This window comes from Emydura macquarii, unplaced genomic scaffold, assembly GCF_026122565.2.
Source record: "Emydura macquarii macquarii isolate MOO-44397 ecotype Brisbane River unplaced genomic scaffold, CSIRO-AGI_Emac_v2 contig_573, whole genome shotgun sequence".
Taxonomy (NCBI): Eukaryota; Metazoa; Chordata; order Testudines; family Chelidae; genus Emydura; species Emydura macquarii.
This window is the reverse complement of record NW_027130710.1, coordinates 1217502-1340157: the sequence shown is the minus strand read 5'-3', so window position 1 is coordinate 1340157 and position 122656 is coordinate 1217502. Positions and strand designations below refer to the sequence as shown.

At 52.2% G+C, this 122656-nt stretch overlaps 6 protein-coding genes and 1 long non-coding RNA gene across 7 annotated transcripts; 4 read left to right on the top strand and 3 right to left on the bottom strand.

The window, feature by feature from the left end:
• Positions 1-7508: 7508 nt before the first annotated feature.
• LOC137147872 (interleukin-36 receptor antagonist protein-like) lies at positions 7509-12079 on the top strand. Its single transcript, XM_067540265.1, has 6 exons — positions 7509-7566; positions 8075-8123; positions 9020-9140; positions 10165-10287; positions 10593-10717; positions 11769-12079. The coding sequence occupies exons 3-6, from the start codon at positions 9068-9070 to the stop codon at positions 11985-11987; spliced, it is 540 nt and encodes a 179-aa protein (XP_067396366.1). The 5' UTR covers positions 7509-7566; positions 8075-8123; positions 9020-9067; the 3' UTR covers positions 11988-12079.
• A 3839-nt stretch (positions 12080-15918) lies between these two features.
• On the bottom strand, positions 15919-17095 carry LOC137147871 (uncharacterized). The gene is made up of 2 exons (XR_010918381.1): positions 16995-17095; positions 15919-16183 (listed from the first exon to the last, which is right to left on the bottom strand). It is a non-coding gene; the product is annotated as an uncharacterized lncRNA (long non-coding RNA).
• A 1794-nt stretch (positions 17096-18889) lies between these two features.
• LOC137147932 (interleukin-36 receptor antagonist protein-like) lies at positions 18890-46682 on the bottom strand. Its single transcript, XM_067540356.1, has 8 exons — positions 46659-46682; positions 46302-46317; positions 23987-24041; positions 22525-22573; positions 21508-21628; positions 20999-21121; positions 20574-20698; positions 18890-19197 (listed from the first exon to the last, which is right to left on the bottom strand). The coding sequence occupies exons 1-8, from the start codon at positions 46680-46682 to the stop codon at positions 18988-18990; spliced, it is 723 nt and encodes a 240-aa protein (XP_067396457.1). The 3' UTR covers positions 18890-18987.
• On the top strand, positions 31169-37601 carry LOC137147870 (interleukin-1 beta-like). The gene is made up of 7 exons (XM_067540264.1): positions 31169-31218; positions 32357-32424; positions 32731-32779; positions 33324-33525; positions 34404-34574; positions 35145-35287; positions 36125-37601. Exons 2-7 carry the CDS (start codon positions 32378-32380, stop codon positions 36335-36337), a joined length of 825 nt encoding a protein of 274 aa, XP_067396365.1. The 5' UTR covers positions 31169-31218; positions 32357-32377; the 3' UTR covers positions 36338-37601.
• A 4384-nt stretch (positions 46683-51066) lies between the features above and the next one.
• LOC137147931 (interleukin-1 beta-like) lies at positions 51067-69564 on the top strand. Its single transcript, XM_067540355.1, has 7 exons — positions 51067-51229; positions 62050-62104; positions 62993-63029; positions 64658-64865; positions 65637-65816; positions 68072-68223; positions 69355-69564. Exons 1-7 carry the CDS (start codon positions 51067-51069, stop codon positions 69562-69564), a joined length of 1005 nt encoding a protein of 334 aa, XP_067396456.1.
• A 2002-nt stretch (positions 69565-71566) lies between these two features.
• On the top strand, positions 71567-90904 carry CKAP2L (cytoskeleton associated protein 2 like). The gene is made up of 9 exons (XM_067540263.1): positions 71567-71629; positions 77144-77210; positions 78920-78986; positions 81142-82463; positions 83839-84040; positions 85152-85307; positions 87484-87547; positions 89543-89738; positions 90343-90904. The coding sequence occupies exons 1-9, from the start codon at positions 71599-71601 to the stop codon at positions 90566-90568; spliced, it is 2331 nt and encodes a 776-aa protein (XP_067396364.1). The 5' UTR covers positions 71567-71598; the 3' UTR covers positions 90569-90904.
• A 10784-nt stretch (positions 90905-101688) lies between these two features.
• Positions 101689-120836, bottom strand: SLC20A1 (solute carrier family 20 member 1). The gene is made up of 11 exons (XM_067540329.1): positions 120726-120836; positions 116749-117365; positions 116472-116612; positions 116215-116300; positions 112542-112638; positions 110325-110444; positions 106969-107226; positions 106175-106736; positions 105695-105880; positions 104601-104685; positions 101689-102762 (listed from the first exon to the last, which is right to left on the bottom strand). The coding sequence occupies exons 2-11, from the start codon at positions 117107-117109 to the stop codon at positions 102601-102603; spliced, it is 2058 nt and encodes a 685-aa protein (XP_067396430.1). The 5' UTR covers positions 117110-117365; positions 120726-120836; the 3' UTR covers positions 101689-102600.
• Positions 120837-122656: the final 1820 nt, after the last annotated feature.

Here is a 122656-nt window from a genome sequence, read left to right as displayed (position 1 = left end):
TTGATTGTGAGCAGATACTTAACACAATTAATATTAACAACCCGGGGGAAAGGAAGAGAAGCCCAAATAAGGAAAGAAGAGGTTGAAGAATATTTAGACATGTTAGATGTGTTCTCTGAGAACTCATGGAGGATGGGTGAGGTCCCAGAGGACTGGAGAAGTGCAGACATAGAACCTATCTTTAAGAGGGGGGGGAAATGAGGACTCAAGGAATTATAGACCAGTCAGCTTAACTTCAACACCTGGAAAGGTCCAGGAAAAAATTATTAAGCCATCAGTTTATAAGCAGCTGGAGGAGAAAAGGGTTCTAAGGAATAGCCAACGTCGATCTGTCGAGAACAAATCCTGCCAATCCTATTTAATTTCCTTCTTTGACAGGGTGACAGGCCTAGTGTATGGGGGTGGGGAGCAGTAGATGTGATATATCTTGACTTTATCAAGGCATTTGACGCTGTTCCGTATGATGTTCTCGTAAGCAAACTCCGGGGTCTAGATGAAACTACTATAAAGTGGCCACAAAGTTGGTTAAAAAGTCCTACTTAAAGAGTGGTTATCCATGGTTCGCTTTCAAACTGGGGGGTGTGGTGTAGCTAGTGGGGTCCCACAGGGGTCAGTCCTGGTCCGGTTCTATTCAACACTTTCATGAACGGCTTGGATAACAGAGGGGAGAGTGTGCTTATAAAATCTGCAGATGGCACCAGGCTGGGAGGGGTTGCGAGCACTTTGGAGGACAGGTTTAAAATTCAAAATGCCCTTGACAGATTGGAGAATTGATCTGAATTCAGCAAGGTGAAATTCAATAAAAACAAGTGCAAAATACTTCACCGAGGAAGGAACAATCAAACGCACAGCTGCAAAACCGGGGACTAGCTGGCTAGGTGGTAGAGCCGCTGCAAAGCATCTGGGGGTGACGGTGGATCATGAATTGAATATGAGTCAGCAACGTGACGCAGTTGTGGAAAAGGCTAATATGATTCTGGGGTGTATTACCAGGAGTGTCAGACGTAAGCTAAATGTGCCACTCTATTTGGTACTGCTGGAGTACCGTGTCCAGTTCTGGCTGCCACAACTCAGGGAAGACAGAGACACATTGGAGAAAGAGTCCAGAGAAATGATCCAAGGTTTAGAAAACCTGACGTCGGAGGAAAGGTTAAAAAACTGGCCACGTGTAGTCCTGAGAAAAGAAGACGTAGGAGGGACCCGAGACCAGTCTTCAGACATGTCCAGGGCTGTTATAAAGAGAATGGGGATCAATTGTCCATCTGTAGTAATGGGCGTAATTTGCAGCAAGGGAGATTTAGGTTAGATAGTAGGGAAAGCTTTCTAACTCGGCGGGTCGTCCAGCTCTGGAACAGGTTTCCAGGGAGGCTGTGGAGGCCCCGGCACTGGAGGTTTTGAAGAACAGGTTGGACAAACCCCTGGGTGGGATGGGCTAGGTTAACTTGCTCCTGCCTCAGTTCAGGAGGCTCGACTAGGTGACCTCTCCAGGTCTCTTCCAGCCCGCCACTTCTGTGATTTACGCCGGCAGGAACCGACACAGATGAGTTAGGGGAGTCAGTGAATAAAAAGGGAAATGTGGTGAGGCAACACTTTGAAGGGGAAGTGGCCTGAGCCTGTACATCCAGCAGAGACCTGATGTTCTGCAAACTCTCCTCCAGATTGCAACATCAGCAGCTCTTGGCTACCAGCCCTGAGACAGAATAACGAGGGGGACATTGAAGTGGTGTCAGGCACACTAAATCCTCCTTAATTTACATGGGGATAAGCCTCTCCCTTATTATTTATTATCTGGGCTGCAGTGCTGACTCGCAGCCCCCCGTCCTGGACCCCAGCGTGCCAGGTGCTGTACAAACCCAGGATGAAAAGACAGCCCCTGCTCCAAAGAGCTGACAATCTAATCGGAGATCAGCCCTCTCATTCGCTCTGCAGTCCAGCTGCATTTGGCCCCACGATGCTTTGGTCAGTCCCCTGCGGCTGGCAAAGGATCTGACCCAGCAACCCACATCTAGCCGCCAAAGGGCTAACATGAGCCAGGGGCCGCAAGATGAAACTAGACAAATTTAGACTGGAAATAAGGCGCAGGTTCTTAACAGTGAGAGCAATTCATCCCTGGAACGATTTACCAAGCCCTGGGGTGGAGTGTCTGCAGCTGACCCGTTTTAACTCCAGCTGGGATGTTTTTCTATCAAATCTGCACGAGGGCAAGCAGGGAGCCATGCTGGGAAATCCTCTGGCCTGTGCTTTGCAGGAGGTCAGGCTAGATGACCACTATGATAACTTCTGGCCTTCGACTCTCCGGCTCAGCTCCACAGAGGATCTGAGGCTCCGGGCCCACGCGTCTGTTGTCATTTCCCTCTAACATGCAGCCATAGTGTCCGAGATCCTGACCTTGTCCTCAATTGGTCTGAGCACCGATGAGCGTGCTGGGCTGCGTGCGGAGGGCACTGGGCGGACTGGTCTGGGGCGGGAACTAGCCCTGCCCGTTCAGCTGCTCGTGATTTTTGCCTTGCCCAGCGGGGCTGTGTGCACCAGTGCATGGCCCTGACCACCTCGGTGTCCTGGAAGACGCTGAGCAGAAGTGCTGGGGGGCGGATGATCCTTGCTGTTCGGGCATAGGTGGTGGGCGAGGGCCAGCGGGCAGAGATCGGGCTGGGTGGAAATAACACTAGACTGGTCCTTGCCACGAGGAGGGAAGCGGGGTGGGCGGACGCGAAGGGGATCCTTCCTGATTTGCTTGTGCATCTCTAAGCAGAAGTTATTCAGCAATGGAGGAAATTCAGAGCAATTGACATTAGTCAGGGGGAGGGGCAGGGCTGCAGGTCCTGAGTCAGCGTCAGATCCTTGATGAGAGAGCGCAACACCTGTGCTGTCCGTAAACTCTTCTCTTCTGCAACCTCTGGGATGAGCCTGGTTTCACCCGCGCTGCGTCATCTCCAGTTTCCTGCCTCTCACTGTGTGTAACACGCCCGTTAGCCCAGCCCTGCGTCCTCCAGTGAGTGCCTGGGCTTGTCATGTGTGTTGGATTCCTTACGCCGTACGCCTCAGTCAGGACCAGCTGGTAACAAGAGAGCGTCTGAGCCACCGCCGTCGGAGCCGGATTCCAAACGTCCTCGGAGCTTGGAGTGTTCGGATCCGGGCTACTGTGTTGGTCCCGGCTCCGATGGACTCATAGATGGTCAGAAGGGACCATCGTGATCCTCTAGTCTGACCTCCTGCATATCGCAGGAACCTTGCCCACCCCGTCCTGTAATAGCCCCCTCACCTCTGTCCTTAAATCATGGTTTAAAGACTTCGAGTTACAGGGAATCCACATTGACACTAGTTTAAACCTGCAAGGGACCCATGCTGCAGAGGAAGGTGGAAAACCCCAGGGTCTCTGCCAATCTGATCCAGGGGGAAATTCCTTCCTGACCTCAAATCTGGCAATTGGCTAGTCCCTGAGTATGTGGGCAAGACCCAGCAGCCAGACACCCAGGAAAGGATTCTCTGTAGCAACGCAGAGCCCGACCAGCTAGTGTCCCGTCACCAGCCACTGGAGATGTTTGCTGCACAATATGGATCCACTAGCGCTAAAACCAAAGAGGGTGGGGGAATAACCAGCTCCACCACATGCCTTTCTGGGTCAGATCTGAAGAACCTCCAGAGAGCATTCAGGATGAACCGCTCCTAATAGCTGTAAGTCTGCCAGTGGAATTGCCTGGTCTGAAAAGTAACCTTCGAAATAGCCTCATGGGCTCCGGATCAAAGTTCCCTGCAAACCGGCCCTGGGATCGGAGAGCTAAGCCAGGCTCTTCCTTGCCAAGGCAGCAGCCCCCGGAATAAAGATTCCCACTCCTGGAACAATAGTTAATTCCGCTGACGATGCCTCTTCCAGGGCGGGGTTGGTTCTTGCACAGTTAACGGGGGTAGCTGGAAATCTTTTCGATCTGTAAACTCTGCAGGTGAGCCTGGGGACAGCTGGGGAACAGATCCGCAGAGCAGGAAAGGGCCATTTAACAGAGCAAACATCCAGCACCAAAGATCGCCTTTCCCCAGACTGTTATAGGTTTCTCAGGAGGGGGGTAAAAAAGCACCCCCAGGGTGGCAGAGGGCAGAGCAGAACCGGACAGGCCTACAAGAATCCTGGGGAGGGGTGGGCCTAGGCCAGGGTTACCATACATCTGGGTTTTCCCGGGCATGACCTCTTTTTTGGTCCTCCAATCTCCGTCTGGGCAGCTTTTTTGAAATAGGAACACATGCCCGTGATCTTTTCCTTGCTCGCCCTTTTTCCGCCATCGATTCCGGTGGAACTGCAATTCCCGGCGTGCCCAAATAGCGGCGTGCAGGCTTCCTGGTCTGCCACCCTTACTTCTGCGCCCCTGCTGGCGGCGGCCCTTGGCTTCAGAGCTGGGCGGCCGGCGAGCGGCGGCTGCTGGCCGAACGCCCAGCTCTGAAGGCAAGAGCAGCAGTGCAGAAGTAAGGGCGGCCTGGTACTGAGTGTTGAACGGGAGCTGCTTGTACAAGACCACTTCAGGCACACATCTTGCAAAGACTTTCCGGGCTACTTGATGAGCAGCTGACCACTGCTGGGAAAGATACGTGCCACGGAGAAATACACCTGGGCCCAACAGGAAGAAGCGCAGTGGGAAAGCGCTGATGGCACACGGTGAGGTACATTTGCGTTTGTTTTACATTTCTTTTTGAGGCCATTACGCGTGTGATTTAGAAATGTTAGCTATGCAAAGTAGAAAGAAATTGTACAGTAGAAAGTATCCAACCCACCCTGCTCCCTCTCCTCCCGGCGGAGTCCCCTCTTTGGGAACATGAAATATGGTAAGCCCAGCCGAGGCCCACCCCGAACGAAAGACTGACCCCTCAACAAGACCCAGAAAACAGCAGGCTCCGGGGGACAAAAACCGCCAGCTGCGGAGGTCAAAGGGGGGGTGCCGAAGGGAGACGCGGAGCAGAGAATCAGACAGTTCTCAGCACTGCGCGAAGGAACCCAGCGAGTTCTGTGTGGCCCCCTTCGGTAGAGGTAAGTGATGTTCCCAGCCTGGGGCAGGACGGGCGGAAGGTGACTATTGACACCGGTCAATAAACCAAGCGAAACGGAAAAAGAAACGGAGCAGAGTGGCAGGCGTGTGAGAGGCGCCGGGGCTGTCTGGGAATCTCCACGGGCTGCCGGGACCAGCTGGGCACATTCCCTGCTGCCTGGGGTCCCGAGGCGTCTCTCGGCATAGCTAAGTCCCAAGGATGAGGAAGGTATTCCAGGCTCATGGCGATGGACTAGAGCAGGAGGGAGCAAATGCAATACTGGGTGGCAAACACTGGAGGGCGCTTCGGGGCGACCGGCACCGCTCACTTGAGCTTCTGCTCCGTTGAGGATGAGCAGAGAGGCATCTGCTTTTCAGATTGGTTCTCCACTGCAGAGTTCGGAGGCAGTGGAGAGGACCAAATTCAGGGCTGGCCCGTCCATGGACGGGCAGGAAACTAGTCGAATTCTGACGGCTAAGGAGCCCGGGCAGGCCGGCCGAGTGTTTACAATTCTTTGTGTGATTCCTATTGCACCAGTTTAACTGGAGCAAGCAGGTGGAGTTTGTGGGCTGGGTTCCCCTCCAAGCCTTGCGTTGGTCACGTTGCACAGACTCTGCTCCTTCCTGCCTTTCCCGGAGACAAGGAAGACCTAAACGTGTGGGAGGGGACAGCTGCTTGGAGATGCTCTTGGGAAACAGAGGTAGCTGACAGAAGCGATGTGTTCCCGGCACTCCCTGGCTGCAGGTGTAAATGTAATAATGGGGAATGCAGCATGCACCACACCTGATTTAATAGAGACAAAACCGAGATGGGCCGGAGAGCAGCTCCAGCTCTTGGGACACGTTGGGTCGTCTGTGCTGGCAGTGGGCTCCTCCATGGTCTTTGCAATTCCTGCCCTGGGGACTCCTCGCCTGTATGCTGCTAAGAGCATTGCAGGAGAGTTCCTGTCACTCGAGGTCTCGGATAGACAAACTCCGGGGTTAGGCAGAAACGTCAGGATGTTTCGTAATGATCTGCGAGGAGGTGCTACATTTTCCTGGCCCGCCCCCAAGAGAGGGGCTTCTCGGGGGCTGAAGCCCACAGCTAAAGGACTTCTCTACTGGACAGAGACTGCTCCATGCAACTGGCTACAACCTTTCTCAGAGTCACCCACCAAGTTCTGCCTTCCCCGCATAGACCCAGGGACCTGTCAAGTTCTGGCAATGTGGCACCACAGCATCTGATACACCAGGCCACTGAGACGCTTCCGACCGGTGCCGTTAGCCCTGAGTAGAAGAGCCGCCCATCTTCCCCTCCATCTAACTCAAACGCCTGGCAAACAGGTGGGAGAAAAGCGCTCTGCGAAAGATGCAGCGGCCCTGCTCCTTTGGGTGAGGACTGAGAGAATTCCCGCTCCCGTTCTCTGGTCCTCCCAGGATATCTCCAGCCAAAAACAGGGCGGCCAAGACTTGACGTGCCTGATACTGTAAGCGTAACAGAGTGGCTTTCCCCTGGGGCCAGCCAACCATGGTTACACAGGAGGTACAGCTGAGCTAATTCCCCTATAAATTCCCCTATAAAGAGAGGCAGGGCGCTCTGGAGAGGAAGAGGTCTCAGGGAGGCTAGAGGAGAAAGTCTGAGCTGATGTAGGCTGGTATCTTTGCTGGGGTTGTATCTTTGTGGATCGGCGATCGTCGTGCTCTTCGCTGGGCAATTGAGCGCATCGAGCCCTGGATCAGGCCCTATGTACACAGCAGTGCCGCTGCCTTCAGTGCGCTTACTCTGCATTGACGCTGGGGTAACTTAGCCCAGAGTCGGGCCCCTTCTCGGAGCGTGTGAGCAGCGCCTTGTCCACGCGCCCTCGGGCGCTTGGTGCATCTCAGCGCGCCCAGTTGAATTCGCTGCCGTGGGACATCACCTCCGCGAAGTCCGCTCCCTTGTGGATCTGGGGGGGACAGCAGGCGGCTCTTTTCCACACTGCCCGGTTAATTGCCCTGAGGGATCTTTTGTCCATGCAGATTCCGGGAACTCCTAATGCACAGCTTATTTGCATGTGAAAGTCACACCCAGACAGCGATCCCTGGTGTAAGCACCCCTCCCAATATAAATAGCTCCACGATCCCGGCGCAGAACCTGAACCTGCCTGTGACAGAGGGATCCTCAAGCCAGACGCCCGACAGGTATTGCTCTTGAGTCGTCTGCTGCTGGCAATATTCCTCGCCTCCAGCGCCAGCAGCAACACCCAAGATGGCTTTGGCCCTTCCTGCAGCTTTCCTGTTACCATGCTTCTTCTCTGGGTGCTTTCCTATTCTTTTAATGATTTTTTTATTTATAGTGTGGTAGGGCCTAGGAACACTAGTCCTGGATCAGTCCCCCGCTGCGCTAGGTGCTGTACAGACACAGAACAAAAAGGCAGCCCCTGCCTCATAATCTAAGTATGAGACGAGTCAGAGTGGGTGGATGCAGCCAGATGGGGGAGTGTAAGAAAACAATTCTCTCCTTCTCTCTTTCCTGTTCAGAATCAGCCCAGCTGTGAGATTGCACAAAACCAACTGAGCTGAGGACAGTCTCCTGGTAAGTCTGTTCCCGTCGCATGGACCATGCCCGTAGGAGCGTTCCAGACTCCATGGAGAAGGCAAAAATTGCTGCCTCCGTGGAGGCATTTTGCTGACTTAACACAGCAGACATGGCTATAAACCCTGGCGTGTCTGTACCGCTGGGTGTGTGTTACTGCACCATGGCACGGATTGCATACGTCGGGCCCTTGAGCAAGAGACGTTGCAATGTAGAGACGCCGACTATGGGAGACGGAGGGTTAGCGGGGCGGAGAAACGAAGGAAGCTGTGGCTGCTGGATTCCAGAACTGATCAGATGCCCCGGCCCCATCGCGGGAGAGCAGCTGGGCTGGCGGCGCGGAGGGGCAGGGGGCTGGGGCGGGCGGCAGAGTGGCTGCGCCCACGAGCTGAGACAGGAGCTTCCTACCAAGGCGTAAGCAGGGAGTGAAGCAAACGTCTCTCCCGCGCCCGCGGCCCTCGGCTCCCCCAAGGTAGAGAAATCTCATGCCTCCTTGTTCTCTCCCCAGCGACCCCGAGGGCCCCGTCTCCGCGGCAGGACTGGACTCCACTCCCACGGTACAGCTCCAAGCATGTCCCCCCCGCCCCACGTACAAGCGGCTGGGGGTCCCGGCCACGCCCGAAGCCGGGTGGCTACGCTGAGCACCCGGCCCTAGCAGCCCGTTACGGGCGGATCCCAAAGGGGCTCGGCCGCCTGGTGTGAACCCAGCCCGGCCACCCGGACCCGACCTGGGGCCCGCTTTAGCAGCGAGGGGCGGGATCGCCAGGGGCCTATTGGGTTATGGGGGGTGTCAGTGAATCGACCCCTCCCCTGGATTTACGCCCTGGTCCCGGTGTCGGTTTAATTCCCTGGCTCCGGCCTGGCTGGAGAAACCCCCTTGCCCAGCACGTCCCGCCAGCAGCCAACGGGCACCGTGACGCCTGGACCCCCCACGCAGGGCGGCCTTGGCTGGCCCAGGCTGGTCTGTGCAGCTGGGGATGTGGGGGGGCACCTGGCCCCGGCTATTCAGCCCGGAGCTGCCTTGGAGCAGCAGAGAGGGGTCACTGCCCGTGGGCCCCACAGTGGCATCCCGAGGCCAGGCCCTAGCCAGCAGCACCCCGCCCAGCAGCATGGCCAGTGGCCGGTCGACACCTTTTCCCCGGCCGCGGTCACGGAGCTGGCGGCCCCTTGGCCATTCCATGGGGAGCTGCCCAAGCCGGGCCAAGGGGGGCGGGAGGGAGAACGAGCCCTGATTGGCTGCCCACCCAGATCCAAGCCAATCCGGTTGCTCGGCAGGTGGGGCTCACCCCCAGCCCCCCACGCCCCACACTGCTGGGTGCCAAGATGTGAAGGGGGCCGTGGGCCAAAGCGGGGACCTGCTCTGCCCCCGGCCTGGCTCAGCAGGGGTCAGCACGGCTCCCCCCACGGGACCAGCCTGCCTGACAGCTGCTGTCCGTCCGTCCATCCCTGCCAGACACCCCGTTCCCGCCAGGACACGACGGGCACCCATCGAGCGAGCACAATGGCGTCCCAGCCGGGCGAGAAGCAGGTGGATAAAGACATGGAGGATTTGTTCAACAAGTTCCTCAACAAAGGTGGGTATCGGGCGCCCCTCAGCTGGCTGGATGCAGGTAAAGGAACATCTCAGATGCTGACGGGGCTCTTGCCGTGATTCCTGCTCCCTCTTGTCCTTGGCCAAGCAGTGCGGGAAGCGTGGCAGGATCAGAGGACCGGTCTTTCCCTCCAGTTCACAGCAGCGTAACTGAGAACAGACTCCAGCCCCGGGCCCTGAATTAGGTGCCCTCTCCCCTGGGATCGAGCAGCTTGCTTTGTGGCCGCATCTCAGGGGAAAACTCCAGCCGCCGGGAGGCTCTGGCAAGATCCTTCCCGAGGATCAGACTCTCGTAAAAAGGGAGATGCAATTTCTCAGAATGCAGGCTGTGTAGCCGGAGCAGGGCCCAGGGGGCCCGAATGCAGGCGCAGCAGCAAGCGCCGGCCAGTCCCATGTCTTCTTGAAAAGCCTCTCGCTGGGGTAGTTTATAGGGTACAAGCTGAGAAGGAAGGAACTGAAAGATCGTAACAAAACCTGAATTCGCCGTGCACGCTGCGGGGACACGGGGTGCTGGGAGCTAGGACATTGCATGGCCATTGGGGGTTGGGGGGATACAAGGAGCTATGGGGCTGCAGGGGGGCAGATCCCTTTATGCCAGATGTCCTGGTCACCCTAGGGCAGGGGTGGGGAACCTCCGGCCCGTGAAAGAATTTGATCCGGCCCGCGGGCGGGTGGGCGGGAAGTGCGCGCCGCCGAAACCCTGCCGCCGTCTGCCCATTTTCGGCGGCGGCGGGAGCTCGGAGGTGGTTACTGGCCCACGGCACCCCGCGGACACTGTAAAACCGCGCCGCCGAAAAGACGGAAACGGCGGCGGCATTTCGGCGGCGGGGGGGTGGCGTCGGCGTCGGCGCGGTTCCGTGGGGGATCGGCGACATGGCCCGCGAATGGAGGTAGCAATATCAAAATGGCCCTTGGCAGGGAAAAGGTTCCCCACCCCTGCCCTAGGGGAATTTCAGCAGTTAAAGAGCCCTGCCTTTAACAGTTTTGCGTTTGCCCCCGGCCTGCAGACGGCGAGATCGTCCTTCTGGACCTCCCCAAACCGTTCATTTTCACCATGCGCGACACCAAGCAGAAGGTCGTCCGTTTGCAGGACAACAGCCTGGTGGCCGAGGCCTCCAACGCCGACCCCGGTGAGTGCCGCCCGCCCTCTCCTTTCCCGCTCGCGCGGGCTGAGAGGCGTCGGGGGCCCACGTTGCCCGCTGCGGGACGGTTCCCGGCGAGGAGGAATTCCCGCGGCACGGGTGCAGAGCGTCTCCCTCTCCCTAGCCCGGCGGATTCTGCCAGGGGAGAATTGTTGCTCCCCCGGGGTGGGGGGACTTTCGTGGGTCGATTTAACGCTGCCCCTGCCAGGGTTAACGCCCCCACTGCCCCTCCCTGCCCCGTGCACGCCCCTGTGGCACTCAAGAGCCTTGAACCCTCTCGTGTCCCCCGGCAGAGAAGCTCAGCGTGGTGCCCAACCGGTTCATACAAGGCAAACAGTACCCGATCATCCTGGGCGTCCAGGAAGGAAATCGCTGCCTGTCGTGCGGGACGTCGGACCCGCCCAAGCTGCAGCTGGAGGTGGGTGTCCGTGGCCGGGGCGGCAGAATTTGCGCCTTCCTCTGGGATCCGAACGCGGATCAGACAAGTGCTGGGGACCAAGCGGGACGGGCATGGTTCCCGGATAAAGCTGCCCACGCACAGGAAGGAGCGGGGGGTCAGCCAGAAGCTCAGGGATCGCAGGCCCCGTGCGGATCCCTGGACCATCTCGGGCACACAAAGCGGGGTGGGGGAAGGAGTCAGGATCAGTGCCCCCTCTGCCCCCATCACGGCAGAGCCCACCTACCAGGCCAGGAAACCAGAGGCGGGCACCTGCCCAGGTGGAGGGAATGAAGAGAAGGCTCATGGGATGGGGTGGGCCAGGCCTGCCGGGTAGATGCAGGCAGTCAGAGGAGACTGCAGGGAGAGCAGACCTGGGGGTGCACGATCGGCCGGCGAGGAGATCTAGGCGGAGGATCTCTGCAGAGCGCGGAGCCAGGCGAGCCCCAGCTGGGAGAGAGACCTCCTAGGAGGGACAGCTCAGTGGGGAGAGGCAGTGACCCCCCCTGGGAGGCTGGGGGACGATCAATGTGTTTCGAGCTCTGTGCTAATAAAGCCGACTCCTGGAAGGGGAGAGTTATTGAGAAAACACTCGCAGTGTGAAGTTCAGTGAACTGGAGAGGGAAAGGGAAACCGAGGCAGCAGACAGGCCCGAAGCCAGAGCAGGTAATCCCCTGCTACAGGTGTGCTCATGTTCCCCCGAATGTTTGGGAGAGGGATGGACGAGCACCCCGCCCTCACCCGCCAGCGGGGATATTCGCGAGTCATTCGTCCACCGTTTATAAAACCCCATTCAGCCAATCAGCAAGCGGGATCGATGGTGTGTGACTTTGGCGACCAATCGCAGCTAGCGAGCCGCTCGCAACTGACCGGCAGGCGGAGAATTGCTAGCCGGGCGGGTCCTGGGAATCGGTAGGGAGAACGGAGCCTCTTGCAGAGCTCCGGGTCGGCCAGCAGAACAAAGGCCTACACCCGCAGAGGCTGTTCTTCCCGGCCTCTTGTGACGTCATCTTCTTTTCTCTTCCCCACTCAGGACAAGGGCATCATGGACCTGTTCGCAGACCAGAAGCAAGCCCCGCGCTTCACCTTCCATAACATTGCCGAAGGCAGCACCCACCGCTTTGAGTCGGCCGCCTTCCCGGGCTGGTTCCTCTGCACCTCGCAGAACAACGGGGAGCCCGTCAGCATTACAAACCAACCAGGGGCGACGGCGATCACGGAGTTCTACTTTCAAAGGCTTCCGCCTGTCTAGTCGCCGGCAATGGGGAGACACTTGGGGTGTGCGATGGATGAAGAAGGCTGCCGAGGATCCGTCTCCCCCACCCCAACCGCCGCCTTCTTTTTAGCCCTAGAAATTAAAGTTTTATCGACTCTCTTTTTTCCCTGGGTGACTCTCTGGTGACTTGGGAAATCGTAGCATTCTGACAGCGCAGGCACCCAGGAAGTGACTCCTGAGCAGTTGAGAGAGGGCGGAATATTTAACCCGAGTGGTTTTTATTAGCTTGGTTTTTATTAGCTTCCTGTTAACCCAAATGCTCGACACAGTCGGGAGCGAAGCTTTCATGATGAAAGATCCAGCGAAAGGTCACAACCAGCCCCAAATGCAGAGGAGAGCAGGGCAGGGCAGGGCGAGCCCTCGCTCTGGGAATCTCTGCCAGCGTCACTAGCTACCCGCTGGTCTGCTCCGGCCCCGACATTGGGGCATCTGTCAAGGGGCCAGTGACCAAGTCACACCGGGCATCGCGCTAACAAATATGGTGCCTACGCATCATGTGGCTCCCTGCAGATCCCACGGTCACGTTAGCGGCGCATGGGATGCATTTTCAGACACTAGCCCTGTTTGATCTGCCATCGGCGCAGGGACTCGCGAGGGTATCCCGCTGGAGAACGCGCTCCACGGGTCAGGAAAGCAGCTGTGGGCGATACAACACTTAAACACGAGCTTTGGCTTCCATACTGCCCTGATTCAGGGCCACGGTGCGAGTTCTGATCTCCTGAGATAGCGCCCCATTCCCGTTAGCTGCCTCGCCGCGTTTGCGTGATATGAGCACGGGCCTGTTTCAGCAAACCCCACGCTAGCGAGGGCCCTGCAGCTGGTGGAACTGATCAGAGGAGGAGGCAGAGGCTGGGTTAAGGCGTTAGCTGGATTGGGTCTTTCGACGTCTCTCTCTGGACTTACGGATTCACAGATTTCAAGGCCAGGAGGGAGCACTGTGAACATCCGGGCTGACCCTCTGCATAGCACAGGCCAGAGAACGGCCCCCACAATAATCCCTGGAGCAGATCTTGTAGCAAAACATCCCTTCGGGATTTAAAAATGACGGCGAATCCACCGTGATCCCGGGTAAATTGTTCTCACTGTTACAAAATTGCAGCTTATTTCCAGTCTGAATTTGTCTAGCTTCAACTTCCAGCCGTTGCATCGTGTTAGACCTGAAGAGCTTGGTATTAAATATTTGTTCCCCCCCGTAGGTACTTATCGACCTTCTCTTCGTTAAGATAAATAGACGGAGCTCTTTGAGTCTCTCGCTGTCAGGCAGGTTTTCTAACCCTTCAATCATTCTTGCGGGTCTTCGCTGACCCCGCTCCAATTTAACATCCTTCTTGAATTGTGGGCACCAGAACTGGGCACCAGATTCCAGCTGCGGTCACACGAGGACCAAATACAACAGGAAAATCACCTCTCTGCCCCTACTTGAGATTCCCCTGTTTATGCAGCCCAGGATCGCATTAGCGCTTTTGGCCGCAGCGTCGCACTGGGAGCTCGTGTTCAGCTGATTCTCCTCCCTCCCCCCCGCCATCAACTCTTTCTCAGAATCCCTGCTTCGCAGGATACGGCCCCCCCACCTGTATTAAAACACACCCTGTTCGCTTGCGCCCAGTTTACCAAGCCATCCAGGTCGCTGTGTATCAGTGCCCCATCCTCTTCGTTATTTACCACGCTCCCAACTTCTGCGTCATCTGCAAACTTTATCGGTGCTGATTTTTACGGGTTTCTTCCAAGTCGTCGGTAAAAACGTTCAACGGCTTCTTAATCCTCCCAGTGGTATTTTATCAGGTGTGAACACACCATGCTTTGGCTTCGACTCCCCTCTGCTATCTTAACGCCCAGGGATGTGCGGATGAGCCGCGTGTGCCGGGCATGGGTGACTCTCCGGGGGACGTTCAGAGGGAGACGTTTCGTTGCGTTCATCAGACACGCCGATGAACGTGCCAAAGACGAGCCCCTGAATTTTTAAGTTGCTACCTAGAGGATTTACTGCCACTTTCATTAAGGTCAATGGGGATCTCCCATCTAGGACCCTGTACGATGCTTTGAAATGCAGCCCGAATTTTGGGTTGTGGGCTAGATGGGGAGCAGTGCGGTACAGTTGGTGGCTTTGCTTATGACTGATTAAGAAAAACCGATCATGTGCCAGTATCTGTTTGGCTTTTCTCTTACCAATCTTCCCCTCAGAGGGTGTTCCCTCACTGCCGCTTACATACACTCTGATGAGTGATTTCCTGCCTGGGTTATTTCCCGCTTGGTTAAATGCAGCGTGGAGTCTTCGGTGAGGTCACTTTGCATTTTGCTGACCCGCTTTTAGGAAGTTGTAGGTTGTCTCAGAGAGGTACGGGGCCTTGACCCTGCGGCCGAGGCAGCGCTGGTATAAACCGGGGGGAGCGGTCAGTCGCCGGGGTGGACGAGGCCTGCGTGGCGCTGCTGGCAGAGCCTGAACTGCGATAGTTTATCCCTCATTCCAGCCGCTGTGTCTGGGAGCTGGGATGGTTTGGGGGAATGGTCACGAGCCGGAGCCTTGACACGTGGTTATCGGCCCCTCTGCTGGCCTGTAGGAGGCGGTGATTGCTGGGGAGTGACTTGGCGAACTCCGGGCAGGACCTCACAGAGCACGAAACGGCCGTTTCTGCAGAGAGCCGAGGGGACGAATGGGCCGCTGGTGGTGGACCGGTGGCGGGGGGGCAAGGCCCCCGGGCACCAGCATGGGGGGTGCCCGCCGGGCCCTGCATGACGTGCAGGGGGTGCAGCAGGCTCTGAGGGGTGGCTGGATAGAGCCCAGGAGCACGTGGCGGGTGGGGAGCTGTGGGTGACCAGGAGGAGGATATCCCCCCAACCCCCAGCTACCACCTGGCTGGGATGAGGACTCCCCGCATTATGGAGAGCCAGCACCGGATCTGTTTGGGCTATGGGGCTGGAGCAGGAAAGGCGGGTGCCGTGCGGCGGGTAAATGCCAGGGGGGGCGTCAGCAGAGCCCAGACAGAGCCGAGGGAGCCACCGCCACGAGCACCAGAAAGTCCCCGGGGTGCAGGAGGAGGAAAGCGTTCTGTGATTTGGCTGGAGTGAGAGAACGGCACAGAGCCCACGGTGCTGGCAGGTGGGCGAGGAAAGGCAGCCGGGGCACCTGACAGATCAGGCCATTCGGCGCACGCAGGCGGAGGGATTTTAAATCTGATCTGGTGAATTTACGGTATGAGATGAAACACCCCATAAATACACTGGCTCAGATCCTTCCTGGCACAGGCTACGCCAGCTCTGGGCTAGAGCCGGGTGAAAGTTTTCCAGCTGACCCTTTTTTCAGTGAAAAATGCACTGAAACCAAGTCGGTGTCACCACATTATTTTGGCCAAAACCAGCGTTTGCAACTAAGTCCCCCCCATAATGGAAACTGGTTTGATTTTTCTTTTGTTCATAGTGAGGTTTTGGCCTGGCCGCCTGTCACAAGTGTAATTCACCTCCCCGGGGGCAGGGGGGGAAATGAAGGCTGCCCTGTGATGGAAGACAGATGTCCTCTAAGAACTGCAGGAGAGCGGAGGGAAAGCCTTGGCATAGTAGCTGCATTATAGGAGATACAATGAACGGAGGTTCAGCTCTAGAAAGACCGGGGGACTATCTAAGGACGAGAGAGACAGTGAACAGGGGCAGGAGACAGGAAGGCCAGTGTGTACCGAATACATGGGACCTGCAGACAGGGAGCGTTGTAACGAACTTCGGATTGTGATCTGGCATTTTTGTGGAGTCTAAGGAGGGAAACTGGGGCAGGGCGTCTGCAGAGCGACCTTAGGCCGTGGGGAGGTGGTTGGGTGCGGGTCACCCTGTGATAGGACGTTTGTCCCTACCTAACGCCACTGTCTGGAGACATACAGGAAATAGACATTTGCTCTGGGGAAGTTACACCAGAAAGCTTTGAGGAAGGAGGCTCTTTCCAGAAATGAAATTACGTACAACACGGTACATTTCATGCAACCTGTATCCCAGGATGTCAAGTGACACCTGCTGATCTCAATCCTCACTGAGGGAGAGGGAATTTCAGAGCTACAGCAGGTGAGGTTTTATTCGATGTGTTTTCAGCTGGGCTTTTATTGAAGAACTCTGAATTCTGAGGGGAGACGCCTCGTCCCAGGTGGCATCATTTGCATTTTCTTCCAGCCACTCATCTGCGGTATGTTTCACTGCCATGTGGGGAAAAATATAGCCACCAACAGGTTACGCTTCCCCGCGTTAATGGATGAGCTCCCCAGTCTGGGCAGGCAGGTAGAATTCATAGATTTTGAAGCCAGAATGGACCCTTATGATCCTCTAGTCTAACCTCCTGCAAAGCACAGACAGGAGCCCCGGCTCTAACCTGTTCACTTTGCAGCGTGGCCTTCCCGCAGGTCCCCCCCGCAGGACAGATCAGTTCTCCCGCAACTGACTGGGGAAGGAGCCTGAAGCATCTCAGCGCAAAGAGCCGGGAGATCTGCCTCCAGACACACACCAGGGAGCGCAGAGACCCTGAGGACACAGCAACCCGTGTAGGACCGTGAGGTGGGGCCAGTCACCCAGACGAGACAAACCCGGGTGCCGTTCCCGTGGGCTAACTGTGGTGCAGACAGACCCGTGTGCTGCTTGGGAAAGGGTTTATAGCAAAGCGATACTGGTATAAGAGTGCACAGAAATGTCAGGCTGGGAGGGGGTCCAGCCCCCTGCGCTGGGGCAGGGCCGAGTCAACCTAGACCATCACCCTCTTTCTAAGAGCTGTGGCAGACAGCCGAGTCCACCCTAGTGGGCCTCATGCTTCCATTGCTTGTAGTGGGTCAGGGCGTCTCCAGTCACTCCATTTTCCCCGAGGAGGGGGAGGGACCCAGGCCCACCCACTCCTCCGGGTCCCAGCCCAGGGGCCCTGTGAGAAGCAGCTATGTGCTGCTGGCACCACATTCCCAACTGCAAACTCTCTTCCCTGGGCTAATTTTCCCCCTCCTTCTGGCTTCTTGAGCCAGGTACCTTCCTCCAGTCCGCTCTTCCACAGAATCTCTGCACTCTGGTCTATTCTTCCTCGCAATCAGTACTCCTACTACACACAGCACGGCAAAGCACGGCACTCCTGCTCCTCCCAGCTTGTGCTCTGTCTGTTTGGGTCAGAGGGTTTTTATGGAGCACCTGGCTGGTCCCTAATGAGCCCCAGCTGCTCCTAATTGCCCCCTAACGACTCTCAGCTAAACTGCAGGGAACAGAGCCCGGAGCATTCTGAGGCTTCCATATCTCCCTCAATCACTTTTCTACAGCCTTCTGCCTCCGCTATATCACAGAGCCCGTAACACACTTGAAGACTGTCATATCCCCTCCCGCAGTCTCAGCATCCCATGAGTAAACAAGGCCAGGTTTGGGAACCTTTCCTCCTACGGCAGGTTTTCTAAACCTTGCATCCTTTTGTTGCTCTGTCCCGGCCTCTCTCCAAGCTGGCCACACCTTTCCTAGAGCGCGGCACCCACAACTGGACGCAGCGCTCCAGCGAAGACCTGCACCAGTGCCTACTGGAGCGGGATAACAACCGCCTGGGTCTTACACACAACGCTCCTGTCTGCCCCACACGGGTCTATTACAGACGGGTCTGTACAGGTCGGCACCTGCAGGAAAAGCCAGGGAACAAGGAATTATTGCAACCTGACTTAGCTGGGCAGGAACACGTGGGCCTATAAAGCCAGGAAGCTGGCAAGAGACAGGGTGTGCTGGGAAAGACAAAGCCGTCACTCCCTGGGAAGAGGGATCTGGAGCGGATACACCCCGAGAAAGGGGGGAGCCAGAGGAGTCTAGGGAAGGTGCAGGGAGGGCTGGGAGAGGAAAGCCCAGAACTGCTGGGTTGAGGGTCCCTGGACTAGAGCTCAGAGCAGCGGGTAGGGCCCGGTTCCCCTCCCAGCTGCTGGAGAAGTGGCTGGAGACCGTCCGTGCGGAAGGACGCGGGGTAAACCCCCCGCAAGGTAAGACCCATCGCGGCCCCGCCGGAAGGCTGAATCCGGAAGAGAAGGCCGCGGTTCCTGGAGCGAGAGGGGGCCGCAAAGCGAGCCGCAGCCGGGGGGACGCAGCACCTGGTTGAACGAGTCCCGAGGAGGCGCCAGCAGCGGTGCGTGATTTCCGCGACCACGCCCCAGAATCTTCACCTTTTGTGCCCCCGCGTCACACCGCTGACTCCCGTTCAGCCTGTGATCCGCTCGACCCCCCAGCTCCTTCCCAGCCTGCTACCACCTAGCCCGTTGTTCCCCCGGGGGCATATCATTTTTCCTTCCTAAGTGCGGGACTTTGCACTTGTCTTTAGTGAATTTTCTCTTGTCAGATTCCAACCCGTTCTCTAATTTGTCACGGCGATTGACGTCGCTTTAATCCCTCCCTTTCAGGCAGGTTTCCCAGCCCTCCCTTCATTCATGGGGCTCTTTCCTTTCCAGCTGTTGGCATGATTTCTGCCTCGGGAACGGGCTTTCCCCCAATTTATCGCATACCTCTCATTAAGTGCGGAGGGGAGCAGCACATAGCCTGGCCAAGCCGTGCTTGGAGGACAGCCACTGGAAATTTGCTTCGCCCTTCTCACCCGTGACCGGCCGGCGGGGGGACACGTTTGTTTATTTCCACAGAAACTGCCCCAATGACTTCAACTCACAAAGCGCCTTGCAGGCGTTCCCTTGTTCCCACCATCAGGGGTCTGCCGACATGCACCTCGCCCGGGGGATGCGGCAGACGGGCCCTTGCCGCTAACGGATGGATGACCCAAACTGGGGGAGGGGAAAGAGGGGGCAGCGAAACCATAGAAAAACCTTCATCACCGTGGAGCCAGCGGGGAGATTCTGAAAGTCCTGGGGGGCTGTGCAGAGATCAGAACTGGGTCATCTGATCCACACATGCTCGGGAATCGCAGATTTAGCCCTCAGGCATCTCCTGAGTGCACCAGTGTCACTGGTAAAACACCCCTGGGGAGCCGCAGGATGGGACCCCGGCCCCTGCGACTTTAAACTTTCTTGAAATAGAAGCTGGTGATTTCCGCCTCCCCCAGGCGGTTGGTGACCCGGAGGGGCTGGTCATTTCCGTGGGATGTGCTCAGGTACCAGCCTGGGAAGGCGGCCGACTCGAAGCGGTGTGTGCTGCCCGTGACAGAGCAGGTGAAGGTGAAACGCTTGGCTTCCCGGTCGTTATAGTACAAGTCCATGATTTTCTTGTCCTGGGAGCGAGAGAGGCCGGTTAGAAATGGACCTGCAGCTTGGAGGCAGGAAAGGAGGGGAATCTCCCATCTGCCCCCTTGACTTCAGTAGGAAACTGAGACCCAGGGTGGCTAAGGCATGGCTTGGCTCTGCTCTGGGATCTCAGTCACGCCAGATCCCCAGGCAACAGGCTCTTTTCCCTCCCTCCCCCTGAACTGCTCGGGCTAGGCACTGATCCCAGCATCTCAGAGAGGATGGGGCTGCATCGGTAGCTAATAAGTGCGAGGAAGACGGCTGTGACGGGGCAGGCGGTCTCGGGGAAAGGCGGAGGGCAGCGGACGGGCCAGCCAGCCGACCTGCAGAGCCGGGCCAGGAGGCGAAAGAGGGCTTGGATGTTGGCAGAGAGGCTTCCCAGGCCGCCGCTTGGAAGCCGGGAAGAATCCAGGAAGGACTCCAGACGGAAGAGCAGGGCGGGCTGGATCAAAGACCGGGCGGGGACCGAAGGACGCCCGGGCGTGGCGGCAGCCTGTGTATGAGGCGTGTCGTTGGCCCGGATTTGGGGAATGTGTACGCCGTGTGCAGGATGAAGGGACGGCGTTTGGAGCTCTCAAGGTCTGTCTGCACTTGGTGAGATCAAAAACGGGCCCTGGGGACGGCGTGTTACCACCACTGGAACGTGAGCTGGACTCTTTGGGGGTCTGAGAGGGGAAACTGAGGCAGCATCTCTGGCATTATTTGGGCCCAGCAGAAAGGGGCACTCAGATGGCGAGGGGGAACGTGGCAGTTGGTCTGTGCGCGCGTGTGTCTCTTTGGGCCGGGCCTGTCGTCTTGGCGCCGAGGCCCCGCGTCACCCCGGGCCCTGGCTTGTGCCTGTGCGACCCCATTGCCTTCACTGCGAGGCCCCTGGGCATTCGGTGATGATGATGCCCAAGCCGGTAGAGAATCCTGCTCCCGCCCCCCGGCTAACCACTCCTTGTAGTCCTGGAAGGCAGCGGCTCGGACACCTGGACGCCGGGGAGCGGTCAGGATCTGCCGAGTCAAAGGGCTCTGCTGGGAAATGGGGGGGAGAGGGACAGGTGATGGGGGGGGGGGCTGGGAGACTGGGGAGGGGAGGGGGAAAAGCGACGGAAGTGGGACAGGAAGGAGGGGGGAGATTATGGAGCAAGGGGGGCAGCGCGCCCAGGAGCAGGGCCAGGAGACTGGAGAAGGAGAGGGGCAGGGGGGAAGGGGTGAAGAGAGAGGACAGGGGATGCGGGGCAGGGGATGGGGAACGGGGGGGGGGACAGGAGGGGTGGAGGGAGCAGGCGCCGGGGACCGGGAGAGGAGGCGGCCGTGCGGCCGTGCTCGGGAGACGTCGGCGTCCTCCAGGCCCGACGCCCCGGCGATGGACTCTCACCTCCAGCGTCAGGGTGGGCTGGGCCGACGTGCCGCAGGACAGGCAGCGGGTCCCCCCGTTGACGCCCATGATGACGGGGAAACGGCGGGGGTCCATGAACTGGTTGGGCACCACGCTGATCTTCTCTGGGAACACAGAGCGCCGGGGGGGGGGGGGGGGGGTTAGCTATAGACAGGTGGGGGTGTCAAAGCCTGGGCCACGTCCCTCCTGCCCCTCGCTCCCCATCTCCTGGCCTGGGCCGGGACCTTGGCCATTGGAGCTGCCTGGGACCGGGACCCCCCGTCCCGCTGGGGCCGCCAGGGGTAGGTGTGGCTGGGCTGCGATGCCCCCTGCCCGCCCACGCCCGGATCCGCCCGTCTGCCCCCCTGGCCCAGCCCGCCGGGAGGCCAGGCGGGGCGGCGCGGAGGAGCCGGCCCGTGGCCCACCTGGCGGGGCGTTGGCGGTCTGCGGGGAGGCCACGAGGCGGTCGCGGTGCCGGCGGACGACTTTCTGGCGGGTGTCACGCAGGGTGAAGAGTCTGGGCTCCGGCACGGCCATGATGGAGGGTCCTGAAACGGAGCGTGGCAATGGGGAGCGGTGCGGGGGGGCTGCAGGTAGAGAGAGCCGCCCTGTGCCCCCGCCCCCCCCCAGCGCGCCTCCGGTGTCTGCACTCTCTGTGTACCCTGCCCCGCCTGGAACCCCTCACTGCCCCCCTGCCCCACTCAGAACCGCTCGCCCCCCTGCCCTTTCCCCACCCCTCTGCACCCCTCCAGGAACCCAGCACCCCCTGCCCCCCTCACTGCTCTGCTGGCCGGGTTTTCCTGGAGCCCCGTGTGTTCAGGTCTGACGCTAGGACTCGGTGCCCAGGGCTGTGGGGCTCTGGCCTGGCTGTTGTGGGCAGTGCCCGGCTTGGAGGAGAGCCAGGGCCCGGAGACCAGGTCCCGCCGGTTCTTACTCGACTTGGAGAACTCGTCAAAGAGACTCGCCAGGTCTGCGTTGCCGGGCTGGGAACGGGCTCCTGGTGGCGTTGCAGAGCCGTGCTCAGTGCCCGTCGCGTCCTGGCGGGAACGGGGTGTCTGCCAGGGACGGACGGACGGACAGCAGCTGTCAGGCAGGCTGGTCCCGTGGGGGGAGCCGCGCTGACCCCTGCTGAGCCAGGCCGGGGGCAGAGCAGGTCCCCGCTTTGGCCCACGGCCCCCTTCACATCTTGGCACCCAGCAGTGTGGGGCGTGGGGGGCTGGGGGTGAGCCCCACCTGCCGAGCAACTGGATTGGCTTGGATCTGGGTGGGCAGCCAATCAGGGCTTGTTCTCCCTCCCGCCCCCCTTGGCCTAATTCGGGCAGCTCCCCATGGAATGGCCAAGGGGACGCCAGCTCCATGGCCGCGGCCGGGGAAAAGGCGTCGACCGGCCACTGGCCATGCTGCAGGGCGGGGCGCTGCCGGCTAGGGCCTGGCCTCGGGATGCCGCCGTGGGGCCCACGGGCAGTGACCCCTCTCTGCTGCTCCAAGGCAGCTCCGGGCTGAATATCCGGGGCCAGGTGCCCCCCCACATCCCCAGCTGCACAGACCAGCCTGGGCCAGCCAAGGCCACCCTGCGTGGGGGGTCCAGGCGTCACGGTGCCCGTTGGCTGCTGGCGGGACGTGCTGGGCAAGGGGGTTTCTCCAGCCAGGCCGGAGCCAGGGAATTAAACCGACACCGGGACCAGGGCGTAAATCCAGGGGAGGGGTCGATTCACTGACGCCCCCCATAACCCAATAGGCCCCTGGCGATCCCGCCCCTCGCTGCTAAAGCGGGCCCCAGGTCGGGTCCGGGTGGCCGGGCTGGGTCCCCACCAGGCGGCCGAGCCCCTTTGGGATCCGCCCGAAACGGGCCGCTAGGGCTGGGCGCTCAGCGTAGCCAGCCGGCTCCGGGCGTGGCCGGGACCCTCAGCCGCTTGTACGCGGGGCGGGGGGGACGTGCGCGGAGCAGTACCGTGGGAGTGGAGTCCAGTCCTGCCGTGGAGACGGGGCCCTCGGGGTCGCTGGGGAGAGAACAAGGAGGCGTGAGATTTCTCTGCCTTGGGCGAGCCGAGGGCCGCGGGCGCGGGAGAGACATTTGCTTCACTCCCTGCTTACGCCTTGGTAGGAAGCTGCCGTCTCAGCTCGTGGGCGCAGCCACTCTGCCGCCCGCCCCAGCCCCCTGCCCCTCCGCGCCGCCAGCCCAGCTGCTCTCCCGCGACATTTCATACTTCTCCGGGCTTTCCCCAGCCCCTAGTCAGGCAAAGCTCCCAGAACAATTGCATGAGCCACATCGGCTGCGTTTGCTGGGATGGCACTAACAGAGATGAAGGAAACCCTGGGCCGGTTAGCCACCTCTGTCCCCTCACCCCACACTTATGGGGGTTCAGATCAGTGGGGCGCAGCTGGAGGTGAAGTACCTCTGGGTTAGAAACTCCCAAACCCAGCCACAAGCTTTTGCAAACCCCAACCTGACCCTGGCTGCTGATCTCTGGTGCACAGGGTTGGCTCGTAGGATCCTATCCTTCCCTGCTCTATGGCTCTGTGATCGTCTCCAGTTGCATGGGCGGTGCAGAGCCAGGAGCCCAGATACAGCGATTAACACGCCACTAGTTCGCGACGGGCCAGTGGCATTGACAGCACCCTCCATGAATGTCCCTTTGCCCTCCGGTCCCAGCTGAGCCCAGCCTGTGCCATAGCATTTTATACCCACATTGCACAAGCACAAAGTTCATAGAGACTGTGAACTGAGCCCAGAATGCCGCACGTCGGCTGTGGAATTCAGCAGCCGGCCTCCTCTGTATTCCCCCAACTCGTCAGCTCCAGCTCTCATTTCTCAGCTGGTAACAAATCACTTCTCCTATGTCTCTACTGCCTCCCTTCAGCCTCTTTCTCTTGTATTGACAACTCAAGCTATTTTAACCATGTAATTTTGCCAAAAGCGCTCACACTCTATAGAAATAAATGCAGAAACACTCCATTCATGCAAATACAGAAACCGTCCATTCAGGCCAACTTAGGTTTACGTGGCTCTGAACCCAAAAGTAAGAAAATGCCAAAGTTCAGGTTGAATGTGCAAGTTTAACTCTGTCCTTGTATGCATTTACCCTTAACTTCGCCCCGTTTTGGACATTTGATTTAATAGGGTGCAGGCTTTAATCGAATGATCGCATGCTATTTATCAAAGATAATACAAGATACCCTACAACTTTCTTCCACAACAATAAGATGCCACAGAGTATCAGGGAGCAGAACTGTGTGTTGTTGCAAGATCAGGAATAAGGTAATGCAATCGGTAGTCTAGAATAAGAGCATCCACACGGAGGGTTATTCTGGAATAGCTGTTCCAGTCGCTTTCCAGGGGGAGACAAAACCATAGAGATTTGACACCGAAGCCGGCCGGGCGGCACTTCAGAGTCCTAGGATCTCTCGCTTACCTGGAGTTCAGCCCCAGATCAGTGTGCGTCTCTGCAATCTGTGACAGGAACGGATCTGAACAGAAACGAGAGGGATGCCGGTGAGTTAATTCAGCCAACACGATAGATCAAGGGGGCTTTACAGCAAGTGGCAGAACCCTGCTTCAGCGAGCTTGTCTATGGTAACAGCTGGAACAAGTCTCCTGACACAGCTGGGGGGAGCTGACGGACGCGCCGCCGGCTGTGAATTTCTATACCTCCCAGTGCGCTATTTACCCTCTCCTGCTTCACCTTCCCCAAAGGGAGGGGGTGCCCGAATCTCTCTCATTCTCTGGGAAGAAAAGCAATCAAAGGAGCAGCCGGTTAGCAGAAAAACTAGGAGAAGGGACGAGACCATGGCTGGCATCGCTCCAGAGACTGCTGTGGAGAAAGAGAGGCACGGGGATATATCTATCTGCAGATCGGACGATAACCGTGCCTATAATTAACAGCCAGCCTCTGGTCCGACCAGCTTCGCTGCTGCTCTAGGTTTCGGCTGAACCGCCCCAGCTATTTAGTCACATGCAGAATCGCTACTTCACTGCACTGGGGGGAGAAAAAAAAATGCTAATGTGATCGCTGCATTTACAGCCTTAACCCTTCTCCTGGTGCATAGGCATGAAGATACCGTGTCTAATTACACACTCCCGTACAGGAGAAATGACACACTATGAGGGCTTTCCTTTTCTTCCCTGAGGCATCGGTAGCATCTGGCCATGCCCTTCCTAGCCCCAAACATCTCATCTCCGCTGTACAGAACCTATGTACTCCTTTGTCCTTTGCACAGAACCTATCGTTGGAATTGGTCCTGCCGTGAGCAAGGGGTGGGACTAGGTACCTCCTGCAGTCCCTGCCTACCCTCATTTTCTATGAGTCTGCCACGATTCTGTGACACTGGTGAATATGGGGTTTGGGGGGTGTTGTTTTCCAACACAAGGTGTCACAACCTGATTCTTCTCTCGCCCACACCAAGTGTCAATCAAGTGCAAATTGCGCCGCTGTCCGTGGAGTTGTAAACAAGCAGGAATGCGATCCGGAGATGGCCGGGGAGAGAGAGAGTCAGTGTGAGAGTAGGACCTATCGACGGCCCTTCTCTGGCCTGTACTGAGCAGAGAATGGACGGACGGGCAGATCGGAGCGGGGTCAGAGAAGAGTCACAGGAATGATCAAGGATTAGAAAACCTGCCTTGTAATGACAGACTCCAGCGCTCCAATCTGTTTATCTTAGCAAAGAGAATGCGAGAAGTGTAGGAATGGAAGGCATTCCTAGAGCGCCCCGCCCCCAAGGCAGGATTACAGAATAACCAGACCATCGCTGACAGGTGTTTGTCTGACCCCGTTCTTTAAAATCTCCAGTGCTGCAGATTGCACAAACTCCCTAGACAATTTGTTCAGCGCTTCGCCACCCTGACAACTGGGAAGTTTTGCCTAATGTCCAACCTAAACCTCGCTTGCTGCAATTTAAGCCCATTGCTTCTTGTCCTGTCCTCAGAGGTTAACAAGCACAATTTTCCACCTTCCTCCTTGTAATAATCTTTTATGTCTTTGAAAGCTGTTATAATGCTCCCCCTCGGTCTCCTCTTCTAAACCAACCCAGTTTTTTTTCAATCTTCCCTCCTGGGTCATGTTTTCTAGACCTTTCACCATTTTTGTTGCTCTCTGCCGGACTTTCTCCAATTTGTCCCCATCTTTCCTGAAATGTGGCATGCAGAACTGGAGACAATACTCCAGATGAGGCCTGATCAGCACAGAGTAGAATGGAAGAATTACGTCTCGTGTCTGACTTACAACACGCCTGTTAATACAGCCCAGAATGTTTGCTTTTTTTTTTTTTGCAACTGCATTACCCTGTTGACTCATATTTAGCTTGTGACCCACTATGAGCCCCAGATCCCTTCCCGCAGTACTCCTTCCTAGGCATTCATTTCCCATTCTGTACACGTGCAACTGATTGTTCCTTCCTAAGTGCAGTACTTTGCGTTTGTCCTTATTGAATTTCATCCCATTTACTTCAGACCATTTCTCCGGTTTGGCCAGATCAGTTTGAATTTTAATCTTATCCTCCAAAGCGCTTGCAACTCTCCCAGCTTGGTATCGTCCGCAAACTTGATAAGTGTGCTCTCTATGCCATTATCTAAATTATTGATGAAGATATTGAACAGAACCGGACCCGGGACCAATCCCTGTGGGCAGGGCCGGCCCTAGACCAAATGACGCTCCAGACAAAGAACATCTTTGGTGCCCCTCACCCTGTTCGTTAAACTTTGGAATACCTTCTTTTTTATTGCATTTGTAGCCCATTTCATGACTTTGATGCACGATTTGCATGCATGATTTATCCCTGTCATATAAGATGATAAATTTGCACATTAGGTTCTCTAAATCTGTATTGATTCATGCCATATATAAGCAAATAAAAAAAATTCATTCCCTCTAAGCTCATAGAAACATTGTAATTTTAAGAATAACTGAATTGTACCAACAGCAAGAAATTGAGCCGTGCACCAACGTTGGGTGGACCAGTATTAACCAGTGTTACAACAGGTGAATGACTTAGGATGTTAACCCCAGTCCTTTAGTTCAGGTCGCTTTTCTTGCCTTTGTCCTTGCAAACCGCCGCCCAGTGTCAGAGAGATCCAAAGACTGGCCAATGGCATTTTGGATAGATATCGCTGGCGTCTCATGGAATACGTCTTTTATTCGTCAATACGTTACACTTGTCAAGTCTTAAAACACAAGTGCCCTTTCTCAATTACACAATAAAACGACGTTCCCGATATCGCAGCTGGGCTCTCACTTCACTTCAGTTCGTTCTTCTGTCTCACTGGCCGACTGGCGACGCCCCGCCCTGTATATACCCGCCGGGGCCTGGCCAACGACGGTCGAGGAAAATGTAGCTCTCAGAAAGCCTGGAAGGTCCCATGAGATTCTACAAAGATCCAGCACTTTCGAGGTGAGTGACAAATGAATCCCTACACGCAACACCAGAAACCTTTTACTTCAAACGGTCTGTTTTCTCTTTTGTCGCTAACAACAAAGACAATCCCCCGAGCCGGACACCGCCCAAGCCCAGCGCCCCAGGCTGGGTCGCCTGCCCCTAAATCTGGACTTCCCTGTGGGACCCCAATCAATATGCCCTTCCAGCTTGCCTGTTGACCATCGCTAACTACTCTCTGGGAATGGGTTTCCAACCAGTTTTGCACCCACCTTATTGTACTTCCATTTGGCTGCATTTTCTATTTTGTTTATGAGACGGTCACGCGAGACAGTATCAAAAGCCTTACTAAAGTCAAGATATGCCTTAGCTACCCCTTCCCACCCCATCCACAGCGCTTCTTCCCCTAGCAAAGAAAGCTATCAGGTTGGCATGACATGATTTGTTCTGGACAAATCCACGCTGACTGCTACCTATCACCTTCTTATCTTCTAGGTGTTTGCAAATTGATCGCTTGATGATTTGCTCCATTATCTTTCCAGGTACTGAAGTTAAGCTGTCCGGGTCGGCAATTCCCCAGGTTGTCGCTAGTGCCCTTTTAATAGCTTAGTACTATATTTGCCCTCTTCCAGTCCTCTGGAATCTTCGATGAGTTTTCGAAGATACTCATTAATACTCAGCTATCTCCTCAGTCCTTGAGTAATTTTAGGGTGTATTTCATCAGGGCCTGCCGACTTGACGCCATCTAACTTGTCCGAGTAATTTTTAACTTGTTCTTTCCCTGTTTTAGCCTCAGATCCTACCTCGTTTTCACTGGCGTTCAGTAGGTCAGGTGTCCAATCGCCACTGAGTTTCTCGGTGAAAACTGAAACAAAAAAGCCATTTAGCACGTCTGCCATTTCTGTTATCGTCTTCCTCTCCTCGGAAGATGAAGGGGTGACTTGATCACAATCTGTAAGTACCTCCATGGGGAACAAATATTTAATAATGGGCTCCTCAGCCTAGCAGAAGAAGGTCGAACACGACGCAACGGCTGGATGTTGAAGCTAGACAAATTCAGACTGGGAATCAGGCGTACATTTTCAACAGTCAGTGTAATTAACCGTGGGGACAAGGTACCAGGTTCACGGTGGATTCTCCATCGCTGACAATTTTAAAATCAAGATTGGATGTTTCTCTAAAAGATCTGCCCTAGGAATTGTTGTGGGGAAATTCTATGGCCTGCGTTATAGAAGCAGTCAGACTAATTGATCACTGTGGTCCCTGCTGCCTAGGAATCCATGAAACCTGCGTCACATTAGAAGCAGCTCAGTCTATGTAGTTTTTGCAAAAGGAGGTGAAGAGGAGACTAGATCAATAAGTAGCTATGTGGGGAGAGATTTCTGAGAGCAGAGGTCTGTTTAATCTAGCAAAAAAAGGAAGAACAAGATGGAATGAATGGAAGTTGAAAGCCAAACAAATTCCAACCTTGGCTACATGGAGAAATAGACCGGTATTTCTCTTGCAGAATAACTTATTCTGCAATAGCCCTTCAGGAATAGTTCCCCCGTGGATACTTCTTTCTGGAATAAAATTGGTTTTATTCCCCCACTGATAAGTTAGAGTTGTTCCCGAATAGCTGCATTCTGCTGTTGTCAGTCGGCATGCGTGTGTTCTCTCCGTACGCTGGTCCAGCTCCGTGCAGATAGCTGGCCCAGCAGACCTCGATAGCACTACCCAGAAAGACCACAGATGCGGTTCGGTGGCGAAGGCGCTCAGCCAAGTTTACTGTCGATAAGACACAGTCCTGTATACCTGTGACAATGGTACTAGTTCAGTCATCAGCAGGACTTTTCACTGCCCCGTCGGCTGGACAGAGCTGCCTCTCCAATGGTTTCTCCTTCATACATCAGCACAAACAAATTAGGTGGTTTAGTTACCAACCTTCACATCCTACCTGCAGCTTTGAACAAAACCTCCCCATTCATTATCCTGTGTTCTCATCCGTGTCTTACTCGGGGTCAATGTGGTGTTGTACCATCTCCAAGGAACAGGTTTATGCCATAGATCTGTATTGGGATACGTCTGTACTAGCCTTCTGAAATGGGTTTGCATCAATACCTGGTACTTCTTAGGATGCCTGTGTGTTTGCCACACCAGCTGTGTTTTTGCCAAGTCCCTGGGCTGGACAGTGAACTTCTAGTCAAGCGTCTGCTTCATGGGGCCTGACTTCTGCTCAGAGCCTGGCTTTTCCTGACTTTGGTTCAGGCCCCAGGTCTTGAACCCGGCCCAGTGCTCCCGGCTCTCTCCCCCTCTGCTGCATCTAGCTAGCTTCATTTAGTTTTTCCAGAATTGCTGGGCAATCACAGCGTGCTTTGCCGACTTTGCACAACGGGCCATTTCAGTTCAGCAAGCAGAAGTGGACAGGCAAAGCGTGTGGGGAAATCACTGACTCATTACATCACCGAGGCTTTCCGGGGACGCAGCCAGCGACGCCTCTTCTCCTTGCTGGCTTTCCCCACCAACCCTGACCTCCGCCCCCGATTCCGACTGCAGCTCACCACGCACAATCGGAGCTGAGCGAAGAGCTGATTTTAGCTGATGGGGCCAAACCGACACAGCCATAAAAAAAAAGTGGTTGGTTTCGAACTGACCCTGAATTTTGTTTTTTTGGTTTTTTTCTCACCAAAACAAAAAAACTGAAGAAATGTTGTTCGGGTGGAAAGGAAACATTCTGAATCTTTTTTCGAGTCAGCATTTTGAAACACATTTCAAACCCTAACAACCTTTTTGACGTTTTTCCATTTGAAAAAGGTCATTTTGATTTGACGCTTCGTTTCAACAGGCGCCACACCTTCAAAAGATGAGCCTGGGAACTTAGATCTGTAACGCTGCTAGACCCCCAAAATCATGGACTGAATAAAGACGCTGGATTTGCGGCTCATTACAACAATCTGTAACCCAGGAATCCTCCTTTTTCCTACACCTTTGGAGGTGTTAACTGCCCACTTCACCTTGAATGTTCTCTTGCAACCTGTGTTAACTCCCTATCTGCTCCACCTTTTCATTTAGCCGTGACATTCTGGGTACCTTTCCCAGACCCGAAGAAGAAAGCTGCGTAAGCTCAGAACTTTCAGCAGCAGAAGTTGGCGCAATACAAAATACGACCGCAGCCACCTTGTCTTTCTCGTCTCCTGGGACCAACGCGGCTAGGGCAATACTCCAAGCAAGTTTCAAAAATGCCATTTCAAAAGAGCTCATCTCGGTTTTTTTCTAAACGCAGAGTTTTGACGTTTCTAAAATGTTTCCTGTCAGCTTTTTTTTTCAGCTGAAACTGTTCCCCAAATTCGACCTGAACTGATTCCAAAATGTTTCCTGTCAGCTTTTTTTTTTCAGCTGAAACTGTTCCCCAAATTCGACCTGGACTGACGACGTGTTGGAGTCCCGAAAAGTGCATTTTTTGGTGAATGTGCTAATTTGCCCTCCCCAAAAAAAGTTCCCCCCCCCCACTTTACACACAGTTCTTCCTGAAGTTAATGAAAAGTGCGGGTGCTTAGCTGCACTCAGGATCAGACCCCACATGTATAGCAACTCTGCAGTGCATTTTGTTAGCAATCTGGTGGGGTAGCAAGGTGGGTGGGCTCCACAGGCCTCCTGGCAAACCATCATGTCCCAGGCAGAACCACACCTTCTGCAGTGACTACAGAGAGATTCAGCTAGCAGATCATTCAGCAGCAGGCCGAAGTGGTCAGCGGGAGGCTAGGCTGGGGGGGTTGAGGAGGCAGGGAGTCTCTCTGTTAGCCGGGAAGGGCACGGATGACTGAAGCAGTTTTCTTATCATGCGCTTGTTTTGGACTGGGATGAAACCTGAGGGCTCAGCCGGGCCACAGTGAAATGTCTTGGGGTGGAGTTCACCCCCTGGTGGAGAGACAGCAGAAGCCCTAAGCCCCACATGTGCAAAGGGCTGAAGTGGGACATATGTGGGGCATAGACCTTGTGGGATTGAAGTGCAGTGGGGATGGTTTTCATCCTTCATTTGCCTGCTCCCTGGGGGTCTCATTCCCAGGCCAGGTTAGTTTCTCGGTCTTGATCCTTGAGTTTCCTTTTTTTCGCGTATTTCACCCATTTGTGAAATTTACAAGAATATCTGTGTCCCCATATCTCTGGGGAAGTTCCCAGCCAAACCACACCTTCCTCTTCTGCCTGCTATATCAGTCCTCGGCAGCTGCGAGGAGCCAGTCAACACTGAGACGCACAGAGAATCCTCCCGTCGGAAGGGCAGGCGGCACTTGTCACGCAGGTATCGTGCTCAGAGCGCCTTCGCAGCTCGCAATATCTGGCTGGCACTTGGGGGGACGGGAATTCCTGATCAACAGACGTTGCTGTTTTAAGAGGCAGCCTAGCCTGCAGGGGAGGCATCTAGGAATACATGGCACAGAGTCTTAGAAGAGCTTTGTAGTAGGTGGTGCAAAATGGGTGTGGGCAAATTGGAGAGAGTCCAGCGGAGGGCAATAAAAATGATGAGGGGGCTGGAGCACAAGACTTATGAGGAGAGGCTGTGGGAACTGGGCTTGTTTAGTCTGCAGAAGAGAAGAATGAGGGGGGATTTGATAGCGGCCTTTAACTACCTGAAAGGGGGTTCCAGGGAGGATGGAGCTAGGCTGTTCTCAGTGGTGGCAGGTGACAGAACAAGGAGCAACGGTCTCAGGTTGCAGTGGGGCAGGTCTAGGTTGGATATTAGGAAAAGTTTGTCACTAGGAGGGTGGTGAAGCACTGGAATGGGTGGGGGAATCTCCATCTTTAGAGGTTTTTAAGGCTTGACAAAGCCCTGGCTGGGATGGTTTAGCTGAGGTTGGACCTGCTTTGAGCAGAGGGTTGGACTCGATACCTCCTGAGGTGCCGTCCAACCCTCATTTTCTGTGAGTCTATGAAATGCATGAGGGGCTCTGAACTCAGGTATGGGTTGATTCTCAGAGGGGCTGAGCTGAAATCATTGGGAGCTGCAATCGCTCAGCATCTCTGACAAACACTAGGGCTGTTACTTGCTTTTAAAGATTAGCTGGAGTACAACATCTATTAATCCTTGATCCATCAATTGATCTACAGGGTGCTCCACCTTTCTTTCTTTCTTTCTTTCTCAATAAGCTCCCCCCCGGACACAGATCTATTTCTAATGCACCATAGTATCCTAAGGGAAGCGTGTCAGTTCACCCTCTTATCAGAGCAAATATACACGTTACCTTCATTTAAAGCCTTGCCAGCATTCCTGTTCCAAGGTTTTCTGCCACCAGCTCCCTGGCTGCATTGCTACAGTGAGGGGACGCACGGCTGACAGATTTCAGTGACCCGTACGTTAGGAGACCATCTCTCTTTCTCCGTGGCTGGCTGGAGGTGCACATGGTGCAAGCGTGATCATCTCTGGTTTTTTTCCCTTTTAGGTTTCAGAGCGGAAAGCAGCAATGGCCGCAGTCCCTGACGTGCAGGAGGAGGTGATGGAGTTCTGCAGGTAACCCTGGATTTAGTGACTCCCCGTTTCTAGGGTCTCAGAGCCGGGGATTCTTGCTGGAGTTTTAGGGTGAAATTCACCCCAGTGCAACGAGGCAGTCCGAGGCGGAGGGGCCACTTAAGTCTGGCTCCAGGCCAAACCCACATAGCAATGCCGGCAGATCTTTGCGGCGTTAAGTCTCTGTGGCTTAGGACAAGTGTAAACGCCTTTGCCGGGGGTTCAGAGTCCATCGAGACCAGCGCCTGTGACTGCCGCAGAATCTCTTCTCCGGCGAATAACCGGCCTTTGTCTGTTCCTTGCTTACAGTGTGAACGAAGAGCAGTTCTACGAAGCCGACCGCCCCTACCTGGGGAAGGTAAGGATCAGTGTCTCCGTCCAACAGCCCTTCCTGGAGATATTATGCCCTGGGGAAAGAGGGGTCAGGTCCCACCTAGGTCCCACCTGACATGGTTTGGAGAGTGTCCTCCATGGACCCAGAGGCCCTGGAACGTCTGGCACGGTTTCACGGCATGGCTGAATGAATACAGAGGACAGGGCGAATGCCATAGCAGCCTGCACTCACCCTAGCCCGGCTGGCTACCCGCTGTGGGCATCCTTGCAGCCTTTGGCCCCACGGAGGAAAGTGCCTTGCAACCAGTGGATGGTGCTGGTCAGGCCAGCTGAGGGGGGTGGATCGATCCAGTCTTCCTGGGTTCCTCATGGTAGAGGATACCCTGATGGACCCTGGCAGGGGAGTCTCCTCTCCACCCTCAATGGCCAGGACGGGCACCCATGGGGTGGAGGTGAGAGGAGATTCCTGCTCCTGGCCCACCCCCGGGAGGGGGAAGAACCTGGCTCAGCCTTGGCGGCCGCTTGGACTAGAACAGCTCGTTTCACGGCGCTTTCCTTGCTCCCCCCAGAGCTCTGCCCGAGACCCAAGCCCGTGCACCCTCTCCCAGACCTGCGGGCTGGACATCCAGCTGAAGTTCACGGAGCAGACCTGTCTCCAGCCCTTCCGGAGATCCGTGGTGCTGGTCATTGCCACGGAGAAGATGAAGAGGAAGTCGAAAGCCAGGCCTTTCACGGACGATGACTTGAGGGGCATCTTCGACACCGTCTTTGGTACGAGCCGGGGAATCCTGGAGCAAAGCGTCTCCGGCCAAGGGCTAGGGCTGAGGGGGGCAGGCCAGGGGCTTCGGGGCACCACCACGGCCAGCTCGGTGTGACTGGGGGTGAGTCCAGAGTGAGGGAGCTACCAAGGGCGTTTACATGACACCAGAATGTCTGAGGCCCAGATCCTCAAAGGCATTGAACTCAATGGGAGTTAGCATCTTTGAGGATCTGGGCCTGCACACCTCACAATCTGGAAGGCATTTATTCTCACAATACCCCGGTGGGGCAGAGCTATCATCCCCATTTCACACATGGGGAAACTGAGGCACAGAAGGACGACATGCGGTGCCCAAGGTCACACAGGGAGTCAGTGGTCCAGCTGGGAGCCGAACCCAAGCTTGTTCGAGGGTCCTAGGCTAGTCCCCTAACCACAGGGCTGTCCCTCCTGCCCAAGTGCATTCCCCTCGCTGAGCCTCAGTTTCCCCACCAGTGCAATGGCGTGGGTGATCAAGTGATGGGTGAGACCGGCAGAGTGTGATTGTTTGTCAGTTTGTTCCCCCGATCCCAAGAGGAGCATCAGGTGCATGAGACCTGGTTCCTGGGAGGCAGGGGGAGTCAAGTCCCTTCGGTAGGGGAGGAGAGGTCAATATGCCCCTCTGCTCCAGCCACAGCACAGGCCCATCCCACTAAGGAAAAAGGGGACTCCCCATTAGCTGTTAGCAGTATGGGGCCTATGACACAGGGCTCAGCAGTGTTGATGAAATCCAGTAGGAGGCCCAAACACGCCAATCAGGTCCCCGGGCCCTGCAGCCCCTGGGTAGGAGAGGCGAGCCCAGGCTCAGAGCGTGCGAGGCGATGTTAACCCCTGCGCGTGTCGTGGTTTGCAGAGACGGTCTCATTCGATACACACAACGTCACCTACGCGGTGAATTCCATCTACCGCTTCTTCCGATCCATCTCCTACGAGATTCGCGACACCGACCAGAAGTCCTTCAAGCTGGAGGCTCCCGCCCAGCTAGTGGCTATGCATTTGCAGGGCCCCAACATCAGACACCAAGGTAAGGCCTGCGTGGCGCCCCAGCCTTCCCCCAAACCTTCGCCCCAAATGCCAGCCGAATTTCTGGCCTCCCCCCATGAAGGATCCGCAGCCCTGGCGCTCTCTCGTGCTTTTCTGCCCCTCCGGCTTCGGGCTACAAGAAATCTAGCCCGGATGATACCAGACGCCTCCCGAGAAACCCGACCCGATGACGTTTCCAGGCTGGCACAGTTTTCACAGCTCTGGGTGCCTACGTCAACTTGCCCTGAGTACGTCAGGGCCACCCACAGAGACAGCCAGGCCATGCCAGTCTCTTATTAAAAGCCAGGGCAGTTCCCCCAGGCAATTCCAGGAGAGGACCTTTCCTCTGTGTTAAACCTCTCGCTCTACCACTGGGCTGGACAATCTGAGCTTTAGGATGTTCCAAGCCCCCAGGGAGATGCCGGGGAGCTCCCGGGGTCTAGACGCTGCCTGACTTTGGCCCGGGACACATGGCCAGGCGGGCGCAGCGTGGGTCCCCTGGCTCAGCTGACTGCAGAGAGCCGTTCTCGGAGCCGTTGCTCATGACGTCTTTCCTTTCCCCCTCCCGCAGTGAAGTTAAACATGGCTCTCTACAGACCGAAAAGCGGCACGAGCAGACAGAGCTCGAGGTTTCCGGTCGCCCTGGGCATCAAGGGGAGAAGTCTCTACATGTCTTGCGTGAACAATGGCAGCCAGCCCGTGCTGCAGCTGGAGGTGAGGGGGGGGGACTGTGGCATCTGCCTCTCGGCTCCGTTTTGGAGACACTCCAAGCCTTCCACTCAGGGGATGAAAGCGGGTCCGTGCTCAGAGAAGGGCTTGTGGGCTCCGTCGCTCCATGACGCCAGGGCCCCTACGAATTGGCCAGCCCTGGAAACGGCCGCTGGGCCCTGGAGCTGATCTGACCGGGATTCACTCTGGCTCTGATCAGGCCCCCATGTGCCATGGGGTCGCCCCATCCCTGGACCCCTCACTTCCATTTCTCCCTGGGCCAGGGCTAGCATAATCCCGGGCTGCTTGGGGGAACATTCCCAGCCTCCCCGATTCCTTAGGCGGAAGCAGTGGACAGCTGTGGGTCCCCTTCCTTCAACCCCCACAATCTAAGCAGCAGTGTGGGTCAATGGAGAGAGTGCTGCAGAGTCCTTCCGGCTGCATCACATCCCCGCCCTGGGCCTCTGTTTGCACCATGGCTAGTGGTCTCTGGAGCTCTGGGTGGTTATCTGGCCCTGTCACCAGAGTATCAGACCACCTCTCAAGGGTTAATGGATTGACCTGCAAACACCCCTGCGGGGCAGGGTGTTTATGCCCATTGTACAGCTGGGGAAACTGAGGCGCAAAGTGGCTAAGTAACTTTCCCAAGGTCACACGGGAAATCAGCAGCACAGGGACTCAAACCTGGGTTTCCCAAGACCGAGGCTTGTGCCTTGACCTTCCTAGAGGGATTCCTGGCTACTAAATGCCCCTAGCAGATAAGCCGTATGCCTCACAGAGGCTGGGCCCAGGGCTCCCTCCTCCGGCCTCTCTTTCTAACCCGGGCTGCCCTTTGCGCCGCAGGAGGCTGATATCCTGAAGGACATCGACGAAGCCCAGCTGGAGCGTTTCATCTTCTACAAGGTGGAAGCCGAGAGCACGGCCAGGTTCGAGTCGGCCGCCCACCGCGGCTGGTACATCTGCACCTCCCCGCAGAACAACCAGCCCGTCAGCGTCACCGACCGGCTGGGGGAAGTGTTCATCACCGACTATATCCTGACCCAGACCAAGCACTGAGCGCGCATCCCAAACCGGCAGTTCCTGGTTTCAGCAGAATCTTTGTATGTACTAAGTACATGGGGGGGGAGATTGTATTTACAAGTCCTGGCTCACGGCTTAAAGACGTGGCTGGAACATGTCTGTAACATGTATGTACTGTGGGGTTGTTTTTTGCCCTGCCCTATCCTAGACCATGCTCCCTCCCTGTAGCTCGAATTAACCCCTTACTGGTAGGGGGGCTCTATATTAGAGTCCTTGTCATTAAGGTTTATCTTGGGGGCCGTCTCTTCTCCCCCACTTCCCTCCCCCCCGCTTCAGTGGCCAAGTTCACATTCATGGGCTCTTGCTTATGGGTCGCCCCCAGCCCCATTTTAACCACTCCTTCCTCATCCGTTGTATCAAGCCAACCCAGGGTCTCCCACCAGGCAGGTTTGCTGGTGATTTCTGTTCTGTATATCGTTGTGTGTTAATTTCGTGGAAATTATCTGTTTTGCGCCCTACGGGCCTCATAAATTATTATTATTTATTGTTGTTTATATCACACACCAGGCCCTGATTCTGCAAACCCGCAAACCCAGCTCCTCAAAGATATTTCAGCACCTAACTCCCATGGGAAGTTAGGCGCCTGAATACCTTTGGACTTGGGTAAAGCTATTCAATTGGTTGCAGGATCAAGACCCAGCTGTGTTAGGAATTTGTCCGCCATGCCCTCTGGAAATTGGGATTTTGCCCATGGCTTTAAAACATCAATACTCAGCGTGTCTCCTGCGGCTCTTGGCCGCACATGACGTTAAAACACCATGTGATTTAATTATTAACCAATCCAAATTATTAACTGGTCAGGATGCTTTTGCTATGTTAGTAACCCATTGTAGTTGATAAAATAATCATACTTGGGCAGTCATTTTGCTGTGAGAATAATATATATATATATATATATATATGGATATATAGTACGATAGTCAGTGAAATAATGAATTCACACACGTGGGATTTTTTAGATTCACTAATTTGACTCTTGAATCACTGAGGTCTGAGTATTGCTGGTTTAGAGGATAATACGGAAATATACAAGAGAGAAACAGGGCACCGGGGTGTGTTAGACACAGAGGAATACCAATCGTCATGGGGCATGATTTTTTTCTATAAAAATGCTATTGTGGTGTTGTTATTTCAACTCAAGGTGAAGTTGCTCTAACGGTTGCACTGTCTGTAATATCTGTTAACAAGTAAACTATAAATGAGGGTATTTTTAATTAAAAATATTTATTGACCAATTTAATATTGCCAGGGTGATTTACTAAACAAATCTGTATTGATGATCGCATTTTTTCTGCTTGTAACTTCGGCTGTCTGTGTGCGTGGCAATCAAGGGATCAGGTTAGACAGGAAGTCAAAGAAAATCCAGATTCCCAGCAATTTTCATGAATGATTTTCCACATTTCATGGGGTTCTAACATTTGCTAATTGCAAGTATTTGGGCAGCTGTCAAAATGCTCCCGAAAGATGAAGTTTTGGGCATTTTAGCAGAGATGATTCCAGCCAAAAATCCCTACTGAAAAATTCATTAGTGGCTATTTATTACTTTTCTGTTTCAAAAGGTTCAGTCATCCAGCCCGGAAGTAGAAACAATACCACATGACTTAGATCAGTGGTTCTCAACCAGGGGTATGTGTACCCCTGGGGGTACGCAGAGATCTTCCAGGGGGCACATCAACTCCTCTAGATATTTGCAACAGGCTACGTAAAAAGCACTAGCAGAACAGTACAATCTAAAATTTCATACAGACAATCACTTCTTTATACAGCTCTATACACTATGCACTGAAATGCAAGTACAATATTTATATTCCAACTGATTTATTTTATAATCACATGGTAAATATGAGAAAAGAAGCAGTTTCTCAGTACTAGTGGCTGTGACACTTGTATTTTTATGGCTGGTTTTGTAAGCAAGTCGTTTTTAAGTGAGGCGAACCTTGGGGTATGCAAGGCAAATCAGATTCCTGAGAGGGGTGCAGTATTCTGGAAAGGGTGAGAACCACTGACTTAGATAAGGAACCAGGGAGTGGAAAGGATTCCGTGTGATCTGGATAAACAGCCACACGACAAGAATAGCTAAGAGCTGGAGTGAAAATCCATGAGCTGAAAACCGCCAGTCCAAACTATACTCAGACTCATGGAAGAGGAGGGTTGACAGGGAACTCAGGCGGCATCTAGTCCAACCCCTGCTCAAAGCAGGACCAACCTCAGCTCAATCATCCCAGCCAGGGCTGTGTCAAACCGGGCCTTAAAAACCTCTAAGGATGGAGATTCCCTCACCTCCCTAGGTAACCCATTCCAGTGCTTCACCACCCTCCTGATGACAAACTTTTTCCTGATATCCAACCTAGACCTGCCCCACTGCAACCTGAGACCATTGCTCCTTGTTCTGTCATCTGCCACCACCGAGAACAGCCTAGCCCCATCCTCCCTGGAACCCCCTTTCAGGTAGTTAAAGGCTGCTAGCAAATCCCCCCTCATTCTTCTCTTCTGCAGACTAAACAAGCCTAGTTCCCTCAGCCTCTCCTCATAAGTCTTGTGCTCCAGCCCCCTCATCATTTTTGTTGCCCTCTGCTGGACTCTCTCTAATTTGTCCACATCCTTTTTGTAGTGGGAGGCCCAAAACTGGACACAATACTCCAAATGCGGCCTCACCAGTGCTGAATAGAGGGGAATAATCACTGCCCTCCATCTGCTGGCAATGCCCCTACTAATGCAGCCCAATATGCCATTAGCCTTCTTGGCAACCAGGGCACACTGCTGACTCCTATCCAGCTTCTTCTCCACTGTAACCCCAGGTCCTTTTCTGCAGAACTGCTGCCTAGCTCCTCGGTCCCCAGTCTGTAGCTGTGCATGGGATTCTTCCGTCCTAGGTGCAGGACTCTGCACTTGTCCTTGTCGAACCTCATCAGATTTCTTTTGGCCCAATCCTCCAATTTGTCTCGGTCCCTCTGTATCCTGTCCCTGTCCTCCAGCGTATCTACCACTCCTCCCCCCCAGCTTAGTGTCATCCGCGAACATGCTGAGGGTGCATTCACCCCATCCTCATGATGCATTTCAAAACAACTTGCAGAAATCAGCCTCAGTTCCTGCATGATTCACTGACCAAAAGGGGTTACATGGGTGCAGGTGCTGGCTAAGTGCGCTATGTCACTGCCGAACGGTTGGTACACAAAGAGATTAACAGCCTACTACTGCCAGCTGCTAACGGAGCTATTCCTTTGGCTCCAGTGCTGGAAGCCTGTGCTTTTGGCATGGCCGGTCTCCAGTTTGGTCCCCACTGATGAACTGGGGGGAGAAGGGCATGACTAGCACCCGACCTTTTCCCGAAGCTGGGTCCACTTATTTCCCTCCATCTCACATCCTCTCCTCTGCCAAGTCAGCCTGGCTCCGCTCCCAGCAATCACTTGAATGAAAAGGCCACTGGGTAAAGATTAACCCTGTCAGCACCAGCACCATCCCGCTGACAATCAGCGTACTCGGCGGCGCTATGCTAGCTGTGGCATATGCTGGGGAGGAGCTCATACTCCAGCTGCTGGCTGGCGCCTGGAACATGGCACGAGAGAACCCCCAAGGGGCAGCGACCTCCAGCCACCCGGACACGCTCCCCACCAACCGCACGTGCAAGAAGTTACTGGTGTGCACAAAGGACACCTCCCAGGGCCCATTCTTGGGCCAAGAGCGGGGGTACGCACCCAGGACTGTCATAGGTCATCTGGCCCTTTAAGGGCGGGTGGGGCCAGGCAGGTCCCGGAGATAAAAGAGGAGCCTGGGGAGAGCAGGGAGACGCCAGGTAGGGCGCCCCAGGAGTGGGAGTCGCTGCTTGATAAAAAGCAGGCAGGGAATCACAGGAGCAGGGGGACCTGAGGTGCAGGAGCCAGGCTGGGAGAGCGGGAGATGTTCTTGTGTTTCCTTGCGAACTTGGTTAATCGACCCAGCGCCCTCCGCCACCCCGCCAAGCAGGGGAGTGACTCGACACGGGCTGAAATTGTTGGCGTGCTCAAGAAGGGGAAACTGAGGCAGCAGCAAGCCTAAAGCCAGATGGGCCAGGCAGTGCTGCCTGCTACGAGACCCTTCCCTGATCCCACCCCGGCTATGCTGAAACTAAAGGCAACCATAGCAGACTCATCAACCTACCAATCAGCCGCTAGAGGGAGATAGACACCCATCCTCCCAGCACGGCTCATACGTGTCCATATCAAACATACAGAGCGGCCCTAGGCCATGCAAGCCAGCCGTGAAGTGGGGAGCTGTGGCCCCCCCATCACTGTATTTGCTGGGCATTGCTCCGTGAGGTGTCCTGGTGCCTGCCTGTCTGCAGAGAACGCCGCTGCTCTGTGCAGCTCGGCTCAGGAGCCAGGCGAGCGCACGGGGCTTCCTTCACTTTCTTCTCCCTTGCTGGTCCCCTGGATCTAAAAGCCTCGGGAGCAGTGGCGACGGAGATGGGACCTGCTACCCCGAAGGGTTTGCAGGCAGAGGAGGGGTGGGGGCCGAGGTCTGCTGCATCCAAAGAAGAAAAAACCAACGGCAAAGGTCAAACGGCCCGTATTGGAATGACAAGCCATGCCAGGAAGATTTGGCTGAATAGCGTGAGGGGATCCTCTAGTCTGGATTCCTGCACAGCCCGGGCTGTAACTCCCCGGGGAGATATGGCAGCAGTGTTGGAAAGAGACACCCACTCCTGATCTAAAGCCTTCGCGAGATAGAGAATCCCACCGTGTCCCTGGGGAAGTTGTCCCCAACGGTTAATTACCCCTCGCTGCAAAAAACATGCACTACGTTTCTAGTCTGAATTTGTCTAGCTTCCCTCCCGTTGGGACCTTCTTCTGCTGGATCCAAGGGCTGCCTGCTACCAGAAATCTCATCCCTAACGAGGTGTCTGTGGAATGCCATCAGGTCTGAACCCTCTCTTGGACACACTGAATAAATTGAGCTGCTTTCGGTTTTCCTGAGCCATAGCCTTCTGGCTTGTTTCTGTCAGTATCTTTGTAGGAGTGGGGACACCAGAACTGAGCCCCGACTCTAGTAATCGTCTTACCAGTGCCGTAGACAAAGCCTGACCTACCTCTTTACTCCTATTCAATAGTCCCCTACTTGTAACACTGAGGATTGCATTAGCACAGACAGCAATTCCCTTGGTTATCTACTCAGTCTTTTTCAGAGCCAGGCATTTCAGGGTCCAGTTTCCTAGCCTATATGTGTGACCTACAGTCTTTGTTCCTTAGACCTTAAAATGACCTTAAATTTGGCTCTGTTCATCTTAGCAAGCAATCCAGGTCGCTCTGTATAGTTGCCTGACCCCATCACCGCCAGGAATGATTTTCTACCAGATCCTTGACAAAGACATTCAATAGGACTGGGCCAAGTACCGATCCCTGTTGGACCTCACTAGAAACGCCCCCATTCGATGCAGATTCCCCTGTCCTTATTTGCTTAGCCAGTTTTTAATCCTTTTAATATGGGCCGCATTGATTTTTTTTGTAAAGTGCTATTTTTTTTTATCAGCGTGACGTGCAGTCAAATGTCTTTCAGAAATCCAAGTCCATTATGTCAACACCGTGTGACAGCCAAACTGGTGAGCTCATCAAAGAATGGAATCATAGAAGATGAGGCTTGGAAGGGACACCAGGAGGTCATCTAGTCCAACCCCTGCTCAAAGCAGGACCAACCCCAACTAAACCATCCCAGCCAGGGCTGTGTCAATCTGGGCCTTAAAAACCTCTAAGGATGGAGACTCCACCACCTCCCTAGGTAACCCATTCCAGTGCTTCACCACCTCCTAGGGAAAAAGCTTTTCCTAATATCCCACCTAGACCAAAGAAGACCTAGACCAAAGAAGACTGAGTTCCATGCCAGCCACCCCGTGATTTCACCTGGGATGGATATCAGGCTCAGAGTCATCCCCTGTGCTCTTCTGAAATATTGGCACGTTCGGTTTTTTTCAGTGCTCTGGAGTGTCCCCGTGTGCCATGATGAGTTAAAAATCACCCCCTCCCCGGAGTAAATCAGGAGTAACCCCACCGGGCCTGGTTCTCCCTTCGTACACCCTGGAGTAACTCTATTGCCATTAGTAGATTTACACTATGGTAGTGCCGGGGTCAGTGAAAGTAGAATCAGGCCCAGTGTTTTCCCAGACCAGTGTACCTCCATCAAAGCCTTCACCCCCTACTGGGAGGCCGTACGCCTGTGTCTGACGAGGGATTGGCTGCTTGAGAAAGGACCTACGGCCCCCTACCCCATACCATCAGTCCCTGGTATTTCCCAACGCTGTCCCGGGGAGGTGAAAGGCTGAGATGCCGACAACGCCTGTGGCCTCCCAGACATATGGGAGCTCATTTCTTTTTAACGCTGTCTGGCCGGGACCTGCTGTCACTTACCCCGGTGGAAATCAGGAGTAACCCCTCTCATGTCAGTGGCGTGCAGTGTAAAGGGCGAGGAGAGGCCAGCTGGCGGTGTGTTATTACATAGCTGCTGAAGACCGGGTTTTCCTGTTAGTAACTTGCATTCCATGGCCACCTTCCTGTTATTTATATTCGAGGAGCACCTGGAAGCCACGGGGACAATCGCAGCCCCAGCGTGCTAGGCGCGGTACAGACAAATAGCAAGAGCTCATTGGAAGAGCTTAGAGTAGGAGCAGGAGTGCCTGGCCCTTACAGAGGGCAGTGGTAAGCCCTGGGAAGCGAGTCCAGTTCCCCTGCTGCCCCATTGTGTCAGTGGTGGACCAAGGAGGGGCGGGGAGGGGCCATGCCCTTTGGCGCTGGCTTGGTGGGGGGATGCCGGCCAATTCCTCAGAGGAGGAGCCATCCCCTGTCGCAGACAGCCAGGGCATCCTCCCAGCTCCTCCGCCCCTGTGCTGGGCGCCAGGAGGGAGCCACAGGGACCAGAGTCCGTCTCAGTCCCTGCCCCCCGCCACCAGGCAGCCCCCACCACCCCCAAAGCGGGAGGAGAGTGGGAAAAGGGCCCGCAGACCACCCCCCCAACAGGGCATTGCTGATGGGGGGGCGCCAATGTAAGTATGGCCCCCGGGCACTGGAGACCCACAATACGCCACTACGTTGTGTGACCTGGCTACTGATTTTGGGAGTTAGCTGTGCCCGGGGATTTTGCTTGTATTGTTTAGATGGGAAAGACCCTCGATGTCATTCTGGGTCACTCAGCCCCTGTTCCTGCCCATCTACTGGCCGGTATCTGACAAGATACGGCCACTCTAACATTTCCTAAGTAAGAGAGTGCCATGAATCCCGGCACGCTGGCTTTTCCCGTTCACAGGGTTTCCCAATTTCCCAGTAAATATCGTTCCAGGCAACTTGCATCACCGTTTCTCCAGAATAGCTAGAAACCATTTATTCTTGTTTACACTCAGGCATCTGTACACAGCCCTACTCTAATTGAGACTATGGCCCCAGGCCAGAGGGGCTGTTATGGTCTGATCTGCTGAGTAACCCAGGCCAGGGACTCTCACTCCGTGATTCCTGCAGCCAGCCAAATCAACTGGGCTTAAACTAGAGCCTGGCTTCCAGTCTTGTTTTAAAGCCATCAAGGGACGGTGACTTCACCACAGCCACGCCAGCGGTTAACGACAAATTTGCACCTTATTTCCCGTCTGAATTTGTCTAGCTTCTGCTGCGAGCCCTTGGATCTCGGGATGCCTTTTTCTGCTAGATTAGAAAGCCAACTGCTATCGGAAATCTCTTTCCTTGGTCATTTGCCAATGGCTAATTGCCCACATAGAATCATAGAATATTAGAGTTGGAAGGGACCTCAGGAGGCATCTAGTCCAACCCCCTGCTCAAAGCAGGACCAACCCCGAGTAAATCATCCCAGCCAGGGCTGTGTCAAGCTGCAGCTTAAAAACCTCTAAGGATGGAGATTCCCCCACCTCCCTAGGTAACCCATTCCAGTGCTTCACCACCCGCCTAGTAACAAACCTTTCCTAATGTCCAACCTAGACCTGCCCCACTGCAACCTGAGACCATTGCTCCTTGTTCTGTCACCTGCCACCACTGAGAACAGCCTAGCCCCATCCTCCCTGGAACCCCCTTTCAGGTAGTTAAAGGCTGCTATCAAATCCCCCCTCATTCTTCTCTTCTGCAGACTAAACAAGCCTAGTTCCCTCAGTCTCACCTCATAAGTCTTGTGCTCCAGCCCTCTCATAAACACTTCCCTCCATCTGCTGGCAATGCTCCTACTAATGCAGCCAAATGTGCTATTAGCCTTCTTGGCACCCAGGGCACACTGCTGACTCCTATCCAGCTTCTTATCCACTGTAACCCCAGGTCCTTTTCTGCAGAACTGCTGCCTAGCTCGTCGGTCCCCAGTCTGTAGCAGTGCCTGGGATTCTTCCTTCCTAAGTGCAGGACTCTGCACTTGTCCTTGTTGAATCTCATCAGATTTCTTTTGGCCCAATCCTCCAATTTGTCTAGGTCACTCTGTATCCTATCCCTGCCCTCCAGCGTATCTACCACTCCCCCCAGCTTAGTGTCATCTGCAAACTTGCTGAGGGTGCATCCACCCCATCCTGCAGATCATTAATAAAGATGTTGAACAAAACCGGCCCCAGAACCGACCCCTGGGGCACTCCGCTTGTGACCGGCTGCCAGCTAGACATGGAGCCATTGATCACTACTCGTTGAGCCCTATGCTCTAGCCAGTTCACTATCCATTTTATAGTCCATTCATCCAACCCATACTGCTTTAACTTGCTGATAAGAATACTGTGCGAGAGAGTATCAAAAGCTTTGCTAAAGTCAAGGTATATCACATCCACCGCCTTCCCTACATCCACAGAGCCAGTCACCTCATCATAGAAAGCAATCAGGTTGGTCAGGCATGACTTGCCCTTGGTGAATCCGTGTTGACTGTTCCTGATCACCTTCCTCTCTTCCAAATGCCTTAAAATGGATTCCTTGAGGACCTGCTCTATGATTTTTCCAGGGATTGAGGTGAGGCTGACCGGTCTGTAGTTCCCTGGATCCTCTTTCTTCCCTTTCTTGAAGATGGGCACTAGATTTGCCTTTTTCCAATCATCAGGGACCTCCCCCAATTGCCACGAGCTTTCAAAGATAATAGCCAAGGGCTCTGAAATCACCTCAGCCAACTCCCTCAGCACCCTCGGGTGCATTGCATCCGGCCCCATGGACTTGTGTATGTCCAATCCTTCTAAATAGTCCTGGACCTGTTCCTTCAGCACTGCGGGATGTTCACCTCCTCCCCATTCCTCCCTCACTCTTAAAAAATGGGCACCTTATTTCCAATTTGAATTTTTCCACCTTCGCTTCCCAGCCACGGGATGTTCTGCCTTCATCTGCTAGGCGAGCCATTCCAGGGATCTCTCCCTTGGGGCTATTTGTAGTTTATACAGTTGTAAACATTGACATTCTCACAACCCCCAATTACAACAGAAGTAGCAGGCAAACGCTTCTAACACAATGTTGTGTCTATGCACCAGCTTTTCTCTGAACACACCCAAGGGTCACCGAGTTGGTTCGCGCACGCTGATCGCCCTCAGAGTCAGAGAGTTTCAGGCCAGAAGGGACCATGGGATGATCTTGTCTGATTTCCAACATAGCACAGGTCACCAGCACCGCCCAGGATCTGCACACTAAATGCACACTGCCTCTGTGTGTGTGTGTACTGGTCAGTCTGATCTGGGTGTATGTATTGTGGCTGATGGCCGGCTTCCCCCTAGTGGATCTCGTGCTTCACCCCTGTTGGGGGCCAGGAAGGTGCCCATCACCCCGTTTTCCCTGGGGGAGGGAGGTAGGGACCCGGGCCCACCCGCTCCTCCGGGCCCCAGCCCAGGGGCCCTATGATCAGCAGCTGTAGACTGCTGGCTCTGTACTGTGAAGCCGCAGTCTCTTCCCCTGGGCTACTTTTCCCCCCTCAGTCTTCCTGGCCTCTCCGGCCCTATGTCCTTACCACCCCTTCCTGGGCTCAGTACCTCCTTTGGGGTTCTTCTGCTCTCCCCCACTTCACTTCTCCGATCTGCTACTTCGCTTTGCTCCGCTCCAGCACAGCACAGCACAGCACAGCACAGCACAGCACCTCTGCTTCCTCCAACTTGTGCACTGTGTGTTTGGGGCGGAGCCCTTTTGTGGAGCACCTGGCTGATCCCTAATTGGCCTCAGCTGGCTCCTAATTGCCCCCTCATGACTCCAATTAGGCTGCAGGGAATAAAGCCCTGATCATCCTAGGGCTGATATACCTCCCTTCAAAGACTCTCCTGCCACCCTCTGCCCTTGATCTATCACAGTATATACAAGTACCAGTGCATTCTGAGAAAATCCATTTAGCTCACCCATAGTGCCTCCGCAGAAGACATCACGGAACAACCCCAGCCGTGCAATATGGGATGTCCTACTAGACTGAGAAAGAAGAAGCTGATTTCCAGAGCATCTGGGAAACCTAAATTTGTTTTCATCCCAAATCAGGCTGAAAAGTCGAAATACCCAAATTTTTCACCCAGCAGAAAGTTCCAAGAAATGTCAGTTCACAAATGATGAAATGTTTTGTTTCAGGCTAGTTTGACGTTAATCTGTGTTCCTCTGAGCTGGAGTGCCTCCTGCATGCCCCATAGGGAAAAGGCTCCCCAGCGGACTACATCTTCCATGATGCACCATGGTCACATGACTCCCATGATGTCCCACATTCATTCAACTAGCAATCACAGTGCATCATGGGAGATGTAGTCCAGTCAGGGAGCCTGGCACATAAAGGAAGATAGGATATGAGATATATAACCTACAACTCCCATAAGTCACTCAGGCAAATATGACAATCAGGGTTCAGACACCTTAAGGGGCGAACAAGGGGTCTGAACCCCAAAGAATAACCAGTTGATTCGGTTGCTTATTGAATCACAGTTGCATCACAGTTACAACTTCTACTTTGTACACAGATCCACACATGCATAACCACAGCCTGTGTACCGATCTCCTAAAGACCATCGGTTTCAGAAGATCGTGAATGAATGCTTGTAATGTTCTGCAACTGATGTCATTAGGAGAGCTGTATACAAGACGTGATTCTGAATGTATGCACGTAGGGGTCTGTGTACAAAGTTGAAGTTGTTGTAATTGTGATGCAAATACAGCATCACTGCCTAGCAAAGGATGAAGCAATCGGGGGGCGGGGCACTTCCTGTTAAACCAAAAGTAATCAAAGCTAATGGAAAGCCATTGAAGCTGAAATGAACACCCCAATGAAAGAGAGAGGAGAGATTCCTAGGCTGTGAGTAACCATGAGCCATGACTTCTCATGCCAGGAGAAAGAGGAAAAAAGAAAGAAAAAAACCCCTTTTATCAACAGGCTTAGATTTGAGGTTTTCGATCCGAAAAGGGCGGGCCAGAGTGGGGTGCTGTCTGTGAAACATTGGATCCTTTCCAGGGCAGAGGTCACGCTGTTCAGAGGCAACAGGTAACCTGCATTAGAAAAGGGAATTTAGCTAATACAGCGGCGTAAAGCCTGCGATTGTGTCTTTGTGTTAATTTTCTGCGTAACTTGTTTGCGTTCGCTTTTCCTCGTTGTTTCATCTCTGAAGCTAGGATTTTCTTCTATTAAATACATGTTTTGTTTCTTTCTACCCCAGGCTGGTCTCTGGTTTGCAAACCATGTGGGGTGTGTGTGTCCCAGACTGAACTGGTAATTGGCGGTAAGTTTCCTGGGGGGTGACAAGCTGGGGGAGAAGGCCGAGTGTCTCTTTGTTACAAACTCGAGGTGATGAATCTGGGGACCAGAAGGGGTCATTGAGGCCACCCTGCAAAGAGCAACTAAGCTGATGGAAGTGAGGGGGGTGACCTCTGAATCCTAGCACAGCATTAAGGCACCCCAAGTGACCAAGGCAGGCGGCGACAGACCTCCTTGCTGGACTGGGTGATCCCCAGAACGTCACAGCATATTAGCAGGGACCTGACCCAAGACGTGGTATTTCTTTGCCGTTGTCTTGATGGAAAATGGAGACAAATCAGGCAAAGCAAAATTGTCCCATGGCAAAAGCACCTGAATGGGCGTTCCCCGACCCTCTGTTAAAATAATCATCTCAGTACACGTCACAAGCTGCAATGTTCTTCCATTGTGCAGATGGGAACTGAGGGCCAGAGGGGTAAATGGCTCGCTCAAGGTCATCTAGGAAGCCGACAGTGGCAGGGAATTGAAGCTGGTTCCCTCATGTCCTAGGTTAGTGCCCTAACCATTAGGCAATCCTCCCTGACTGTTCATTATTCAGCTGCGGTTAAGCGCTCTTGTCTCCAAAGGACAATAATGGTGGTACGGTGCCTAGTTGTAATACAAGGCACCCAGCCGCCAGCGGGAGTGACACACTGTTCTTGGCCATTAAGCTCTCAGGAACCATGTGATGTGCAGACAGGTTGAATTAGAGCCAACCGTGTCAACCCTCCGGGTGCAAAACCTCACTCAGAGCTACAGCTTGGACCTAGTGAGGCACCCACAGTGGCTCATTTAAACACTAAATGTTACAGATATTGGCATGGCAGGAGGGCTTCATTTTTCTTTAGGATGGCCAGGAGGGGGGAGGCAGTGACCCTGAAAAGGACTTGGGGTCCTGGTGGAGAGTCAGCTGAACATGAATTCCTAGTGCATCACTGGATCCATCTCGAGGAGGAGCGGAGAGGTCATTTTCCTTTTGTATTTGGCACAGGTGTGGCCACTGCTGGAATCCTGTGTCCAGGTCTGGGGCGCAGAAGGAAGTTGATAAGTCTGAGCGGGAGCAGAGAAGAGCCACAAGAATGATTAAAAGATTAGAAAACCTGCCTGGTAGTGAAAGACTCAAGGAGCTCCAGCTATTTAACTTAACAAGGGGAAGGTTAAGGGGTGCCTTGATCACAATCTGTAAGTACCTATGTGGGGATCAGAAATTTGACACCAGAGGGCTCTTCTATCTAGCAGAGAATCCAATGGCCGGAAGTTGAAGCCGGACAAATTCAGACAAGAAAGAAGACGTATATTTTTAATGGGGAGAGAGCAATTAAGCATGGGAACAATTTCCCACGGCTCGTGGTGGGGTCTCCATCACAGCCAATTTTAAAATCCAGATTGGAGGTTTTTCTAAGAGATCAGACTTAGTTCAAACCGGAATTATTCCGGAGTCGTACTCTGGCTTTTCAGGCCCCAGAGCGACGTTGCTGGGTCGACCTCACTTCCTGGTATAGACCGGACCTAGGTAAGGATTTGAGGGATTTTAGCTCTGCAAAGGTGTCCCCAGCTCCATTAATCAACGTGTCAAGAAGTTTGTGAAATCCATTCATCTTATTTAGGACGGCCAGGGTGGGCCCTAAATCTCTGACTGCTAAACCTGAGCTGTTAAAGATGCCTCATTTCCCCCTTCCCACGCACCCCATCCTGAGGGCACAGGAAATAAGAGGTACATTCTCTATGTACAGACGTTCACGTAAAACACCTGCCAAGTCAACTGGACAGGCAATGTCTTGCCCATCTCTGGAGTCAGACCAGACAAGTTCAGACAGCTGGTTTTCACAGCTCAGCAGAGTGAATGTTCTCCAGCGTCCAGGGAGCTGTATGCACCTTTTCCATGCTGCGAGGACAAATGTTAATGCTATTTTCTTTCTCAAGTCTCCTGGGGCCTGGAAAAGGAGCTGGGACAGATCAGACCAGCTGAGAGAGAAAGCAAGGGGCCATCTGTGAAATTCAGGCAGGAGTCTCGCTGTCTCTGGAGTACACGGTATAGGCTTGGCTGGGCATAGGTCAGAGTGTGAACCAGAGTCAGCCTGGGCAGAATAGTAACACACTAGATCAAATGTGCACATGCCTGACCTGAGAAGACAGTGCAGGTACATCCAGAGTTCTCAAGTAACGACGCAAACAAAGTCCCGAGAGATGGTACGGGAACACGGCAACCCCTCGTAAGATAAGGATGGAAGGCCAGGATTATGGACGAGGATGTACTGTAAGGTTGTTACAAGAAGGAGGGAGGAAAATTGTCCTCGTTAACCTCTGAGGACGGGACAAGAAGCAATGGGCTTAAATTGCAGCAAGGGTGGTTTAGGTTGGACATTAGGCAAAACTTCCCAGCTGTCAGGGTGGTTAATCACTGGAATAAATTGTCTAGGGAGATTGTGGAATCTCTATCACTGGAGATTTTTAAGAGCAGGTTGGACAGACAGCTGTCAGGGATGGTGTAGAAAATACTTAGTCCTGCCGTGAGTGCAGGAGACTGGACTAGAAGACCTCTTGAGGTCCCTTCCAGTCCCACACGTCTACAGTTGTTAGAACGAGGAGGTACCAGGGTGGTGACAACATCTGGAACGTAGCAGGTAACTTGTTTGTATCAGTGTATGCAAGGAGGGTGGAAGGAGGGGCATCGTGGTCCTGGCCTAGGGGACAGCTGCATGTTATGATCGTTGAGCTGGTACCTTGTTGCAGGTGTCCAGGTGGGAGCGTTCCTGTCACCCTGGAACCGGGGCGCCAGGACCGTGCTTTGTCTGCAATCAACCTGGCCGCACGCCTTCGCTAGCGAACAGAGCCTGCGGCCTCTCTTCGTGTATCGTCCCGAGGGCTGCAGAGTTGGCAAGCGGGGCTCCGTGCTGGGGCCGGGTACACAGGCGCGCCCGAGGCCAGCGGCAAGGCAGCAGTCACGCCGATCTGCAGCGCTCGGCGCACACGGCCGCGCGGAGCCTGTGCTTCGGTGCGTGCTCCAGCAGCAGCAGCCCAATACAGCACTTCCTCGCCCAATGACGGGTATCGATGGGACCTTTGATTCTGAGCCAGCAATAAAGCTGTGGTCAGCCACGTGCAGCCTGAACATTAAACCCCCAGCTTCTGTAAAGCTCCACCAGGGACCCCTGGCGCGGCACCTGTCTCTGGCCTTCGGCTTGGTGCTTGATGCTGTCTTTGGTTTGCCCCTCTGCTCCGACCACTAGGCCTGACCACCCACGCCCCAGTCATTGCAAAAACAGGGGGAGACAAAGCAGGCTGCTCCCTACGGCAGCGAGACCCAACTCACCCCACCTTACTCTAGCTGGCTCTTCACTGCATGAGACCCCACTCACAGGCTTCCCTGCAGCGCCCCCTTCCTGCCAGCAGGACCAGCAACCCCCTTCCAGACTTAAAGCGACAGGGTGTAATTTTAACACACTTTCCTGTGTTAAGGGGCCTGTTAAGTATTTTGGGCCCCACAACCAGAGTCCCCCAGCATTCTCCTCCCTCAATCCACTCAGAAACCCGGACACCCCACCCAGATCACTGGCAACCTTGGCTCAGCTCCTGCTCACGGGAGCAGACCGGATGAAATCTGTGCTGGCCCAATGGGGTGAATTTCACCCCAAGTTGTTGGCCAGCGACGCCATCGGGGGTCTCCAGGTTCTATCCGCCACCAGTGCCGCTCACTAGCTTAGGCCAGGTCTGCAGTGGCAAAAACATGTGCGACTTCCCGCAGTGAAAAACAGGCTGCATCTGCATTGCAGTGTGTAGCTACCGGCGCAGTGAGAGGCTCTGGCAAGGGGAAGCAACAGAGATGGATTCCAGAAACAGAATGCTGCTGGAACGCTTCCCCGCTGCTTTTCCCCACTGCCGCAGTCTTCCATTGCACTGGGGGACAGGTCTGGGAGCAGGGTGACAGCAGGACCCTACACTGCTAGAAAGGGGGCGCCTTCATTGCGGGGAAGGTTGTGGGTTCGATCCCAGGCTCTATGCGCTTTAGCCACAGCTCGTGACATATGGTCCCTGGCACACGTAGCGAAATTTCTGACATTTCACAAAGATCAGTCAGGGAACTCCAGGGTCTTCTGTCTTGAAGTGACGTCTGCCTCTGACGCTGTTCCCGGAAGGGGGAATAAACCCATCAAAGCATTTCTGGCCCGGAAAGCAATTAGTCTGACTGTTTGGACTATAAAACCGGGCCATGAGCAGCAGAGAAATTAGTCTCCGCCTTCACCCTCTGGGAGCCAAGGACACGATCAGCGTCCCAATCAAGACCAGAACTGGACTTGTTCTGATCTCCAAGTCTGACCGTCTACAGAGCCCAGGCCAGAGAACCTCCCGCAGTGACTCCTGCCTCCAGCCCAGAACTCCTGCAGCGTGGCTTTCTGAAAGAGGTCCAACTGCTTTAAGTGCCGGATATTCCACCACAGCCATAGGTAAGCTGCTCAGTGGTTAATTACCTCTCACTGTTAAAAATGTGCTTCTTATTTCTAGCCCAAATTTGTCTATCTCTTAGAGCAGTGTTTCTCAATTTCTTTCCCCCCACGGAAACCTTGCCCGCCCATGCCATACCGTCCGCCGAAAAGTCAAGGAAATCTTCCTCTTTTCGGCGGCGCGGTGTTTGCTTGATTCGACGGTGCGCTCTCAGGGCCGTTTTCGGCGGCCCCATCAGCTGTTCGGCGGCACCATCAGCTGATCAGCGGCGCGCGAACAGCTGTTCGGCGGCACCAGATTTTTTTAACATTCGGCGGCGTGGTACAGCTTCTTCGCGGAACCCTTCCGCTCAGCCGGATTCCGCGGAACACCATTTGAGAACCACTGTATTAGAGCGACAAGGTAGATGAAATCATGTCTTTTATGGGACCAACTTCTGTGGGTGAAAGAGACAAACTTGCGAGCTACACAGAGGTCTTCTTCGGGTCTGGGAAAGGTACACAGTGTCACAGCTAAACACAAATTGGAACAGATTGTTTAGCATACGTAGTTAATGTGTTAACTGGCTGGGATGATTTAGTTGGGGTTGATCCTGCTTTGAGCAGGGGGTTGGACTAGATACCTCCTGAGGTCCCTTTCAACCCTCATCTTCTACGATTCTGTGTTGTAAGACACCTGTCAAGGTGAAGTGGGCAGTTAAAACCTCTGTAGTAGTGAGACAAAAAGAGACGGGGTCAGCGGGTTACCGATTGTTGTAATAAATCAGAAATCCTCTCTCTTTATTAAGCCCATGATTTCCAGTCTCTAGTGTTGGAAAAAGATTCCAAGTAGTTCTCACCACCAACACTGCTGTAAAGTGCCAAGGTTACCAGTCCTGAATACATGCCTCACACTGTAAAAGAACCTCTGCACCTGAAACGACAAGGTCAGAGGAGCAGGGTGCAAGTGCTTGTAATCTCTCCCCTGCTCAAGAAAAGGATTTGCCACTCCAGAGTGAAGAGGATTTGAAACCACTCCAGAGTGAAGAGGATATACCATGACGTCATCCCTACCACCTCAGGAAAAAAGACTTAAAACTCCCCCAGATCACTGGATCCCTAAATGGGTATGGCTAGTGATCTCCTAGATGTTCTGTATTGGCCTTATCTGGATGACTCTCTTTTGATCCAAATTCCTGATTAACAGTACACCTGTCGAGGAAATCCCCAAGGTCCGTGGGGAAGAAGACCAACAACCTGATGACTTCGAGGTACAATTAAAACCCAAGCAACTAAGCCATAAAAGACAACGCTTCTTGGACTATACTGACACATCTTTATAATTAATTAACCAACTACAAACAGATTTAAATGTGTCTAACTGTTGGATTTGCAGTCATGTTCCCTTGCATTTTAAAGAAGGTATACCCGTGGTTCTGATTGTGTTAAACACCACACATATGGTACAAAGGGTTACCATTCCTTTTCCTAACAAAATACACCCACACTACCCCAGGGCAGGCTCCGGAACCGAAGAGCAATCACCGAGGCCCAACGGTATTGGGGTATCACCTTGCCCCCAGCTTGGAGTTGCATACGCTGTCAAGGAAATAAGGCGCGCGTTGCTGGAGTACTTGAAACAGTGGCTAATGCCACTAGCCAGGGTTTTAAAAACATAGCCACTGAAATGGGTAGTATCCGACAAATGGTTCTGCAGAACCGAATGGCCCTAGACTTTACCTTAGCAAGCACGGGGGGAGTATGTGCCCTGATAAGACCCCAATGTTGTGTTTACATACCAGATAAGACCCGTGATATTTTCACGCAAGCCGAGCGCATCAGAAAAAGTAGCAAAGCTCCATGAAACAGATCAATGGGGCCAAGCTTTTCTACATCATGTTACTTGTATTTAAGGGTATTAGTGGCATTTTTGTGTGTAGATAAGGAGTTATAATGCGTATAAAATGTTGCTTTCAATGTACTGCCAAAAAAAGAAAAGAAAAAAGGCACATAGGTATGCTGAACCCAGAACCAAAACAGCAGTATATAATATGTATGCTAAAATCAGAAAAATGGAACAAAGTTTAATGCAGTGTGGTGCATTGCAGCACCAAAGGGGGGGAATTGTAAAAGTAAGGATTGGACCCTTAAGAATCCTGGTTCGAACAACATGGCTTATGGGTAGAAGGAGAGGGGGGCTGAAGATAAAATGCAGACGGTGAAAACTCTGAAGAAAGAATGTAAACAATACTGAGAAGCTGAAAAAACCCCACCAGCTTGCTTGGCAGCCTGCCTATGTCTGTAGCCTTGGCCATGATAGGAAGTTATCTGTGACCCTGTGATTCTTTATTATGAATCTATGTAATATCTGCTTTTGGAGGCTGAGAAAGAGACGGACGGACTGACTGACATTCAGGGGCTCTCGCTCTCTCCCCGCGTGTGCTGGTAATTAAAACAGGAGCCTGATGAGCCCAAACTCAACGCAGAGTGAAGCTTTGTTCCTTCCACAGTTCTGGGTGCCGGGACTTGAAGATTGCATATGCAAATGTTAACCCAAGTGGAACTAGTAAATATTACGTGTAGGCTGAATCAAAGTTCACCGGCAATGAGTGATTACTAAGTGGCTTCGTAATTCTCAAAGGGGGGAATTGTAAGAAATGAAATTTTTACGTTAGCCTAAGTGACTCCATTTTGTCTAGCTATCGGCAAGTAACCTCAGGAGAGCAAAAGTTATCAGCTAAAGCAGAACATCCCTGCCAGATCCGGATAGTTCCAGGTAGCAGGCAAAGGAATGCATCAGCAAAAACATAGAACAAAAAACTAGTGCAGGCACCAACCACCTTTACCAAATAGCCTTCTCTTCTTCTGCAACCTCGTCTGGTTGCCAAGTATGCCTGCGTAAGTTAAGCTACTGCGCATGTGTGTTTGGTGATGTTATGCTTGTATAACTACGTAGTAAGGCGTGTTTTTGGGGTCTTTTGTGCACTGGCCACCTTTGGCTATGTGACTGACCTGCAGAATAAAACTTTCGGAGACTGTCTGAATTCCCGTGTGGGTTTCTTATCTACGCAGGGCAACAAACTACTCGGAATCTTTTTCCGACACTAGCAAGGTGATGAATGTAAGCGTCCCGGCTCGCCCTTTGAAAGTGTTGTGCAGCTTTCCTTGGAGGACAAGGACTGCTATGGAGTCAGCTACGGAGACGTCGCTTTGTGCAAAGGGCTCGCCCCCCGGCTGATCTGCTGCGTGTCTTTTGTCATTTTTCTGCGTGAGTTCATTTGAGAGCATAGGGATGTTAGTGGTCCATTGAGTGCCCTGGTACGCCACGTGTTACGCTAGGCATGGGTAGGACCCACAGATCTTTCCTGAAAGGAGCGCTGGCGGGGGCGTAGGATCACACCTGGACATACGGAAGACACTGTCGACCTGACACCGTTAACCCCTTGGAGACCCTGGAGTGGGAGAGGGGCTTTGGAATTGCAACCCTTGCCGAATGGTTTGTGTGGGCAGATAAAGGAGCCAGCCGGGTCTTGCACCTGGCTGGAGGAGCGGCAGGATGTTGGAAATTGCCGGAGGGAAAGAGAAAAAGCAAAAAAACGTCCCAATGAAAGGGCAGGAACCAGCTCCTCAGTCCGGGCAGGTAATTCCAGCCCAGCAGTGTCTGTGGCTAAAGACTAGAGCCCATCCCGGCAAGGGCAGGGCACCTGGGCGGAGAACCCGGCTCAGATGCGATGCCAAATCCACTGTCTGTCTGCTCCCCGGAGCATGTACTGCTCTGCCGGGCAGAGACAGCTGGCAGCTCTGGTAGGGTGATCAGAAAGCAAGTGTGAAATGTAGGGAAGGAGGGGCAGGTAATGGGGGGAGGGTAATAGGGACCTATATAAGACAAAGCCCCTAATAATCGGGAGAGCCCTGGTAGAATCAGGACATCTGGTCACCCTAATTCACATTACCAGGGCAGCTGGGAGGCAGTGAGTAGCACAGGGTGCATCAGTGAATTAGCCTGGGGTTTTTTTTACGAAGCCATTAGCCTGCGTCTGTTGGAAGATTTCCCACATCCGGCTCCTCTGCCCCAGGGCTGAACTTGAGGGGGATTAAACACTGCAGCTAAGCACCAGCCTGCCTGTCAGACCTGCGCTCCCCCCAGCCACTGCCAGCCCAGGGCATTGTGGGAGAACGTGCAAAGCATTGTGGGTTTTTAACCTGCCAGGCACCAAACGCAAGAAAGAAACGCAGGCAAGAAACGCAGGCAAGAAAAACCGAACGCAGGCAAGAAAATTGGGGGCGGTTCGTGGCCCCAGACTGAGCGTGGAGGAAGATTTTCCTAAAGCGCTGGGCACAGCGCGTCATTCAGGCTGGGATCGCAACAGCTTCTCTTGCTACGGCACAAATGCAAAGCAAAACTTGGCCTTAAAAAAAAGATCCGTGCCCGGTAACCGGCGGTACGTTATTTATTGGTTGGAATTTTTGAACGGGGCCCTGAAATGCTAACCAGCCACGTCCAGAAGCAGCGTGCTGTGAATGCCTCCTTCTGCGCGCTCCCTTGCTTGGATTGCGGATCAGTGAGGTCTCAGCTTGCCTCGTGCACATTAAAACTTGCCGGACGATCACCCCCAATGGGCATCCTGCCTTTGTCCTAAGTAAATGTGTCGGGGCCAGACGAAACTGCTCCCCCACCCGGCAGCGCGACCCCCGTACATGCAGGGCTGGGATTTGGGGGAGGAGAGCAGCAGCGTCTCAAAGCCAAGGAGGAGGCCCCGAGCCTTCATCCATGAGGCCACAGGCTCTGAGTTGATCCCAAAGATCCATGCCGCTCTCAGGGGATCCAGCTGATCTATGGTCCAATATTCTCCCAAGCACAGCCCCGTTCAAAGCTTTCCTCCCTCTATTCCTCGCCTGCTCTGCCTGCTATTCTGGTGGTCTAAAGGAGCAGTTTGCTGTATGTCTACACACAGACGTTTCACCAGTTTATCCCGGGCCTTAACTTAGATTTCACTAGACTGGAGACCGCCGTTCTATTTCCAACTCTGCCACTGCCCTGCTGGGTGGCCATGGGCAAGTCACTTTCCCACTCTCTGCCTCGGTTCCCCCACCTGTATAATGCAGATAGTGAAACTGACCAACCTTTGCTAAGAGCTTTGAGATTGATGGATGAAGAGTTCAATGTCAGAGCGTGGGATTATGATTATTATTACACAAGAAAGCGGATGTGGGTAAATGAATAACTGGGGGGGGGGGGGGGTTTCTCCCCAGATTAAGCAGAACTGAAATAAGCCACACCTACAAATACACAAACTTGCACTGTTTTCACACCACATCCTTCATCAAAGCAGTGCAAGTTGGTGATTTGACGTTGTAGTAAGACGTAAGAGCTTAAGGCCTGTAAAACAGGTTAAGGCCTAAGTGAAAAAAGCCAAGTGAACAGGAGTATACGTGGAAAAAACCAAGCGAACTGAAATTGGCACAGAAAAGTGCTGATACTGCAAAACAAATATATTGCCAAAAGATTATTAAAATGAAAATTATGTAGCAGGTATAGGTGGTACCAAGATACTAATTCCCTAAAATGACACTTTGATGAATAGAAATGACTAAAAGGTGAGACACGGAGTTGTTTTGCTCAAATCAGCCAATTAACGGAAAAAGGTGGTATCAGACTACGGCAAGAGGGTGGCAACTACCTACGTCAAAGGGGGCAGAGTGAAATTGTATGAAACAATGTATAAAAGGGGGTGTCAGAGGGAATAATGTTGTCCGGTCTAGGGGATAACGGAAAGTCCCGCCGTTGGGCCGTGGCCAGTGTAACGCCGCCTATATGAAACTGACCCAGAGATACTCCGTCGGTCACTTCTTATTGTGCCGCACGCAATAAACCTGGCCTGGGTGCCTTCGTTGCTCAGCTGATCCGTGGTCGTGTCAATTCATTCGATCGTGAGAGCCGTCTCGGGTACCTGCACAGAGCTGAGACAGCATCTCTACAGGGACACACGCACGCAGCCTACACTGAGAAACATGGGTGACCAACACACCGATTACCACAGACGTTAGCAGCGTATGCTGTCTGCACGGCGATAAACATTTTCATTGAGCAAAATCATGGTGTCTCCGGAAACATGCAACACACTAGGGACATTCTGGCCCCCTGAATCTTTACTACGCCTGCTACACGGAAACCAGGGAAGCCAAATGAGAGCTGGTGCTGTCTGCGACGTGGACGGCATCTGGGCTTTTCTTCTATTTCCTGTTTTTGCATGTTGTTCCTACGATGAAATATGCAAATGTACTTGGTGAACGCTGTGAAATCTGCCTGGAGGCTGAGCTGCAATTAAGAAATAAACAGCTCATTACACTTGCCTTGCAGTTTTATGAAGGATAAAGAAGGACTGAATAGATTTTATTTCTGCCTGTTCTTTTTTTTAAACTTAGAAACCATGATATCGACTATCTTTTCTTTGGCATAGATTCTAAGGCCAGAAGACACTTATTCTGACCTGGCATGATATGGACTTTTCCTAGAGGGCTCCACATACAAGCTACGTGACTTAGCTTCATGACACCAGAGAAATAAAGAAGTGAAACCTGACTCACTGGAGAAATAAGAATGGTTTCCTGTCTCTTTATCACCCTTTGGGGATTTTGTTTAAGGGGGAAAAAAGAGGATCTGGGAAATTATAAACCTGTCAGCCCAACTTCAATATCTGGAAAGATATTGGAACAAATCATTAAACAATCAATTTGTAAGGACCTAGAGGATAATAGAGCTATAAGGAATAGCCAGCAAGAACAAATCATACCAAACCAACCTAATTTCTTTCTTTGACCGGGTTACTCGTCTAGTGGATTGGGGGGAAGCAGTAGACGTGATCTGTCTTGATAATTGTAAGGCTTTGTCAGGGTCCACATGATGTTCTCATAAGCAAGGTAGGGAAATGTGATCTAGATGAAATTACTATACGGAGGGTGCAAAACGGTTGAACGACCGTACTCAAAGAGTTCGCTGTCAAATGGAGAGGTCGTCTCGAGTGGGTTCCTGCACAGCTCAGTCCTGCATCTGGTACCATTCAATATTGTCATTAATGAATTAGATAACAGAGTGGAGAGAAAGCGTATAAAATCTGCAGATGGCACCAAGGTGGGAGGGGTTGCAAGCACTTTGGAGGACAGGTTTAAAATTCAAAATGACCGTGTCAAATTGGAGAATTGGTCTGAATTCAACAAGGTGAAATTCAAGAATGACACGTGCAAAGTACGACATTTAGGAAAGAAAATAAACAAAAGCAAACAACAAAATGGGGAACAACTGGCTAGATGGGTAGTACTGTTGCGAAGTGTCTGGGAGTTATAGTGAATCATATATTGAATATGAGTCAGCAATGTGATGCAATTGAGAAAAAGGCTAATGTTATTCTCAGGTGTATTATCTGGAGTGTCGGATGTAAGACACAGGAGGTAACTTTCCCATTTTATTCGGTACTGGTGAGGCCTTCACTGTAGTGCTGTGTCTGATTTGGAGCACCGCACTTTAGTAAAGATATGGGTAAACTGGAGAGAGTCCAGAGAAGAGCAACAAAAATGATCAAGCGTTTAGAAAACCTATTGTTTGAGGAAAGGTTAAAAAACTGGCCATGTTTACCCTTAAGAACAAAAGACCGAGGGGGGACCTGATAACAGTCTTCAACTATGTTAAGGGCTGTTATAAAGAATTCTTGTGATCAATTGTTCTCCATCTCCACTGAAGGTAGGACAAGAAATAATGGACTTCATCTGCAGCGAGGGAGATCCAGGTTAGATATTAGGAAAAGCTTTCTAACTAAGAGGGTAGTTGAGTAACGGACTAGGCGTCCAAGAGAGGTGGTGGAATCCCCGCTAGTGGAGGTTCTTAAGTACAGGTTGGACAAACGCCTGTCAGGGATGGTCTGGTTTACTTGGTCCTGCCTCTGGGCAGGGGGTTGGACTAGATGACCTCACAAGGTCACTTCCAACCCTACATTTCTATGATCCCATGAAGAAATAGAGCCAGGAGTTAAAACCGCGGAGGAGCTGGTGGATGGTAGACAACAGCAACGGAGCGGAGGAACATTTCTGTGGGAACATTTCAATTTCCCTCATTTTTTTTTTTTTTTAAATCACAGCGAAGCTTTTCTGAACGGACCCCTTTTGATTTTCCGTCTTGAAATGACCTTTTTGCTCAAAGATGTATTTAATTTTATGCTATTGATTTAACGTTTGTGGTTTTTACATTTATTTTCATGTTACAATTGAAAAAGACTCCAGAAATCCTCATTTTCAAATAATGCAAATAACGCAAAATGAAACATGATATCAACGTTAATATACTGTAATTAGCATAATTAATTAATAAATCAGGATCCGGGCTGTGGTGCACCTTGAAGATAAGGGCCAAGATAAGGGTCGATATTCTGTGGGAAGCCGGTGTAGGGAGCGAAGAATAGGGGAGACGTGTTCACAGTAGACTGTGTTGGGCGATGCTCTGAAGTGTTCTGGATTGACTGGAGTTTCCTATGCTCCGAAGGCTTCAGGCCCAGGCGGTATCACACTGTTGTAGTCCAGCAGAGAGGTGATGAAGATGTGAGGAACTGAGGCTAGGTCATGGTCCACCAGGATGGGACAGAGTCTCCTAGCTAGTTGGGAAGGGTAAAGTATTACTCCCAGGCACAGTGATGTGAGAGCTCGGCATCAGCGAGGAACCCAGGGGTCTCTTAGACCGTGCATTGAACTGACCAAGTGGGGACTTCCACCACAGGAAGCTGCACAGTGGTGGCAAACTCCTCAGAGTGCCTTCTTCTGCCCCCCGTATCACCTCTCCCCTGCGTCCGCCGGCTGGCCTACATCCACGAGCTGATCTTATCCAGTCCCTGGGCCGTCGTGGGGGTAGCAGGATGGTGGTATGTGGTGAAGGATAGGGGGAGCTGTGTGTCATCTGCATATTGCAGGCACCTGAGGCCATGTCGGCTGGCCAGGTCACCTACTGGCCTGCATGTAGATGCTGAATAGGACCAGAGAAAGAACTGATCCTGGTTGGGCCTCATGGTGGAGTTGCAGTTTCCCATCACTGCCCCTTGAGTGCGTCCCTCCAAGGAGGGCTCAGTGCCCCCTGGTGGTATTTCTTCTGAATCCTGAGCCACTTCTGGCAGGGAGAGGGCGTGGGTCCAACCCACACTGTCATCTGATTCCCCTGAGATCGGCATGAATCAGTTCCTAAAATTAAAATTCCTGGGAAATTCCCTGGGTTCAAAGACTATATAATTGGGTGACATTTTCCAAAAAAACTCACTCAGGACCTCAGGGAGCAGAAAATACCCGAACTGCAGGTATTCTCATCCCATTTCTCCGCAGCAACGTGCTGAGTCAAGCAGCGGCATCTTTCTTCTCCGTTGGCTGTGAACGTTGCCGTGGCAGCAATGTGCGTTATGCAGCCTTTTGAGGAAGTCTCCCCTTAGAAAGACTCAAACCAGAAGCCAGTTGACTAGCGGAGGCTTTCGTGCAGAACTGGCTCCCGCGTAGCGTGGGGAGGGCAAGAAGGCGCTTGCTCTGCGGGGAACCGTATATCTGGATCTGAGGCTAATGTTTTTCCTCTTTCAGGAGCAGCCATGGCCAGAGTACCAGACATGCTCACTGAGCTGATGGGCTGTGACAGGTAACCACCGATTCCTACTCATTCTGAAACTGGAGATTCAGGTCTGCCTTGTCAGGGCTGGGCTGCCTTTGCTGATGAGTCCATGGGCCAGGTTCTTAGTTCAGTAACAAGGTGAGGCTGGCGCAGTTCCATGGGCTTCCGGGGTGTCACTCCGGATTTACCCTGGGGCGGTTGTGATTAGGATCTGGCCCTGGATCCCGGAGCAGCTGTGCGCAGAGGGAATTGTTGGCAGCTAAATTCTCTGTGCAAAGGTCTAAACAGCCTTAGGAGAGGGACAGATGAGCATGAAGTGAAACGGTGACCTGGCGCCTTGAACGCCTTCACCTGTGCGCACCGTTAGATGAGCGAGTCAGGTAGCTACTGCAGAAGTCAAGAGAGTGGCATGCGATTAACTCTGGTAATTTGGTCTCCTGAGTCCAAAAATCTAAGCCTGGTGATTAAGGTTGCCCCTCCTCAGTCCACTGGGATGTGATGAATGACTGAAGGCCCTCATGCTACTGGCTGGGAAGAACCAAGCTCTTCCCATGAGGCCCACAGGAACTAAGAACAAAAGCCCCCCTTCTCAGGGCGCTCTGTCATCACTGTATCATTCTTGTCTCGACTGGTAGCAGGCTCCATCTGCTCTTGTCCAGAAACGAGCGTCCTGTCAGTGCCGCCCAGGTAATGACGGCTCCGTTCAAACACCCAGAACGTTTGGTGCTAAAACCAACCGTCACTGACCCCGCAGTCCCTGTGGCTCTTCTTCGAGTCCTTCCACGTGTGGATTCCAGCTGAGCCGCCTGGATGAAGCCTTGAAGAAGCACCATCTTTTTTTGTTGCAAACGTCACCACGGCTGGCACAGATCACGCTGAGCAATCTTTGATTTGTTTGTTTGTTTGTTTTCACAGTGGCCACCAGGAGGTTGACTGTCCCTGCCGGATGGAGGTAAAGAGGCCGGTTTAATTGCAAGATGCTTGTGCTTTTAAGGCAGATTCGATATCCTGGACGATTTCTCTTCAGGGGAGGGCCTGTGTGTTCCAATATGTGTGCCTTGATCCAGCATGTCAAGCCCTCTGGGGGCTACTACAAGAAATAATAATGTCCCTTTGGCGGGAGTGGTAGTCAATGTTCAGGGGCTGGCAGGGCTGTTTCTGTTAAGAGGAGAAATGGATGATCCAAGTCAGGGATAGTCTTTGGTGTCATTCTGGATATTTTCAAAGAACGGACCCCGTTTCCCTGAACGCCATAGAAACAAAAAGCAGCCAGGCAGTTTCCTTGCTCAGAAATTCCCAAGCCTGCCCATCCAGGGAGCTCTGTGCCCAAGAAGCTCTGCTCTCTGCTTCTTCTCAGAGTCACACTTATGACTGCTTCTCTAGGCTTTCTGTCTTGAAGGGGGTAGTGAAGGGCTCATCGAGGGGTTCTCTGAGTTACTCAGAGCACTGTGGTTTGAGCCATGCTCCGCCCTTCCTTTAGTTACTGCTTAGTTATTGCATGTGCTTCCTGTCCCCTCAGCAGTCCCTTTATTACCAGGGAAAAAAAAAAGGCGTGTCTATATTTGAAAGTTAATTCAGATTAAGGTAGGACGTGATTTTAAAGCGCAGTAGCTATTCCTGATTAACTCCACGGGAGGACACTCTTATTCCAGTGGTTTAGCTTCATCCACTTTCAGGAATAGCTATCCTGGATTAACTCCACATGCAGACAAGCCCTAGACACCAGCCACAAAACCAATATCCTCGCCCTTGTGTTTGCAAGCAGGGAATCCCCTCCACTCTCAGAGTTTCGCTCAGACCCTCCATATGCCTTGGACAGTCTCCACTGTTCGTAGCTGTCTCTGCTACGGGAAGGGTCTTCTTTGCCTCTTCCAGTCTGAGCATGCTTGGCCCACCCCTTGGAATTCAGGCGGTTTAATGGGATTGTCTTTGGATCCGACGTGGATGGGAACAAGCGGGCAGGGGGCTAGATCAGAATCCGTAGCAACAGAACACGATTGCAGATTCCCACGCTCCTGGGAAGCAGAAGGCGCTGCCTGCTTACTCTGCAGCGGGACACTCAGGCAGATGCTACGCTGGGACCTAACATGCAAGATTTAGGATCTGTTCTGGGGTCTCAGGAGGACTCCTGGCTGGCCGTGAGGCTCTGTGCTGTGCTCTTGACGTGTCTCTGGACCAGCAGTAAATGGGGCAGTTCTCTGGCCTGTGCTATCCAGGAGGTCAGACTGGATGATCACAACGGTCCCTTCTGGCCTCGGAAGCTGTGAAAGGGTTTCCGGTGATCTCAGTCATCCTGGTCGCAGATGGTGAGGTTATAAGGTGCTCTGCCGTCACATTTACGGGACAGTCTCAGCCCCGCAGGCTGCTATAGAGGAGGGTCGGTTGTCCCTATGGATATTAGAGGCAAGGAAGGCTATAAAGAGTGAATCAGACCGGGATGCGTGGGGCTGTGTCGAGATCAAACGTAGTTGGAGCTCCCCTGGGCACTGAGCGTCTAGCCGAAGGAGAGCACATACCAGAGAAGTGAGGGGAGGCATCTTGTTTTCTGGCTGCTAAAACCACTGCTTCCTTGCACCACAGAGCTCCTTCTATGACTCCAGGCCTCGTCCCTTCCCCAAGAGTTGCTCTACGTCCGAGCTGAGCAGCCACTGGAAAGACATTGACCACGTCGACTCGGTGGCCTCCAGGCAAGCCGTAGAGCTGCCTCAAGGGGAGACAAGGTGGAGGAGGAAGCGATCATTCCCAGATTTTCACCCGATGAGGATGCTGGACGGTGCCCTGGTGGAAGGTACAGAGAGCTCCCTTTTCTGCGCACTGTTAGCTTAGAGATAATCTGCACACCCTGAGGCCTCCAGGAAGCTCAGCTCCAAATGCCGACTCTGCCACATAAGAAACTGAATGACACGGAAAATTAAAATGAATGAATTTAGTCAGTACGGTCTGCACAGGTTCTTAGCGGCACAGCGTTTTCCTGTGCATGGGAAAACATGCATAGAACGACCCAGTCTAGATTAAGGGTACGAGCGAGAACGAAAGCCTCCGTGAGAGAGCACAGAGTGTGTGTGTCTTCTGACAGTCTGCACTGAACTGGGCGCACAACGAATGCTGTCTCTGCAGATGGAAAAGTGAAAGCAAAAGCACACCAGTTTCTTAGCGAAAAAAACCACCCAAACGAGATGCACTGTCTTTACCAACCAATGCATCTGTTCCAGGGTGTGGGGGACACGTCCCAGGGAGAGATTTCAGACTGCGCAAGACCCTGTGGAAAGCGAAGAGGGGCCAGGCCTGTTAGTGAGTGAACAGTGGGGCAGGGGAATTCTGCAGCTCTTGTAACCCAGGGGCCTGATTCTCTCCTCAAATCTATTGTAGCCTGTTACAAACTCCCTGGGCTTCAGTTGAGTTGCTCATAGATTCCCACCAGGCTAAGTGGGAAAGTTTGAAAGCTGGGGCCCCTGCACCAGATACCAATGCCTCTGCCAGGTGTAGACTCTCTCTGAATCTGGTCATGGCGGGCTGGGTGACCCTGTGATATTGCTCCTCACGTGCGCCATGTTTTCAGATCCCGTACCCAACACCACCGCCGCCTTTGCGTATGCAGAGAGCTTCACGTACAAATACACCCGCTCCAAGCTGCACACGGTCAGAGACGAGGAACACAAGAGCTTAGTTCTGCAGCGTCACCCTGGCCAGGCCCACCTGGTGGCCATGCATTTACGAGGCTCCAATTCCAGCAAAGAAGGTAAATTACAACATATTTCTTTCCCCGGCCTCACTCCCTGTTTATTCTCTTCTTGCTCAGTTACCTGCTGATATAGGTATGAGGTCTTGGGGATCACCCAGACCAGCAAAGGGGTCTGTCCTTGCCTTTCAGGGTAACCTCGGGGACCCCTTTTGGTCCTGAGTCTCTCCATCTCCCCGAGTTCTCAACTAGCAGACACTCAGACTTCTCCCCTCTGGTACATCACCCCTCAGGGTGTGAAATTTGCCCCCAGTTCTCAGTTCACTCTGGCATACACACACTCACACAGTTTGGTTGCCAGAGACCTGCTCGGGGTAGAAATAAACCCACAGCGTATTTAACAGGAAAGTCATAGCTTCAGAGACGAAATAGCGAGGAGAAGCAAACGCAGCCAAGTTACCCAGAAAACAAATGTAAAGACGCACTCTCAGGCTTTACGCTTCTACAGTGGCTAAATTCCCATTTCTAATGCAACTTATCTGTTGCTTCTGAACAGTTTCCCAGCGTGCCCTCTGTCCTGGAAAGGATCCAGCGTTTCACAGACAGCACACGGCTTAGACTCTGGCTCTGTCTTTCTGGAGAAAAAACCTCAAACCCAAGCTTGTTTTTAAAAAGTCTATTCTCTCTTTTTCCCCCTTTTTTTCTCATTCTCCTGGCAATGATGACTTATGGTTATGCAGAGTAGCGGAAACTCTCTCCTTTCTCAGTTTTCCAAGACTGAGGTTTTCTTTTCGGCTTCAATGGCTTTCCATTTACTTCAATGGCCCACCATTGTGTCTTCCTGGCTGGACAATGGATGGGTACTTGAAGTTGGTTTCATGTAAACAACTCGCCTGTCCTGCCTGATTGCTCTGTTACAATGTTCTACACATTCACAGCCATAACCTGGATCCTGATCTCCTATTGACAGGGCCCTGGCCTGGGGCTCAGAGGAGCAGGGTGGGCCTGAGCCCCCCATCCTGGGTGCTGCACCCCCACAAGGGGTGCCCCACTACCCCAATGGGCCATCAGGCTGCACTGCCCCAGTGTGAGGAGGCTGTGCCATTGACTCTAGCCATTAGGCCATGCTGCGCTGACATGACTGACACTGCTTCATTTCACAGAGCTCCAAGCCTTCCTTGTGTGGGATCCCTTAAAGGCTGTTGGCTTGGCTCCATTTAAAAGATGTATTTTTAATTCAATTGCATTGGTGACCAGGACACTGGTGTCAGGAACCTGGGATTTTATTCCCAACTCTGCCTTGGACAGCTTTCTTCCTCCTCTGTGCCTCGAATTCCCACTCTGTAAAATGGGGATAATAATAAATCTTACCCACTTTGGAGTTTGCTTTGAGATGACCACCTACTGCTGCTGCTGGTCATTCCATTTGCTCAAGTGGCAGAGATCTGTGCAGTGGATCTAGAGGAATCTGTAGGGAGCAGGGTGTGGGTGGTCAGGCCTAATGGTTAGACACAGGACCCTGGTACCAGAGCCAGGTGCCAAGTCAAAGTCAGGAGTCAAGCCAAGGCTCAAAGCTGGAGACACAGGTGCCAAGCTGCAGGTCAGAGTCCGCATCAGGGGAGTCAGGAAAGCAGGAACAGGTCTGGCATAAGGAGGGCAGGAAGAGGTGGGGCACAGGAGTCAAGCAAGTAGAGAGGGTCCATAGTGGGAGCCAGCTACTGTTTCACCTGGGGGTTTTGGGGCCCAGCCCTGACCGCAGCCCCTGCTCCCAGCCTGAGCTGGGGGGGGGGGGAGGAGTGGATGGGGTAAGAGGGTGTGATGTAAAAAGTCCCCTGCTTCTTTCCCTACACCCCTTCCAACTTCTGCCCCACACAAGGCAGGGATCCCGTGATCCAGGGTTGTTCACAGCCCTGATTATCTCCAGAGTAGGTCTATCCTGAGTACTGGGCAAGGCTCCTGTGGAAAAAATACTACGTGATCATGTAATTAAAGACTATCATAATGCATATGGGCGCAGGGGCTGAATTAAGACTGCAACTGGCAACCTTAATTCTGGCATGTCTGACCTTTGGAGTGCTTGACTTTGCAGCTGCTAATGCTCTTTTAACGTTGTGTTTTGTGGGTAATTATGGAGACCTGACTTTCTACCATCAGTCTGACCAATAATGTGATATGGCAGCTTATTGTGCATGAATTCCAGGTTCCTCATGCACTCTTTATAAAAGATGGGTGCTCCCCGGATCTTCACAGACCAGAGGGCTGCCTTTTTTCTATTGGAACTGAGGCTGGTTTTCCTCTTGCTTTTCTCTTCCCAGTGAAATTAAACCTGGATTTATATCGCTCACCGCACAGCTCCCCAAAGCACTTGAGCCCCATGGCTTTGAACATTGTGGAAAGCAACACTGTGGAAAACAATCTGTATCTGAGCTGTGTGCGGGCTGGGGGCAGCCCTCTGCTACAGCTAGAGGTGAGTGGGATTAACAGACCTTTAAGATCTTCACTAGCTCATCGGCAATTTAAATTCAATCCACATTGCTGGCTTTTTTAATCAATACCTTTACATGGGACTCACAGATTTCCCCATATAGCTTATTTATTTAAGGTTATTACAGAAGCTTATTGACTCTTCATTCAGGATCAGGGCCCTGCTGTGATATGCACAGTCCCATAATAAGACCATTCCTTCCTCCTCTAAATACACAAGACAAAGATGGGGAGGAGAAAAGCAGAGACTTGTCCAAGAACCCTACCCAGGTCTTTTGACTCCCAGGTCACTGTTCCTATCCATTGGACCCCGGTAATTCACTAGATAATGTCTCTTGGGGTATGTCTATTCTGCACTGGCAGTGAGCCTCCTAATGTGGGTAGACAGAGCCATCCTCGCAGGCTAACGTGCTAAAAATGGCAATATGGATGTTAAATCAGGCAGAAGCTCAGGCCTCCATGTCCAGCCAGTCCCCTAGGTCTGAGCCCAGGTGGCTAGCCCGAGTCTCTGAGGAAGCTGCCATGTCCACAAGATTATTTTTAAAGTGGTGGTGGTTCAAACAGAGCTAGTGGAAGCCTGTCTGCCCATGCCAGTGGGTTTGTTCCCAGCTGCAGTGAAAACATACCATTAGTGATGAAGGATTAAAACGGCCGCCTCTGCTTTTGCAGCTTCCATGCAGTTGTCTGCCATTGGGCCCTGATCCTTCTTGCACTGAATTAATGGCCAAAATCCTACTCAATAGAAGCAGGAATAGGTTCCTTGTTTGATGGATAGTGTCTCAGGTGTATGAAAAACCTGCAAACTGCCAGGGCCAGATTCTCCAGCCTACGTGCACCAAGTGTTTTCGTTAGTCCAGAGGGCCAGCAATTTCACACCCACCTTGCACTGCTGTAAATGACAGTCCAAAGTGGAAGGCACAGGAGAATCAAGCTCAGTGTTTCCTCGGTCCAAATTCTGCTCCGTGATACCCACGTAATAGTTGCCCAGGCAGAAGTGAGCATGGAAGCTAGCTGTGTCCAAATTAGCAGCCCCTTCTCATACTCCTCCCACAGCAGCATGAAAGCCTTTCAAAAAGCACCTCCGTTTCTGACTGGCCTCTCTCCTTTCCCATAGAAGGTGAAAGGGCCCATGAAGGTGATCCGGAGTGGGGATCTGGACCGTTTCCTCTTTTTCAAGACCACTTCTGGCTCCACTTCCAGCTTGGAGTCAGTAGCCCATCCTGGCTGGTTCGTCAGCACCTCGAAACTGAACAACAAACCCATCCGGATGGTGAATCAAACCGGAGAGCAAGACATCACTGATTTTTATTTGGTTGAAGTCTAATCCCCAGCCAGCAGTTACTGGTTTAGAAGTGAATGTGTATGTACTATGTACACATAGTATGGGATCTCAATGCTTACATGTTATACATTTGCCTCTTGTAATTCCATATTACTTCAATGTTATTTATTTAATATTACTATTTTATTACAATAGCATCAGGAGGCACCAACCACGATGGGATGCCTCATTACTTTTCTGCATCTGACAAAGTGGGTTGCAGCCCACAAAAGTTTATGCCTGCAGAAATTTTAGTCTTTAAGGTGCTAGAGGACTATTGTTTTTCTCATTACTCTAGACACTTTACATTCAGTTTTGTTCTCTATGTATAGGGAGACCATTAAAGGTAGGATTTGACCTACCATTAATTGTTAGGGTTTTGGTTTTTAAAATTTTTTATGAAACTGAATAGCAACTGAAAAAAATTCTTTTAAAACTCCAGCAGAAACAGGTTTTTTGGGAAGATGGTTATAAGCAAATAAACCTGCAGTATTTACAACCAGCGCTGGTATCTAGGCATTGAAAACCTGAAAGTGCAATTGGCTTGAAACTGATTTGTTAATGTGACACTGACTAGTGTTTCCTCATTATCTGAATTGAAATGCAAAGAGAAAGCAAACAGGTGAATGGAAAGTCAGATTTTTTTTTTAAAGTTTCTTCCAGTTTGACTAATCTAAACTGGTGATATATTTATAATCCACAGTCTCTTGGGATGGACAGTTCTGTTATAAAGTAGCCATGTTATGTTGTAAGAATAAAATTGTTTAAAAATTAACTGCAACTTAATTAAGATAAAGAAACAAGTTCATTCCTTATGTTCTTTTTGTACTTACATGTGGGTAGGCTGATGCTATGCAGTTCTTGCTGAAAATCCTTAGTGAGTGAGTCTCCAGGTGTTTTTCTATGAGTTGAGCTTTTTAAGGCACTGGTGAAGGGCAGTGAAGCGAACTCCAGGCCACCAAAAATTAGAGGCTTTAAGAAGACTCCCTAAATCATGAAGAGTTGTGACAAAATTGCAAAAGGCCTGGTCTACACTAAAACGTGAGCTGAGGCAACCCACCTAGGTCATTCAGGTATGAAAAATCCCCACCCAGGTGGCATAGTTAAACCAACCTTATCCTGCCTATAGAGGAGAGGGATTAACTACACCATGGGAAGAATCCCTCCTATTGGCAGCAGTAGTGTCTACAGGGGAGCACAAGGCATGTAGCCTTGTAACTGTAGGCAAACCCAGAGGCAGCAGCACAGCTGTTCATTGTATACCTAAGCAGGATAGTTGTACTGAGATAGTCCTCTACTGCCCTGGCGGGGGGGAAGGAAGAGAATCTTCTTCTTTTCAGCAAAAACAAGAGAGCTGTGCCACTTCAGAGGGCTGGGGCACTTTGATAGTCTTTAGTTTTTGCTGTATACACACTAACACAACTACCCCTCTGGAATTTTTCTTTTCAGTGGGGCATCCCCTGGAAGGAATATTTAGCCCCAACCTAGTAGGCTATGTTACGCCCACAAGTCCCTGTGGGGCCTGGAGGGAGCCGGTTAAGGGGTTTCATGCTGGGTAGGAGGGCATGGGACCAGTAGGGGGACTCAGTAATGAGCCACCTGCTGAAGAGAGCGCTGGGACAGGCCTGTGTCTTTGCAAGCTGTGTAATGAAAGCACAGCAGCAGCTGGGGGGGCAGTGTACAGCGCCGAGCACCCTCGGCCCGAGCCGGCTGTGCAGTAGCGGCAGGGTAGTGATGCCTGCACGTGACTAGTCCCAGGCGCCCGCCGCAGCCATGGCCAGGCGCAGACGCCTTGCCCGCAGGCCCCGCCCCCACTCAAAAAAGAGGCGGGGGCCGGAGCGCGCGCCCACTGAGAGGCGGGGCCCTCCCCTCTCCGCCGCGCCTCGCCTCGCCTCGCCAGCCAATCGCCGCGCCGCGCCCTCTTCTCGCCCATTGGCTGCTTCGAACGCGGCGGCGGCCAATCCGCGCGGAGGGCCGGTTGGCCGGTGGCGGGTGCGGGCGGAACTGGAGGACCACGGCGGCGAGCGCGGCAGCGCCATGGGGCGGGCGGGGGCCGCGGCCGCCCAGGGTGAGTGCGGGCGGGCGGGGACCCCCCCCTCCTTCCCGGGCCTGGGGCCTGCGCCCTGAGCCGGCCGCCTTCGGCCCCCTCAGGCTGCGGGACTCGGGAGAGGGACAGAGCGGGCTGCGGGGGGGCGCTGCTGGGGGGCACTATCCTTGGGGCGGGGCGGGGCGGGGTTGGGAGCTCGGGGGGCGGGGCGCTGCCCTAGCCGGGGCCCGCTGGACTCGGGGTGCAGGAGCCACCCGCACCGCTGCCCATGGGCGTTGGGTGCTGGCGCTCTCCTCTGGGGGGGTCGCAGTGTCAGGACACGTCCCTGTCTCTGGGCCGGGTCTCACCCCGCCCTTGTGCTCGGCGCTGTGTGTCTGCCTCACGCCGGGTCTCCAGGCAGGCCACCGACTCCTCAGGTCTTTGAGTTCCCTGCAGCTGACACAACCCTGGGCACTGCGGTAACACAGGTCATAACCTGGCCGTGGCTGTGTGAACCACTGTCACGCTGGCTGGCTGGGGCGGATTTAACAATACGTCAGCGTCACCTCAGGTACCTTTAGAAAGGCTACAGTGTGCTAAGTAAGATGATGACCTTTATGTTCATGTGTTGTGTGTGCAATGGACGTGCTGAATATGTTTGTATCTGTCTTTCATATTGTGCTGTGTGTCTGGGCGACACCCCACTCGGGATGGCTGCAGCACTAACCTGCTTAATGGCCCATTAAGGAAATTCACAGGTACAATGGGCCTAGGGGGAGAGGCCAGGGATACACCAGGACTTACTCATGTGACCCTGGATTCCATCTTATTCCTGTCAGTTTCCACAAGCAGCCTGGCAAAGGCCAAAGGACATAAAAGGCAGCTGCACCCCATCCATTTGTCTTCGGTCTTCAGCCTACCTCTGGATCAACTCATCTACAACTAAACGGAAGCTGTGAAACAAAAGGACTGAGACCCATCCAGCTATTGGATGTACACCAGAGGGACTGTACAAGCCCGCAAACTCTACTATTCTATTAGAAACCTGATCTATATGGGCTTTCAAATCAGTTGTATATATGTGATTGCTTTAATTATTTAACACTTCTCTTATAGTTTGTTTCTTTTTATAATAAACCTTTAGTGTTAGTTACTAAAGGATTGGCTGGCAGCATGGTACTTTGGGTAAGATCCAAACTTATATTTATCTGGTGATGTGATTGACCCTTTGGGGTCAGGAGAAACCTTTTTGGTAAAGAGCAGAGAGTTTAAATAACTGCTCTCTTTACTGGACCTAGTGGCCGATTGGGAGCCAGAGACTGAAATGCAGTAAAGGGGGCTGTGTATATTTTTATTTTGGCTTCTTGATAACCAGCGTGGGGAATCAGAAGCACTGTTTGTGGCTGGTTGGGAAGTCTGACTTCAGTGTCACTCCCCAGTGCTGAGAGAATCTGCTCTCCTTTTACAGCCTGTCCTGACCTTGGCATTTTCAGGTGGCTGCCTTAGGCAGGGACGGGTCACTGTGGAAATTTACAGGAATAAGATGGAGTCCAGGGTCACGTGAGTGACTGGTGACTCATCAGGTATATCCCTGGCTTCTCCCCCTGGGTCCACTGTACCTGTGAATTTCCTTAACGGGCCATTAAATAGGCTAGTGCTGCAGCCATCCTGAGTGGGGTGTCGCCCAGAAACACAGTACAATATGAAATACAGATACAAACATATCCATAGCTTTCATTGGACATACAACACATGTACATAAGCATTATCATCTTACTTAGCACATAGCCTTTCTAACGGTACCTGACATGGCATACATGAATTACTATGATTCTGACGTATTGATGTTAAAATATAATAAATGACCCCCTAATTCAGCCAGTGTCACAACCACTTCTTGAGGAGATGGATTACCCACGCTGATGTGAGAACCGCCTCCCATTACTGTAGGTAATGTTTACACTGAAGCACTTCCTTGAGTCAAATGGCAAAAAGTCTGGTGAAGACCTAATTCTGTGTTACTGGAGCAGTGGTTCTCAACTCTTGCTTCCACTTAGCAATGGGGGGAAGAGCAAGGTGGTTATGACTCCCTAACACATGTTCATGACTCCCAGCCTGCAAGTCTTTGTACTAGAGATTCATAGGCTTTGTCTAGAGTAGGGGTAAGTCTACAGTACAGCAGCACAACTGTAGCATAGACACTACAGTGATAGACAGGGGTTTTCTGTCACAGCAGTAAATCCACCCACCTGAGAGGTGATGGAATAGTTCTTCCTTCATCCTAACTGAATCTACAGTGGGAGTTAGGTTGACCTACCTAGGTCACACTGGGTGTGAAATTTTTCATAACCCTGAGCAATGTAGCTAGGTAAACCTAAATGTTAGGTGTAGACTAGGCCTAGGATTTGGAAGAAGTTATCTGGGGTGCTTCACTGTTGGTCAGGCTAGCGAATGAGAGAGAGAGGAGTAGGAAGAGAAGATTTCCTTCCTTAAATGAGGCATTGGCTAGTTTGGTCATGGATGACAGTAGCTGCTCATGACTCATTTTTGCCAGCCAGGAAGGTCATGGGGGAAATTCACAGGTCTTGGGTCTGGACACCCTGATGGAATCTTGTCCTAGTTAATGAAATGATACTGAGGGCTGGCCTCCCCTACAGAGTTTTGTCAATAAAAGTCAGCTTTTGGCGACAAAACAGTGGTGATGTACACACTACAATGCTACCCCCCGCTGACAAAACTCCCCTGCTTTGGCGACAAATAAAACCACCTCGGCAAGAAGTGTAGAGCTTTTTGCAGCAAAGACAGAGCGATAAAGTGTCAGTGTCAATGCTGCCTGCTGTAAATGGGCTCCAGGAGCTATCCCACAATGCTCACTCTGACTGCTCTGCTCTGTTTTAAAGTCTGCTGCACTATCCTGCACTCCAGCTATGCGGGCATGCACCCCGCCCCTTTCAAGTTTTGAAATTGCTCAGTGTGGAGAGCTCACACAGCTACTGTCCAGTTGAGTAGGCCGGCTCCTGGCAGCAAATGGGTTTTCTGCCTGGACTACAGGGGAGGGGGTGGATCATTCTCCTGGGTCTGTGGGGAGGCTGGGGGAGAACTTGGAGGGAATCAATCCTGCTCTCCTGTGGCAGGCATGCAGGGCTGTAACTAGGGGAGGAGAAGGGAGAGATTTCTGATGTGCTGTACAGAGCCAGGGAGGGAGGTGGGGGTTGATGTCAGGGTATCCCCTTCCCCCCACCTGGATACAGGTCTCCATGGAGCTGGGGTGGGGGAGACAGGGGGACACCAGCTATCTGTGCACCAACTTCTGCCTCAGGATTGGTTGCTTCCGGAGACAGGGTGCAGACACACTGTCCCCCAACACATACACACACACACACACCTCCGCCCCCACACTTACTTATACACTTTTGTGGGCTTCTTGTGTTTGCGTTCAACAATGTCAGTCTGGCCGACAGGGCAGTTGAAAAGTGGCTGTCAACCTAGTAGGATGCCTATGGAGCTATGGGATTCAGAAACCTTCATGATGTGATGCTGTGCCTGCCCCACGAGGCCTTGCAAACCCTTCCAAAGCACCCTGCGTGCAGTTGCACCATGGGATAGCACCCCATGTCGATGCAAGAGCTGGTAGTGTGAATGCACTCCCAACACAAGGAGCACAGTGAGGACGTGCAACAGCAGTTTACTTACAGCCGTGGCTGTACGCTGGCATACCTTGTCAATAAAACTCTGTAGTACCGTAGACAAGGCCTGAGCTGGGGGAATACAGGTGAGCTGTTCGCAGATAAGCAGGGTGGATCCATGCTGTTTGAGAAACCTTCCCAAATTATAAATAATCTTTTAAAGTGAAGTGGGATGGTAGCTCTTTGCAGACCTTGGTGCTGGGTTCTGTTATGAAGTGGTTGCCATCCTGGTTAGCTCCCCAATAGGGGGATTTGGTAGTTTAAGTGGAGGCTGATAGGAAGCATCTCTGCCTGAAATAATGCCTGTATAGGCTGGAAGAAAGTCTTTGTTTCAATCTGTGTCAGCCTTTGTTTTCCTGCATCAGTGCTCAAATTTCTGACCCTCTCCCTTCAGTTGGTGCTAGATGTCAGAAAACCAAAAAGATCTACATAGGTAATGAGAAGGGTGTGGTTGTTTGGGGCCAATATGTCAGTGGTTGAGGGTAGCATATAATATGCCAAATCCTTATCTAGACAAGACCATAGTTTGTCTTGACTAGGATTTAAACACTTCTAAAAGCCTACTGTGTACAAGGCAGTGTATTCTTTTAACATGCTAGATGGAGTTGAAGACAGGGGAGAGTGGGGGTGGGCAGACAGTGATCAAAATTGAGATTAAGGTTTTAATCTGTGTAAATACTAGGGAAAAACTTGAAATGAGATCAGAGCTCAGTAAGTACTCTTTCTAGTTTAGACAAACCTCAGTGAGGACAATTGAAGAGTTTGAATTTAAAGCTACATCTACACTAGCACTTGTGATTTTTTTCACACCCCTGACCAACATAAATTTCACCAACAGAAGTACCAGTGTGAACAGTGCTATGTTCTCTTGCCCACATAGCTACCTCAACTTGTTGCAGGGGTAGGGGTAAATTATGCTGCTGGGAATGCTCTCTCCTGGGCATAGAGTGGCTATACGGAAGACCTTACAGTGGCGCAGTTGCAGCGGTATAGTTGTGCCCCTGTAAGGTCTCTTGTGTAGACAAAGCCTAAGTGTTAGCCTACAAAGGAGAAAATTGTGCTCTTTTTGATTAGTTTGTATAAATAAAGATTAGAAGTTTTATATTTTTTCTGGCTGTCTTTTTAACATTAGAAATATCAGGTCTTGTCTACCCCCTTCTTAGGAGAGGACTCTGACTAGAGAACTAGTGACTTAAGAGAAGAAGAAAATTGAGTAACTGAGAGAAGAGATTTTAGGCAAGACTCACTACAAGCCAAGCATCTTTAACAACTAATTTTATTTATTTAACTAATTTTATTTTGTAGAAATAGCACAATATAATCATACCAGTTTCAATTATTTTGGTAATTTTTTTCAAAATAAATGTCAGCAAATAGGTCTGTAACAATATAGACAAAAAAGATTCAGGAAATCTCACTTGGCTGGGGCTCCAGCTGTGAGCCCTGCTCCATGTCATGCTGAAATTTGTGATTTCCTCCAAAAGAAAGCATTTTAGTGGAAATCACAAATTCTGCAGGAAAAAATAGAATTCTGTGGGGAACATTAATTCTGTGCAAATTCTGCATTGTGCAGAATTCCCCTAGGAGTGAACTGAAAGATGATGCTTCGAGTTCTATAAGAAAACAAAACAAGTCTTAATATTCAACCCACCTCTGAAAGCACTGTAGATGTGGACTACTTTATGGTGCATAGTTTGCAATGGTGTATTTCTAGGAATAGCATCACCTAGTGCAGTCAGCAGAAGAGCCAGAGATTTGTTTTGGGCTAAAATAATGTTAATGTTGTGAATTAAAACAAACCAGCCACTCATTAATATGTTAAAAATATCAAATCCTGTTTTGTTTTTTTAAAACTGTGATCTCCTTGCAGAAGAGCGGCGGAGGAAGCTCCAGGAGTATTTAGCAGCCAAAGGAAAGCTGAAATGTTCTAATACAAAGTGAGTTTGGACAAAGTGTCTAACTGAATCCTGTCTTGCTTGCTAAAACTTTGCTTCAGAATGCTTAGTTGATGATTAGCTGAGAATTCCTACTTCCCTGCGCTTAGCTGCCCCTGTAATGACATGAGACTAAAAGGGACTAATTCTAGTACTCTGGTTCTCAATTTGTGGTCCATAGAGTTGCTATAAAAAAAACTACATCTCTTCTTCCACAGTAATGCTTCCTATTAGTTATCTCTTGTAGTTTGAGGCTGTGACCAATTAAAGGGATACCGTTGACTCAAATTTAACTTGGCAGAATGTTGGCTATAGTTACACCTCAGATTACTGTAACTGAAAAATTAATCACCCTGTGTATGTGACAAAAAAATTGGCATTGTCATTTAGGCCCCAACTTTATAGTAGGATCTTTGAGGATAAACTCTTATGCTCAAGGAAATCCTATTGGAGGATGGAGGCCGTGGTCAGTTTCTCTTGTTTCTATGAGGGTATCTTGCAGCAAAAGGGGAGAGAAACATTTAAAAAAAGTGTTTGTAAAGCCATAAATTGGCAAAAGGATTTGTGTGGGAAGGAACAATTCACCTCTTTAAAATTGACTAGATTTCTGGTTGTCCTTAAACTATATTTGTGTATGTGCTTAGTCTGTGTTTGAAATTTGTAAATTGCACAATGACTGCATTTTGTGGCTAATGCCATCTTTAGAGTGGGGTAGTAAAAATATAGTGGTCAGAACTTAATTGCAGTGAGCTGGAGAGAATAGAGCAGTAGAATTTGCAGGTGATATGGGCAGATTTGATGCTAATAAATTTAAAGCCACAAGTGACGGTCCCTCTGCAATCTGGACTCGTGTATTGCTGCGTCACCCCAATCCCTCATTCTTGGATCCTGTTTTACATTTGCTCTCTGTGTGAACCCCCACTCCTGGGTCAGCCCACGCATAGCCTACAGCAAGCAAACTACTCCTAACTCATTGAGTGCCTCTGGCCAGCCACTCATTGGATTATGCACTGGTATGACCCTAGCTAACACCCCCAGTCCCAGCTGCAACCCTAGGAACTATTGTCTTAATGTTCACTGCTGCTGGTTTGTCAATTTATCGAAGAATTTGATATGCACCTGCCTTGTTACTTCAAATGGAGCCTCTAACACCCCTTAAACATGCACTGCTTTAGATCAAAACAAACAAATGTTATTAAGTACAGAAAGATTTGACATGATTAAAAGTCACAGGAAAGCAGGTCAGATTTGATCAAAAATAAATTAAAAGGCAAATCGCATTCTAAATTAAACACTTTCAGCAACCTTACAGACTTAGAGGATTCTCACCACAGGCTGGCTGGTCTGCCTCCAGCCAGGCTCTCTCCTGGGTCAGCATTTCAGTTTGTACATAGAGGTGGAAGTGAGAGAGAACAGCAAAATGTCACAGTAGGGAGGAAAGAAAATCCATAATCTGAGTCAGTGCACAGTTATAAAAGATAACTACTGTCTCTAGGCTTTTGTATCCCACCCTCCTAGTAACAGCTGAGCTTCTACTGAGCAAACATTAATCTTGGTGAGAGTATTGCACTGCAGTTAAGTAACTGGTCTCTGCTGTTAAAATGTGTCTGATAAACTGCTAATGCTAAAACTGCTTTTGAATTACTGCCTAATGTTTAATCCTTCATGCAACATCTTGTTTGGTACATTGATATTTTGTTTGATTGCTACAGATCCTATTTAAAGGACCGGACTAATCAGCCACATCCACAGTTGCCACCACTTTGTAAATCAGGGCCTGTAAGTAGAAAACACCTCTCTTATGACTAGTTTTTTACCCTATGCTGGAATCAGCCCAGTCATGGTTAGGGGCTCTGTAGAAACCCATAATAAAATGGGTTCCTTGCCCCAAAGATTGGTGTCAGCAGCATGCTAACTAGCTTGGCATAAGAGGCAATTAAATACAAATCTTTTCTTAGCCAATGTATTAAAAAATCCTGAAGACTTCTAGGTCACTAAATGTTACATTCAGGCTTAAAAAACCCCCACCGTTACAGCTCTATTCTTCTGGAAAGATGCCAATATGCTTGTGGCTTCAGCCACCATGTAAGCTGGTGGCATGGTCCAGCCAGGGCAGCGTGACCCTTCCTCGGGCCCAGGTGCAAAGGAAGGCCATGGCACCTTTGTCTAAGGGAATAAGCTCCCAGCTTAGGAGTCTTTTAGCCCAGGCAGGGCAGGCTTTCCTTGCAGTCTGTAGCCCCCTGGCCCCTCATGTAGGGTAAGGCACCCACGACCCCCAGCCTTCCAACCGGGGGGGCGCACACAGCAAGCAGTCTATTGCCCTCAGGCAGGGCAGGGCAGGTAAGTGGGTTACAGCTCCCAGCCCTCAAGTGGGGCTGGCAAGCACAAGCGGTCTATAATCCCAGCCCTCAAGCAGAGCAGGGCTGGTAAGCAGTCCATTGCCCTCAACCAGGCAGGCAAGGTACAGTTTACAGCCCCCGGCCCTCAAGCCAGGCAGGGCTGGTGAAGTAGTCAGTAGGCCCTGGCCCTCAAGCAGGCAGGGCTGGTCTATAGCCCCCAGACTTACAGTCAGGCAGGGCTGGCAGTGCTCCGTATCCTCTGGCCAGCCATTCAGAGGCTGCCAAGCACACCCAGGGTGGATAGGGAAGGGGACACAGGCCCACCCAACTCCACTGCATACCAGCACAGGGCCCTACCAGTGGCAAAGCAGTTTACCACCAAGTCAGCAGGGATCCAGCCACAACATGCCAACTGGTCCAATCCCAAACTCAGCCACTCTAGCATTGGCTGTCCCTGGGCTACTTCCTCCCACCCTGTCCCCAGGTACCTGTGTCCTGTCATCTCCCTCCAGGTCTCTGGGGTAGACAGCAAGCAGGAGTCCCATGAGACCCTCACCAGCAGCAGGTCCAGTCCTCCAATACACCAGGCTCAGGCCACTCCAGTAGGTTCCCAATATCAGGCAGCTTCTCCAGGTCAGAGCCAGCCTCAGGGAGTCTTTCCCACTCAGCAGTCTCAGGTAGCTCTTCCCAGTCAGTGGGGCAGTTGCTCCACAGGGCCTAGGTCAGGCATAGCCTCTGGGAAGACACACCTACCTCCAGCAACAACTTCCCTCTGGGTGAGCTCCTGGGCCGGCCTTTTATACTTCCTTCCCCTGTCCTGGCTCCGCCCCTCTGCTTCCGGGTTGTTTGGCCTGCAGGGCCTGGTTCTGTCCAGTAGGGGCATCGCGACCCTTCCTCCGGCCCAGGCTCTGAAGAATGCCCCAACACCTTGCTACACACCACTAAAATAGAGCTGTCTCTGGAGTGAAACACCAGCTGTCTACCAGGGCAGCCAGGCTGCACCGAAGTTCAGAACTGGAGATGTATACCACGTCCAAATGAAACTAAACCATTCTAAATGGCTAATTTCTAAGTATGTTTGTTGTCCTTTGAGTGATTGTCCACATCTATAGTCCATTGTTGGCATGTGTATACCTAGTGCTCTGAGCTGGAGACTTTTGGTCAGCAGTACCTATTGGGGTGGCGTGTGCATTCTGACTCAAGCCTCTGATAAAGGGCAGGGCTGCCCCAAACACCCCTGTTCCTTCTCACCACGCCTGATTACGAGTCTGAGCTCATTGTGACACCTTGTGCTCACTGTTATTTTTTTGGGCTCATCAGTCGTTTTCTTATGGAAATACTTAATTGTTAGCTTAGCCCTTGGTAGCTAGGTAGCTTTTTTGATAGTGTTTCTTTTGTCGTCCTTCAGGAGGGAAACTTTGTTTATTGGGGTAGTACTCCAACACTGAATACCATGCATAAAGTCCCCAGGCTTTATGAACTACCCTTCTTGAAAGACACTTACGTTTGAACTCCTGCTCTAATTTTGAATCCGGTGGTAGGTTGTGTTCATTTACCTTATTTTTAAGACTGATGTTCATCTTCTATCTCCTCAGGTTGTCCGAACCAAGGATGTTCTCTCCAAAGGGTCCAAATGCACATCAAAGGATCATGCACTTGCTGTCAAAAACACGAGAAGTGCAGGTCATGTTCTTCAGCACAGGTCCTCAAACGTCACTGTATCCCAAAAGCCAAAGACTGTACCTCCAAAACTACTGGGGAAGGGTGCATGGCCTCCTGCAGACCTTCTGCCAAACGAAAACCATTGTGTGCAGCTGAAAAGAATGACATCATCTTCTACCTGTCATCAGTTAAATCAAATACAAGAGCCTGGCAAATCTGAAAATCCAGGGATGGTCACAGATCAAATGGCTGTACTGTTGACCCAGACTGGAAAAGATACCCAATGTGGGGATCGCCACTCGGTGGCTGAGAACTTGCAAGAAATGGTAGGCTGTGATAAAGAAAACCTTCCTAGTAAAGCCACTCCAGAATCTTCTGAGAACAGGACGGAGTCTGGGTTGGACATCAAAGTACAATGTAGGACTGGTTTAAATAATCCAGAGAGCAAAAGAGGTTTGGTTCACAGGCATACCTTGGGCACAGCTCCAAGGACTGATGTGGGTCTGAAAGACAAAGTTACTGCCTGTTGGACCAGTAAGGAACTGATTCGAAATAAACTAGCAAAATCTCCACCAGGATCTAAAGTCAGGGGTCCTCAAAAGGTGTCCTCAAAAGGTGTCCCAAGCAGCAAAGCCTGGGGGTCAGTGCCTCTTTCCCAGATATCTGCTGTTTCTAGGACTCGGCTATCCAAGAAAGCAGGAACAGAAAAACCTTGCCTAAATCCCAGTGTTGGGAGGCAAAACACAGTGAAGTTACAGATAGTGGGAATGCTTGGCCTTCCAAGACAGCCTACACAGAAGCAACCTGTGAAGCACTCGAGAACATGTAAAACTCCTGGCGCTCTGGAATTGGGAAGGTCCAAGCAACAGGTTAGAGCTGGACAAGATCTGAAACGGAAAAGGTCTCCCATAACTTCTCATGTCTCCAAGAGGCCCTCTGTGATGGAACTGAAAACGAAATCAAAATCCATGTCCGAGAGACCCACTTTGAAAACAAGGGGCACAGCCAACTGGCAAATGAATGCAACACAAGGGAAGCAGTGCAATAAGGACTTGAAGAAAGCTGCTCAGAGATGTGGAACAAAATCCAAAAGTACTCTCCCCAGAAACTGTACTGCAAGCACACGCGTGTCCAGAGCCCAAGTCAGTTTAGGCATGCTTACGAATATGAGAGAAACTCCCAAGCCAGCGCCGTTAGGGGTAAGAGAGGTTAAGACTAGTGAGGATGCCAAGACCCCAGCTGCTGAGGATCGCAAGTAAGTCACTTTCTTTCTGGTTCTCTCCTCTTTTCCCTGTGAATTGTGTTCAGTGCATTGTTTAAGGTGAGCTGCTAAAAGCAGACTAGGGTAAATCCTATTGTCCGGGATATGGACAAATCTGGTCTGGGGAAGTGAGTCTGCCTCAGCGTCCAGGTTACAAACAAGCTCTGCCTGTTTCTGATCAGAATATTTGAAAAGTAAAGGAACCTACTGCTTCCCTCTGTCCTGCAGACTGTGCAAACATGCTGCTTCAAAAAGCAAATCATTTTGTGGGGTGGTCCCATTCTTTTACTAAAATCATTACTTCTCCCCTCCAAGAAAAATCCCCCACAACGCCATTGCATTTTGAATTCCTCTCTCTCGTTTTTATTTCAAGCTGCTGTCTGGGTCATTGGAAAGCTTAGAGTCTAAACCTTCCAATGTGTTTAGAAGTTTCTGTAAGATCTTATGAAGTATGGAGTTGCTTTAAGGCACACATTTGGCCCTGAATATAATAATTTTAAACTGAATGGGTTTGCTTAGAGCTGCTCATTAGTAGTGTCTAAAATCTGCCAGGTCATCATGTCTTTTGGCCTGAGCTTCAAAAATGTACCTGATTAACTAAAGGCTGATCCAAAATGGAGACAGGTTCCTGGTGAAATTCAAGGGTAACCCCTAGGAGAAGGGAGGGGGAGGCACTCTCTCCACCCATCAGAGTGTTGTCTCTGGATCTCACTGGGTAGCTTCTTTCATATCAACCCTGGCAAGTAGGTCTCTGCTAAACTTGGAGCTCTTCCTCCCGGAACCCCTTCAGCAGCTGCACTTCTCTTTCTCCTTTGCATATCCTATCCCAACACCTACCCCCCTCCCCGTTCTGCCTCGCCCAGCAAAAACTCGCTAGAATGGGGTCAGTTTCACTGTGCAGTGGGCCTTAGAATGCTATGAGATTGTGCTAGGGATGCAGTTGGATAGGAGTTCAGATGCAGCAATTTCCTATAGCGTGGGACAAGCGTTGAAGCTTGTGGCTTTGGTTTAATGCCAAATCAGCAGAAGACTGTATTCAGAAGGTAGTAACTTGGATATAAACTAGTCAAACATTGTAGCTACAGTCTGACTGGAAACGCCAGTGATCTCAGCACCTGACTGAGTGGGAAAGAGGAGATGCGACCGGCTCTTTCATTTTAATAAAGAGGGTTCTGCTGTCCTAGCCTTGCCCAGCTATTACAATAGATCTTGGAATATTTGTCATATCTATTAGCTCTTCATGAGAAACAAAGTAGAGTTGGCATAGGACTAAGCCAAAAATCGGAGCTGTCAGACAGAGGGTAGCGTTGGTAGATGAGAACTGGTAGTCTGATGTTGATGGGTCAACGGTCTCTTCGCCCTTTGATAGGAAGCAACTGGAGCAGTGGTTGGCGTCCAAAGGGAAATCATATAAACGTCCATCCATGGCACTGCCTGCTAAAAAGCCCACCAAGGAGAAGATGAACCTGTCCTTCTGGGATGGCATGGAGGAGGAGGAGGAGAGGGAGCAGCTCTGCGTGACGGACAAGATCAACAGCATGTTAACCGAGTGTCTAGAACTCATTGAGAAGGTGAGGATGGAGCAGGAGTGGCTTTAACGACCTACTCCTCTTAATGTGTTCGGGGAAACTGTTACGCAGAGGTAGTTTTGAGGCAACCCTAACTTGTGATACAGTGGCATGGCTTGTGAAGACTGCAGGCCTCAGCGTGCAGCATTCTTCTTGCTCAGTGGCCTTGCTGCTTGGATCTGGCCTGCCAGATGCTGGGACTAGATGATCTCTCAATAAATGCCTTGTTCTGTTTATTCCCTCTGAAGCATCTGGCACTGGCCACTGTCAGAAGACAGGATACGGGGCTAGACGGACCATCGGTCTGATCCAATATGGCCATTCTTATCGTTCTTATCAAGCAGCCCCGTTCTGCAGTGCCTCTGCAGTCAAGATGAGGACCACTGCAATTTGCTTTTTGATGCCTAAATCCGTCTGGGTCGGAGCAAATGGCCAATACAGATCTAAGGCAAAATTGCAGTGTCTGTAGTCTTCGAGTCAGCATTAGTGTCTGTTCTGACCCAGTTTCTTTTGTACCAATGAAATATTAATGTCCTACTTAAGACAGGATGAAAATCTTTTGCTCAGCTTTCCTTGAAAAGTTCCATAGCCCACTGCAGTAAGTGATATAACTGAGATCCTGTGGACTGTGGAAACTTAAGTTATGCAGCAGAGCAGCACTGACATCTGTGCTAAATGGGAATTTTGCATCATTAATAGATGACAAAATAATTGATAATATGACTGTTACCCATGATTTAAAATTTCTTGTCACCAATTTTTTCTTCCTGCCTGCAATGCATTTGGTCCCAGAAACTTCCAAGCCCAACTTTATCCCTTAACTCGTATGTCAGAGTCTCGGTGCCTAAAGTTATACATTCTTCAAGAATTTTACTGTTATTAAATTTCACTGCTGGAAATGCCCAGTACTGTACATGATCTGCTAGGTATTTATATTGTCCCCATTACTACAGTGAATAAATGGCAGAACTGGGTATTTACCGGAGTCCTAGTCAGGTGCCTCAAACATAAGACCCTCCTTCCTCTCCTTGAGGATGTTAACAGTTAACCGTGTCAGTGGCTTTCTTCCCTTCTAACCTGCACCTCTCTTCCTGACATGGGTCTGTTTTTGTAGGGTTTTCCTTCAGAGGAGCTTTTCACCACTCTGTCCAATGTCCCAGAAGCAGAAAAGTTTGCCACGTTCTGGATCTGCAAGGCAAAGCTGCTGGCACGTAACGGCACCGTTGACATGACGGGGTTGTATGAAGCAGCGGTTCGTGCTGGTGCTGCGGTGAGTGATTTCTTCTCCACAAGCTGCTCATCCGAACTGCCTCTGACTTTGCAGCTATCCCAAGTAATGCTGGTGGTCTCGACATCAGCAAACCTCATTCAGATAGTTCTGGTCCCAGGAGGCTGGGGAAAACAGCGATGGTGACTCTCTCCAATAAGCTAAACAACGTTTCTGGAAATCAATAGCCAGATTTGGCTGGAGGGTGTGTTTGTGGCTAAACATCTTAATTGAATGTCTCTTAAAGCTGCTTATATGGGGGTGAATAGACACACTGAAACGACCACACTGTAGCCCTGATTTTAGGTGAGGATGGTTGGTCAGCTGTATAATCAGGTTCCTTCCTCTAAACACACAGGAGTTACTGAGATACCTGCTCCCCATTCCAGTGTAGGGAGGAGGCTACTGTTAAGCTTTCCTTTCAACCAAAGCTTGGAAGTGGCCGTGGCTTGCTGAAGGCAGCGTAGTTTGGTGGGTGGGGTGGTGGGAGAAGCTAGGGGCAGACAGCATAGCTGCCAGCTTGCAGCCATAGTATGTAGGTCTCTTATGCACCTTGAGTGTGGGGTTTCACTCTTCTTGCTGATGGCATCTAGCAGTCTTCAGAACAGACTTCAGCCTGTTTACAAATATTTCCCCTTCTCTTTATGTCACTGATTTACCTTTGGACTTTGAACTAGTTTGGTTTTTCTAGCCCTCGTCTTAATTCCCCCTTGCTTTGGCTGTCTGCTTTGGGAAGCTGGGTTGTGATTTAATGGAACAGTGAGTTCCCCACTTAGGACCCATTTTCATGAGTCAGGTGAGCTCTGACCTTAAAGTTCTTCAAGTGCTTGCTCATGTCCATTCTGAATTAGGTGTATGTGCGCCGCATGCACTGGTGCTGGAAATTTTTCCCCTAGTGGTATCCGTAGGGCCGGCTCTAGCCCCCCCCCCCCTGCAGTGGCGCACATATGCACTCGTATATAGGGTGCTGCCGCCCCCCTCCCTCTCAATTCCTTCTTACCACCCGTGATGGAGCTGGGACACTCTCTTGCCAGTACCGCCTACACCGCAGGAGGGTAGAGCTGGGCACTGAAGTTCAGATGCCCAGACTGTGAACCTCAGTGGGAGCTAAACCTTGTCCTCTCAAGGGTTACAGCGCCGCCGTCTGCTGCCTTGGCTTCTTGCTCCCTCACGCATTTGTCCTGGAAGGTGGCGTTCCTGGTAGCGATCAGCTCGGCACGGAGGGTCTCGGAGGTAAAAGCCCTGACCTCGGAGCTGCCATCCATGGTCTTCTCTAAGGACAAGGTACAGCTTCGTCGTCACCCAGCTTTCTTGCCGAAGGTAGTTTCCCACTTCTGTGTGAACCAGGACATATTCCTGCCAGTCTTTTATCCGAAGCCTCACGAATTCAATGAGAAGAGGCGTCTTTACTCTCTCGATGTGAGGAGAGCATTGGCATTCTACCTTGACAGGACCAGGCCATTCCGCCGCACCACGCAGCTCTTCGTTGCAGTCGCTGACCTCAGGAAGGGACGTCCGGTGTCTTTGCAGCGGATCTCATCCTGGATCCGGTCCTGCTATGAGCAAGAGGGGTCACACCCCCATCTTCCCTGTCTACCCACTCCACAAAGGCACAGGCGTCTTCAGCGGCCTTCCTGGCCCATGTACCCATTCAGGACATCTGTAGAGCCGCTACGTGCTCCTCGATACACACATTTACGTCCCACTATGCCATCATGCAGCGAGCACGGAATGACACTGAGTTTGGCAGAGCGGTGCTGCCGTCATCACGTCTATGAACTCCTGCTCGCCTCCGGAGGCGCTGCTGGCAAGTCACCTAATTCAGAATGGACACAAGGGAGCACTCAAAGAAGAAAGAACAGTTACTTACCTCGTAACTGTTGTTCTTCCAGATGTGGCTCTTGTCCATGCCACAACCCACCCTCCTTCCCCTCTGTCGGAGCTCTGGCAAGAAGGAACTGAGGGGGACGGGGGCCAGCAATGCCCTATATACGAGCGCATATGTGCGCCACTGCAGAGGGCACTAGAGCCGGCCCTATGGATACCACGAGGGGAACAATTTCTGGCACCAGTGCATGCGGCTCACACGCCTAATTCAGAATGGACGTGAGCAACACATCTCGAAGAACAACATTTACGAGTTAAGTAACCGTTCTTTCGCAATTGTTTTGTCTTGCAGCCAATCCAGGAGCTGAGAGAAGTTGTTGTTGAGTTTTTGAAAAAGACAGACACAGCATCCCAAGGTAACGTGCGCTCTCTGGAACTTACGCCTTGAAAGGGCTAGAGCAAACTGGCTGGCTGGGTGAAAGGGGAGGAGTGCATGAATGGGAAAAGGTCCCCTGAAGAGGGATGATGTTTCCTTGGGAGTGGAGGAAAACAAGGGTCACAGCTTTCTGATCTGGGCATGCCTAAACTTGGGCATCAAAGTGCCCTGATTTTCATAGGTGCTGAGCACCCCAGACTTGCCTGGAGATTTCAGATGCTCAGCTCCCCTGAAAGTCAGGCTAGCATGCTAAGTCAGGTCGTGCGATGGGCCAGGGGATAGAAACTAGCAGTGCTCCCTTCAGACTGACCATGCAACACGTACTTGCATACAGTGCATTCCCACAGATGGTGCTGGAGCCTGGCCTATGTGGAAGGATAAAGGATGCAAGATCAGGCCTTACAGAGCAGAAAAAGCAGCAAAATTTCAGCTTTTCTCCCCCTACGGGCAACAGAAGGGAATGCCTGGGAATCTTGGTCTTGTACATTTAGTTTCCTGTGATTGTTAGATGAAGTGCAAGTTTCTCAGTGCACATGCAATGGGGGGGAGAAGCAGTGGTGACCATTCTCAAGATGTTAAGAAAGAGAATGCCTCGTCTCACCCCACCCTCCAGTGGTCTAATCAAACAGCCATCCCCAGCATCCGCTTTCTAATCCGTTCACCCTTCTGAGGGACATGGATGCGTTTAGTGGTCGTAACTGAATGAGTCACTAACTGCCAATGCTCTGTAAAGGTGACTTGCCGAGAAGAAATAAATAGGGGGCTGCCTTTTTGCTGCTTTGAGATAAAGAAGGCCTCGGGGCGTTTAATATTTTTTTCATGCTTGTTCGTTAACTTAATATCGGGACCATCAAACCTATTTTTTCTAGAGGTCTTGGATGTGGGTTAAGAGCTTCCTGCAACACTTACTTGATGGGGTGGTGTTGTTAAATCTCAACAGAGAGCCCTTCTCCCATTTGTCAAGCCCAATAACTTGTGGTTGCACCTCAAGATGTAGAAAAAGATTTCCAGTGTGCGTTTAAAGACTCGAGGGCGTGTGAGAGAGCAGGGCCAGAAGTCAGCAGGAGGGAGATTTATAGACCCCAGAATGGTCAGAGCCTTGTTCCCTGTGGCCTGAACAGGGGCTACCAGAGGTCAGGCAGGAGCACCTGAGGTCAGTTAAGGCCCAGCCAGAGATCTGATAGAGACCCCTGCTCCAGCCAGCCCGAGGAGTGAGGAAGGAGAGCGGGTGGGAGTATTTGAGGAGTGCGGTGACTGATGGCAAGAGCAAAGGACCAGGTGAAGGGGAACGCTGAGAGGAAGGCTTCCCTGCCAAACCCCTGGCTCAGGCACAGAGACCCAAGGGAAAAGGATCTTGCCAAAAGTGGGGAATGGGACTGAGATGCTCCCCCAGGCAGGAGGATTGGAGGAGACCCTGCCCAAGAAGAGAGGGAGTGGGGAACCCCAGGAGCTGAAAGGGCAGAGCGGGGAAAGTAGCCCAGGGAAAAAATTGCAGCCAGAAGCAGTGTCACATATTATTAGGGCCCTTGGGCTGGGACCTGGAGTAGAGGGTGGGCCCGGGTTCATTCCCCATCCCCCCTTTGCCTCACTAGGCACTACTGGAGTGGCCAATGCCCAGAAATAGGGGCAGGACCCACGGAAGCAGAGCCAGCAATTTGCCACAGGAAGCAGTTCCTGGGGTTAATTCCTCTCTCTGTTAAATGTGTGCCTTCTTTCCCAAGGTGAATTTTTTAGAGTTCCGCTTCCTAGTATTTATAGAAACAGAAAAACCTTTCCTTAGCGGCACCTCCCTCCGTCACAGAAGGACCCACGGCCAGTTCTATTCTTTTGCGAGTCATGGTTTGCGATAACAGATTGAAAGCTGCGTTATTGTAACCCTACTCAAGCCGGCAGCTTCCTTCCCTCCCTCTGTAAGCCAAGCTGTGGCCACAAAACTTGCATCTGACAAGTTTTCTTCCTTTTTCTTCCACTCCAGAGGTCCCTGTGGACCCTTCTGCTGAAGTCAGCTCTCTCATAGGGGAGGATGCAACGGAGCAGCCAATGCTTCAGGGGCCCAGAACACCATGCCCTGGCATGAGAGAGCAGGTTGTGGCAACTCCCCAATCCATGCTACGGTTCTTGACCGGACAGCTAGTCTCCTTGGTCAAGTTACAAGTTGTGCCAGGGCCCAGGTAAGAACCTGTAACCTGCAGTTCAAGCCACTTTTAGCTCTGCTGTTGTACGCTGCTCCTCGCTTCCCGGGATCCAACCTTGCCACCATCGGCCAGCATGGCGGTAGCTGGGTGAGCTCTGGTGCCTCTGCCATCAGTGCGCGGGGTCATGGGGCAGGTGTTTGGCTCCCGGTCTTGCTCCTGAGTTTTGCAGGGAGACACTCCCACTCTTCCCTCCCTGGGGCTTTGATCCTGCCGAGTCTCGATCCTGGCTGTAACTGCGTCAACTCTGAGGTCTCGCTCGCTTGCTTCCAAGTCACTGAAATGTGGGGAAGCTGACCGAGGCCATCGGCACTGCGCCCTGCAGAGCTGTGGTAGTCCTGATGAGTGATTTTTAAGAGTGGAAACAGATCTAAAGGGTGCCAGAAACTGCCTCTCAGACTGGCGTGGGCCTTTCATCGTGGGTCGGGAGAATCCCAGTCTGGAGCGTGGGTGTCTAGTAGCTCCCCAAACCTCTCCGGCTTTATAGTGCTGTGTCTTCGTGCAGGAGACCAGAGCAGGGAAATGGGACTCTTCAACCAGCCACGCTTCCGCTAACAGCCTCTTTCTCTTCCTCTCCTTGCAGACTGGAGGGACTGTCTGATACACACAACTTGAAATTCGTCACCCCCGTGCGGCGTTCCCTGCGGATAGAGCGGGCCGTATCCCACTACCCAGAGGTGCTGAAGGAACATGACACGGTAGTGTCTTCTCTTGATGAAATAATGGCCATGGAGGACAGGAGCCAGTTTGTGTTTCGTAGAAACGAGGCCCTGCCAGAAGTGGAGGAACTGGAGCTTCAGGGCTTGTAGTGCCCTGAAAGGAAATGCTGCGGAGAGACTATCCAGAGCACTTCCACTGCATCCAAAGCGGCTGAACGCACAGCCTGGGACTCCCACAGTGTTACCCAAGCTTCAGGGCCAGCGCTCCCCTTATGGCTTCCCCTGCCTGATGAACTGGGAGGTCTGTAAATATAGTGGGGAAATGTTAACGCCTGTACAGTGTTACCAGTGTAAAGCATGGCGGAGTCTTTCTCCAAGAATCAGGCACCACAGGCAATACTGGAAAGAGGTTTAGTCACGATACCGGGAAGTCTGATAAATCAGCTTCAGCTTCATGTTGTTCCAGTGGTTAATTATATACCCTTTCTTATCGCTTACATTGTACGTTTTACATTCTTTGTCTGTTCACTTACACTGTCCCATCCGGAGAGACAACAGTGAGAATGGTCGTTACATACATGCAGAGACACTTTTAATCACTTTACTTACATCAAGGATGCTAGGGTTACCCTGGGTGGGGCGTAGGGTGGAGGAAGAAGGGGGGGGATCCTTACAGACAGGTGGCAGACAGGAATTTCTAAAAGCAAATGTGCTGTTCTCATTGGAATTCGAATCCTAAAGGACCTCTGGCTGCCTGAGCCATCGGATGTGTGCACTAGCCATTTGCATGAGTTTTAATGTACAGCTTGTTAGCTGAAAACAGTCTCAAGCCATACACCACCCTCACTTAATAAATGCCAGCCAGTATAGCCTAGGGGATAGCGGACTGGGTTCTGCCACTGGCCTGCTGCCTGGCCTTGGGCAAGTCACTTCACCTCTCTGTTCCTCAGATAAGATAGGAGTTCTCAAACAAGGTTGGGACCCCTCAAGGGGCTCACAAGGTTATCATAGGAGGGTCGCGAGCTGGTAGCCCTCACGCACGCCATGGCTGCAGCTGTCAGCCCAATGCAGAGCTGAAATGAGAGCCCGTCAGGGCCGGGGGGCAGCGGCTGCTGGCCAGGTGTTCTGAAGGCAGCGCCGCCCCCAGCAGCAGTGCAGAAGTAAGGAGGGAACGGCACGGGGAGGGGGTGGCGTGGCATGGGGGGGGGTCTCTTTGGGGAGGGGGTCATCAGCCTGACATTTTTCAAAGGGGGTCCCAGCAAAACAAGTGTGAGACCCGCCCCCCAGAGCGTGCTCCAGGTTTGGTTGTGTCTCCGTCCTCAGCCTGGGACGCGCCCTGCGAACCCATTCCTGGCCCAGAGTCACTGCTGCGCTGACAACCACGCTGCGGCTAAGCTATAGCCGTGCGTGCTGGGAACACCTGGGCAGCGTCCAGAGACATGGGCACGGAGTGGCACCAGTCATGCACTCCACTGCAGAATAACAAGGTGTGGAGCCAGTTCTGGAGAGACGATGTGAACCTGCCTGGGCTAAGCTCACTTGGCACCAAGGATTTTGCTCCAACCATTCCCTAGCTGCCCGTGTGTCTGCCCCGAGCACGTGTCCTGCTACTTCAGTCTAGGCACCAGACACCTGACTCAAACCAGGGGCCTCTAGGCATCGCCCTGCCTGTCTTCCCCGAGGGACTCGCTCAGCAGCCGCCCAACCCCACACAAGGCGGTCGGGGGAGAAGCCAGCCTCCCCTAAAACGCTTAACTCAGTGGTTGAGAAACTCCCCCAGGAGATGGAGAACCTGGGTCAGCTAGTAGAGGGGAGTTGAACAAGGATCTGCTGCCTCTCCAAGGGACACCCTAAGGAGGAGGCGCACTCTCCCCCATAACCTATAGCCCAGGGGTTAGACCCCTTAACAAGTCTGTGCTAGATGCTGCTTTAATTCCCTGCATTGCCTGCTGGGGAAACGGGATTTCAGTCTGGACGTGCAGTCTCTCCAGTGCTGGCCCTAATAACTCACGTAAGGGACATTCTGATGTGGCTTTCTCTTGCTGACGCTGGTCCACTTTAACTACATAGTAACTGGGCCACAGCTCACATCAGAATCACTCCAGAGCCCTGTGGTTTGGGTATACCCCTACCAGGGCCCTACCAGGACCAGGTGGCGGGTGGAGGGCGGCGGGTGGGGGGTAAGGGTGGTCCCTGGGAGGTAGGAGATCCCTGTTCCACTCCCTTCGCAGAGGGGGATTGGAACCGGGATCTCCCACCGCCAGGGCGGGCAGCCGCGCCGCGGGGGACAAAAGAGTGATTTGCGATTCTCCTTTTAGTAAAATGAGAGGCGGCAAATCCGGCTGCAAAACCCTCTGCTGGTCGGGCACAGGGGAATCAAACCAACAGCTCCGGCATCCCAGGCGAGCCCCCAACCCCTGCACTGTGAGACTCACACACTGAGGGGCTGCGTTAGCCCAACCAATAGTTTATTAAAGTGGAACAGCATCAAGCAGAAAGACAGAGAGCTCTGCTCCCAGCCCTGGGAAGACTTGAACCCGGGTCTCTCCCAGCCCAGGCGGGTACACGCCCCACTACACCAGGCAGGGCTGCTCTGCTGGGGGCTTGCTTTGACCCCATCAATAGTTAAAGTGGCGCAGCGCCAAGAGCCAATAGTGCAGGCGCCCATTCTTCTAATGCCACCAGCCCGGGGAAGAATTGAACCTAGGTCTCCCACGTGCAGGGTGAGGAACCAACCACTGCGCTGCAGGGGCCCAGTGGATGCTGGCCTCGCTTTGGCTCAGTTAAGAGTTAATGGCAGTGGAACAGCTGCACCTTCCCGCCTTTCATTGCACAACGTCCCAGAGACGGGGCGGCGGCACGGCGAGGTCTCTGGGCCCCCCGACAGCTGCTCTGCCCTTCGCCAAGGGTGCTCGGCTGGTTGGCCAGCCCAGGCCCGGCCCCGGGGGCAGTGAACCCCGGGGGGGGGGACATGCCAGGGCAGCGTGGGAGCAGGGACCCACTGCCTCCGCCCCAGCATGGGCTGGGCGAGAGCAGAGACGGGGTGCGTCTGCCCCCCAAGAACCACGGGGACAGGGCAGCCCCGCCTCTTCCGCCTGCCCAGGGTGTTAGTCAAAAGGCAAATGTGCCACCAAGTCCAAACGCCCCGAGCGACTGCCCCTCAGCCCCCCCCCACTGCCCCTCAGCCCCCCCCACTGCCTCGACTGCCCGTCACACCCCACAGCTGCCTTGTCCAACCCTCCCTCCCTGCCCCAATTCTCCTGCCCCCCCAGCTACTCCTCCCCCACCCCTACTGCCCCTTGTCTCACCCCATTGCCTCCAGCCTCACCCCCCGCCTATTCCCAGCCCTGCCCCCACTGCCGCGCACCCCCCGTTCACCTCCACCAGCCCTGTGACCCGTCTCCGGCCCCCAACCCTCTGACCCCAGCTCAACCCTCCATGGTCCTTCACGCCGAGCCGGCCCTTGGCATCAGAGCCCCAGGCTCCATCCCTGCCTCCTGCCCTAGCCCCATCTCGCCCCAGAGACCCCAGCCCCACAGAGCGCTGCCAGGCCGTGGAAGCCTGGCCCTGGTGCTAGCCCGGTGACACCAAGCTGGGGACGTCCCAGCCCCTTGCCCTTGGCCTGCCCTGCCCGGCCGTGCCCCACACAGCGTCCTCCCCACCGGTTCCCTGCCCCGTTCCCCAAAGCTCCCAGCCCTTCGCCAACAGATCCAGCGCCGCCCCACGCCACACTCTGCGGGAATGAGCCCCCAGCACCCCCCTCCCCAGCTCACTCACTTCAATGGGGGGATGCAGGGCACCCCCCCTGGCGGGGTCAACACCTGGCATGCACATGGTCCCAGCAGGCTGCGGCTCGGGGCGCCCAGTTTTCCAGCCAGGGACCCCAAACCACCCCCCTCCCCAGCCCTCGCCCAGACGGGCTCCCTCCGGGACTTACCTGCTGCTGGCAGCCTGGGGGCGGAGGGAGCCTGGCTCGCGGGGCAGAGGGGGGGGGCGCTGCAGGGGGGTGGCCCCAGCCCCCAGGTGAGCACAGGGCCTGGCGGTGCTGGGTGCCACCCTGAGACTGCCAGAGCCTGGAGCAGAGGCCCCAGGGGCTGGGGGCAGAATGACTCAGCCCTGCCCTGCCGGAGCAAGGAGGGGCCCAGAGAAACAAGTCACAGCTGATTGATTTCACCTCATTAACCGGGGCCAGGCCGGGGGCTGGGGCAGGACAGGCTGCAGCCGCTGTCCAGGGTGAAATGGCTGAGCTGCGAACTCCGCCCACAGCGAATCACCCCCACCCGCCCAGGGGTGCTGAGCACCCGCTAGTTTTCCTGGGGGCGCCCAGCAGCTGCTGAGACGGGGACGCCCCACCTGGACAGCGCTCGGAGCCCCCCGTTCAAAATCCCCGTGGCCACCAGGGCCGGCAGAGCTCCTGCGGGCACCGGATTCTGCCAGGAGCTGCCATTTCCCACTGGATTCCCCCCCCCCCCCCACTTCAAACCAACCTGCTGCCCCCCCAGGGGGGATGCCCCAAACCGCGACCCAGGCACCGGGAGCTAAAGTCCGGTCCCTGCTGCTTGTGTTTGTATTTTACAGGCCTGTCATGGATCAAAGCCTTGGGACCGTCCGTCCCCCCCTAATTTTACAAAGGGGGGGTCAGCGGGCTGACTGCCCGGGTCTCCAGCACACAAACACATCCCATCTCCAGGCGCCGACCAGCTTAGCTCTGACCATTACCCCGCGCTCCCCTCGGAGAGCCGGGGCGGGCCCCCAGGCTGCCTGATGGCATTGGGGGAGTGACGGGTCAGGCTGGGAGGCCCTGGGGTCAAGTCAGCTGCTGGGGGGGGGGGGGGGATTTCCCTGCGCTGCTGGAAAAGCTGCTTTATGTAATTCGGGGGGGGGGGGGGGGGGGGGAGAGAGAAACCAGCCTCCGTGGCCCCAGCCAGGGGCAGCACACACACAGGGCAGGCGTCCCACGGCCCTGCCCCCCGCTTGCCCCCGGCTCCAGCCAACGCCTGACGCCAGCCTGGTTTCTGGGCAGTCGCCAGCCGCCCACGCCCCTTTCTGAGCCAGGGAGAGAACCCCCGGAGCCCGTCCCCACCCGCTCTAACCACTAGACCCCACTCCTCCCCCAGACCCAGGGAGAGAACCCAGGAGTCCTGGCTCCCAGGCCCCGGGATCACCTCGAGCCGCGGCTTCTGGCGCCACCTGCAGGACAGCGGCGGCATCAGCCCGGTGCTAGCTCCGGGTCCAGGAGCCAGGCCCCGAAGGAGCGTCTACACAGCCCCTGCCAGCGCTGGGCTGGGCCGCAGGCACCGGGGACCGGGCAGGGCAGGGGCTGCCTGCGACCGCAGCAGAGACCTGGAGGGACCCAGCGAGAGACCCAGCAAGTGCCCCTAGCCAGCAGCAGCTGCACCTCGTCCGGGATGGGCTAGAGACCCCCCGGAACAGAACCCAGGAGTCCTGGCTCCTGGTCCCCCGCTCTAACCACTAGACCCCACTCCCCCCCAGAGCTGGGGAGAGAACCCAGGAGTCCTGGCTCCCAGCCCCCCAACAGAGCCCTGCCCAGTGGGGCAATGCGAGCATCGCCCCCATCCAGTCACCCCAGCGCACCCGTTAGCATGATCTCGTGTGGCAGGGTGCCTGGCACAGGATAGACAGACAGACAGACAGACAGGGTGTGTGGGGATAGATAGACAGATCGGGGGTGTCTAAGGACAGACAGATCTTGGGCCTCCTCCCTTCGAAGGCTGAAGTACCAATGAGATTCGGGTCCCCCGTTTTTGGTGCCAGGGCATCCCTGGAGGTGGACTCACCGCTGAGGTCAGCCCCCCGGTTCCTTTCAGCTGGCTGTGCTGTGCTGTGCCGTGCCGTGCCGGGGGCCCAGTTCTGCGATTCCTTTCTCTGACCCACAGCTCCGTCCCCCCATATTTGCTGGTTTTGCCCTTTCACAACCCCTCCTGCCTCTGGACCCTAAGCCAGACTCTGTGGTGTCTGGCGCAGTGACATGAAAGGGAAGCCGCAGTGAGCTGGGCCGTGGGGCCCCAGGCCATCGCTCTGCTGGGTGCCCCGACCCCCTGGCTATGGGGGACTCCCGGGGCGAATCTGATCCCCCCATCCCCAGCCAGCGGGGCAGTGATTAACACGACTGGAGGGTAGCGCGCAGAGGGCCTGCCCAGGATCGGGGCCTCTTGTGCCAGCCCCTGCCCAGTTGCAGAGTCCGATTCCAGCCCCACAGCTCACTCAGCAGCTGGGGGGAAGCCAGGGTCCCACACCCACCTGTTGCTGACCGGCTCCCTGGGCTCGGAGCCAGGGGCTGGGCCCAGAGTAGCCCCAGACCTGGTTAGCAGGTGCCCAAAGGGGGCGCGGGATCTGCAAAGCTGGGCTGCCCCGGGACGGGGGCTGTGTCTGCCAGTCCTGGGGGTGGAATCCATCCGCACCCTCCCCCAGCCCCCCGTCGGGGACCCCCCCCCAGTCACTCCGCACCGCTCTGCTCACCCAGCCACCCTCGCATGCGCCCTGTGCTGGCTGAGCCCCGGTGCTGTGAGCTTCCTCAGAGCAGTGCTCTGTGAGTGCTGGCAGCAGGGACTGAGGGAAGCCAGCTGGTGCCTGGGGGGGGAGGGAAGGGCCACCCCATGCTGCTCTCACTTCTGCCCCACGTTGCTGTGGGTCGTGCGGCCATGGGGAGTTGCTGGGATGCAGGACAGCCCAGCCACCACTTCCTGCCCCCAATCCAACCTCCTTGGATTGACTCTTGCATCGGGGTCCCTGATGGGGGGACATAGAGATCCCCAGTGCCCGGGTATTTCCCTGGGGGGCAGAACACCAGCCTGGAAACTCTGCAGCCTGGAAACTCTGCAGACCCCTGTGGATGTTGCCCCATGGATGAGCTCAGCTGGGCTCGTTAGGCCTGGCTGACATCTCTCTCCCCTCGTTATCGCTGCCCCATTACCATCGTGCCAGCCTGTCCTTGAATGCCAGAGGTCGCCCTGAGCCAGGGGCACAGACACAGCCAGAGCCCTGCCTCCCCAGCAGACAAGCAGCCTGTCGGGGGAATGGCTGGCAAAGGAGTGGGGCGGCCAGGCTGCGGTTCAGTGCAGGGGGCGGGGGGGACCGGAGCTGTAGCGCTGTGAGCTTCCTGCAGGGGCAGATCCGGGGCTGGAGGGTAGGGGTATGATCAGAGCGGTCGTTGCAGGATTGCTAGTTACAGCCACCCCGGGGCTGCTCTAACTTACCCAGGAGCAGGGCGGGGCGGGCCCAGAATTCACGATGGAGGCTTAAAGTCACCTTCGCCCATCCCTGGAGAGCCAGATTCTTGCCTGGACAGGCACCCGGGGAGGGCGGGGGGCACTCAGCGCTCTGCTAGGGAGGCTTGGGAAAACCCAGGGGCAATGTGGGGGGTGCAGGGAGAAGTGGCAGAGCCGGAAGCAGCCTGCACGGCCTGCCTTGGGCTCCATCCTCCCCGGCAGAGCCCCGGGACGGGAACCGGGGAGCCAGACACGCCAGCCCGCCCCAGCCCTCGGCCAAACAACTGGGCAGCTCACGCCTGGCCTGGCCGATAAGGCGCTAGTGGCCGGCTCACGTGAGCCTGTCCCTTGCTGCTCTGCCCTGATAAAGACACAGCACAGCCTGTTGGCGCTGCTGCCTTTTGTCTCACCCGGGGACAGGCGGCTGGGGTTGGCAGGGGGTCCAGGCCCAGATGGGTGGGAGAGAACAGGAGCGGACGGCAGTCATGGGGCGCTGTTTTTCTCGGATGCTTTGGAGTCCCACGTGCCGGTGTTATCAGCTGCCCAGTTTCTGGGCAACGCCCTCCGAAAAGGGCCGGCAAGATTCGGGGTGGGAGAACCGGGCCAGGAATGCCTGTGTAAAAGCCAGCTCCTCGGAGCTGTTGAATAGCAGCGCGGGGCCAGTGATCAAACAGGGCCCCTGGGGTGGAGCGCGGGCACCGTCCAACTGCACGTAGCAACACCACACAACAGCTTCCGACAAGGCTTGGGACGGGAAGTGCAGCCGAATCCTCTCCTCCCGCTGATACCGAGAGGCAAACACGACGGCCGGAGAGCCCTTCTGGGTGGTTGTCACCCTGTAAATCACGCAAGCACCCGGGAAATTCTCCCAGCCCCTGCGCTGGCTTCAGAAGCGTGTTTTTGCCCTTCCCAGTGCTGAAGCGTCTCCGCTTGACCTCACCCGGTGCCAACGTCAATCGATTTTGGCCCCGAAACCTATTGACCAGTGAGGAGATGAATGGTGCCAAGAGATTAACAGACCCCATGATCCTGCCCAGCTCTGCCAACCGGCTCACGCGTGGCTATTGCAGTCGCTTGCACCCTCGGGGGAAACGTTCCTAGCGCTGGGCAGGGCTTTCCCGTCCCTGGAGCCAGCCGCAGCGCTCAGGGGAGCAGGGCAGGGCGCCTGCCCGCCCCGACAGCCTCCTCTCACTCGCCCGTTTGGAAGGGCAGGCCAGGCGTTGGGGCCCAGGAATGCTCTGAGCGCAGGCAGGGGCGTGTGTGTATATACATCCCACAAGTGTGTGCATGCAGCCGGTGTGAGTCTCCGGATCCTGTGTGTGTCAGATTGCCGCGGGGCCCGGTCAGGTGATGCTCATCCGGTGTCTCTGCCGAGGGCCCTGGACCCTTTCCAGTTGCATCCAAAGGTCGCCTGCAGGGCGCGGGGCACAGGGCGCCCTGTCCTGTCCCGTTGGGAAACATGCACGTTGAGAACTCGGTGGCCTTTGATCTGATCGCAGCTGGGTCAGCCGTGCTGCTAGTCCCCCCACCCCAACCCCACTCACACGCCCACCGCACCAAGGAGACCCCCACGGGTGAGATTCATCCCGACACCTTGTAATTAACCCTGGAGCCACTCCATGGAACAGGGTGAGCGCTCACCCCCAAGCCCCCGGATAAAGGCCTGGGGAAAGACCCAGAGGCCTGCTCAGAATTGCTGCCTCCATTATCCCCAGCACTTAGTTCCCTGCTAATTCATGCTCCCCTTGCCCCAACAGAGGCGGTACAGCAATTAGCACAGCGCTCTAATTACAGCCTGCAAGGGGATCAGGCTGAACTTTGTCTGGCAGGCCCGCCCCAGCCAGGCAATTAAAGGGCTAAGCAGCACAGCTGGCTCCCGAACTGCACAGGGACAGGGGCATGGGCATGCACCAGGCCTCACCTGCCCAGCTGGAGCGAAGCCGTGGCTCACCTCGTGCAAGTCTGGTCTGGGCCAGAGCCACCCCACCCATGGCACGCGCACCTTTCCCCCACCTCCAGCCAGCCTACGAGGTCGAGCCGAGATCAACACAACGCAGGCAGCTCACGGCGTGTCCTGCTATGGTTATTTGTGACCCCTCAACGGGGTACACCCGGCCTGCTGGATTCTGAGAGGGTCCAGGCAGCTACCGCTGGGCTGGAAGGGAGGGGCGCCCACTCCTGCCCCCCACAGCTCCTCTCGGGCACAGCCCTCCCACGGTCACTGCACTTCTACAATAGCAACAAGGGCAGTGCAGAGGGAGCGGCAGGGAGCTGCCCTCTTGCACAAAGCCCTGCAGCCGCTTCCTCTTTCCACACCAGCTCCGTCTTCTGCAGCAGCAAGGCTCTGCGCCTGCCCCATAGCTCCGGTGCAGCTGGTTTCCTCGTCTCCTTTCTTTGCCAGGTGAAAGGGAAATACAACACTGCCCCTTCTGCCAGTTCCCCCTCCAGCCCAGGGGAAAGACCATCTGTGTCTCCTTTCCGGTTTCCAGATGTAGGAGCAGCAGTTTGGCCTAGTGGCTAGAGCACAGCCTAGGACTCTGCAGCCTCAGGCAAGCCCCTCTCCCCCCCTCCATACTTCCACCCCTCTAAAAGTGCCAGTGATGAACCTTTGCCGAGCGTGGGGCGATCTACTGCTAAATACGGAGGAGCAGCAGAGCTGGCCCGTGTCTTTAACACAAGCACAGCGTTTGCTGGAGGATGCTGGGGATTAGGAGATCCCCAAGGGCACAAGGAGCAAATGAGGCAGTACCACAAGCCCCTCCTTTATTCTTTCCCCCCACCCCCCCAATACCTGCTGACCCCAACCACTTAGGGAAGCAGTTGTGACAGGGCCATCGGTGGGACAGCATGATCCCAGCCTGGGCACCAGCACTGCTGTAAACAGGCCTCAGCTGTTTGGAAGGGGACAGGGGAAAGCAGCCCTCACCCTGACAGAAAGCTGCCCCCCCCTGCACTGTCATGCTCCAGGGAGACAGGAGGGGCAATTAACCAGAAGGCCCAGACCCATCTCTACACGCTGAGGGCAGCAGCACTGTGTCCCCGTACAGGGCACCTTCAAACTGCTCTCCATTCCTGGAGCTAGCCTAGCCAACGAGTGGGCCAGAAGGCTTATTCCACAGCAACTGGCTGAGGCTGTGCTGCCTAGTGGATGTCCCCCCCCCATGGGACTGGTTCACAGTTTGCTGGGTAGATTGCAGTTGCCTGCTGTAAAATGGAGATGGACTGATCTCCTTGGGGCAGTACTGATGGGAAGTGCTAGGTATCAACTCCTTCCTTCCAACCCCCTTCTCCGTCTGTCAGGGCAGCTCCTGTGTTTTAAGACAGGAAGCTACAGGGGGAAGGCCCCACTGTTTGAATGCTCGGTTGTCTTCTGTTCTAACAGCAGGGTTCAGTCTGGCTCCAACGTAGGGGTGGGGCTGTACTTTCTGCTGCAGGGAGGAACAGCCCCATGTAGCTCTAACATATTTGGTATGGGGCCAGGTGTTACTCACTGACCGCATCACGCAGGATTGCCCTGACCTGGGTGCATGAACATTAAGGTTGGACTTTAATCCCCAGAGTTGACAGGCAGCCTGAGCACGGGATTAGAGGGTGTACCAGATTCAGGGGTTGATTTAAACCCAGCATGCGTCTGCCTTGAGAAGCAGCTTTAACAGCACATCAGCTGAGAGAATGAGAGGTTAGACACCACAATAGCTGCTCTACCCCGTGGCAAATCCCTCCTCCAGCAAAGGGCTGTTTCTAATGACTGTGCAGTTAGGCACCTCCTGCTTTCCTGAGCCCTGGTGAGAGTGGAGTTATTTAGAGCACACGGGATTCTCCCAACTTAACAAGCAGCAGAAAACAAGAACACTTCCTTGTACATGCTCTTGCTGATGGCTTACTAACTCAGAGAGGGTCTGGATTAGCCAAGTAACTCAGTAAAATCCTGCCTGTCTATATTGCTTCAGTTGCCGCTAGTCAGGCTGAGATCATGGGATAGAGCACACTGTGTGGAATTGGCTTGTGAACATGTTATTGGATGGAAAATCCCAAAGAAGATTTTTAAAAAACAAAGCTTTTATTCAGTTAGAGGTAGCAATGGTGAGCTGAGTCCTGTAGTGTCAGGGTGACTTGAGACAGCTAAGTTCTTGGGCAGTGGGGGGGAAGGGAGCAGTCAATGATCTCATTTAAATCAACTGGGTTAAGACTTTAGTGCATCTTAAATTCAAAACAGTCCCCCCTGGGAGCTCAAGCACATTTGTCCACGAATAAAAGACCACACAAGACCAGAGCATCATGGTACTGCAGGTTTCTCTTGTTTGCACCTGTAACTACAGCAATGGAGGCGAAGCTGGACATATTACAACCTGCTGCCTCAAAAAGCCACCCCAGCCTCTTTCATTGCTCTTGGTGAGGTGGTAACATGTCCCACAGGTACCGTGTGAGTTGCAGAGGAGGAAGGGGTCAGGAAATTGTGAGATAGGTACTGCTCCACAAGGAGTCAGCCAATAGGTTTTTTTTTTAAGTTTAAAAGTTTTATTTAAAAAATAAAGTGGGGCCTCTGAGTATAGTGCCCCTTACTGCTAACCTAGAGCAAACAGCAGTGGAACAGTCATGCCTCCGCGCCAGTCACACCAGACTTTACTCTGCCTGCCAGTTCTAAGATTTAGCGGCAAGGAAAAACAAATTTTAAAAAAGAATGATACTTCAGCGACCAACATAATGGAAGGTAAACTTGATACAAAAAGAAAAGAAATATATACAGTAATTCACAGCCCCAACAGGAAATGGGCCTTAATGAGATCAGTCGGGGGTGCTGGTTATTTTGCAGCTAATTTAGAAACGTGTCATATTTAGCATGAAAGCACTTCTAGCACAAATGCGATATTCTTATCTCCTCCCCAGGTGAGTTCCCCTCGCCTGGTCCCATCGCTCTGAGCAGTGAGGACATGGATTTCACTCAAGCTGGCCTCACACTCCCAGGATGGCATACTTGAACAGGGCCATGATAGCGGCACTGATGAGGCCAGAAATTGGGACCGTGACGAACCATGCCAGGAAGATGTTACGGAAGAGACGCCAGTCCACAGCCTTCCTGGAACGGAGCCAGCCCACTGAGACCACGGAGCCCACCTACAGGAGATACACCAAGGGATTGTGATTTTAAGACTACAGTAGTGGTCCCCAAACTTCACCCCATGCCCTCCCTTACTCCTGTCAGCATCCCCCTCAGCCAGGGCTGAGGACAGGGCCAGGGTGGCCAGAGAAGAACTTGGGGCAGAACAGGAGTGGGCAGTACTCCCTCCCCAACCCCCTGCTGTTCCTGTGCCCCAATCTGGGGACCTCTGGACTAGGAGACGCTCTTAACTCCTGCACAACAGGCCAGAGAACATCCTCTAGTGCTGTCAGCATAAACCCAACAGCTTCTGATCAGCTAGAGCATCTTTTAGCAAGCTGTTCCAACGTTTGAGACTCAGATGGAGAATCCCCTCCCTCCTTGTAAGTTGTTTCACTGGTTAGCTGCCCTCCCTGTTACAAATTTTGCACCTGAATTTGTCTAATTCAAAGGTCTTCTTCGCTGTGCTCCCTTTGGAGATTTGTCCCATGAGCATCCCTTTGGTGCACAGGAAAGGGAGGACCCAAAGGTGCTGAGTTTGGAGCCTAGAAGGGGGAAATCCCAGTGGGACCAGCACAAAGGCAGGCAGCTTGGCTTGTGCCCCCCCACTGGTGAGGTCTCTGCCATGGGGCCAGGACTCTGCAGCACAGCCGCCATGCTGATTCCCAGTGAAGTCTCAGGCGGGAGTGAATTGTCCCAAAGCTGTGCAGGTCCCATGGGAGCTGGATAATGGTAATGAGGGCCCAGCCTCCTCCAACCCACCCTGCCCCAAGGCACACAGGGCAGGCTAGGCACCCCAGGGAGCTATCCAGCACCCACTGAAAACAGAAAGGATTCATGACCAGTCCAGTCCTTGCCTCACACCCCCAATAACCTCCTGGTGCCAGGCGGGGAGGAGCCCAGAGTTTGAAAGCCAATGGACTATACCTTCAGCTTCCAGATACTGATCTTATTCTGCTTTTGTCTGCTAGAAGAGCGCCCCAGCCCCCAGAAAGGTCACCTCAACCTTCTCTTGGAGAAGACAGTGATACTAAAGCAGCTCAATCTAAGGCAGGTTTTTTAGACCTCAAGTCACTAACTCTTTGGGAACCCTTTCCAATGTTGCACCTCTTCGGGCAAACTCAGTTTCTGACAGCTTTACTAAGAAAAGAGCAGTGTTGAATAGGTTTAGATACAAGCCTAAATCCAAGGAGAACTGCCCAAAACCTGAATCATACTGAAATGTGGCCGTGTGCCTGCTTCCACATTGTGGAACGCAATCTCCCTGTTGGAACAGTGGTGCACAGCCAGCACAGCATGCGGCCAGGCAACAAGGAACCAGCAGAGAAGAGTTTTACAATGAGATTACAGGCATCTTTGATACACAAATGCGTGGCTTATGGGAATGAAGTTTCCCATGACGTGAGTGGCCCCAGGAACTTGGCAGCTTCATAATGGATCTGTTGGACAAACTGTTCTTTATTTTACTACAATACTGTGCTTAAGTACTTTTCCTCAACGTCCATTTCTCTTTAGTGTCTCCCTCCACCACTTCCTAAATTTACTCTATGCTCATTATACACAATAGTAGATTTGCATGAACATTTTACACCTGCCAAACTCAAGACCGATGCTTGGTGTATTTTGGGAACTACTCCACAAATCACTACTAACCAGATCTGAGACTGAGCAGGGGAAAAAGACAAGAACCAGTACTTGGAGACACTGGATTCTCAAACAGACCAGACCATTACTTCTGGCTCCACACCCCACATCACTAACTCCACTTCATGAGGCAGTAGTGCTACATTTCCTACAGAACTCACAAGCAGGTCACCACAGGAGCCTTCAACACACAGGCAAACATTTCACTTACTTTGCAGTGCGTCGTACTGATGGGAAGACCAACATTTGATGCAATCACTACAGTCAGAGCAGATGCCAATTCAATGCTGAAGCCACTGTATAGACACAGATTGTAACCATCAGAGGTGGGTAGGAGCACACAACATCAGCAAGGGATAACTGCACACCAGACACCGGCATGGCACATACAGAACTTTAGCTTACAGCACCTGTTCTATGCAGGGTTTCAGGTCTCCCTCATTAACTCATTTAATTGTTAAGTCATTAGATTTTATACACATCTGCTTTGTATGGAGTGCACCCTCGGCCTCTTAGCAGCTCCCTAGCAGAGGCCAGGATCAAGGCTAGAGATCTTTAATCAGTTTCATTTTTCCTTGGGTACATGCATTGCTGCAGGGAGTTTGACTTATCTAAACTAATACCATCTAACTCAATGGCACCCCCTTCACACAATGGAGATTGAGCAGATTTCTCATGGCCACCCACTGAGCTCAGTAGTTATTTGCATTCAATTCCTCAAGGCATTTGCTTTGATCTGTAAAGATCCAGTATGATCTGGGGCCTAGATATCTAAAACCAGTCCCTTTCTGGGTCACCATGACAGCCACCTCGGAGGGTGACAGGGAATTCAGTGAATGATCTTTGCAGTCCACCGCACCCCCTCCAATCCCCCCAATCTCCAGAGGGCTGGGATATAAGGTACAGTGGAAGGTCCAGCTCTTCTGGCTTTTGGGGTGTGTGTTCGGCCATCTGCCCAAATGCAGATACTAAAACTGTACCAATGGAAGTGGCAATGAGAAGTGATATCTGTGGCACTGTCTTCCTGAGTCAAACAGAGCTCTCCCTGAAGGTAACCTACCACGTCTTGAATTTCAAAGCTATTGTACTTTGAGCACTAGGAAGTTTTGAATGTGAGCAAACAAGTGGGGAAAAAAATGAATGAATGTTTCAATTTCAGTAGGCTGCAGACTCTGCATTGTATAACCAATCACATGCTCAGCCAGCCTCTGAGTAATGCATTATGTACATAACAGTGAGTGCAGAGGACGCAGCACATTGAAAATACTGTAAGCGTTCTCCTTGTGTGTCCTAGAAGCATCTTACCTTGATGGTGTGATGGGAGTCAGATCCTTCCCCATGGTCTGAATGACTCTTCTTCCCCAGACCCACAGGCCAATGCAGATCCCAGCACCTCCGTACAGCAGCAGCCAGATGGGAGTTGCCACTTTGGAAGCCACATCACCCGTCTGATAGACTAGGTATAGAGCCACCAGAGGACCAATGGCATTGCTGGAAGGAGAGAAAGATGCATTCTAGTCCATCAGGTACAATTAAAGAATCTTTCCGTGCTGCTGGCTTGAGAAGTGATGAACTCCAATTGTGTTCTAAACCCTAACTTGCTCATCACTAACCTGGCCATCCAGAAAACATCGCAAGTATTTGCCAGAACAGCCCTCCCAATAAGCAGCTTTCACACCAGCATGCTGTGCGTACATGCTCCACAGAAGCAGGTCAAGATACTGCATTACCATTTACACTCACAGTAACCAGCTAAAACGCGCCACACAGATTAAGTCAACTGACCTGACATCATTGCCGCCATGAGCGAAGGAGCCGAAGCAGGCGGTGAGAATCTGCAGGAACTGGAAGAGCAGGGACACTTCTGGTCTATCCTGGTCATGCCACTCTTCCAGAGAGCCAGTGCTGCACTTCCTGTCACCACTGCCCATCTCCACCTTGCCTACATCCATACCCACATCAGCAGCCGGGTGGGTATCTGCCACAGCATTGCAGTAGCTAGTGTAGCTGTCCATACGGATCCTCTTCTTGGTGTCTGCTCCAGGCCAGGTTAGCTTCTCCATCTCCTCCCCCTTGGGCTCGCCCTCTCTGGCACGGAACGAATCCAGCGGCATGCCACAGATGGCCATGGTATACGACGTGTAGCTATTGTTGCGTCTCAGGGGCTTGTCGCCGGAGTCACCCATGCAATCGCCCACTTTGGCAAGGTGAAGCTTGTGCAACAGCTCTTTGTACAGGCCTGAATCCTTGTGCACAGTGTGGTACTGGTAGTGGCCACTGGAATTGATCTGATTGCTGACAGCTTGGTTGAACTGAACAACATTGCCACTGGGCAACTGCACGGCTCCTGCAAAGAGAAGTCGAGTTTAATCCCCATCCACATGGCTAGAAGTGATGCACATGCCTCAAACAGGAGCCCAACGAAAAGCACAACAGACTATGCTTGTGCCACTCTGCCCCGGTCTATTTGCTGATGGAATATGCCTTCATACGGCATGCTTAAGGGATGGCCTTCTCAGGGCCATCTCAGCCTGCAGCCATAAGGCCTGAGTCAAGGCAGGCTGCCAACCCCAACTCACCGCTATCAATGTTGGTTTCCTTCAGGTCTACACTAGGGAGCCTCTCCCGCTCTGGAGCTTCCTCCAAGTCTCCCAGATTGAAGGAGACTGTTCTTTCTTCCACAGCTGCCCTGTGGTGCACAGCAGACACATCAGCAACAGGGCTCTTGCTGTCACCCACTCCGTTACCTACAGGCAGTTTAGCCTCATCTTGGTCTTCCTTCTGGCTGCTCTTTTTCTCCATCAAGGGGCTCTCAGAAGGACTTGATTTGATCTCTCCTGTGGAAAGAGGCAATTGCTTAGTAGTCCCCTTTCCCAAAGGCTGCCGCCATTTAAAGCACATTCATCCTTTGGCACCTGATTCCAGCCTATTCTGCATCCACTGGAACTTAAGCCATGCTGTTACCTGTCAGAACCCAGATTTATGCAGGCTGGATTTCAGTTTACAGTTCAAGTTAGTAGTCAACTAACTACTCGCATGCTTAGATGGGCCAGCCAGATCTTCAGCCATGGACCTTGCCAGTATGAACTCTGCTTTGTTTTGCTGTTTCGGGACCCCTCTTGGCACCGAATTTAGGTGTGGTTGTAACTGGCAGAGTGGCTAATGGGCTTGAGGCTTTGCGTGTGTTACTCCTGGAGCAATGGTTCCTCACCTCACACTTGAGTGGTGAGCCACCAGGAATTAGCTGACTGGACAGATGATGCCAAGTCCTGGCTTCCAGTTTAGTGTTAGGAGAAACTAAAGATACATTCTTAGTGTTGCACAAGCAGCAGCACAGAGAAGTATGTGGTTGTGAGAGCTGGCCCCAAATGGTGCTGGGACCCATTTTAGAAAGCTTATCTTTCCTTGTAATGGACATTTTAAACCTAGATGACAGAGCCACTCTGCTTGGGAGCAGTGTTAAGCTGCAGTTTTCTCACCAAGGTATCATTCGTGAAGTGCTGCAATTCGCACTTTGACACAAAAGCCATAGGCGTATACAGGTGCCTTTGTGGCCAAATCTATGCCTTTCACAGGGTGAATGTGACAATACAGGGACTGCACTGGGCAAGAAGTGCCCTTTCACATGGTGATGAGCCATGACAACACTAAGGTTTCAAACAACGAGTGTTTGGGGAAAAATGCACCAAGCTTGCCTTTAAAGACGGACAGATTTAAACATCTAGAGCAGGGGAAGGCAAAATAATGTCAGCAAATGACAAATTTGCCAAAAATGCATTCTGGGAGAACAAACTGATTTTGTCAAATAGTTTTGGCCAAAAACGTAATGGAGAAAGTAATGATGTTCTAGCACTGTTGGTCCAGGGTATTGGAGACAAGGTGGGTGAGGTACTTATTGGACCATCTTCTGCTGGTGACAGTGACACGGTTTCAAGTTCACACCTGGTCTTTCACCAACATAAGCTGGTCCAATAAACCAGTGTTTCTCAACAACTAGTCTGGACCAGCTCCGGTCCCGGAGATCTCCCTGACAGTTTAGGCAGGCAGCAAGCCAGTCCGTGGTTTCAAAAAGATTGAGAAACACTGCAATAAAAGATTACCTCATCCACCTGGTCTTTCTAAAGTTGAAATAGCCATGAACCATTTCAGAACAAAATGTTTCATGTTGCAATTCTAAATGTTCTGCCTTTCAAAATGGTGATTTGTTTTGAAATTTCACTTTTTGGTTTTTTTTAAAAAAACAGCTGAAGCCACCTAACACAAGACAATTTGCGTGGGCCAAATAGAACACCATAAAAAGTGTTGGTTCTTATTTCAGGGAGGGGAAAAAAAGTGAAGTTTTCAATTTGAAACTAACCACTTAAAAATGTTCAATTTGGCCCTCAAACCAAAAATGTATGATTCCTTCAGCCTAACCTAGAGCCTTGATGGTGGAACTTTGCTTTCAAACATGAACAGGAACAGTTACTAGCTAGAGCAGAACTGGGACTCTGGAGAAATCCTGCCTCTGACTACATAACCTCGGCCTAAATTCACTCTTGGCTGTCTGAGCAAGTAGCATGATTTTCCAGAGGATCCAAACAATTCTCCAGTGACTCCCAAAGGAACTATGGGTTCTCAGCTCCTCTCTGGAAGGAGGCAAAGCTTAACATTTAAGTGCTTGAAATCTTCAGAGCAAAAACACTAGGAGTCAATGAAAAGCTTGCCAGTCTACTATATTAAAGCAGAGACAACTGATTTTAGAGCTATTAGCTCACTGCAAGCACTTGGTCAGAACTTTTTAGTATTGGACCTGACCAGCTGCATGAAGCCTCCTTGTAGTTCCCTCTTTCTGCTGCAGTGATGCAGGGCTATGTGTGGCTGCTCACACTACTGCAGTATGTGAGTCACTGGGGTTCTGGATAGGAATAGGCTGTGCTGAAATCCAAACAGCTGCTAACAGATTTGTTAAATTACATTTGGGGGTGTGAAGGGGGGTGCGCGTGCAGAATTTGAATTACAGACAAGAGTCAGAGTATAAAGCTCCTTTAACAGTTGGAAGGATGAGCTGTCCCTAAACAGAAATTTCAAGGGCAACAAGAAAGTATCTGACAAGCTATTAGTCACACACCACTTATGCAAACCTGACAAGGGTACTTGTAAATACTTATTCCCTTACCTATTGTTTAAAATGCCTCTCCTAGTCTCACATGTAATTTACAGATGAAAGTGCTCTACTCCATGAGGCATCACCCAGAACATTAGGAGGGTAAAGCTTGGGAGTGCTATTTGAGTTACTTTCAACAGGTATTCTTTGCTACAGGGTAGGGATTTTATGAGCTCACCTACTTAAAACTAATCTGCATCAGCAAGGTCAGATTGCTCATCAGGTACATATGGCATTAAAGGTTATATGCTGCAATTAGGCATATTACCTCCTGCATTCTCTACCCTGGGCAGCCTTTAAGATTAATGATGAAATAGCACTGATTTGGAGTAGATCCACTCTAGGTAATTGTTCTTCACTGTGCCCCTAAAGCACAATCCATGCATCTTGATCTGAAACAGCTAACTAGGCACAGAAACTAGCCACACCCTGCCAACCAAAGTACTGTCTTTCCAGTGTGATGGCTACTCAGTTAGGAGGGGGTCTAGGGGCCCTCTTAGAAGCCAGCTGTTTTAGGTGCCACTCCTTGTTATAAGCAAGTTTAGTTTTACAGTAACTGGCCCCAGCTTGATTACAAATACTTAAATGACTCATGGGATTTTCAAAGGAGGCTGAGTGAGATCTGAGTGCAAGTCCCCCTTAGGATCCTTTAATAAAATAGACTTGTTGGGGGTGAGATTTGTAAGATATCTTGCTTGCAGTGGGGGGGAGGTATGAGTCAGAACAGGATATTTAAGTAACTTGTTAAGCAGAACATGTGATTTTATGTCATTCTAAATTGTTACTTACGTTCTATTTTCTTCTTCATTCTTGGACATACAAAGAACCAGACGATGAGAGCACACACAACAGCACTCCCCGCCGAAATTAGGAGGATACCCCAGATAGGTAGTTTGTCAAAGCCCAGCACTAGGAAATAAAACAATGGATCTTGAAAACCCCAGGGCAAGAGCCCCTTCAATGTACGACTACCCTCTCCACAACTGGACACAGGGGTGCTTTGCACATGACCTTCACTGCTACCTCCCAGGAGTTTGCAGTGCCCTATGCCAGCTTTGCTATGTTAGCAGCAAACAGGAGTATGTAATAAAAATCCAATGCTAACAAAAATTAAAGCTTAACCCACATGGGAGCCTCTCCCAACAAAAGCTAGTCTCTGAATATGCGAAAGAGATTATCCTCCCCAGACAGAACCTGATTACTAAGAGTATAGTACAGCAAATGACTAGACATGTTGTCTACCATTCTTCCCTCAGTTTAGCTGTCAACCTAGCAAACACACAGGCTTATGTCCTGACCTGCTGCAATGTCAAAGGAAAAAAAGCAAGTCTGCTGCAGCAGACCGTGCTACTCCCCCTGGCATGCCAGTCTGCTAATAACCAGGGGGAGAAGATTTGTACCCACTATGGCGAGATCTCCAACAGATTTATATTAACATGGCATTTCAGGTCTGATGGACAGGACTTTTCCAGCCGCATGGTCCAGCAATGATGGCTTCTGCATCTCACTCCAGAGCACTTATTTTTAAATTAGAGCCAAATCTATGTTTTTTCAAGCAGGAGAGACCTTTAAGGTGTTAAAGGTTGTTATACAACCTTTCATAAATGAGTGGCTGGCTTCCCCCTCCCCCAGAAGCTTTACCTCACTTACAGTATACTATAGCCTCAAGCTCAAGTGTTCGCTAAATGGCCATCAAAAATGCTTCTGTGTTTTCTGCTGCAGCCAATAATTCTAAACACTGCCAGTACATAGAGGGCACACAAAGGAACTGCAGAGGTCAGGTGTGCAATGTCTCACACCTATTTTATACAGCTTAGTTAACATGCTACATTAACAGCAGCTAACAAATGAAATGGAACAAAGTTTAAACAAACCTTGACTATAGAACATGAAACATGACTGGCTAGTAAAGTTGCAAACTTGTAAGCTGGATCACATGGTTCAATGCTGTTTTTGCTTTAACATGGTTAAGATTCCTACTTCACAAACCCTAATGCTTGTGAATAGAGCATTTATGGGAACTGTAGCTCAGTAACACTTTGGCTAAACTTCATTAATGCTACAACATCTGTTAGAATTTCAGAACCATAGAGTGCATTTGAACAGACCAAGTAATGAAGGGAAAGCTGGAGTCATTACTTCAATAGCATACACAATCTTTCAGTATTTAGTAGTGAAATAACCTGAAGCGTCTAATACAAGTTTATGAATATCTGCCACTGTTCAGCCTCTACCTCACTCTGGTTCCCTGATGACTTGTTTTACAATACTTCACAGCAGAAAGCTCCAGCTGAAGCTGCCATTGCAGCCCAGTATACATGATTGTTAAGTTAACTGTTGACTGATGTTTTCTACACCTTGCCTTGGATTACAATGGCAGCTGCCTGTTCCTGTAAGAAGTTGCCCTGCTCTCTCCTCATCCCCCCCCTCCAAAAGTTAACACAAACATTTTGATCTGGAGTTCCCAAAAAGATTTCAACTCTGAAGCACGAATTCCTCTTCGGAGTACTTGTGCCGGCTGTGACATGCCAGCTCTTCTCAGTCAGGAAGTTTCAGGGCAGTTAATTTATTCTTAGGGACGAAAAGTAAGCAAGCTCTCCTGCTGGAAAGGCCAAACTGAGAAAATCCAATACAAGACTCCAGTGCCGCAACTAGCCTGACTACTGGAGAATGGGAAAAGCTTTAGGAGACTCTTCAGCAGCTCGGTTCCTGAGTTTTAGCGTAAGGAGGAGAGAGGAAAGGGGAAGTCATGTTATCTGCTGTTCCTGTGACGACTAAGGAGAAAGCTCTGTAGTGATTTAGAGTTTGAGCAGGCCTCTTTGGTTGGGTAACTACCTAGGTTAGAACACAGCCCACGCTAGCCTGCAGCCTTCTGTAGCCGGCACAGGCCAGCAGCCTTCTAGGAGATTTCAGGCCTGTAAAGCAAAAAGGGGTAAATCATGCATTTAATGAAGGTTTTTGTAAAGAATTCTAAAATTAGCACTAAGTATTCTGATATGTACTTACAAGGAGCACCACTATACATGATGGAAAAGAGGTTGATCCCAATTGTACAGGCATAGAAGACTGGCAAAGCTCGCAACCCATTGGGAACTGGGTCTGTCTGTAAAAGAGATTGATTTTGATGCTATACAAATCCAGATCCCATCAATTCTAAACACAACAGCAAAGCAGACCTTGACCAGCCATTCAAAGTACTTCTACACACCCATGAATGTTTAAAAATAGCAACTTCCCAAGGTCTGTTTTGCGCATTTAGTCACATGACTTAAGGGACAGAAATAAGTTGCTTCCCTCCTACTAGCCCTGCAGCGCCTACTCTGGAAGAAGGAGATAGTCATGTGCAAACAATTGTTTTCTACATACCAATTACAGGCTAATCTATTATAGCCATGAAAGCAGTCAACAATGGGGTTGCACAGAAATCAGTGAGGGGAGAATTGGGTCAGAAGAACCCTTAGAACTTGTGCATCACCAGTTACTGAACCCTGCAAATCTACACTGGGTTTTAGGGTTGGCAGTTGGTCATCTTTTCACTTGTGAACTGAGCACTTTTGCCACGGAAGGCAGAGAAATGAGCCCCTCCCACAATGCCATTGTTTCAAAGCAGAAGTTGCACATTCCCTGAAGTAGCAATGTAGCCTTTTGATCTAACAGCATAACCCACAGAAAGAGTGGATGGAATCAGAGGCTTGAGAACTCTTCACTTAAGAGCATCTTACTTCTAAGTTTTAGACATTGAAGTAGCCACGTGCTCTGTATTCTGTAAGACTCTGGATTTTGCCTTCTCAGGTATTCAATAGCCTGCCCATCAGAACAGATATGCTAAAACTGACAGTTTAACATTTTCCACAAGTCTTTGCTTCAATCCACTAAAACAATTTTCTTTTGGAAAAAGCCCATTTCCTCAGGTAAGTCAGGCCAATTGTTAGTCATTTGACTCATGCAGAGGGATTATTCAAACACATTCCTAGGTACTGAAAGCAACACCTCATTCAGGCAGTATCATTGTTCAAGACTGCTGACCGGCAGCCAAACCCAAGTGTTACTAAACACGCTCAATGTTCAGTGAAATTTAATGCATTGAAAAGCATGTTTGCTCTGTCCTATTACGAAAGCATCTAACAAATGTTAAATAATGAGTATAACTTTAATATTGCATAACTGGCCTTTTAATCTGACAGCTATGTTAAATTATTTTAACAACTGCCAGGTTGCAAGAGCACATGGAAGGTTAGGGGAAAACAGCAAAATTACGGCATTTCTTTCAAAGCAGAATCTACAGTGGTTAGATTTGAGATATGAAGTTATATTTTAAGCTACTCAAGAACATCCTCAAAATCTACTAGGTAACTACAGAGCTAGTTTTATGTTTTGAGTGCATAAACAGCTTACAAATGTAAGTGGAGTCCTTTGGACACCAGACTATATATCCTTTCAGCATTTGTTTGACCAGCAGTCTGTACACTACCAGCATGCTGAGGGTTAATTCACATCCAGATTAGTAATCTAGTCAGCATACTGAACAGGAGGAGGCTAGAGAGTGGCTTGTGTTAAATCATTCAAATAAGTTTAGTTCCATACTCCCATTTCCAACAGCTACTTTTGTTCCACTTAAGAGTATTTTTGTAACACATTCCAAACCAAGGAGCCCCAACAGAAAGCACTTGTCTGGCTGAGTAGAGTTCAGCCCAATACAGCCAGATTGCCCAGACAAAGCTCCATGGCCTGGCCAATCCTAAAGTTTGAGCAACTGCTTTTAGGCTGGTGGAATCTCAAGAAGAATTTGTTTTGGGGACCTCTGTTCCACAGGTTTAATTTAAGATGTAAACCCAAGATCTAAGGAATGTTAAGGGCTTGCATACATGGAGAAGTTAGCACAACTATACTGCTGTCATTCCAGTAGAACTGCCCATGTGGACACAGTCAAGAACATGGGGCATTATGGCATATCTATAGCAACGTAGTTCTGCTGGTAAGTTTCTGTGTAGACAAGCCGCCAAGTCAGTCATGCATAGAAGCAGTTTCCATCACAAGGGCAGAGTTCTCCCAGGCATTTTAATGCTAAGGCAGGTCATTCAAGTTATAACTAGCTCTAACTGGCACTTCCACAAACTGTACCATTGACTGCCATGTGGCAATCAAGGTTTGAGACTCCTTCCTGCCTTTGAAAAGCTAAAGAGCAATCTTTACTACCAACAATCCTAACGAGCTACAACAAAACCGCATGGTATAAGCAAGAGGCAGGCACTTTGGTATGAACGGAAAAAGGCTCTGAAGGGAAGTTTTTCAAAAATCAATTTGGTCTACTCAACTAGCCTTCCCTGGGAAATGGGGTTCATAAGCCAGTGTCTACAGAATTTATGCTTCATTAAAGAAAAATTTCTAACCCTTATGGTTGCAGTAATGGCTTCCAGTCTGTTACCAAGTAGCAGTAGAGTTGGTTCTGGCTACAATCTGCAACAAGAAGCCAACAAAGCACTGGTTGGTTTGTTCTGCAGCCCACAGGGCACTGGGAAGCAGCACAGATAGCCAGTGTCTTGTCAGTTTCATGCTGCTGGGGAAGCTATGCCTGCTTCTGTTCCCCATCTGGTTAAATAGGATGAACGTGTGGAATATTAACCTCTGATCTAGACACTTTGGGTGGGAGGGCAAGAAGAGAAAGTTCCTCCTGTCTAAGCCTCCAGGGTGTTGTTACCCACTAGCCAGAGACCGACATGGAAGATGGAGCACTCAAGGTCAGGAGATACTTCCCAGCACCCCTCTTCCAATGCCCACAGCTGGCAACAGCCAACAGCTTCTCAGAGTACTGTGCTGACTTGCAATGCTCCCTTCCACACCAAAAAAGTGGACATCAGCCTTTGGCAAGAGGTACCCAGTAATGATGAGGAAAGGTGGCCCAGCACTTAGGGCACTAATCCAGGACTTGCAAGAGTCAGGTTCAGTCAACTGTTCCACCACCTACACTTCCTATGTAAGATAAGGAAGTCTGTGGCGCCTTTCCCCATAGGCAACGAGGGCATAATCACACTTTCCTTCCCCACAAGGCTGTTTTAAGATCTTCGTAGGCCCTAGGCACACTTGCCTTCATCACCCCCCCCCCCCCGAAATAACTAATTTGATTTTAAGCTATTAATTTAAGCACATTATTTGCAAGGTTTTGTGGCCCCTAGTTATGCCACTGAGCAAAATGTCAAATAAAAATTGTCCAAAATTGAAACCTGCATTTAATGCATTCCCTTTTGCTAATATTGTAACCATATTCCTTAAAAGCTTAGAAAATTTTAAATCTTGTCACAGAATTAAGTTTACAATGGATATATGTAACATAATAGTAATTTGTACCTTAGATAATTTAATTTAAAATATGAATTTTGATTTTATGATTTGCTTTTCAAATTTTCAGATAAAATTTATTTTAGTTCATAATTTTTCATAGGCCCTGAAAGTTTCATAGGCCCTAGGCACCGTGCCTAATGGCTAATACAGCCCTGCTTCCCCACAGAGGAGAGATGTGGATCAATACACATTAAGGATCATGAAACACTCAGATACAATAGTAAAGGGGGCAATAAACATTTAAGACAGTCCTGACTAGAAGTTGTTTCTCCTATTATCTTTGGATACAATTTCAGTGGCAGAATAGACCAGATGCACTGCGTAGATCTGGCACCCTTACCTTACGAAGAATGAACATACGGACGAGGAAGAACAGGATCGCAGACATGATGCCAGAAAGCAGGGGAGAGATGAACCAGGACAACACTAGGACAGACGATAAAACGGTGATTAATATCCTAACTATTGGAAGGTAGCACTGGGACACTACAATCCAGATATATTTTCCATACAAATTCCATACTGGGGATAAGGCCAAAGATTTCTTAATGCCACATCTTGCCATCTGAAATAGCCAGCAGGTTTTATTTTACTTACCAATTTTAAGCAGCTCTGACCATTGGACGCCTTCCTGTCCTTTGGCCACCAGCGAAAAGCCAATTGTTGCTCCAACAATACAATGGGTACCAGAAATGGGAAGCTTCAAGAATGAAGCCGCTAGCTGCCACACAGCTGAACCTAAAGCAACAAAGTGATGTGAGTGAGTGACTAGTCACCATTAAAATATATGGCAGATCTGGGGACACGTGATGCTCCAACAAGATAACTAATCTACATGTACTTAACTTTGCTGGGCAGCTAGAACGTCACTCACCAAACATAGCGCTGATTGAGCCTGCCATGAGTAGTTCTTGTGTAGAGTTGTACATATTCACATCAATCAACCCCTTCCGGATGGTCTCACTCACTTTAGCGCCCAGCAGCACAGAGCCCACCGTTTCAAAGATAGATGCCAGGATACACGCTTGCCGCAGAGTCACCACCCCCGATCCCACTGCGGTTCCAAACGAGTTTGCCACATCATTGGCACCCACAGAAAATGCCAAGACAAAGGCGATGATGAAGCCCAAGATCAGCATCCAGAGGAAAGCTACCATGGGACCGGATGCCTTGCTTCCTATTGTGTTGGTTATCAAATCCATCAGAGCCGTTGTTGATTCAATTGCAGATTCCATATTATTAATTTTTAGTGGTTTCAAATTAACAGGAATTTGAAACTTTGATACGTAAACAAAAGACGAGGTATGAAAATATTATAATAAATAATGTTACAAAATTAAATAAACTGTAAACTAAGATATGTTTGGAACCAGAGAGTTACTGCTATACGGTGCGTATGGGAATCTCTTTCCTAAAGTTCCTGTGGCTGTGGAGAGTTAGAGCTGAACAAAATTCCATGGTGCAGAAAATAGGGAACACAAGTTCTTCATCCTGAAATGAAAGAGCAGAACTGAGTCCCCATGGTCCATGGACGCTAGTTAAGTGAATACAAGGCTAGAACATAGTGAGACTTCCCCCAAATAGTTCGAGCAAGGCCAAGCTTTTAAATATATATCCTTGTTTAGCAGCCGAAGAGGCCGCAATGGGTACCCATTATGAAACTAAGTGGGTATCTGATGCTCCATTAGTGCCATATTCCTGGCCGTCTGCCTATGTTCCACAAGGCAGATGGGGACACAAAATCCTTTGTGATTTCTACCCTCCCACCACCCAAGCCAAATGCCAGCTCCCCCTGCTGGCATGCTTAAAATAGAACCACCACATTGATACTGCCATCAGAAAATGAGAGTGATTTGGAATAGAGCCATACAACCATCAGCTGCTCTCCAGCCTAATGATAAGAGGATTTGAGACAGTGATTTTAGAGTGCACTTTTCAGTGGAGTCGACTTACTCAACATGGTAAAATAAGAGCATGAGACCCACAGCAAGTCTCAGATCAAGTTTTTTCCTTCGGGAGAGATACACTAGCTCTGGACTAGAAGAATGGGACCAGTTCCAACTCCTCACTCTTGCCACTATGTCCTGTTCCAGTGAGGAGCAGGGCACTGAAGAGAGCAGGCAGTAGTAACAGGACCTTACCTTAAATATATTAGGACAAACTTGCCACCATCACTACCGGCCTGAGAGGCACACTCCAGGCCACGTTTCTTGCCCAAGCTACAAACATCTGCTGGGAAGCAGGCATGTTAGCCACTGGGTCTACCCATTTCAGCTCTTTTCACCATAACAAAGACACTCAGCATGAAGCCCTTACTACCCTTAAAACCCTACCAAAAACAACTTCTACCCAGGCAGAGTTTTGGCCAGGAAAAGAAGTGACAGACTCCATGAAGTTCAGTAGGGACTTCACTACTGCTCCTGCTATTGCATGGCAGGTATTCAGATTACTACAACATTGGGCAAAGCATAAAACCCCATGATAGCCAGCTCTGCCTGCCAGCAAAGATTCCTGGACCAAGTGGGCTGTTGCTAGGCCACAGATGCAAGCTGCACTAGAGCAGGAGAGTGGAAGTGGCTTCCTTTGAAGCTCCACTGCAAGCCAATTAACACCACTGGCAGAGGCTGTGGGAGGCCCTTGGGGGAAGCCTAGGGCTCAACTTGGCCAACTGACTTGTTAAAACAGCAAACTTCCCCCACCTAAACTAGGATTTTAACATGTTAAATGCAATAGCTAACAGCACCTCTGCCTAGTGTGGACTAGCACCAAGATAAGGAAACCCCCAGTTCTGTATCTGAACAATGGTTTGAGGAAGGCATGTGGGCAGCTCAGCAGGCTGGCTAGCGATAGGTGTGTTAAGCAGCTCTGTTGAATTCCCCATGGTATCTTGGGTCCTAAGCGGCAGTCTTTTGTGCTTCGCTTGGCTATTGCTACTGCAGAGATTACTCACCCTCTTGGTTAGTCTGTTGCCTGTCCCTATGGTGACAGCCCCTGGCTGGCCCTGAAAAAGGGCCATCAGAAGAGGGAGTAAGGGCATGCCACCCCTCCCCCAAGAATCCGATCAGGAAAGGGACTTGCATTAAGACTCTTGCCTCTCTCCGCAAGAGCATTTGGGGGAGAAGGGGCCCATCACAGATGCTGCCAGAAGGCCCTACATTTCAGTTATTTCCTCCTCTACCCTATCTGTTGCTGCCAGGCTTCACTACAACACTGAGAAGGGGCAGGAGATGGATATCCAGCCAGTCGAACGCCCAGGTCTTGCACTACACTAGTCCCAGATCTCCTCAGCACCATTACCAGCTTTGCTGCAAAGTGGGAAGAAGGGCTGCAGGTACCTTGACCATGAGCTGGAATGCAAGCAGCAGCACCACCTTGGAGCTGAGCAACAAGCCCACTTAAACCACCAGGAAGTGCCGAAACTCCCTGAAACACTGCCAAGGGCTATCCCCCAGCCAGGCTGGAGAGGGGAAACACCGAACAATCCTGTTTGAAAAGGCAAGCCCACAAAGCACACCCTGGGGAACAGCATCTGCTGCATGGAAACAGGTGATTGGGTTTTCCATGTGGCTGCAGTATCTGGAGTAAGTAGGTGGGGGACCCAGTCAGCAGACTGATTCAAAAGATGTAACCTCTCAAGAGGGATTGTGCCCACCACCAGCCCCCAGAGGAGATGACCAAGTCCGCATTGGGGCACCTAAGTGAACCAGATTACTTGAGGAACCAAATACCCACTGCACTCCTGGAAATCGACAGGCTCTGCGGACATTCAGCCCCTCACTTTTTTAGGCACCCATTAAGGCTAACTCTTCACTACAAAAAATGGAGTGATTTTACATCCAGTTGGCCACATTAGTTTATCTAAACCAACTGCACCAGCACAACAGTATTCAGTGAAGATGCTGCCTACGCCGACAGGCAGGGCTCTGAGGTCAGCATAGGTCACCCATCTCCCCAAAAGGCAGTAGCTAGGTTGACAGGAGAACCCCTTGATCTAGCAGCATCTACAGAGGGTTAGATCAGTTTAACAGCATCACACAGGGGTGTGGACACCCCTGAGCAACACAGTCATACCAGCCTAGATTCCTAGTGTAGACCTGGCCTCAATGCCAAGATCTCACGGAAACAAGACGTTTGTGTGTGTGTCAACTGGCTACACCAGGGTACGCCCCAGGTGGGGTACGGGGTGGGCTCCACTCGTTAAGAACGAGGGGATATAAAATGGCCTAGCAAACCCCACGTGCACCCTCCTGTCCACAGGGCAGGCAGCCCGGGCAGTTAGCCCAGGGGCAGAAGAGCCCTGCCCGGGCCGGCCTGCCCCCTGCAGCCACATGGGCATTCACCCCCGGGCATGCACCCTGCGCTCGGGGCGGCCCCACGGCCCTGGGCAGCGCCTAGTGCCCGGAGCTGAGCCAGGCCATGACAGCAGCAGGCCGTGCCGGCACGGGGGGGGGCTGCTCTGAACCGCACCCCGAGCACCCCCACCCCACAGCCCCCCACCGGGACAAGTCCCCGCACAGCGCCCCCCACACTCCTCAGCCCCTCCCCCCGCTACACCACCCCCACCATCCCCCCAGGGGCGCCCCCTCCCGCCCGCGCGCGCGCCCGCCGGCCCTTCCCGCGCAGCAGGAAACGGGGCAACGGCTGCTCCCGCGCGCGCCGCGCGCCAGGCGGGTCGGAGCCGAGAGGCCGCGCGCGCGGGCGCACGTGGGGGGAGGGGAAGGAGGAAGAAGCGAGGCCGCGTCGCGCGCTGAGCCCTGCCCTGCCCCCCCGCCGCGCGGCCGCTAGACCTGCCGGATCCGGCTCCCGCCGGCGGGCAGCGCGACAACGGCCCGGCCCCGGCCCGGCGCTCACCGCGGTGTCGCTCCGGCACGAGAGGGCCCCACACGACCCGCAGCCAGTCCGGTTCCAGCGCCGCCCCGAGCCGCCCTCAGCCGGTGCCGTGCGCGCCTCCCCTCAGCTCGCGTCGCTAGCCGCTGGGCCGCCTCCACCTCTTATAGCCTGAGCCGGGCCCACGTGACCCGCGCCGGGCCCCGCCCAATCAGGCAGCCGGCGCGTGACGCTCTCCCGCTGCCGCGCGGCCATGAGCCGCCCCGCCTCTGCCCCCCACCCCCGCGGCACGGCCACGCCCCCTGCTGGGGGGAGGCGTGGCGCGCGGCTTCCAGCTGGCCCGCCGCAGAGCCCGGCCACGGGCTGTTCACTCTGGTCCCTAACGATGGGCGCAAGCCAGTGCCTCTGCCCGGCCGGGCGGGGATGGGGCGGCGGGAGCAGCGCTGCCTCCCTCGAGCCTGCCCCAGTGCAGGGTCTGCTCCCAACCCCACCAGAGCACCCAGCCCCTGCAGGTCCCTGGCTTTATTTCCCTACCGCACCCCTCCAGGCAGGCTTGTTAGGACAGAGGCCGACCCTGGGCTCCTATCTGATCGCTGGGCTTGTTTGTTCTGGTTTAAGCGGGAATCATCCCTGGCATTCCCAGGCACAGGGTAAACACCATCAGCTGACTCAGAGGACTCCAGGCCCTCCCCGGGGCCAGAAACAGGAACAAAAATCAGTCTGGGGCTTGGTGCTGCCCTTCCATGCCACCAGCCCCACGGGCCAGCTCGTGGCCTGCACCCCGGGGTGCCCAAAATAAGGATGCGCGGCCCCCTCAACCGTGGGTGGGTGGGATCAGCCAGGGAGGGAGGGCCGGCTATAAGCCACCTTGGGTGGCTTGAATACAGATCGGACAGGGCCCTGTAATGGCGAATTAGCAAATGTTCAGAGCAGGATGGGTCTGGCCGTGATGCTCCCCCTGATTTGTGTATAATTTCCATGATCAATCTTTGGGCTGCAGATCATTGGTAGACGGACACTGAAGCCGTTCCGCAGACAACAACCAAGCTGTTTTCGTTGGCCGGGTGCTTTGTTGCTCTTTCTGGATTGGTTGAGCGTCGTTCTTAGGTGCCATTTACCGGTTGAAAAGCTTGCGATTACACATTGGAAACTGGCTCACTGAAAATATCCAGAAATATTTGTTTAAAATTCACAGTTTCCATGATACTCCTTGGCTAGGATTGTCCTGAAAAGTCATTCGGAGGAGGGAACGAACGCACTTAAACAAACGTTAGTGGGAAATAATAATAATGTTCTGCTCTTATATAGCCCTTTTCATCAGTAAATCTTAAAGCACTTCACAATCTTTCATATATCCTTCCTCACGCCCCTGTGGGGCAGGAATCTTGTCCCCATTGTACAGATGGGGAACGGAGGCACAGACAGGCTAAGTGACTTGCCCATGGTCACACAGGAAGTCTGTGGTGGAGCATGGAATTGACTCTAAGTCCTAGGCTACTGCCCCAACCACTGGACCATCCTTCCTGGCCGTGCTTGATTTGCAAGCCAATATGCAATTCCTTTCAATCTGCTGCATCATTCAGCCTATAGAATTCTTCTCCCCCCTGAGCACCCACTTTGTGACTATAGCTAAGGTTTGCTGCCCTGATTCTGTAACTGGATCCTGTCTGTGGGGCTCGCTACACCTATCAAGAGAATCAGATGACACAGTGAAAAAAAAAAAAAGTCTGGCATCAACCCGGAAAGGGCATATTCTATTCCTTACTCTGGGCCATCCCTCCACCGTGCAATTGACAGAGCTGCCTGGCAGGAGAACGAACAGGAGAACTCAGAGTAAACAATGCCCTGAGACGGCTGCTTTCCGCTGTGTCTCCTGCTGGCCCCATGATACCACTGTCATCAGCCAGGTGTAACCCGTGCAACAATGTCGGTTTAAATCCACACCTCGGCTTGCA

Excerpts from the sequence above, each read along its gene's own strand:
- CKAP2L (XM_067540263.1), top strand. The coding sequence starts at position 71,599 with ATGGGGCGGGCGGGGGCCGCGGCCGCCCAGG. Across the intron at positions 85,308-87,483 it reads CGGTTCGTGCTGGTGCTGCG|CCAATCCAGGAGCTGAGAGA; the intron begins GTGAGTGATTTC and ends TTTGTCTTGCAG. Across the intron at positions 89,739-90,342 it reads CAAGTTGTGCCAGGGCCCAG|ACTGGAGGGACTGTCTGATA; the intron begins GTAAGAACCTGT and ends CTCTCCTTGCAG.
- LOC137147932 (XM_067540356.1), bottom strand. The coding sequence starts at position 46,682 with ATGTCTTCTGCGGAGGCACTATGG. Across the intron at positions 21,122-21,507 it reads TGACGAGTTCTCCAAGTCGA|GACCCTCCATCATGGCCGTG; the intron begins GTAAGAACCGGC and ends GCTCCGTTTCAG. Across the intron at positions 19,198-20,573 it reads AGCCCACCCTGACGCTGGAG|GACAAGAAAATCATGGACTT; the intron begins GTGAGAGTCCAT and ends TCTCGCTCCCAG.
- LOC137147872 (XM_067540265.1), top strand. The coding sequence starts at position 9,068 with ATGGCGTCCCAGCCGGGCGAGAAGCAGGTGGATAAAGACATGGAGGAT. Across the intron at positions 9,141-10,164 it reads CAACAAGTTCCTCAACAAAG|ACGGCGAGATCGTCCTTCTG; the intron begins GTGGGTATCGGG and ends CCCGGCCTGCAG. Across the intron at positions 10,718-11,768 it reads CGCCCAAGCTGCAGCTGGAG|GACAAGGGCATCATGGACCT; the intron begins GTGGGTGTCCGT and ends TTCCCCACTCAG.
- LOC137147870 (XM_067540264.1), top strand. The coding sequence starts at position 32,378 with ATGGCCGCAGTCCCTGACGTGCAGGAGGAGGTGATGGAGTTCTGCAG. Across the intron at positions 32,425-32,730 it reads GAGGTGATGGAGTTCTGCAG|TGTGAACGAAGAGCAGTTCT; the intron begins GTAACCCTGGAT and ends CCTTGCTTACAG. Across the intron at positions 33,526-34,403 it reads CATCTTCGACACCGTCTTTG|AGACGGTCTCATTCGATACA; the intron begins GTACGAGCCGGG and ends CGTGGTTTGCAG.
- SLC20A1 (XM_067540329.1), bottom strand. The coding sequence starts at position 117,109 with ATGGAATCTGCAATTGAATCAACAACGGCTCTGATGGATTTGATAACC. Across the intron at positions 116,613-116,748 it reads CTCAATCAGCGCTATGTTTG|GTTCAGCTGTGTGGCAGCTA; the intron begins GTGAGTGACGTT and ends TTGTTGCTTTAG. Across the intron at positions 116,301-116,471 it reads GTCAGAGCTGCTTAAAATTG|TGTTGTCCTGGTTCATCTCT; the intron begins GTAAGTAAAATA and ends CGTCTGTCCTAG.
- LOC137147931 (XM_067540355.1), top strand. The coding sequence starts at position 51,067 with ATGACGGGTATCGATGGGACCTTTGATTCTGAGCCAGCAATAAAGCTG. Across the intron at positions 64,866-65,636 it reads GGACGGTGCCCTGGTGGAAG|ATCCCGTACCCAACACCACC; the intron begins GTACAGAGAGCT and ends CCATGTTTTCAG. Across the intron at positions 68,224-69,354 it reads GCCCTCTGCTACAGCTAGAG|AAGGTGAAAGGGCCCATGAA; the intron begins GTGAGTGGGATT and ends CCTTTCCCATAG.